The 113,255-nt window shown below is 39.8% G+C and overlaps 2 protein-coding genes across 3 annotated transcripts; one reads left to right on the forward strand and one right to left on the reverse strand.

Annotated features, from left to right (window-relative positions):
* Positions 1–11,960: 11,960 nt before the first annotated feature.
* On the forward strand, positions 11,961–53,919 carry LOC127554859 (hepatocyte cell adhesion molecule). Of its 2 annotated transcripts, XM_051986770.1 has the most exons (20): positions 11,973–12,476; positions 28,422–28,763; positions 29,153–29,434; positions 29,983–30,082; positions 30,390–30,463; positions 30,888–30,958; positions 44,706–44,849; positions 45,022–45,265; positions 45,594–45,706; positions 46,446–46,614; positions 46,801–46,986; positions 47,183–47,225; positions 49,112–49,248; positions 49,379–49,642; positions 50,284–50,394; positions 51,454–51,595; positions 51,770–52,003; positions 52,158–52,510; positions 53,028–53,240; positions 53,396–53,919. In XM_051986770.1, the coding sequence occupies exons 1-20, from the start codon at positions 12,392–12,394 to the stop codon at positions 53,401–53,403; spliced, it is 3,315 nt and encodes a 1,104-aa protein (XP_051842730.1). In that variant the 5' UTR covers positions 11,973–12,391; the 3' UTR covers positions 53,404–53,919. The 2 variants fall into 2 exon arrangements, with proteins under 2 accessions (XP_051842729.1, XP_051842730.1); XM_051986769.1 differs by lacking the exons at positions 44,706–44,849; positions 45,022–45,265; positions 45,594–45,706; ... (9 more) ...; positions 53,028–53,240; positions 53,396–53,919 and adding an exon at positions 31,141–40,486 and having other exon boundaries at positions 11,961–12,476.
* A 288-nt stretch (positions 53,920–54,207) lies between these two features.
* ROBO3 (roundabout guidance receptor 3) lies at positions 54,208–71,444 on the reverse strand. Its single transcript, XM_051986771.1, is given in 28 exon segments — positions 54,208–55,405; positions 55,727–55,917; positions 56,140–56,250; positions 56,385–56,533; positions 56,909–56,963; positions 56,966–57,120; positions 57,573–57,711; positions 57,935–58,132; positions 58,416–58,555; positions 58,827–58,869; positions 58,952–58,975; positions 59,267–59,458; positions 59,614–59,785; positions 60,818–60,939; positions 61,203–61,422; positions 61,641–61,762; positions 62,124–62,290; positions 62,501–62,657; positions 63,023–63,104; positions 63,310–63,515; positions 63,803–63,974; positions 65,559–65,683; positions 66,070–66,197; positions 66,522–66,660; positions 66,750–66,870; positions 67,771–67,928; positions 68,263–68,589; positions 71,285–71,444. Coding segments are annotated over 28 exon segments (4,251 nt in total). The 3' UTR covers positions 54,208–55,129.
* Positions 71,445–113,255: the final 41,811 nt, after the last annotated feature.

Consider the following 113,255-nt stretch of genomic DNA (forward strand, 5'->3'; position numbering starts at 1 on the left):
CTCTTTTTTTCTCTCCTGAGAGGAGGACCACCCAGTCTTTCATTTGAGAGCTGTCTGCCTATTAGGGGAGAAAGTACACAGACGTTTTAAAGTTTAACCTGTATGTTTAACATTTTCTCCTTCACTTTCTTACGTCCAGACGATGAACAGAACAATAAATCCAGCAAGGATTTGTAGTTTTGGATTTAGAAGGAGTTATTATTCTCTTGAAAATTTAACAACTGATCCTGCAAAAAGGGTTTGAGCTGACCCCAGCACAGTCCTGCTTGTAAATGGAAACTAGCAAGTAACAAGATAAATACAAAAGAATGGTTCTGTAAGAATAATGGCAAAAGTTCAACTCTAAAGCTCGGAAGGAACTAAAGTGGGCTATGAACAGTAGGGAAATAATAGTTTTTTTTTTTTTTTTTTTTAAACCAGTCAACGGAAGGAGGTGGAGCCAATAAGTAATTGGAGTATTTGGTGTAGGGGTTTATAAGCAACAGAAAAAAGTCAGAACAACTCAATGGTTATTTTATTTATATTCTCTTGGCCAAAGATAGCAATATTTGGACTGGAAGGAAGAGAATGAAAATAGTTAATGCAACTGATTAATTCCTGAACCCAGTGAGTTCAGGCCACTCATACTGCAGGTATACAACTTAGTATGCTGAAAAGAAAACGCAAAATCCTGCCAATATTTAAAACATCAGAGAGGGAGGTGGGGAAGGAGGAACAGGAAGGGTATTGTAAGACTAAAAAATTTATACACGTATTCCTAATTTTCAAAAGGGAAGAGGATAGTATGTAAAATTTGTCAGTGAGCTTATCTCTGGCGAAATTCTAGAATACCACTATTAACATTTGTGAGCAGTTAGAAAAAGAAGCAGAGCTTCATCAAGAACAGGTCATACAATGGTGTATGAATGTTATGGAATATTATTTTTCTATAGGAAAAAATCAGCAAGATGATTTCAGAAAGGCCTGGAGAAACTTACATAAACTGATGCTGAGTGAAGTGATTTAGAACCAAGAGAACCGTTGTACGGGGCAACAGCATGATTATGTCCTGATTAATACTGATGGTCATGGTTCTTTTCAAAAATATGGTGATTCAGGCCAGTTCCAATAAATGTGATGAAGAGAGCCATCTCTAGAGAGAGGGTTGTGGGGACTGAATGTAGATCACAACATAGTATTTTCACCTTTTTTTGTTGTTGGTTGGTTGTTTTGTTTTTTTTTTTCCTCATTTTTTTCCCTTTTTGATCTGATTTTTCTTGTGCAGCATGATAATTGTGGAAATATGTATAGAAGAATTGCACATGTTTAACATTGGATTATTTGCTGTCTAAGGGAAGGAATGAGGGAAGGGAGGGAGAAAAAAAACTTGGAATACAAGGTTTTGCAAGGATGAATGCTGAAAACTATCTTTGCACATATTTTGAAAATAAAACATTAAAAAAATTTTTTTTAAGAACATGTCATACAAAACTAGATTACTCTCTTTCTCTTTTTGTCATGCCACTGCATGCATACCCTTTCCCCAAACAATATTATTCTAAGAAAACAATTTCCTAACTTCCTAGATCCCAAACTCTATTCCTGGCTACTAAGACCTTATATATATTGTCTTCCCCTAAGCTCCTTGAGGAAAAGGGCTACCTTGTTTTTTGGAATTTATATCTCCACTACTTAGCACAGTAACCAGCTTAGAGCAAATGCTAAGGACTTTTAAAATTCATTTTAAGAAACTAAGTGGATTAATGTAGATAGTATTTTTGGATTTTAGCACAGCATTTGACAAATTCTCTGATGTTATGCTGGTTGATGAAGGAATTTGGGCTAAAGTAGAGGTAGGAAGATTCAAAACTAACTTAATAATTAGACCATTAACATCAACTTTTTACAATCATTTCTAGTGGAGTGCCTTAGCACTAGGTTGCTATTCTGTATTTTTATTAGTAACTAGTAAAATCACAGAAGACAAGTTAATAATTGGATTTATAATTGTTTCCAAGTTTTTCATTGTTTATATATGCTCTCAATTACACTAAATTCTTTGAGGATAAACATTTAATTTTATTACTTTTGTAGTATCTTACCATCATACCCAGGTTCTTGGGGATTCATCATATATTCATCTCTGTTCATTATCCCCCAATTTTTTCTCTGAGCTCTACTCTTAACAGAATTGATGAAGTGATCACTTGATACAGTAGCAATGCAAAAGGACATTTAGAATACAGATAGAATAAAATACAGATTCCTAAAGTATGGAGCCTTTTCATTTCTGCACCCAAGTCAACTACCAGCCCAACACTATAAACTGAGAGAATGAGAAAACTAGGACATTAAGGGTCCATTCTCTCAGAACTCCTTAAGATTCTATATAAATATCCCATCACACTCTAGGAGAGGCTGAAGTACCATGGATTCAAGCTGTAAGAGAATTATAAATGGTAGAATTAGAATTTGAACTTGGGAGTTAGCAACTTGTACAGCATTTAAATTTAAAAGTTCAGGATCTGAACATGTCCTTGAAACACCAGATCTCCAAGCCATTTAAGTCTTGCAGCAATGGTTTTTCAGAATAGGAATCACAGCTGGGCGGACTTGTGCAGATGCTGTTATGATTCCTCTTTTTATACTGTCTTTTCCAGTTAGAATGTAAGCTCCTTAAGGGCAAGGTCATTTTGTTTTCAGTTGTGTTTTTATCCTTAATGCTTGACACATAGTAAGTACTTACTAAATATTTTTCATTCATTTAATTCCAACAAAGAAGAGAGAATGTCTTTTTTTTTTTTTTTTTTTTTTTTTTTAGTGACAACACTACTTAGACATGCTTGTGGGGGAATTTCCTACCTTTGCATCCATTTTCTTCTTCCCTCTCTATTAGTTGCCTACTATATTCTTTTATCCCGTCTTTTTCACAAGAGGTTGTCCTCAGTCTCTTACAATGTCATTACCTGCCGATGCTTCCCTTCACCTAGAACCTACAATGAGGTAGTGTCAGGACCAGAAGTGTTCTACACAGACTTATAACAAGAAATAATTCCCAGCAAATCTATATCTTATATCTCCCTCCAATTCCATATTGATTCCATATTGAGTTCTCCATAGGCTTGGAAGGAATTTAGTTTCTAGGGAGAATGTGTCTCTTCCTGAATGTGTCTCTTCCTGTATGTATATCCTCCCCACCTTTTCCACGCAGAACCTAGTACATAAAGTGCTTTGCAACTTTACTTCTATTTCCTGTACCACAGTACTTAGAAGGAAGGCCAATGTGATGGGTTGAGGGTCTGTCCTTCCACATAGCATGTATAATGGTACAAGATATATATTCTTTTGTATATGTGCTGCCGAAGCAAGCACGATATATATTCTTTTGGAGTCTAGAAGAAAAAATAATTAGGCAAAGATTGGAGTAATTTAGTAATTTTACTCATGATTTTTCAACTTATTTGTCTTTGGGCACTAAAGCTTTATAAGAACTCTAAAGATACTTTTCAGAATGTCCTCTCTGCATCTTAAATAGGTCAGTTCTGCCATTGCAATGCTTAAAAGGCAATTAATTTCCCTCTTTTTTTGTTCCTCTGAAGAGTTGCTGAATAGGGCACTTTTAGCAACCATGGACACAAGCTGGAGTCACACTTAGCATCTGAACAGGAAGTAGCTCTTTTTAGAAATCAAATATTTACTTTCAGTTTTTTTCTGCTGAAGTAAATGTTATCTATCTCTTCCTTGCATTTAACAAGACACCACAACTGCCCTTATATCACTAAAATTCATACCTTCTCTGAGATACCCATTCTTCTCCTGTGACCCCTCTCCTTTTAGGGAATCCACACTCTCCCCCTTTCAATCTCACTTATCCCAGTCCCCTTCACATCCTCAGGATCCCATACCTCTAAGAAATGTGATTCTCAAAGAGAAGAGACAAAATGAAGAGGCTTTTTGAGCTTAGTTTTAGTTTTTATTTCATTTGATATTTTTTTGGAAGAATGACAGAGATAGTGGGATGACCCTATGGTAACCTGAAGTTTAAAAAACTCTTTGAAGGGAGTCATTCTTCCCTATCCATTCTTACTGAAAAACATGCAAACAAAAAATATCCATTCTTGTTTTGTTTCAAAAAGGAGCCAGCTAATCTGTCTGTTGTTTGGTGGTTGCTGGAGCAGCATAACCCTGCCCACTCTCTGTGCAAAGCTGCACACAAATTCCTTGTTTCCTAGGCAGGGCTCTGTAGTTCTGCAAAAGCTCTGGTATTTGCCTCACAATTTATTGCTCTCTGTTCTGGTAAATCAAACCCACAGTAAGGCTCTATTACTACCAGTTCACTAGAGCAATGGTTTATGAGACTGGGTGAAGAGAAAATGCCCGGAGGTACCTTTGTGGGAGGTTGGGGAACTGGGAGAGTAAAAGCGGTAATCCTTGGAGTCAGAAAATGGTTAGGTGCACCATGTGCTCATAGATCTCTGAAAGGATGCTGGGGGTGGGATGATAAAGGCAGTACTTAGACCTCTAAGTCAGGAGTAAGAGTCTCCATTTAAGCAACAAGAATTACAAGGCTGAAGACTATAAGAGAGATTAATTGGTAGGGTTTTTTCTCTGATTCTCAATTGACCTTGCTCTAAATGCTACTGACTTCTTCATGTCACCTGATGTCCTCAACATCACCTTCCACTTATATTCAGTACTTCTCCTTCCCACAGGTCAGCTGGACTTTAATATGTCTAATGCCCAAGCATTAGTTACTTCTTTCCTATGGATCTGAGTTAGGAGTTCACAGTGCTGGCATCCACCATCTTTTCATGATTTCTGTTAGTGTGGAGTTTTGGGAAGCACATAAAACTAATTTCTAACAACATTCTCTCTTTTTTCTGTAAAACTTCCTCTTTCAACCAATTAGTAAACATTTAAGTGCCTGCTATGTGTCAAGCATTGTGATAAGTGCTGGAGATACAAGAGGAGGGAAATTTAGTCCCTATCCTCAAGGAGCTTATAAGCTTTCAAACTAGACAACATGCAAACATATATACAAAGCAAGCTATGTTAGGTAAAAAGGAAATAATTTAAAGAGGGAAAGCATTGGAATTAACTAGGGAAGACTTCCTATAGAAGGTGGGGTTTTAGGTGGAACTTAAAGGAAGCCAACAATATCTATCAGAATCCCTATTGAAAAAAATCTTGGCAAAGAAAGAGCACTGGAGAAGAATCTTGTAAAGTAAAATGCAATGAAAATAAATATAGTATTATACTTGGTTTAAAAAATCAACTTCTCTGGTACATGTTGGGAGAGACCTGATTAGATGACAAATTGAAAAAAATTTAGTGTCTTTAGTACTTATAGAAGAATCAGCAGAAGCCAATAAAATCTTGGGCTACATTATGACAGTCATAGCATATGACAGGGACATGATAGTCCCTCCATTTTCTGCTCTGTTCAGACTACCTTTTGGGAGTATTATGTACAGTTCTAGGAACCAAAGTTTAAGAAAGATTGATAAATTGGAGATTGTCCAGAGTAGGTAAATTAGGATGGTGAAGAGCCTCGAGTCCATATCATATGAGAATTAGTTGAAGGAATTGAACATGTTTAATGTGAAAGAAAGAAGATTGAGAGGATCACTCTTTTAAAGTAGTTAAAAAACTATTATGTGAAAGAGAGGTTTTGTTCTTCTTAGCTCCCAAAGGTGAAACCATGGTGAGCAAAGAAAAGTAGTTATAAAGAATCCAATTTAAGCTTGCTATCAGGAAAAACTTCCTAATAGCTGTCCAGAGATGAAATGGATTTCCTTTGGAGATGATGGGTTTCTACTCATTGAAGTATTTCAAGCAGGACCTGAATGACTGTTTGAATATATTATAATGAAGATTCTTGGGGGGGGGTGTTAATGGATTAGATGAGTTCTATTATCTGAACTTTTATTGAACAAAATCACCAGCTAATATGTTAATATATTTATGGTAAAATTGATTACTGATGTTATATCATGGTGAAAATCACTGAAAGATCAAAAAAGATCTCCTGAATCATTAAAGAAATATTAAAGTATATTTAATACTATTTATCATAGTTATTTTATTATATTCTACTTGATCATCTGTCATGATATGCCTCTATCAATAAAAATTTTTGATTAATCAAGATATTCCATGCCCCAACCTAGAAGAATATTTTCCGTATTAATTTATATTTGTTTACATAGATTTCTTTTTTGGAAATTTTTTGGAGATTTTCTTAATGTGGTATGTGCTGACTAGCTTGTGATTTTCAACAAATTATAACCTTCCTGAATTCCAATATCTTCATCTAAAAAAGAGAGATTAGACTGGTTAATTTCTAAGAACTTTTATAGCTCTCAAATTTTATGATTCAGTTATCCCATTATTGTCCTGATTTTCTTATATATTGTTAGATTCTTGAATACAAGGATCATACATTTTCCTTTTTTGGTTTTCTATAGAGACCTGTAAATGAACACTCAGATAATACTATTGAATTCCTGATTTGTTTATTGAGAGTGAGAACTGAAGCCCTGAAACTTATGTATCAAGTTTCTCCATTGCTACAGCCTAGAGTTTCCTTAAACAGAGTTCAAAAGGCTTAAAAGGATGCTAGATACCTAGGCATATGATGCATGTAGTTTAGAAGAGCAATCACTTCTAATGCCTTATTATTTCTCTAGGCTCATAACATCCCCAGATTCCTTGTGTTCAGAAAATGGACAATCCCAGATTACCAAAGCAATTACCAAATGACAATACCCTGTTAATACAAAGAAGGCAACAGAAGTGCAGGAGAATAGATTTTCTTAGAATCTGAGTGTTTCAGAAGCCATCTAATTTAAGCCATATCAGAAAAAGAATCCTTTCTACAATATACCCCACAAGAAGTCATCTGATCTTTGCTAATCTGCCAACATTTCCCATACTCAAAAACAAAAATGGATCATTGATCTATTTATTTCTATCTTAGCTCCAATTATGCAGATGAGAAATTATTTCTGACTGTCCATCTTGATTAATTATTGTTCATGTCCTCCCAAAAATTTACCACAAGGGTGCACTCAATGAGGTGTATATATATTGATGTGGGGAAGTACTTTTTTTTTTCTTGATATAGCAAGGATTCGAATGGAGCATATATTATCCAGCTTTCAACCTAATACCAATTTCCAATATCACTCTCTTTTTTATGATTATATACTTCTTTGGTGATCTCCTCTACTCCAATTTTTTTTGCAATTTCTCATTTATTTTGTATTATAAACTTATTTTATCTATCATATACCTCTCCATTGCCCTTTCTTCAACAACTGTAGCATTCTATGACTTGAAGCTGTTCACACTAGTAGAATTTTGTTATTAATCACAAGTGAATGTTATAAAATTTCAAGAACAAGAATGACCCCAAAGAAAAGATTTTAGAAAATGCCCTCATCCAATTCCTTTATAGAAGTGAGAGGTTCATAGGTGTAATACGTTGCATATATTTTCTACTTTTTTCATTATACTGACCAATTTTACCGATTTTTTTCTCTTCCTTTTTTTTTTTCTTTAAAAATGTTTTAGGTTATTTGGGATGGGGAGAGGAGAGCGAGAGGAAAAGTAGAAAAAATTCCAGAGATATGAAAAGCAGAAATTTGCCTTTTCTCTCTTTCACCTCTTCTCCAAAAGAAAAAACAAAAACCCATTATAAAGATGCAAAATAAATTTCCCCATTGACCATGTCTCAAATATATGTATGTATATGTGTGCACATATATACCTATAATATACAAATATACACATATGTACTTACATATACATATATGTGTCTCTCATGCTGGATTCTGATTCCTTCACTTCTGTAATAGAATTTAATTAGCTGGATACAGCTAGGTGGTGCAGTAGATAGAGCACGAGCTCTGAAGTTAAGAGGACCTGAGATCAAATCTGATTTCAGACACTTAACACTTCCTAGTTGTGTGATTCTGGGCAAGTCACTTAACCCCAATTGCCTCAGCAAAAAAAAAAAAAAATTAGTCTGATTCATTATTCGTCCTCTGGAATTACTTTGATCAGAATTCCTAATTCTTTCAAAGTAGTTTGCCTTTACCATAATGTTGACTTTATATAAATTGTTCTCCTGACAAATGAGGTACACATCAATTAACAAATGGCTGAACAAGTTATATAATTGTTTTGAAATACTGTTGTGCTGTGAGAAATGATTAAGGAGATAGTTTTAGACAAATCTGGGAAAATTTATATTCATTGATGTAGAATGAGATGAACAGAATCAGGAGAACAATTTATGTAAAGTCAACATTATGATAAAGACAAACAATTTTGAAAGAATTTTGTAGGCTCTCCTTTGGCTTGATTTTTGCTCTGGTTATTCTTCAGTCTATAGACTGGACTAGAAGAAGCTAGATCTGAGAACCTGCTTTGCTCCTTGCATGTGAGACACACTACTGCTATTACTGAACCTACTGTTCTCTCTAAATATCATCTAAGGTTTGCTTAAGAATAGAATACTTCCTTGGATGCAAGGATATTGCCTTGGATCTGTGACCTGGAGCTGAGTGGTGAATGACAAAACTTCTAATTGGTACCTGCTTCTGTCCAATGTTCGTTCTGTTTATTGCTATGAAACCTCCTTTTGCTCTAGTATATAGTCATTTCTTTGTGTTAGAGTGCTTAACTGACAAAATATTCCTAGCCAGACTCCATCCATTCCAGAGTGCTTTGTCTGTATCCTTCTGTTGACCTGGGCTGGAAAAATGACTCACTGAAACTTAAAAAAAAATTCCCCATCAGGATTCAATCTTGTACATTTTGTAAATCTGTTTGGAGGAATTGTTGAGGATGGGGGGAGAATTGAGAGAGATTAGAAAGAGATGGTATTGCTTCCCACTATTCCACCATTTTGGCTCTGCCCTGTTTATAATTTATTATTTAGAAAAATTTGGTATTAAAAATATGTATCTTATTTTAGGTACAAGTCTTGGACCATTAAAGGAGCTCTGGAACTTACTACAGGCAATTTAGCCCGCTCATCTTGTTTGATTTTGATCTCAATTCACTGTCTATTAGTTGATTTTGCCAAAGGTATCTATCTGTTTATTTATAAAGTTGTTCATATAACTATGTATTACAGTCTGGACAATAACATTCTTTTTCCACTTGACTTCCTAAGTCCTTTTGAGTAATTATGGACCTCAGCTAGGAGACTCTATAGTATTCTGGGTTTATAATCAACCAGCACTAAAAGTAGCATAAATGAGCATTTGGAGGACCTCACTATCTATGTTCTTGAACTTGCATCCTGTGCTGGATATTCTCTGTACCATTATAAACCTTTAACAAACACAAATACTTTTGTTTCTTGCCTTGCTTGATATTAATGATACAAAGGACACAGGGATATTTCTGTTATATTTTTCATGGAATCTTGAATAATTTTAATGTATGCCCTGGAGGGATTGTTGAAAAAGAGCCTTTAAGGCAGAACTTTACAATATGTATATTTAAATAAACAAACAAACAAAAATCACTGGTACAGACCTTTAGAGTCTGAGATATTTTCTAACCCTTTGCTATATACCCTCCTTCAGATACCTTGTGAATTAATCCCTTAATCCCTCAATGCCCTTACAATTGTGTCCATCTCCAGCATAGATATTTATGCACATTTGGTCTAATTCAGTGGTTTTCCTCATTTTAAAAAAATCTCTTTAATGTCATTCCTACCTCCTCTCTAAATCTGGGACTGTGATGTTATAATTCAAGTGCACTAGCACTACTAAAATGGCGAAAGGAATTTGTTATTTTTAAAGTCTTTAAAGATCTTTATCATTTTTCTTCTGTTTTTTGTTCTTTTATTTTCATCTTTAAATGTCCTTGGGACTTTGTTTGCTTAATTGAGTCTATAAATCTTTCTTTGTATTAGATTTATCCTCCACAATTTTGCCTTATTTTATGAAGTGATACTGCCTGCAATCCTTCCATGATCTTTCCACGATCCATAAAATTTTACAAATGATTGTTACATTATAACTGATTAGTTCCCATATATTGCATATGACAAGTAAAATAAAGATTTGTTGTTAAATGTGCTTTAAGGTTCTTTTGGTTGCCTTATTATGGTAATTTCTTTACATTTGTAAATTCAGTATGAAATTATTGCATTTGTATATATGTCTTTCCTTTTTGCATATTCTATTTTTCATATCCTATTTTTCATCACTCATTTAAATGGGTTAAGATAAAATTTTAACTGCATACCATATCTTTCATTTTCATTTTTTTATTTCTCTACTAATTTTGATATTTACTCTTAACAGGTCAGTGGACTAATTATGCATAGGCAGTTTGCACAAATCTGAGGGTCCTTTTGTTATTTTTATTCGTTTCATGGGTTGCTATAGCCCAAGAATTAATCACCAAGACTAGCCTACTTGTGTTGAACTTCTGTGTACTTAGCAGGGCTGGAATTCAAAAAGTCTGCTGTCAGTACTATACTCAATCCAGCATAACAGAAACTGCTACAACTTCAATCCCATGCTTCATTCACAGAGCTCTTTTGAGAATCCAGGGCCACCTCCACATCAAAATAGGCATTAGGATAGAATTTAATGGAGAATTAATCTATGCTAGAGGAGTTTTAGCACAGATGCAAAACTCCTGAAAACCAACTCATGCTTCAAATGTTCAAAAGGAATGAAAATTAATTATATGGTTCAAAATAAATCCCTTTGGATAGTATTAACAAAACTAAGTCTAAAAACTCCAAGCCACAAATTTGAGGCAGCCGCATTGAATCCAGCATTCTCTTAATTGCAAAACACAGTAAATCTTTCCTACAATAAAAAGGGAGAGGAAGAAAGAGAAGATATATCTGTTTTTATATTCTCTGTATGGCAAAGATCATATTTTTTCTTCAAATATTAGGTTCTAAATCAGAGATCACAAGACTTCCCTTACTTGTGACCATTTGTACTATCCAGATGCTCTGGAATCTGCAAGGTAAGATTGTAACCCCCAACATGTCTATCAGTGTACTTAATCCTTTCCTGCCTGCAAGATAGCAGGGACTAAAGACATCCTGCCTCTTGGTTTACAGAAAATTATCTCTCTAATACAATTACAATTCAAAAAACACTTTCTTGCAACCTCTAATTTGTTTAGGGTATTATTTAGGGTGAATGTAACAAGTTATCAATTAGGTGTTCAGGTTATCTAATAGGCATATTGCCATTATTTTTAAAAAATGCAATTTAAATAGTGTGTAACTCCCTCAATCTGTAGCTATCTTGATTTGCAAGGGTTTAGGAGAAGGGAGCAAAAGAGGAATTGGTCACAATAATGATGTGATGCCCTATGGCAGAAGGGTATGGAACACAGTATTGGAAACAGATGCCAATTTCTCCTTGCTGAGGCTAATTGTTGGGTCTACCATCCTGATTCACCAGCTAGCTTTAGCTAGAGGAAGCTGAGTTCTCCACATACGACAATATAGTCATAAGCTAGAAAAGCTATTTTCTCTTGAAGGCATTCAGATTATTGAGTCTTTTCCCAATCCCGTGAATTATAGTAATTGTTTTAATCTACAACTTCTGGCACTACTACCAGGACACTATCCCTATTCTTGGTGGGACTTAATTTTTAAAACAACATAAAGATATTTTGTCTGAAGATAAGAGGATATACAAAATAACTTTTGACTGGATGTCCCCAGTAGCCCTGTGATTCTATAATAGTAGAGGTAATCAAATAGGAGAGGAAGCAGAAAGATGTAAGAATAAAAGAACTGAACTTTTTTTAACTCCCTCCCTTTGGAGCCGAAGAAGAGATTTCATTTCTTCAGTAGTTCCTTGCTTTCTCAGATTCAGGCTACCCAGGAACTCCACCCCTTTCCCCCTTCAGAGCTCATTGGAGGCCCTCTCCTGGCACGGTCAGCCCCCACCTCCTTAAAAACAAGGAGAAAGGAGTGGTGACTGTCTAAGACTGGGACACAGAGTCCAGTTTCTTTGTATCCTCCTACCCAGGTCCCTGCATTAGTCTCAGCTGCAAATCCCCACCTGGAACATTAGTCTGGGAACACCGCCTTCCTATTCAGCACAGGTGAGTCTGGAGTCACCTAGCATTTGTGCTTTGCATTCAGCTTGGACCTACCAAGGGGCTTTTCAACAGCTCCTAATTTCACCTTTTGGAAACTGAGGATGTAGGGCTCAGGAAACCAGAAAATGTTAGGTCCGAGGGAAAGAAAAGAGCAAGCTGAGCAACACACAGAGCTCTGTGTATTCAGAGGCAAGTTGGCAGGGTTGTGCTGGAACAGAGAAACTCCAAGTGGTACAAAGAGACGTGCCCAGAGTGGAGAAATCATGCTAATTGTCTGCACCAGAGCCCAAGAACTCGACCCAAAATGAAGAGAGAAAGGGGAGCCCTGGTCAGAGGCTCCAGCGCCCCACGCCTCACTCCTTTGGTCTGCCTCCTCCTGATCCAGACAGGTAGGAGATGGGGGTGGGGAGCACAGGGGTGTGGAGAAAGAGCCAAGGGGCTTCTTTGGGGGAAATCAAAAAGGGAGGGTCTAAATGTCTTTGTAGTGGGAGGAGGGAAGAAAGCTCAGCTGCTGTGTCTCTGGGGGAAGTGTTGTGAATTCAGGCTTTTAGCCTTGAATACATTTCTTCTTCCCCCTTACTCCCTCTGGTCCTACCCCCACCAAAAAACAAAGGCTGCATGGCCTGGAGCTCCCACAACATTCAGTACATAAAGATGAGCTACATGGAGCAGTTTCTTATAGCTTGGCTTCTTGGCTTGGGTCCTTTTGGCATCCTTTTAGATAATGACATGCTGGTAGGGGATTAAGGAACAGTCTGGGGAGTGGGATGCTTTGCTTTATACTCCTGTAGGGTTAAAAAGGCAATGAGGAAAAGAAGCTTTGAAGAAATAGCATCTTGTGTCCCCTTTACTCCCTGTTGCTCATCAACATTGACAAGGTTTCAGACCATCACAATCATCAGTTAAAATGCTTTAAAAAAAAGTCAGACCAAACGTTTATTATGATCCAGGCATTATGGTAAGCCACAGCAGACCTTTGTGCCAGGGAGACCTACATCCTGTACTGCTCCTGTCCATTTCTTAGAGAATTAGAACTTTTTGGGTTGCCTCATTAATAATAGGCATGTAGGCCATTGTGAGCCTCTTAGCCCTCCATATCTATGGCAATATTAGCTGCTCTTGCTCGGATAAGTTTCAGTATATGTGACTTTCTCCTCATAGCTCCTTTGCAAAGATGAAATATTGTTGGAGGTGGGGAATAGGGCCATTCAGCTTTCTTCTTTGAGTTAAGATTGGTGAGGTCTGCCGCATTTTTCCCTTCCCATCTCCATTTCCTGCCTCTAAAAGAGGAGTCTTTATTTGTTTTTTTGTTTTGTTTTATCACAAATCCCTTTAACAATCTAATGAAACCAATGGAACTTCTCAAAGTGTTTAAAACACATAACAATAAATTGAATTACAAAGAAAACCAAATATATTGAAATAGTTATTTCTCTATTAAAAAAAATAAACACCATGTTCATGGAACCTATTAGAGGCATGGCAATTAGGTAATTCTGGGTATCTTGGGATCCTGCCTTCTCGTAAAAAGGCTCCGGATTCACCAGGGGTCTTCCCTTTGACATGAACATATGAGACTCTGGGAAATGTCATCTTCCACAAAAAATGAATGATAACTATTGAGATTAAAAAGCCAATTCTGGATTTCCAACCTTGTCTTTTCATATTTTGGAGTTAGGGTGCCCTCATTTGTAGAGGTAGCCTATGGACTGCCTAAGTAACTTGCAAACTCAGAAAGGATAGAAGGAAAGGGAATGAGAATTTGTTAAATATCTACTTCATACTAGACAGTGCTAAGCACTTCATAAATATTATCTGAGGCAGCATGACTTTTTACAACTTGGGAATAAAAAGGCCTAGATTGTGTGACACTTGGTCAATGACAACTTACTGTTGCTATTGATATGATTGATTGGGGTTCATCCTAAGCATCCCAGTTCCCACTTCTGACTAAAGATGAGGTTTTTTATCGCCTGATAATAATTACTATGGAGCAAGAGATTTCAAGCATCCAGTTGCCATCTGGAATCATATCAGCCTTCTAGAGTCTGGCATCTGAAGTAGAATTTGAAGGATGTCTTTTCTCCTGAAATTTCTCTCTCATAGGTAACCAATAACTTTCTTCTTGAAAAAGTTCAAGGGATTATTTTCTATTATTTATTTTCCTTAAATTTTTGGTGACATTTGACACTACTGATCACTACCTTTCTCTTAAAACTTTCTTTTTTTTGAATTTCTGTAATATAGAAATTCTCTAGTCTTCTCCTACCTCTCTACTTATTCTTTTTTTTAATCCTTTGATGGTTATTCAGCCTTCTTTACTTGATACCTTTAGGCATTCCCTAAATGCTTAGTTGTAAACATTTTGCCTTCTATCTAAAAGAGCTTACCGAATGTCACATTTTTAACTTTCTCTATACTAATGACTTAAAAATGTCTTTAATGCTTTTTTGCTTTTACATCACATTTGCTTCTGAATAATTCCCACCCCCATCATACCCTTTTTTTATAACAGAAAATAAAGTTATAAACAAAACCATGTGGTACATTGTCTGGGACTGACCGAGTATGTAATATTCCTCATCAGTAATCCACCACTTCTTTACTAAAAAAGAGATAATGTATTCTAGCATCACTCATCTGGAACCAATATTGGTCACTGCTTTCAATCTGTGTTCTGTGGGGTCCTTATTTATATTCTTAAGTCGTCTTGTATACTGACTATTCTGTTAGTTATTTATTCTGTTCTCTCATAAAACTTTCCCACTTTTCTCTGAATGCCTTAAATATATTGAACTTTGGTGCAAAATAACAATCCATATTTCTATACCACAACTTGTTCAACCATTTCTAAATTTATGGGCATCCACTTTGTTTTTGCCACTACAAAAAGTGCTATAATGAATATTTGGTATATTGCTAGTAACTTTAAAATTTATTGCTAAACTTGACTTATCTAACATACTGTTCTATATTTCAAATTGCCTTCTGAATATGTGACAATTGGAAAAAGCTAAATTTTTGTATAATATAAGGAAAAGCTTGAGAATTCAAAATGGGGGAAAATGCCTTATAAGATGAGTTTTCTTTCACTATGTGCTTGATAACCTGCTGTCAATAGGGTTATGAAAAGGGTTGAACAAGGTGATCCCTAAGAGCTTTTACAACTAGATTCTGTGATTCACCCCAAACTCACAATATCCAAAATCAAATTTATCATCTTCTCTTCATCTTGCTCTGACAACTATACTGTTACCTAGATAGCTACACTAGTAAGCTTGGCATGTTCTTTCAGTTCATCCTTTTCCTCACCCATTTATACCTTATCTGTTTCTAAATTCTACCAATTCTTCCTTTAAACATTTCTTTGCCCTTTTTTCTTCATTCCCAATGCCACCACTTTATTCTCATGTATGAAGTACCACAGAATATCAAAACTAGTCTTATTCTTCTGCCATCCTTCATGAAAAATTTCCCCAAACTTAAGGAGCATTTATGTTTAATTTTGACTCATTGTCGCTTAGGCCTAGTTTGGAGTAAATATGACTGCAATATCTGAGTAAGCCACCAGGTGGTAATCTTCAGTTGTCTTTACCTGAATAACATGCAGGATTGCCAATCTTTTGGTGAGTTAGGAAATTCCCCCCAGCCCATTATTACAAAGTGCTCAAAACCAATCAATCACCCAAGACTGTACTCCCCTCTTAATTTAGGCAATTGTTTCCTACTTTTTTGGCAAAAAGACATCAACCCTTTATGGAAATTACTGTGCTCCAAATCTAGGAAATGAAATGTTAATATTTAAAGTAGCGATTATAACATTATAGATAATTATATTATTCTGACTTGTCTCCACTTTTTGAGAGTTCATTCTTTCAGTTTCTCTTCCTTCAGTGTCACTGATTTAGATGTACAACCTGTAATCTCTGTAGTTTTTAAATACAGAAATAAAAGTAGATAAGTTCTCTTAGATATATGGGGACAAGGAAAGTTACCTATATCTTTCTGCTGTATAGAAAGGGAGAGCCCAAGGATCATCAAAAATGGAGAAAGAATAGAGAGTTCTGTGCCAACCTTTGTATATAAAGGAATATGATGAGAACAAAGAAATTCTGGTTTACCAGTGTAATTGCTCAGCAAATTTCATAGAACTCATGGTTCTTAGCAAATTCTAGGTGGCAAACCACTGGGGTCTGGTATCTTCTTCCATTGTGATTTAAATCACTCTCTCAGTTGTGTTATTTCCACTTCAGTTTTTTTTTTAAGTACTTTTTTTTTTTCCCCAATTAACAAACATTTATTCCCCAAACCCACACCCCCTCCCTCCTTGGCCCTTACTGCATTGGAAAATTTTTAAAAAGGCAAGAAAACAAATCACTTCTGTTTGTTCATGCTATGTCCCCCTGCCTGGAAGCAGCATGGAAATATCTCCTCTTCCCACTCTTCTCCAGCTACCCAAAACATACCATCTCAGGAGACTCATCCTGAGCTCCACTACTTCCATAAAGCTCCTACTACTTTAATTAATCCTAATTTCTCCCAGTCTCGATTTCCCATAGTACTTACTCTTTATATCATATATATTATCACTAAATTATATTCTGCCCAATATTGTTTTGGATTGTTTCATATACAGAAATTCTGTATTTGTATTTGTATTGTAAACTGTATATTCTGAGGAGAGAGAATAAATTTCTGAATCTTCTCTTCCTCTCCTCTCCCAGTAATAATGAGCATTTCAGCAATTCAATTCAACAAATACTTATCAATACCTATTTTATGGAGAACTGCTAAATTTGTACTAGAACTTCAAGGGTTTAGATGATAGGATGAGAAATGTGAACTTGTAAAGAATAGTAGCTAGTAAAGTGCCTGGTAAGATCTGAAAAGAGAAGTCATTTTCAGTAAGACAAGAAAGGCTTCCCAAACTATTTGTCTTTTGAATTAGATTTTAAAGAATTGTTAGGAATTCAGTAAGAGAAGGAAAAAAGGAGACCAAGGAAGGATGTTAGAGGTATTGGGAACAGTGCAAGCAAAGGCAGAGAAATGAGAAGATATGGGACAGCTAAGAACTAGTACAGATTGACTATAAAATAGAATTTGTAGAAAGAGAATAGAATAGATAGGGCTAGAATGGAAAGGTAAAGGTAGATTTTGGAAGGCTTTGAATTCTAGTCAAAAGAATTTCAATATCATAGGCAAGGTTGAACCAGTGAGGAATTATGAGAAAAAAAGTGACATGGCCACACCTATTCATAAGAAACAAATGCCTTGCATCAATAAGAAAGATAGTTTGGAGTGAGGGAGATTGTAGAAATAGGAAGATGTGTAAGACAGCAATGCAATGAATAATGAGAGAACATGGTTACATGTATAATTATTAATTTTTGTTTAGTTTGAGGCTTTTCTCAACTTTTACTTAGTGTCATATTTGATTGCTCATTTTTATTGATGAAAGTTAAAAAATTTTTTTCTTAAGATTATTGCAATATCAGGTTATGACAGTAATAACAGACACAAAGAAACAAATAAAGTAGGTATTATGGAAGGAAAAATAAACAGGATTTAGGAACTAATTGGATATGGAAGGTCAAGTGGAAAGTCAAATGTAACATTAGGATTTCAAATATGGAAGCCAGTGTGAATGTGATGCCATTGACTGAAATAGTGAAGTCAGGAGAATCAATAAATTTGATAGAAAGGCTTCTGATCACAACTGTGAAAAGTTGTGGGTTTAGAAGACTGATGATGATAGAAGACATATTTCCAGCTTCTTATCAGATAAGTGATAGACTATAGTTGTAGAAGGAATATCTTCATATCCTCAGTGGTTAGCATATTGCCTGACACATAACATATACTTAAAAATTCTTCTTGAATTAAATTGAATTCTGTTGGAAGTGGGATGAGAAGAAATCATTAAGAAGTGAGAGAAGGTATGTCTGAGGAGTGTCAGAGATGGAAGCTAGACTACAAGGGACTGAAGAAAGAATGAATAATAAATTGTGGAATCACTAAATACCTACTTCAAGAAGTTTAGACATGAAGAAGAAGAGAAAAAATGGCAACAGGATAGAATAGAGCAGGGCTTCTTAAATTTTTTCTACTTGAGACCCTTTTTTGCCCAAGAATTTTTTACATGACCCTAGTTATATAGGCATATAAAAATCAAACATTTACTGATAATAAATCATAATTTCATGACCCTCACATTTATTTACAAGATCCTATATAGGAACATGACTCGTAATTTAAGAAGCTGGAGTATAGAAGGATTAACATATTTTATTTTTTTTACATTTAGAGAGACATGAGCATTAGGAAGCAGAGGAAGAGATTAAAGATGCATAAAAGAGAGGGGATTATTGTTAGAATAAGGTCATAGAGGAGAGCATAGTCTAGTCCAACCTCATTTTCTAACTGAAAAAACTGTAGTCCAGAAAAGATAATATAGGCAATAGATGGAGTTTGACTGCAGAGCTTCTGACTCTGTATCTCTTATTCTTTTCACCATGCTGCATCAAAGTGGAAGGGATGGGGGACTAACTTTAGCATATAAAGGTATTGGCTTAAGCAAAGACTAGAGATACTGTTCCTTCTAAAATAAAAGGAAAGGAAAAGAGAGCAGGGGAAATGCAACAGGGGAATGGAGAGTTGCATACAGAATGGCCTTAGAAAACTAAGTATTTGCTGCAGGGGAAGCTTTTGGAAGCTTCAGAAGAAAGAAAAAGTTTGAAAATCATCTTTTCTTTTGAAAATTTTCTTGTAGAGAATGAAAACTATGACTAATTATAGTGTCTTGTTCATCCCATTGCCCCAACTGGCAGTTTCATTAGTGTAGGAAAAACCTGGTATGGAAGTTTCCTCTATCAGATACACTTAGTGAATTTATAATCTTAAGAGAGCTATTTGGGTACATTAAGAGGTAACATGTATTAAAGGCAGGATGTGATTAAAGTGTTGTCTATAGATAGTCAAGGTTTGACAGAAGTAACAAATATAGAGAAAGAGGAGATCTAAGAGTTGAAAAAACTGAGGAGTTGTATACTTAAGATTATTACATTCATTATTATGACTGTTGAAGGTAGAGTGGTAGAAAGAGATGAATAGAAAACAAAACAGGTGCTAAAGTCATTGAGAAAGTTACAAGAGTGTTTTGGTGGATAAAGGAAAAATAGCATGGGTTGTAATGAATAAAGGTTAGTTGTTTTTAAAGATTGCCAGGAGAGAAGATTCCACAGCATCTTTAATCATTTCATTCACTGTCAAAAAAAACTCTGCCTTATATGAAAATGCCCCAGAGGAAAAGTACTCTATCATGTCTCAGACCTAAGTTGACTTCTAAGAGGAGCACTATATAGATGAATTAAATCATGAAATTGAAGAGATATTTTGTCATGTCATGAAGAGATATAACATGCCATGTTATAGGATCTAGGAAATAAAGTCCAGAGATAGAAAGTCATTTCTCTGGATGGAATAGATATTAGCAGCAACACTATTCATTCCCCCACAATGGCATAGTGGAGAGATCTTTGAATTTGGAGTCACAGGATCTGATTCAAATCTCAGCTTGGGACTCTTTGGGCCTCTGTTTCTTCATCTGGAGAATGAGGATATTTAACTATATAGTCTTGGAGGTCCCTTCTCACTCTAGATCAGTGTCCCTATGAAGTTTCCCAAGGATATAATCTTATCAAGAATTCTTATACATTACCTGAAAGAGGGAGAGTACAAAATGAAATTTTAGCTTTCAGAAAATCCCAAACTCTGGGGACAAACTGCTAGAAAAATCTTATGAGGCTTTGTGAGTGAGCAGAAAAGGAACAGGTGAGTCAAAGTAGACAAGGGTAGAAGAGTGAATTAGGAAAAAATAATCAAAACTTTATTCATAGAATGGTGGGCTTTGATCTATTAATTATAATATAGGATACAGGAGTTACTGTGAATTGTTCCCTAAAGACATTTGTAATGTGTGCCTCGGTACTGCAAGGGCCCCAAATATGTGGCCATTCTGAGGCAGTCAATTAGAAACAAAACAAAAAAGATCAATTAAAGTGTATTGTGGTTATTGTTCTTACTACTACTACCACCACCACCTCAGCTATGTCCTTCTCTAACGCCATATCTGGTCTTTGAGATTACTTTGGTCCTAAATTAGAAAGACTTCAAGTACCGACTTAATAATGGAGTTGCTTGTTTGTGTTTTGGGAACATAGCCTTGCAATTAAATTCAGTGACTGCAGCAGCTCATTATGGCCATCTACTGATATAGTCAGGGGTTGCAACTGCCGTGGTTGGAGGGATTATCCATAGTAACTCAACTTCATGAAGTAATGAATTATAGTTACTAACTATATTTTATATTTTAATATAAAAATTATTCTACCTACATGCAAAGGAACTTTATATGCTCCCTGAATTTCTGACTTTATACTCCAAGGAAAATATAGTAGAACAAGAAAAGTTTAAGAGAAGGGAAATTAAAATAATTAAACAGATAAAAAGCCTCCTTTAAGAAGACAGATGAAAAAAATTAGGACTTACATCTCAGAAAAATGAAGACTGAAAAAAAAAGATATTTAGAAACTTCAAAGTAGATGAATAGAGTGACAATCAACTAAATCCCCAAATACTAGAATCAGAAGTTATCACTGAAAGCTTTAAAGACATACTTTTGGGACAAGTGAAAATAAATTGTGATTATATAATCCAAAGTATACTTTAGCCCAAGAGGTGATAGAGACTAAAATATAAACATGTTCCAAAAATGTGTAGAAGGAAAGAAACATTTATTTACTAAGCACTTACTATGAACCAGGCATTTTTCAAATATTATCTAATTTGATTCTCACAATAACCCTGGGAGTAATATGCTATTATTTTCATCTTATAGTAAAGGAAGTTGAGGCAGACAAACATTAAGTGATTTTCCCAGAGTCACTCAGCTAATAAGTATATGAAGCTTTATTTAAACTCAGATCTCCCTGATTCGGAGCCTAGTACTGTAGCCACTACTTAACTGCCTATGATAGAATCCCCAGTAATTGGATTTGTTTTTGTTTTTTTATCTATCCTTAATTTTTTTTCAGATTAATAATTATCCAGTCCAATGGTTCTTTATCTTTTTTATGTCAAGAGAATCCCTCTGGCAGTTTGGTAAAACCTATGAAAGTCTTCTCATAATAATGATCTTAAACACATAAAATAAATAGGATATCAAAGAAAGCCAATTATATTGAAATAGTTATATGAACATAAGTTCTAGTAATTACTAGCTATGCAGCCAAGGACAAATAATTTACCTCCTTTACTGATAGGACTTCAACTTCTTTCTCTATAGAATTAAATATTGAATTAGAGAGCATTTATAAGATCTTTTCTAGCTCTATTTTCTTTGATACTCTGCTTTTTAGAGATATCTCATTTTATACAACCTGCTTAGGGAAGTAGGAGGGCTGATTTTACCAAATGAGAGAAGAAGCAGTTGAAAGAGATTTAGATTTGAGAAACAAAACAAAAGAAAAGAAAGCAAACTGTGTTTGGCAAATGATATGGCAGTGTATATAAAGCACTGGATTTCAAAACAGGAAGACCTGAAGTAGACTCCTGCCTCAGATGGTTTTGAGTTATGTGACCCTTGGTAAATAATGTATCTCTTCGTCTCCAATTTTCTCATCTGTAAAATGAGGATAATAATATCACCTACATAATAGGGTTTTTGTGAAGATTGAACCAAATAATGTGTGCAAAGCACTTTGTAAACTTTAAAGCTCAACATAAACATTTTGTTAATTATTATTACTAAATGACTGAACAAATTGTAAAATGTTATCATAAGGAAATATTAAAGTGCCAAAAGGAATAAGAGATACTAAAAATTCAAAGAAATATGTATGTGTATGAAATGACTCAGTTAACAAAGCAGAAACATGAATAACATACGAGTATGATAATCATGAAAATGAAGACAATTTTAAGGGCAAAACTCATAAAAAACATTGAACAAAATCATTGCTAACATAAAGCATTCTGTCAATTATTTAAGCATTTATTAAATTCACACTACAGGTGTCTCCAAGAAGCTACAGCACGTGCAAGTACCATACCCCATTAAAACCATCTTATCAACTAAGCTATGTTGAGAGTAATCACAGTTCTCAAACTCCCCAGTTAGTTGGGAGTATGTCTATCCCAAGCATGTGAACACTTCTCCAGGCAGAATGGGTGGATGAGAGCAAATTTTTCCACGAAGGCACCTAAAGTAGGTATGGTGAAGATGCCAAGGTCATGAACTGCCTTCCATTGTCATTCATCTTGACTTGTATCTTGCTACTGAATTTCAGTGACACTGGAGTGAACTAAACAAGAGTAAAGCTGATGACTTTTCACAACTGTCTCACTTAAATCTGATTCACACCTTAAGTCTAGACATTACCCATTACATCATGATTGTCATTGGCCCTCTTTGAAAATGAAGGACAACTAAATACCTACTATGTTCTAGGCACTGTTATAAAAAGGCTGCCGAAACAAAAATGAAACATGTGTCTTCAAGGAACTCATAGACACCCATCCTTCATTTTACTGAAACAATAACTACTGACTTTGTAAAAGTTTGTATATAAGGGAACAAAAAAAGGAGGAAAGGAAGGAAGAAGGCATATTGGATTTTAAGTAAGGAAAGAGCTGAATATGAACTCAATTACAACTTCTCTCTGAAGGCAGCAAAGTGGTACAGTGGATAGAGAGCTGGGCCTGGAGTCAAGAAAATCTGAGTTCAATTCCAGCCTGAAACACTTATTAGTTGTGGGATCCTGGGCAAGGCATATCACCTCTATTTATCTGTTTTCTCTTCTGTAGAATGAACATAATAATAGCATATATCTCCCAGAGCTATTATGAGGATCAAATGAGATAATTATTGTAAAGCACTTAGTATAATACCTGACATATAATAAACATTATACAAATGTTAGCTTTTTTTTTCTCTCGTTTTATTATAGCTTTTTTTTTTTTACAAGATATATGCATGGGTAATTTTTCAGCATTGACAATTGCCAAACCTTTTGTTCCAATTTTTCCCCTCCTTCCCACATCCCTTCCCCCAGATGGCAGGTTGACCAATACATGTTAAATATTAAAATATAAATTAAATACAACATAAGTATACATGTCCAAACAGTTATTTTGCTGTATAAAAAGAATCACACTTTGAAATAGTGTACTATTAGCCTGTGAAGGAAATCAAAAATGCAGGTGGACAAAAATATAGGGATTGGGAATTCTATGTAATGGTTCATAGTCATCTCCCAGAGTTCTTTTGCTGGGTATAGCTAGTTCATAACTGAAATGTTAGCTATTGTTAGTGTGACTTTGGTTAAATCACTTAAACTTTCTGAGCATCAGTCTCTTCATTTATAGGATAATATTTTGACTATTTATCTTACAGGGTTATTGTGAAGAAAGTGTTTTATAAACTCTAAAAGGCTATTTAATGTTGTTATGCAGTGTAGTTTTTTTTAATTTTATAATAACTTTTTATTGACAGAACCCATGCCAGGGTAATTTTTTTACAACATTATCCCTTGCACTCGCTTCTGTTCCGATTTTTCCCCTCCCTCCCTCTACCCCCTGGATGGCAAGCAGTCCTATATATGTTAAATATGTTGCAGTATATCCTAGATACAATATATGTTTGCAGAACCAAACAGTTCTCTTGTTGCACAGGAAGAATTGGATTCAGAAGGTATAAATAACCCGGGAAGAAAAACAAAGATGCAAATAGTTTACATTCATTTCCCAGTGTTCTTTCTTTGAGTGTAGCTGCTTCTATCCATCCTTGATCAATTGAAACTGAGTTAGGTCTCTTTGTCAAAGAAATCCACTTCCATCAGAATACATCCTCATACAGTATCGTTGTTGAAGTGTATAATGATCTCCTGATTCTGCTCATTTCACTTAGCATCAGTTCATATAAGTCTCTCCAAGCCTCTCCAAGCCTGCTGGTCATTTCTTACAGAACAATAATATTTCATAACATTCATATACCACAATTTACCCAGCCATTCTCCAATTGATGGGCATCCATTCAATTTCCAGCTTCTAGCCACTACAAACAAGGCTGCCACAAACATTTTGGCACATACAGGTCCCTTTCCCTTCTGTAGTATTTCTTTGGGATATAAGCCCAGAAGTAACACTGTTATGCAGTATAGTTAAATCAATCTAGGCCTACTGCATAACTACTACTAAGCAAGGAGTACTATAGATATGTTAACATTTGAAAGGACTTTAAGAGATGTTTAGTTCATTCTCCCACTCAATGTAGGAATTGTACCTCCAATGTAACCTAACAGGTGATCATCCCTCTCACCCAGTAGCCTATTGCATTTATGGACAACTCATTTAATCTCTACTTGAATCAGTGAATTAACTGATTTCTCCTACCCTTAAGTTTTCAGTTCAATTCCAGGGAGGTCATAACTTAAGAAAGGAAATAGAAAGATATATCGTAGTCCAGTCCCCAGCCTTCATATGTGGTAGCCACTATTGTGGAATGAAGAGGAAGGGAAATGGCGAAGAGGGAAGGAAGAAAGTAGAATAGAGCTTCTGAGCCAAGATTCTAGAAGGGAAGGGGGATCAGGATCAGTGTAGCTGTGCCTTTCCCTTTGTTCACTGTCCCTTTAGTCTGACAGCTTGGGTCTTTGACTATCTTTCTCTGATTCTTTAGGTTTAGAGAACTGCAAGGATAGGAGGAGTTGGCTGGTTGGGCCCTTATGTACTATTTGAAAGGGGTGATTAAAAAGAACCTCCATTATTTCATCAAGAATTGGTCATCCCAGACTAATCTCGGTTTTTTGGATAGGATTAATAAACTAGTAGATGAAGGGAATTCTGTAGATAGTGTTTATCTAGATTTTAGGAAAATGTTTTTAATATAGTATCTCATATTATTCCTGTGGAGAAGATGAAGAGATGTGTACTAGATTACAGTACAATTAGATGAGATTAGAAAAGGTGGAAGAGCCTAACTCAGGAATACTGTTTATGATTGCTTCCATTTAGACACTGCAGGAGCTCTTCAGTGGAGTATCCCCCAGAGATCTATGCTGGGCCCTATGCTGTTTAAAATTTTTATCAGTGACTTGAGTAAAATAATAGATGATATGCTCATCTTATTTGCAGATGACACAAAAACTGGGAGTGAGAATTAACAACTAGAAAATTAAGTAAAGATTCAAAAGATAAGGGTAGGGATTGGCAAACTACAGCCTGTAGGCCTAATACAGCCAGCCAATTAAGTTTTTTTTTTACATTTTTAAAGCACAACCAAACAATTTTAAAAGGTAAAAAACATTCTTGGCTCTCAGGCTATAAACAACTACATTTGCCTGTAGGTTATAGTTTACTGATCCCTTGGCCTAAAGTATTGAACCAAATCTGAGATGACATTTAAGAGGAATAAATATAAATATTTTTGTTTAGAAAATTAATTCAGGAGTACATGGAGGAGATATGGTTGTATAGTAATTGTTCTGAAAAAAAATTTGTGGATTGTAAGATCAATGTAATTTAACAGTATGATGTGACAGCCAAAAAACTTAAATTTATCTTGGGCTACATTAAGAGACATAGCTTCCAGGAATGGGAAACTGATAATATCATTGTATTCTACCCTCATCAGACATTTTCTAGAGTTTTGAGTTCAATTATAAGCATTACTATTTAAGAAGGATATTAATATTGTCCAGAGGACAAGCAGGATGGTGAAGGGGCTTGAATCCATGTCAAATGAAGATCAGTTTAAAGAACTAGACATGATTAGCCTCTAAAAGAAAAGACTTTGAGGGAAATGTGATAGCTCTCTGCAAATGTTTGAAGAGATAACATGTGAAAGAAAGGGTAGATCTGTTCTGTTTGGCAGCAGAGAGCAAGGCCACAAGCAATAGTAAGAAGTTGTAAAGGCAAATTTAGCTTGCTGTCACAACCATCATCCCCCTCCAAAAAAAAATTCCTAACAATTAATATTGTTCAAAAGTAGATAGAATTATACTGAGAGATGGTGGGATCTTCCTGGTCTTTAGAGGTCTTCAAGAAGAGATTGGATAAGCATCAAAGCTGTTATATGGATAGATTAGATGAGGTGGCTGCTGAAGTCACTTTCTACTTTCAAGTTCTGTGATTTTGTGATTCATGTCAGTTCCTTCAGGAAGCATTTCCTGATCTCTGACTTCCCCCCATCCTTGCCTGTAGTCAATAATGATTTTTCCATCTTCCAAGCACTTTGTTTTCACCTTTCTAATGTACTTATCATATGTGATTTTGTACTATAATAGTTATTTGCATTTGTATCACATTCCCCAACTTGACAGTAAGCTGTATGAAAATAGGACTATCTGTCTTCTCTCTACTTACAATAGATATTTTATACATATTTATTGAAATTTTTATCTGTATCTCTCATTGAATAGATGAGTAAGCTGAAGTCTCGAACAATTAAGTGACTAAATTAGGTGACAAAGCTATGTATAGATTGCAGTTCATTGTTTTGTTTGTTTTTCCCTATTGCAATGCAGCTTCCCATTTGGATTGTGTAGAATTCATTCCTTATATCAGATTCACTTTCTTTTTTGAAAATGGTATTTTATTTTTTCATTACATGTAAATATAGTTTTTAACATCTTTATAAGATTTTTGAGGTCTCGATTTTCTCCCTTTCCCTTCTCATTCCCCATTATTTTCCTCCTTCCTAAGACAGTAAGCAATTTGATATAGATTAGATATGTGCAATCATATTAAACATTTCCGTATTACAGACCCTTATTTTGCATTATTGTTCTTCTACTTGGATGCTACAATAATGAGTTAGGTGGGTGGCAGGGCAAACTCAGGCATAATGATGAAGTTTGACTTCAAGCTCTGGGGCTATCTTTTTTGCCTTTTCTATCTAATACATCTCTTGCTTTCAGATACCCTATGCCTATATGTTTTTTCTACCTTCTATCTCTTACAAACTCCCAAAGTAAAAACTTTACTCAGGAAAGAATATGATAAACTTATTAACAATGAAGTGAATACCCTCTTTTCCAATGGTATTTGCATTTTAATGGAAAACACAGTTCTTTTGGCTTAAATTTAAGGAATGAAGTACAAATTGTGATGTTTCAGATACCAAATGGATATATTTAAGGGGTAAATTTAAGAGGTAAAAAGATGCTTTCCTTTGAAATCAGTTAGCCTACTTGTAACAACAGTCCTTCCTAGAAGAGGGTTTTTATCAGGAATGGGTAAGAAATTCCACTGGGAGTTTCCTACATGAATGGGAAAGGTGGTATCTGTGTCTGAAGCTGGTATTTAATAATGCAGGAGGCAGCCAATCTATGCTGTCCTTTGTCTTCAATGTGCCACCTTTGGAGAGAGAGCCAGGTAGCCATAACTCAATGACATCACCACCTTCCATTGGCTGTAGGGTCATCTGAGATTACTGGATAATAAGTTCCATAAAGAGGAAAGAACCCCTGCTTTCTTGGAATAAGGGATTCCTAAATGACCTCCTTTTTTTCTCTTGGGAGCCAATGGAACAGTGGTGAAGACAGAAATTTCACATTATGCCTATAGAGAACCTGAGGTCTGATTTGGCTAGAATTTGACCAAGTAGATGGAGCTGAGAGAGGCAAAAGGTCAAAAGGCCAGAAGAATAGATATATGTGATATAAAGAGAAAGAAGGAAAATTAAAGCTAGATTAAAGGCAGTGGGACAAAGAAGAAAAAGGAAGAAAACAATGTGGTTTAAGGGTAGGGAAAACAGTATCAAAAAACAACATTTATCCTGGAAATGGGAATAGCAAAGATAAGAATGAATGAATGAAAAGAACATTTAATAATAAATAATAAAAACATAATACAGTGTTATACAGTGCTAAGCACTGTATTAGAATTAGGGATACATATGCAGAAATTAAAACAATTCTTGCCCTCAGTTTACATTCTTTAGTGGTGGCTGAAAAAGAGTATCTTGGTTTGGAAAGTTCCAGGAATGTTGAGTAGAACTATAGGTAAATATATTTACATATCTCCTCTAGTAACAATGGCAGTACTGATTTTCTTATGGTTCCAGAACTTGAAAACAAGAGAGTTGGAGGATGGAGTAAGAGGTCAGCAAGACAGAAAGGTAGCTATCATAATGTCCAGACCAAAAAGAAGGGAGTGGAGGGCCAAGAATTACTAAGAAGAAATCAGTGATGGGTAATAGGAATGGGGCAAGAACAAATCTTTTCCTTCCTGAGGATGAGCTGACATTGTCCCCTTTCTCTCTGGATGCCTCTTCCTAGGCTCGCTGGAAGGAGTGAACATCACAAGCCCAGTGCGTCTGATCCATGGCACTGTAGGGAAGTCGGCTCTGTTCTCTGTGCAGTACAGTAGCACCAGCAGTGACAAACCAGTAGTTAAGTGGCAGCTGAAGAGGGACAAGCCAGTGACAGTGGTACAATCCATTGGCATTGAGGTTATTGGCACTCTGAGGCCTGACTACCGTGACCGAATCAGGCTTTTTGAGAATGGCTCCCTTCTCCTCAGTGATCTTCAGACATCTGATGAGGGCACCTATGAGGTAGAGATTTCTATTACTGATGATACTTTCACTGGAGAAAAGACCATCAACCTCACTGTGGATGGTAAGACTCTGAAGCTAGCTGCCTTGAGAATAGGGACTGGGTTAAGACTGAGGACCAGGTATTGATACTGAGTCTGACTAGGTACTAGAATAGAATGAGTAGAACAATTCAAAAAATTTTCCAGGGAGGGTCAATTCAGTGTACATAAGCCACCCATGTGAAGGGATGGGGTGTTTTTTTAAAATTGGGTTATTTTTTAAAGCTTTTTCTAAGCCTTCCAAAAGGGTAAGGGCTCTGGAGCTTCAGTCAGGGAGAGAGAAGGAAGATATTGGACTATATAAGCTCATAGATTCAGTAATAGGAAGAATTCTGAGAATCAGAAGTACAGAGTGGGACTTGTGAGACTCCAGGTCACTAACCCCCAATCTTCTTATTCTTACTCTACCCAGTTCCCATCTCAAAACCACAGGTAGTTGTGGCTTCATCCACTGTACTGGAGCTCAGTGAGTCCTTCACACTGAACTGTTCCCATGAAAATGGTACCAAAGCCAACTATACTTGGCTGAAGGATGGCAAACCACTCAGCAATGACTCAAGGATGCTCCTATCCCCCGACCAAAAGGTGCTCACCATTACACGAGTGCTTATGGCCGATGATGACATCTATAGCTGCTTGGTGGAGAACCCCATTAGCCAAGGCCGAAGTGTCCCCATCAAGCTTACTGTGTATCGTGAGTATCCTTTCTTGGAAGAGCTCAGAGCTCAGCAGGGTAGGTATCCCACAGCAAGAGGCAAGGATCATCCCAACCTGAGTGACCAGATTTATATTACACCAAATTTGTATATGTAAAGGCCAAGAGCAAATTCTACTCATTAAATACTTGATGATTATGATAATAAACAGAAAGAGTAAGGAATGGGTACCTTATAAGAATTAATTAGCCAGTTGTGCTCTCTAGTATTCCCTACTCCCATCATCCCTACATGGAATTTCTTTTTGAAAAAAATTTAATTTTTAACTAATAGAAATTTATTTTTCTCTCCCCTCTTTCCACTGGGGGAAAAAAAAAACAACAACCACCCAAGTCTATTGTGACAAATAGGCATAGTTAAGAAAAACAAACCAAATTGGCCTTGTCCAAAAAGGCCACCAAAAGAGATAGCCTTGTCCACCTCTGGAATAATTGTCCTACAGAGAAACTCTTTCCACTACTCTTTCCCTACTTCCTTATTATTTCAATCTATAACAGTTCTCACCTCCCTACCTGTCTTTCTGCAGGGAGAAGCTCCCTCTACATTATCCTGACCACAGGAGGCATATTTCTCCTTGTGACTTTGGTGACAGTCTGTGCATGTTGGAAACCCTCTAAAAAGTCTGGGTAACTACTGAATTTTATATCCTGGGCAGAGATTACACCTTTACATTCCCTTATAGTCTTCCAGCTCCAAGGACTCTAAACCCATCCAATGCCTGTAATGTAGCATTTTTTGTTAATAAATAACACTGCTGAATTTGAAGTATCTTCCTGCTCTCATAACTCACTCTTCTTTCTTCACTAACTAATGAATAAAAAACATCCTTCCTGTCTTAAGACCTCCCCTAAGCCCACCAGGTCCTTATGTCTTCCAGCCCTTCTCCTACCCATCCTATGGCTCTACTCAAGGGATTCCTGGGCTATTTTGCAGAAAGAAGCGGAAGCTGGAAAAGCAGGGCTCTTTAGAGTACGAAGATCAAAATGATGACCACCTGAAACCTGAAGGTGAGAGGAAGAAGCTGGACCCTCTCTTCCCCATCCCATCCAGCTCAGGTGAACAATAGAGCAGCAGTGTAAACAGTTGGATTTTTACTTTTTTGTCTTCCTGGATCTTCCAAGGGCCAGAATGATTCTAAGGTAGGAGAGCAAGAGTCCAGACAATTCAAGATTGGTCTAAAACAAGAAGAGAAGCTTTCTCCTGACTTCATAGCAGGGTCTGCTTTGGAAAGAATTGGAAATCATTTGAGTCACATACTTCTGGAATATCAGAGACAGGATTACTTATTTTTTAATAAAAAGAAGCTTGGATTCAGGAGTATAGTTTAAGAACCCCAGCCCTAGAGTGAATGTCAACTGTGAAGAGCAATAGGATGCTGGAAATAGGATCTCTCCTACTCTAGGTGACTTCTTCAATCTCTTCTTTGTGCAGTAGAGACCCTCCCTCGAAGTGGAGAGCACGAGCGGAAGAATCCAGTGGCCCTCTACATCTTGAAGGACAAGGTGGGGAAACTCTGCCAGGGTGTCCCAGGGAGCGGGGCCTGCTGGGAGACCGGAAAGGCCGCACGTGGGATTTGAATTTGGCGGGGTCCTGTGCATCATTGGGAATTGGATTGGGTGGTAGGGGTGAAGCTTCCAAGCACTTGGGTATGTTTGTCTCGCTGACTATTGTTATCCGATTGCAGGATCCACCAGAAGGGGAGGAGAGCGCTGCCCCCGAACCTCGGAGCACCACTGAGCCGGGCCTGCCGGGTTATGCAATCTCTTCCACTGCCCCAGGCCGCTCCCCCGGATTGCCAATCCGTTCGGCCCGCCGCTATCCCCGCTCTCCCGCCCGTTCTCCAGCCACCAGCCGAACGCACACCTCCCCCAGCCGGTCCCCGAGCTCTCCAGGTCGCTCCCGCAGCTCCACACGCACCCTCCGGACTGCGGGCGTGCACATGATCCGGGAGCAAGAGGAGGCTGGCACGGTGGAGATCAGCGCCTGAGCCCTCCCAGGGCCCTGCCTCCACCTGATGGGACTTTAGTCTCCCGCTTGGGGGCGAGGCCAGGCTAGCCTGGCAGAGGGCAGAGAGTGTCCAAGGGAAAGTCACTTGTGTTTGTGAGCCCGAGCGTGTGCGAGGTGTGAGGGAATGTGAATGACCGAGAGCCTGTGCGAACGTGTGGCTGCGTGTGTTGGTGCTCCCCGCGTAACGGCTGGTTCCCGGTTGGCTGCAGCAGGTGGGTGTGGATTGTGTCCTCTTAGGACCCGCCTATAGATTATTAAATTCGAGGCCTACCCCTACAGGAACCTTATGAAAACTAACAATAGTAATCCTAACAGTCTGGACCGGTCTGTGCCCCTCCTGGAGGACTCCCAGGTTTTACCCCTTACCTCTTCTTTCATATTCCGCGCTTGCCCACCTCCGGGATCTGCTGCTTCACTTTTTGTTTTGTTTTGTTTTGTTTTTAACTAAGTAGGACATTGAAACACAAGACAGATTGAGTTACCCAACATCACAAAAGGATTTAGGAACAGAGAAAATGACAAGAGCTTTGGTCAAGACAAGAACTATGTGTCCAGCCCATGAGGAGCTGCTCACATCATGGCAGAAATCAAGAGACTTTTATATCAACTCATACCACTTATATCAGCCCATCCCCTTCCCCAGAAAAATGGGTATCATATGGATGTTTCCCTTCTGGGATGTTGTAGTGCAAGCTGCTGGTTCTGCATAGGGGAAGACATGTCCCTGAAGAGAAACTAGAACTGCAGGTTCTGCTTTAGGGTGGAGAGAATTACTTTTCCAAGTGCCTCATAATGGGGGACCTTGGGCCAGCTTCATCCATTTAAGCAGGGGTTTCCTCATTTGCATGTAAACCTGTTCTCAAGTTTGAATTAGATTATCTCTAAGACCTCTAAATTCTGACAACCTATCAGACTGAATCTATGGTAGGTGAACAGGGGAAGCCAATTAGCACTTGTTTGACTCCTATTCACCAAGTATGCAGCCTTCTTGGAAACTACAACTTTCTGACCTAAGTCCTGCAAAGTTCAAAGGGCTCAAATCCTTGGTGTCCGAGAAAGGTGTGTCTTATTATCAGTCCTCTCCCAATAGGCCCTTTCTTTACTTCCTTAGCCTAACACACAGGGCAGTCCTTTCTGTGTCCTTGTTGAAGAAGACACCATGCCTGAGAAGAAAGGATCAGGACTTTTATTTTTGGGAAGCAAAGATCCTCTGCCACTCCCTAAGAAATTTCCATTCCTCTTCCCACTCTAACTTCCATATATTCCCTCCCTCAAACAAAACTTGCAAACACAATCAGAATCCCTGGGAAAGAAACTGGAGGCCCCTATTGGACAGATCTTGCTAATGCTTTTTCTCATATTTGAGTAGGAGGAAATAAAGGTTCCAATCTTTGGAGTGGATTCCCAATGACTAAAACTCCTAGAGGTTGGGCAGATCATGTTCTGACTCTCGGCCCCCTGCCTCTCAATCTCCTTCTCTCAGACACTTAGGTCCTTGGGAAGTAGGACATGGGTATCTTTCCTAATTGAACTAACAATTCGATAGTGAGGGACTAGCCTAGTCCCTCATGTAGTCTTCCTTGTTTTTCTGCCACCTACTGTCCATAGAGAGGCAATAATCTACTTTATGTGGAGAGAATGCAATTAAAAAGCTGAAAGTGAGGGAGGCCCCCTCAAGGGAGCCAGGCTCTGTGCACTCTGTCCTCCCCTATGCTTCTAGGGTTTGGAACACTCCCCTTGTGTCTTACCTGTGGTGGTCAACTGTGGAGAATGCAACCTTGCTAATAGGCAAACTACCTCCCAGATCACTGGCTTCTTCTCCAGGGACTGAATCAAACAACTTAAGCCCTTTGGCCCTAGACAAATTGTTTTTGTTTTTTGTTTTTACTGCTTTTAAAACTGATCCTAACCCCAGTTTTAGGTACCAAGATTCATAGATCTTGGCTTCTTGGATTCAGAAATCCCCTTTACCCCAAACGTTATAATCCTGAGATGTTCTGGGTATAGACCAAAGCATTCCCATCATGTAAAAAAAAAAAAAATCAGTGTAATTACACCAGACACGGGTTATACCTGAAATTCTAATAATGATTTTTGTCTTGATAGCCCCTAAGTTCAGTCACATACTTTGGAGCTGGAGACCTATCATAGTCTGCTATAGCCCTTGCCCCTCCTTTTCTATCACTAACCTAAGCAACTTCCTCAAGTTTGTTGCTTCTCAAGTCCTGCTTAAAACCCTGTGCCATGCTCACTACTGAGCTAGTCCAGAGGGTATTTGTGCCAAAGTCTTTGGACAGTAATAGCAGTAGAATCTTGTCCTATACTTGTCTTAAATGTCACTTTCACAGACTTATTCCTCTCTCTTCTGATTCCTTGCTCCTCATAACACATTTAAAGAGGGTTAACCCTTGATGTGGCTTCTAAGAACTTATTCAACTGTCCACTCATTCCAGCAAACTATACTTTCTCCTCCCACTCTTCCCACTTCTGCTAACCCTAACCTAATTATGCTTCAGGCAGGTAGTAGTATAGGCTAGGGGAAAGAGATCAAGAAGGTTTTTGACAATTTTAATTCCACTCACCTACTTTTGGAGGCAGGAGGGAAGTAAACTTAAAAATCCCTATCCTACCATCCTCTAAGTTTCCCCTTTTCTTTTCTTTCCTTTTCCCTTAGGCAGTTGTGATATAATGGAAAGAAACTGCATTTGAAATGCCCCTAGCGTTGCCACATACCATCTATGTGACCTTGAGCAAGTAATTCAACTTTTTTTTGAGCCTTAATTTCCTCATATGCTTTTAAAAAATGAGAATGACAATACTTGTGTAGTGCAAGTATAACACTTCTCTCTCAGAGTGAGCTCAGTCACTCAATCTGAATTCATAAAGAAGGTTGGAGGGTTCAGAGATAGGATGGCCACTGTTTTAACCTTAGGTGGAAGTCTATTACCTCTTAATTAGAAATATTTATTAAGCAGAAAGGTAAAAAAAAGAATAACTTACCATTCTATTCCTCAGTCAGTGACAGATTTTCCCACTATGCAAAATATCCATGAGAATAGAATGGGCACAAAATTACAGAACTGTAGCAGGTAAATATATAGAAAACATATGATGGGGCAGCTGACAAGTTTATACTGTGGACTCATTGTCCTTTGTTTTCCTCAGGAACAGTCTATACAATTCATTGCCCAGTAGGGCTGCTTCTTTGCTAGCTGCTCTACTTGAGCAGCTCCTCTTTCTGAGCTACCAAGATAATATTATATAATTTCAGCAAAAGCAGAAACCCTAAGCTTGGGATCTGCATAGTTTTTCCAATCCTGCTTCCTTATCTGGGCTCTGAGAGATTTCTATCTTTTAGGCAGTAGGTGGCAAATCAGGGAACCATAAAAGCCTTTTCCATTCTCGAGCTGATTTTACCAAGCACCAGGTATCAGTACAAACTCTGGGGTCTCTTCTTAGACTTGACCAGAGGTCTTTCCTGAGCTCTGACTTTCATGAAGGCTCAACTCAAGTGATCTGAAACAAGGTCTCTTCAATGAGGCGACTCACCTTTAATTCATGGGAGTAAATGAGAGTTTATATTTCTACCATCTCTATAACTAAGCAATATATATTTGTCCCATAGTCACCAAGCAGTTCTAGGAATCAGAGTTTTCTAATAAGTTCCAAATCCTCACATCTGTCATATATAAATTAAATGCTAAGAAACAAGGCACTTTGGCCATATTTAACATAAAAAATTGTCTTTTCCAAGTGCAAGATACCTTTTTTTTCCACTTTCTTTCACAACTATCCTTGTCTATATCATTTGTTCACATCTGAAAGGGATACTCCTTTCCATTTTCATTACCTACCTCACAGGGATATTGTAAAGATCAAATGATAACAAATGAGATAACATGTACAGAGTTTTATAACTGTAGAGTGTATATGGGTATATGCTATTATTCTCTTTTCATTTCCTGCCCTCTCTTTTGCCCTTTCCTCCAAACCCATAATTATTGCCATGCATGGTCTGGATTGGGAGAATTCAGGGGCACTGAGGGAGCTGAGAAGAAAATCATTGCTATTTTCCTTTATGTCCCTTCATCCTCTCCCCGCCAACTTTGGCCCTTACTTCAAGTTGTGCCCCACCTATCAGAAAAGTCTAGTCTTCAGAAACATCATCCTTAGAAACCCTGTCCAATGATCTGGTATCTTGGAAATTTGCTTAGCCCTTTGAGCAAAAGCCATCTCTCTCTTTTTCATTGATAACCCAGTCTTTTGCTGTTGTTGGCTGACACTCAGAAGATTGACAAACATGAAAAGAAGAAATTGAGTTGGAAGGCCCTCCAGTCAAGGAAGGAAGATCTGGTGACAACTATTTGTTCCTACCAGAGTGAAATTCTTATGTTGTTTGTGAGATGGAGTGTGAGGGACAGATATCTGGTAACTTCAATGAATCTCTCTTCCTGCTTAGCTCTCAGAATGACCTAAGTCTTCTATCCTTTACTTGCTTACACTGATCAAAAAGATACCTTCAAATGTACCTAGTTAAGGTGATCATTCCTCAAGAAGACAAGATGATTTAGGGAAAAGTGTTAAATTTTGGGGGAAAGAAGTCCTGTATTCAAATTCTAGTACTGCTATTTAGCAGTTTTAGCAAGTGATCTTTAGTAAGTTAATTAACTTTTCTATAATTTTTTCTTTCTCTTCAAAATAAAGGCAAAGGGGAGAAAATAAGCACTTATTAAATGCCTCTTGTGTGTCTGGCACCATGCTAAGCACTTTAAAAATATTATCTTATTTGAGCAACTATCCTTTAAGTTAGATGGCTGTTATCATTTTCACTTTACAATTAAGGAAACTGAGGTAGACAGAAGGAAGTTACTTGCAAAGAGGCACATAACTAATATCTGAGGCTAGATTTGAATTCAAGTCTTCCCAGCTCTAAGCCTAATACTGCTGATAGATAATTTCTAGCTATAAATATGCAAATCCTATAGAAACAACATCTGGTGAATTTTCAGTTAAAGATTCTGGTCTCAGCCTTATCTTCCATAGTGCAAATGATTAAAAAGGAGCACAGGAAAATCAATCTGCAGCAGTGGGAATTGGGATAGAACCTACATACTGGGTCAAATTTTTGATCATTGCACATCCTTGATATTCTGTAATTCAGGACAAATCTTTATCTCTAGTTAGGTAATATAAGTCCAAAGCTAAATAGTTCCTCAAGTAATACCATCACCATGAGTCATACAGTTGGTCCTTCCTCCATTTGTGCAAAATGAGGCCCTAGGGGTTGCTGGAAGTGAACACAACTGTGCCTGGGATTTAGCCAGATGAATATCACTGTTGTAAATCAACCTTCCTGACACAAGTTCCAACCATTTTGCCAGACCTGAAATGGTTAGAGTAGGGGATCCTGGAGCAGGTGTCCTAATATCCAAAGGAGAAGAAATTTGATAGATGTCCTATACTCTGACTTAATGCGAAAGACAGGTCAATCCTGTGACCTTGGATTCCCCAAACCTAGGAAGGGGAACAAGCTATGCTGAGGAAATTTCTTTAAAGATAATGTCTTTTTTAGAGGATGGAATCCTTTCTTAAAGCTGAAATTACCTTTTAGATCTCTACTATTCTCCCATCCTGCCCAACTTAGGAAAAAGTTGATCTGAGATCTGAAACCCCAGAATACTTGCCCTTATCTCATCTTCACTGAGGTGTCTGCTTCCCAGAATATAAAGGATATTAGGACAGGTTTCTAAATGCCTGAATATCATCAAATCAATAATAAGTGAGACTCACTATGTAACAAAGGGCAAATTTCTCAATGTCCAAGACAGCTCTTTAAGACCTTTAGTTGAAAAGCAGATGTTGATCTGCTTTGGTATTTGGAGTTCTTCACTGAGACTTTCCATTACCAATGCTATCACCGGTCTGTTTAAAAAAAAATAATTAAAGAAATAAAGTGAAACTTATATGAACTCTTCTCCTAAGCCCCTCCTTACTTTATAATGTGATAGCAAAATAGATTAGTTCAGGAGGTGGCAGCAACAAAATTGACAGGGGATGGGCAATGGAGTATTCAGCAAAATTAGCAAAATATTTGAAAGATTCCAAAACACTTTGGAACATCTATGTATCTCTTTTAGTGACAATGCAACCAATTCAGCTATCTTTATGTATTTCTCATTTTTTCTCTACCTTCTTTTTCTCGGTCTCAGTTTATAAAAGAGAAAGGTATGCCTTGTCTGTGGTTGGGTAAAGAAGAATGCTAGCCAGGTGTAGAGACCCCATTGAAGAGGGATCAGAGAATAATAGGTAATATTATTAGAAGATTCTCCACTTAGACCCCAGAACTTAGCTTTGGCCTTCCCTCAACCAACTTCAGGAAATGGCTGAGATTCCAGATCTGGGAGGAAAGGAGTCATAAACAATTTTGCCTGCCTCTGAGAGGAAAAAATAGATGTTTTGAAGGATAGAAGAGAGGGAGGGTATAAAGACTTTAGGAATTATTTCAATTTCATGCTGAGAAGACATGACTGCAAACTCTAACTGTACTAAATATAGACGATATTGTATATAGACATATATAAATATATATTTTATAGGTAACCCTCCCAAGTCAATGAATCTCCCCACTCCATCATACTACGTATTCTTGGTCTTTCCCTGGAAGCTTGGGGTCTGGGAGTCACACACAAAAAAAAAAATCATCACCTTTCCCTTTTTCACTAAAACTTCCATCTAGCTCCACCAAACTCATCATATTTTGTCACCAATCTCCATGTTATGGTACCATGGGGCTATGTTACTGCTTCTCCTCCCTCTTCGTCTCCCCCCCCCCCCACTTCCTTCTGCTTCTGAAAGAGATGACCTCAGGATTAATGGGTTTATGGTTCAAGCACTTCAAGAAGAATATTTAGAAAACTAAAGTTAAAAGATTAATGGTCACAGAAATACAAAATTTTGAGGTGGAAAGGAACATTGGTAACAAAAAAAACCATTCTTAGAAGGGTTCCCATTACAAAATCAAGTGTCATCCAGCCTCTCTTTAAGATCTTCATTGAAGATCTTCAGTGATCTTACCTCCCAAAGCAGCCCATTTCACTTTTGCATAATTCGAATCAGTTTTTTTTCCCCTTAACATTAAACCTACTTACCTTTTCCCCAACTTCCACCCACTACTCTTAATTCTGCTCTCTTGGATGTTAGGGTTAGCATCAGAGTTAGTGGATGGGGATGGGGAGTGAAGGAGGGCAGGTCAAGGCAAAGATTAGAGTATAAGGGCAAGCCTAAAAGATCAAGGTTAGAGAATTTGACTCCTCCTGTCCCTTTCCTTAGTACTCCCAAGGAGGTTAGTCCCTGTAACTGGGCCAGGCAGGAAGTAACAATTTCCTCCATGCTGCTTCCCTCTTTGGGCAGGATTCATGGTTACAAACAACCGGTGCCCCGCCCAGCCATCCTCCTCCCTTTCCTCTTTCCCCCTCCCTCAATGAGCTCAGACCAGCTGGACCGACTGGAAAGAACAGAAGGGTCTAGTAGAACCAGGGGTCCCTTGGGTCCTGGGTGGAGAAATGAGACCAGGAATGAACACACAAGGAACGAGAGTCCCAGGGGCTGCCTTGGCCATGTTTTTCCTGCTCCTATTTATTACAGGTGAGTCTGGACTGATGGATAGAGCCCCCTCCTCCTTTTTTCCTTTTTTTTTCTCTAGTCTCTCATATATTTGTCTTTTGACCAAACCCTGCTAAAGAAGAGAGGTGAAGGATTCTATTGTCCAGAGGTAGCTCTGCTTGGGAAGTTGAAGAAGAATATATGGCCTACTAAGTTCCAGACAACAATGAGGGGGGGTGGGATGGATAGTTTTATAACCCAAGGATTTGTTATATACTGATAGTAAATGCACATATATGAAGATTACATACAAATGAGAAATATGGTAACATCTTAGCAGAGAACTCATTTGAGTTCTACTGCAGCCTTCTTTACCTAGATACTACGGTCAAGGTCTCCCCACCCCAAATCCTTCTTTATCCTGAGGACCTGTCCATCAGATGGTTAAAACTTAAATAGCTAAACTGTCAAGCTTTAGACCAGCCCCCTTCTACCTAAATAGGAAGCTACTTAGCATTCCACTCCCCTTCCCATTTTCCCTCTGGTTTACACTACCTTCCCTCCTCTTACATCCCATAGTCAGAAGCCAGAACTGCTTTGACCAAGCCCTTCAATCAAACCTAACTTAACAACTTAGAGCTATCAGCAAGTATTCTTTTCTATTTGTGGTTTATGAGAGCCAAGGCAAGAAAGACACATGGGGAGCAGAGGATCTTGAGGTAGAAGGGAGCATGGAAACCAAAAGAATGCAAAAGGTGGAGCAGGAAGGCCTGTTTGATGAGAACCCTAGATCAAGAAAGCAGAAGATGGGTGTCTGAATGGAAAGGGTAAATGAAGAATAGGAAAATTTTCAAAATTTCAAATTTACAGGTACATTTGGTAGTAATAATAGCTGATATAGAACCTTGTGGAGGTGTAAATGATTCCAGATTATGGAGAAAACTTTTCCATAGTCCTTCATATGGATTTCTACATGACCAGGATGTTGCAGCAGTGTTAGGAGAGTGAGTTGGGAATTTGGATCACTGAGCCCAAGGTCTCCTAGAAAAACAATAGGCAGGCTTTGATTCTAGAGTTATGATATCATTGGTAATTTTAAGCCACAACTGTAAAGGATTTATGGAGATCTACAGCAATGAAAGGATTCTGCCCTGAATCCTTTTGTTTTTACCATTTTAACCAATTTAGGTATTTAACACCCCATTATACCCTCATCATTTACATATCTCTGGATTTTTGCTTCTACTCTAAGTATCTATATTGTCACACATCTGCCCTATTGACAAGGAAAGGGTAAAGTTTACAATGTGCTTAGCAGAGTTTGAGAATTATCAGATTGTTAAAAAAAAAAAAAATCAACTGACTGGTAGAATTTCCTAACCCTAAGTTTCCTAATAAAATCTAGTCTCTTGGTCATTTTACTCAGATCTTTGTCCTACTATACTATACTATACTATACTCATTGGAATTAAAAGCCTTTATCCTTTGAGACAGAGTGTAACATAATGAAAAGCATACTGGCTTTGGAGTCAAGGAACTCAAATCTTGCCATTGTGTCTAGGAAAATCACTTAATCCCTCTGGGACTCAGTTTTTTCACTTATACAATGAAAGGGTTTGACTATATTATCTCCATTATCTCTTTTCATTTTAAATCTATGAACCTCGGGAATATAGAGCAGGGAAATATTCTCCCATTCTCAAATCTAAAAAGACTTGCCATAAAACTCTGATCAATCCTTTAGCCCCTCCCCCCCTTGCCATTTGACCTGTCTCATCTAACAAGGTTAGGCTATATTAAGCTGTATGCTCCCAACAAGTGGGTATGGTACATTGGTATATAGTTCAGTTCCAGGAGCCCACCCATGCTCACACCTCTCCTTCAAATGTAAATGATATCACAATTAAGAACTCTAACATTATTCCTCTTCCCCACCAGGAAGTATCAGAAAGGTTTACAAAGCCTATAACTTATATGTTATTTTTGTTATGCTTAAAATTATCATTTTTCTCTAAAATTTATAACAAAGTAAAGCTTACTTGCTCTCTGCCTCTCTGTCTCTCTCCATATATATATGTTCACACACATGTATATATATATATGTATATACACACACACACATACACACACACACACACACACACACACACACACACATATATATAATCCATTATTTTATCTTTATTAACATCTTGCACTTAATAGCCTTCATTTTGGAAACTTTAGAGCTTAGGTCATTAGTAGGCAAAGATGGAAAACTAAACACGTTACATGTTAGATGTAACTTCCATTGATTCACATACAAATGTATATGGTATTCCCTTCGGGATACCATATCTCCTCTACTTATACTCACACTTTGGGTTTGGATCTCTAGGGAGATGACTATATCTGTGGGTTCTCGTTGTTAAAATTGTAACTCATGACTCCTCTCTGGGCTGTCCCTTCTCTTGCCAACTCACACTTGAACTGAAGGATTGAGTCCCTAGAGGAGCAATTCTCTTAAATCTAATATTCTTAAAATAATAGTCTCTGAACCTCCCAATGGTAATATCTTTTTTGCCAATTATTTTTAATAGTTAGATACTAGACATAATTAGCTCAAAGATGTTTATTAGATAAAACAGTAAGAATAGTAGCCATAACACAATTTCTTCTTATACCTAGGTGCACTTTCCCACAAATATACAATGTCAATGTGAAAAGTGAGCACAAGGAGAATAGTAATAAGGCACATGTGTAGGAAACATATATTTGCCAAGGCAAATCTTCTGGACTAAAGGTCTGGTGTCCTTTCTCTTACTATGGAGTCCTTTCACTGGACTCTCTACTGGACATGCTGCTTGAGTAGGATCTCTTTACTGCTCCACTCCAGTTTGACTTTCCTTTGCCAGGACTAGTTCTCTCCATTCTCTGCTACCAGTCCCATGCTCCTTGAAGCTACTTTCTGCTTGAAATGCTACTTCATTCTGTGTCTCAATAGAGATGGTGTTTCTGTTCTTGCTGGATTAGTTGTAACTATGTCCATAATGCTCTCCAATTGGTGAGTGCTAGATGTGATATCTTATCAACTGGGGTGAGCAGCTCACAAGTTGCTATGGCTATGAAGGTGGGGATGGAGAGTGGAGAAGAGAAAATTGCTTTTCCATTCTTTTACTTTCTGGTAGAAGTACATAGATAATTTTTGTAAGCTGAATTTTTAAAAAGATTCCAGGGGTATAAACAACTTATATAGCCAATGGCCAATGCCCTTCAAATTGGGTTAGAAAACTTCATTTTATCATTTTATTTATTTATTTTTGGCTGAGGCAATCGGGGTTAAGTGACTTGCCCAGGGCCACACAGCTAGGCAGTATTAAGTGTCTGAGACCAGATAGGCTGGTGCGCCACCTAGCTGCCCGCATTTCATCATTTAAAGTGCATCAGATTTCACTCTGGAGATGGATAGCATTTTTCATCATAAATCACTCAGAATTGTTTTGGACCACCGTATTCATCAGAGTAGCTAAATTTTTCATAGCTGATCATCTTCTGAGGTCTCAAGGGCTCATGTTCCTCTGACCTGGAAGTGAGACCAGGCTCCTACTCTCTTGTAATCAAGCACAAGCACCCCTCTCCACCCTGAAACTGTGACCCAGAACTGTGTATGGATTAGGTAATAGAGTTGCCAAACAGAACAAAGTCTGCACTCAGTACCAGCAAAGGGTCCCCTCTAATTTCTTTCTGACCAGTTGCCTAATCTCTTTACCACCTCTGCTCTGAGAGCTCCCAAACTGTTGCTGTCATAGCCACCTCTAAGGCCTATGGACTCCAGGTCAGCTTTCCCCCGACACTGATGTCATCAATTTCTCCTGCTGATATCTTAAGTTATCTTAGGTTGGAAAAAGTATCTTACCTGATGTTTTCTTGGCTCTGCTGCTCCAGAATTTCATTTGAGTATTATTTTAAATATTTTCCTCCAGACCTGGAGAATATTGGGAGAGTTTGGTTGGTTCCTGCCTCTAATCTCCACTCTTGAATCTCCAACTGTCTATTGAATATCTAGAAGTATATGTCTCACAGACATCTTTAAAAAATCAGTCTGTTAAAAATTGAACTCATTATCTACTCCTCCCCTCTTCCTAATTTTCCTAATACTATCAAAGATACCTACATCCTTCCCGTCACCCAGACTCAAATCCTAGTTGTCTTTATCATCTCATTCTGTCTCATTTTTCCTCTTCCACCAATCCATTCCATCTTCCTAACATCTCTCCTATATGATTACTTCTTTGATTTTGCCTCTCTCTAAGACAGGCTCTCTTCCCCTTGCCCTGGATTATTGCAACAATTTTCCTCTGGTATCTCTGCCTCAAGCCTTTATCCATTCTAAAATGTCCTCCACTTACCTGTTATAAATCTTCCTAAAGTGAAGATCAAACTATGTCTTCTCCCTTTTCAATACATTCCAGTGACTCCCTAGTACATCCGGGATCAAATAGAATATTTTCTGTTGTTCAAGGCCCTTCATAATCTGGCCGCTCTGTGTATTAGTTCCATTTTTCATATGCTTTTCTCCTTTCTCCCACAGGTAATCTACAACCTAGCGACTTTGAGTTCTTTGGTGTTCCTCACTCAAGCACTTTATCTTCAGACTAGACATTTTCATTGTCTGTCCCCTATGTTTGGAATTCTATTCCTCCTGATCTTCATCTCCTGCTTTTCCTGTAGACTGTGAACTTCTTGAGAATAGAGATTAGTTTTTATTATTGTCTTGCCTTTATTTGTATCCTTAGTGTGTAGCATAGTACTTGATACATAGTAGATAATTATTAAGTGCTTGGTGAGTAACTGACTTCTTAGCCCTTCCTAGATCATAGAACTTGCTACAGTGTTGCTGGTGATGATTCAAGCAAAGAAGAGTAAGGAAAGGATGCTTATGGAAGGATGTGTAAAGAAGTTGGTCCAGTAGCCCAGAGGGAGAGCTGGGCTGCCTGGGTGGTTATTTGAAGTGAAGGGATTGGGTAAGAGGGTTTATGTAGAAAAAGAATCTGAGATAAGAATTGTATAAAGTCAGAGAATAAGATTAAATTGCATATACTCTGATATTAAATATATTGGATCACTTGCCGATGAGGGGAGGGAATTGGGAAAGGGAAAGAAAAAATTAGAACACGGGATTTTGTAGGGGTAAATATTGAAAATTATTCATGCATATATTTTGAAAATAAAAAGCTTTAATTAAAAAAAAGATCAGAGTTTATGGGGAAAGGGGGTAAGGATTAAGTCGAATGGAGTGAGAAGCTGAAGTCAAAGGTTTGTGGGTGAGGAGATGGATTCTCAGTATATGAGGATTCAGGACATGAGTGTGAGACAAAGGGCTAAGATAAGGATGCATGTGAATTGAAGGACTGGGATTAGTATTTGTGTGAGGGAGCATTTGGAATCAGTGAATCTGTGGGGAATAAATTTCTAGGATCTCAGTGTATATGAAGTTAATCTCTTGAGTCCCAGTATGCAGAGAGAATGAAGGGCTGATGTTTGAAGGAAAGGCTTTCTGGAGAGTTATGGCTTCCAGACCTCAGGAGAAATAAAAGGACTAGGAGAGAGGCTAAGAAGTTGAATATTAATCTCTCTGCTTCCCCTCCTCCTCTATTTGAGCTCCATTTCAGTTCTTCTCCCCCTATAGAGTCTCTGGTCCTGGCTGAGACCCTGGAGCTGTTGGCTATGCGTGTCCAACTGGAAAATGTGACTCTTCTCACCACTGACCCAACACCTAGCCCCGCTGTGTGGCTGAGCTGGAAAGTAAGGAGGGTGGTGAAACTTGAGAAGGGTTGGGGAAGAAATAAAGAGAAGCAGAGTTGTGAGTTCCTGAGCCTGGGAGGTGGAACAGCGGGAGGTTAAGATCTGGAATATGGGGCTTGCCTATGGCACCCTGTGTTTTTTTTTTTTTTTAATTCCTTACCTCCCTCTACAGGTGAGTGGCCCTGCTGCTCCTGCACAGGTCTATAAAGCCCTATTCCGAGCCTGGCCACCTGCAGCAAGGGAAATAGCAGGGCAGCCAGATGGCCCGTGGAGAGAATCTTTGCTGAGGGGTAGTCAGAATGCAGAACTTCGAGGCCTTAGCTGGGGCTATAATTATGAGTTTAAAGTGAGGCCATCCTCTGGTTCAGCCCAAGGCCCTGACAGCAACATTCTCATTCTGAGGTTGCCAGAACAAGGTTAGTACCACAACCCTTAAAAATGAAACACTTGTGAAAAATTTTCTAGGGCCTCTCTAGCCCTTGCCTGGGAATCAGCCCTGTCCTATTCCCTATATCCCAATCCCTTCAGGTGGTTAGAATATTGACTTCTACTTTTGAAATGGCTTCTTCCCAGGACAAAGTAGCTTTGGAAGAAATCTCTGCTTCTGTTGAAATGGTCCCTGAGCCTCGTGCCAGCTCCTTTTGAATTCTCTTCCCTTGGACCCTTTTGGTTCTGTCCCATTCATTCTCTACAATCCCAGCACCTCTTCCAATATCCCTTATTGCCTCACTACTTTTCCCTCAGTGCCCAGTGCCCCACCACAGGCTGTTACCTTGAACCCCGGAAATGGCAGTGTCCTGGTGAGCTGGGATCCACCTCCACCTGAGACGCACAATGGCATCATCCGTGGCTACCAGGTATATATTTTCCAGATCCCCATTGCCCACACCCCCATGCTCTTTGTCATGCATTGCCCCAGCAAATCAGGATAAATCCTCATATCCAGAGTCCTCCAAACCTATGACTTGGCAGATAGAGAAGGAAGAAGGACTATCAGAGATGGCACCTAGAAAAAGATCGGGATCCATGATTTCACAGATGTCAGCATTTCTTTACTAGTAAAGACTGAACCTTATTCACTTTAGCTCTTAAAGGGACTTTTGAGATCATTTGTTCTAGTCCCCTCATTATTCAAATAAGGAAATTGAAGTCCAGAGACCATTGAGAAACATTCTCAGAATCATATCACTAGCTAGAGGCAGGGCCAAAACTTGAACTCATATCTGCTGATTCCAAAGATGGAGTGCTTTTCACCCCCAGAGGGAACCTCAGTGTTGAACAGAAGGCTGGGAATATTGATTTCCAGGTTCTAAGTATTCCCAAACACTAGAGACCTTAAGGAGAGACCCTGCTCATCTTCCACATTCCCCATCCTGTGCTTTCTGAAGTTATTGTAGGAAAGTCTTTTTTGGCAGGAGATTCCCAGGTTGGTATCAGAGGAGAAGTTGAAAAGAATTCCTCAGGATAGTTAACAGAGCCCAGCTGATCCCAAATATGTAGTCTGAATCTGAAGTGTAGACTCTATCTCCCATTCTGACTCTAGACCCCTGAAGATTTGAGAAGGAGATTCTGCTTACCTTGTCACTCTTTCTTCAGGTCTGGAGCTTGGGCAATACCTCACTGCCCCATGCCAACTGGAGCGTGGTTGGAGGTCACACTCAGCTGGAGATTGTAACTGGAATGCATGGCTCCTATTGCATTCAGGTGGCAGCTGTTACTGGAGCTGGTACTGGGGAACCCAGTAGTCCTGTCTGCCTCTTCCTAGGTCAGAGCAGCATCCATCTTCCTGATCCATATTCCTCCAACTCCTTGCCCCTACTTCTTTTCTTCCCTGCTCCCACCTTCCATTCTCTGTGTCCCAGTTTCCACATTCTCCAGATCCTTTCCTTACCATGTAACATTCCCCTTCCTCATCACAAATCCTATTCCAACAAGCCCCTATATTTTCTAGAAAAGGCCCTGGAACGAGCTGCACCAGATTCTGTGGGTCTGGGTCCTCAAACCCTGGAGCAGCTTCAAGCTGCACTGCGTCGGCCAGAAGTGATCGCTAGTGGCGGGGCTGTGCTCTGGTTGCTGCTGCTGGGGGCTGCAGTTTGTGTTCACCGCCGACGCAAGGCCAGAGCCCACCTGGGTATGGGTGAGTGGAAACTTAGGACTTGTATAGCACAGTGGAATATAGAGAGTGGACTAAAGAGGGATGGGTAGGTTGGGCTATGAGGAGTCAATAGGAAGGGGATATGGGCTAGACAGCTGGACCCTGGAATATGGGATGAAGCCCTAAGTTATGGCATGGAGAGCTGCTAGAACTCAGTTTCTATTCTCTCCTTCTCTAGGTCTTTACAGATACACCAGTGAGGATGCCATCCTCAAACACAGGTAAGAGAAGGGACCTGTGCAGAGCTGATAGGTCAAAGAGTATGTGACAGAGAAATAGAGGGATGTAACCCTTCTTCCCCTGAACCCAATCTGTCCAACCCAGATCCAGAGGATGGAATATCAATAAAACTACTTTTATTGTCCAGAATGAAAGCAAGGGAAACTGTCACCCATTTCTATCCTCTGTTGCTTCCAGAAACAAAAACGTCTACGTGCACAAATAGACAGCATTTTGGGTTCAGTGTCTGGGATTTGTAATGGAAATTATATTACAAAGTATCACTTTCTCTCGATGCTTTAAATCAAGTAAATTTTTTTTTTACCATATGTTCTATATATTCTAAATATCTGCCTGAGCACTTCAGCTCCTTGGAGCTCTGTCTCCTGTACTTGAAAGTGGTTCAGAGTAAAGGCCTATCCTTGCCCATGATTCATGGAATGAACCCCACAGGTCCCAGGATGGAAGATCAGGAACGCTTCCCTAATTTCTCCTAGTACACAACTTTATCCCAACCTAATTATGTTTTGCCTATCCAGCCCTTGGTTAACTTGGTTAAAAGGCAACTAAGAGCACTGAACATAGAGTCAAGAAGACCTGAGTCAAAATCCAGCTTCAGACATATAATAGTTGTGTGACTATGGATAAGTCACTTATCCTATATCTCATTTTTTCTCATCTGTAGCAAATATCTCCCAAGTTTGTGAGGATCAAATGAGATACTAGTAAAATGCTTAAAACCCCACTATAAAATACTTTACAAAGCATCTTAAAATATTACAATTATGACTATTGTTATCTCATATTCTAACACTTTTATGTCTTCATCCTCATTCTGTTTGTAATGTTTTCAATTGTGTGTAAAATGTGTTCATCTAGACTTATTTTTGTCATTCTTGTCTTTCTGTGTGGATAATAGGATTTTCCCCTTTGTTTTTTGTTTTTTCTTTTTTTCTTTTTGCTGAGGCTTTTGGGGTCAAGTGACTTGCCCAGGGTCACACAACTAGGAAGTGTAAAGTGTTAAGTGTCTGAGACCAGATTTGAACTTGGTTCCTCCTGACTTCAGGGCTGGTGCTCTATCACTATGCCACTTCATTGCCTCTTCCCCTTTGTTCTTAAGGGATCTTTTTAATGCCTCCTTCTGGTCTTTGATGTTTATCCTTTGTTCCTGAAGAAGACCATGACTTCAGGGAGATAATGCCATGACAATACAAGTGCATTGATTTAAGTGAGGGAGAGCTGTGCAAGGTCACCTGCCTCACTTTCCCCTCCAGTCATCTGTTTTCAGTGGGCAGATAGAGACCAGGATGACTATAGTTGGCCTTGGATGAAATGGGAGACCTTGGTCTTTTTAAGCTAAGGGCTTCATCAGGACTCAGTTGGACTGAGCTGCACCCATCCAGTGATTAAGGCTAAGTAGCAATTGAGTTAAAAAATCTCCTCTTTCACCTAGTCAAAAAAAAATCTAAATAAAGAAATAAATAAATGAATGAATCTGGGAGGGAAAGACCTGCATGATTTCTAGCCAAAGCAAAGACTACAGAATAAGGTAATAGGATTCAGAGCTAGAGGGTATATTTAGAGATAATCTGGTTATGAGACCACAGGCTCATGGATCTAGACTGAAAGGGACTTCAGAGGCCTTTTAGACTAACAAATTATTGTATAGATGAGGAAAATAAGGTCCAGAGAGGTAAATGACTTCTCTAACATCTCCGAGGTAGCAGAGATGATTCTCTGTTTCAAGGATAGTGAGGGGCAATGGAGAAAGAGCTGAAAGTTAGTAAGAACAGTTGACAGCAGTATTTTATAAATATGTCCAGCAACTCTTAGAATTGTAGCCTGCCTTAATTGAGCCTCATCCCATTCTCTGTTCTGATTTCTCTAGGCTGGACAGAAGCGACTCTCCCTGGTTAGCAACTACGTGGAGATCTACCTCTGGCTCTCGAGACCTCAGCAGCAGCAGCAGTCTTAGCAGCCACCTGGGAGGAGACACTAGGGATACGTTAGACTGCAGACGGTCCTGTAAGCCTGCCCTGTCATGATAGATAAGGACCATCCATCACCAAAGCAAGAAATTGGTGATGGAATGAAAACTTGTAGAACTGAAATGGAGGAGCTAAATCTAATTCTTCCCTATTTCTTCTCATTGCAGTGATTCCCTGGGAAGCCCGAAGCCCTGGTGTCCCACTCCTCCCAGATACCAGTACCTTTTATGGTTCTCTTATGACTGAGATGTCCTCAGGCCCTCTTCTCCCCCCAGGCCCCAGTGCCCCAACTATCAGACGGCTTCCACCTCAGCTGGCCAGGCTTTCCAATCCCTGGCCTAGTTTGGATAGTCTCTGTGGTGCTCCAAGAATCCCTTCTTCCCACCAATCTCTGACTCCTACAGAAGCCTGGAAAGTAGCCAAAAAGCAAGGTAAATTGTGTCTGAAACAGGTCTAAAGTAAAGAAAGAGGGAGGAAGGGGAAAGGGACAACAATTTTCACCATCTCTCTAACTTCTTCAAAAACAAAAGGGGAAGGAACTGGAGTAGTTCTAATTATTACTTTCTAACTAAAGGAGAAGAGTCGTAAGGGAAAAGTTTCCATTATAGTCTCTAGTGCAAAGAAAGAGGCTTACACTGATACTAAATGAGGTCCCATACTTCGATCAAGCCACCCTCGCCTTGGCTTTTATTGTTTAAAGGGATCAAACAACTATCTAGTTCTAAAGATTAGTTATAATAGAAGACTCTCCTTACAGGCCTTACTGGATCCTTACAGTCAATATTCTGAGTGACTCTCCCCTACTCCTAAACTCCCCTTAGACCTATCAAACACACTGGGTCATTAGAAATTGGACTAAGATGGGGGGTTTGGAGAGGACAAAGAATCAGGTAGGAAGGAGGTATCTATAGAGGATTAAAGACTTCCCAGGTTGGGAATGGGGACAATCCCTCTTTCTTTTTCTCTGATCCCTGGCCCTTTAGACTAGTTTACAGAGAAAATGGAGATGGGATGAGTCCCAAGCTCTCCACATTCCCCTACCTATTTCTCTGATCATGCTTTCTTTTTGTAGAGTTGCATCAGGCCAATAGTTCTCCTTTGCTCCGTACCAGTCACCCTGTGGGGCTCTGGGCCTGGGAGCTGGGTGGTGGAAAGGACTTCAGGAACCTTTCCCAAGGCCCAGGTGAGACCCCTGGATGTGCAGTGAGAGAAGACAAGAGATTGTGGTTTTGTGGGGTCCTCTGTCCTATATAGCCTTTGCTTCTCAGTTTATGATCCTTCCCCTTGAGCTTTAGCTCCCTGGTTCCTAAGTATGATAGACTATTTGGTGGATCCTTACCCAAATCTATGGATGGTATGTGTGTGTCTGTCTGACACACAGACAGACAGACACACACACACACACACACACACACACAGATTGAGATCAGGTTTAAAAATGTACCATAGGGTGAAACTGGGTGGAGTTGCTCCCTCTCTGGCTTAAGGCCCTTTCCACTGTTAAGTTTGATACCTGTAATACTCGGTCTAATCATGTGACTGGTACCAAGAAAGACCCTACTCTAGCATTATAGTCTCTTGTCCTCTAAACTCTTAATAACATGTGGGTGCTGCTGACTACATATCACTATTTTCTTTTCTCCTTTTTGAATTTTTAAAATAAAGACATTTATTTTCAAGGAAAAGAGTAAAAAACAAAAATCACACATAGGCATGAGAATCAGAACTGCCAAAAATATCTGTGCAGTACTGAGCTGTACTTTTTTCAAATCTTATAAATGTGCCTCAGTTAATTGCTCAGGTCCTCCCCTACTGCCCAAAATGGGGCATTATTTAGCCAGGACCAGAGGCCTACCTTCTATCTGTCTTACTCTTTCAGAATCTCCCCTATTCCCAATGACTGTTATCCCATCCAGAATACTGAGTGTGAACAAGTGGCTCAGGTCGGCTTCTTCATGCTGAGTTTGGCCTAGAGATTTGTTTAAAAAACCCTAGCCAGAGTTACAGTCTATACAGAAGTCATCCTGATACTAGAGCTCCTCTGACATATACTAGGTAATCTCAGCAACTATACCATCACTCTCCCTCTTGTTATAGAATAGGAGCACATCAAACTGATAAGAAATATTCCATCACCAAAAACATCTCCAAAGTTCATGAGGACACATTGTTTCTTCACAGGCTAGGGCCAGGGGCTTCTGGGGGCTCCAGTGTCCCTCATACCCTGGCTTCTGCTCTCCAGGAGCTGTACCCCGGACTCTGGCTGCCTGGCGTGCCATTGGACCCCCGCTCCTCACCCCCAGGAATGAGTTGGCTTCAAGGCCCCTCCCCCCAGCACCCCCTTCTCCTGTCCGAGGGGCTCTCAAAAAGGGCCAACAGAATCAGTAAGAGGGAATGGGGGGAAAGTATCAGGAATTTTGGCTCCTTGGGAAGTCAGACTTGGGCAAGTAAGATGGAATTAAATGCCAGAGATCTTTGGGCTAGATGGGTATAAGGCCATTGAGGGCAGAGAACTAAAAAGGGGCCATATGATGAATATATCTACTTTCACTGACTAGATCAAGTAAGAACTCCGTGGAGTCTCAGATTTCATCCTCCCTGACCCTCGTGTCAGCCATCTCTTCCAAACTCCCCAGCCCCTCGGCCTCCTCCCTTTCTGGCCTCAGCCCAGCCTCCAGTCACCTGTCTAGTTCTTCATTGTCCTCCCTGGGAGATGAAAGGGATAATGTGCTGACCCCTGAAGATGTGGCTCTGTGCTTGGAGCTTAGTGAGGATGATGATGAGACCCCCAGGTGAGAATTATGGGAAGGTAGGTTGGGGGAAGTAAAACATTAACAAAACTGGAGAAACTTTCTGAAACTCAACTCCTTACCATTGTCTGAATGAAAACTTTTGATCCCATGCACAGAGATCTTTTTTTGTCCCCATACCTCTTTGTCCCTCCAGGAACAGTGGCACTCCAGTCAGAAGGGCACCATCTCCCCCCACCAGCTATGGCTATATCAGCATCCTATCCACCTCCGGACTAGGGGAGGTGGAGGGTACTGCAGGTGGGGCCGGGTCAGAGGGTCTGCTATGTCCACCCCGTCCCTGCCACACCCCTACACCCAGTGAAGGCTCTCTGGCCAATGGATGGGGTTCAGCCTCAGAGGACAATGCCTTCAGTGCCAGGGCCAGCCTTGTCAGCTCCTCCGATGGTTCTTTCCTTGCTGATGCCAGCTTTGCCCATGCCCTGGCTGTGGCTGTGGACAGCTTTGGCTTTGGATTGGAGTCCAAGGAGCAGGACTGTGTCTTCAATGGTATGTCCCTCTACCCCTCAAACATCTTCAAAGTGACATACCTTCTATCCTTTTTCTGCGCAGTCTGGGAGAGTAACAAGTCAAAGGATTCCAAGCCCTTAAACCTACCACTTGTTCTGGCCATTCCCCTATGGCTTCTCTTTTAACTCAGTGTTTTCTCAAAGATCTGAAAGAAAACTGTCCTAAAGTCGTCCTTTCCTTAGTTAGTTTCTTTTCACATTTCATCCTTTTCACTTTCAGGAAGTTCTGTTTTCTTTCTAACTTTAATTTCTCCAACTGACATTTCCAACATTTCTTCTTGCTCTGGACTCACTGAAAATGGGGAACAGGTGGGATCTACTGATTAAATACCAAACTAAATGTAGACAGTTCTTCCCATGACATATGGGAACTCATAATTCTTTCTGTCCAGCCATCCAATGTGCCTTATTCCATCCCTTCTGACATGGAGCCCTTCCACAGGGTTCCAAGTAGTAATTGATAGACTCCTTTCTAACATCTTGTTCATCCCCACCAGACTTCTCTTCACCTCCTTCCCCTCAAGATGACCCTGCTCTCACTTCTACCCTGACTCTACCAGTGTGGGAGTGGAGTTCAAACTGGATTGAAGAAATGGAGAATAAATATAGTCATCGACTACCTCGGGGGATACCTCCTTCCCCCCCTGAGATGGAGAAAGGTCCATCCCAAGGGAGACAAAAGGCTGGCCATTCTGTGCTTAAAGCCCATAGTGAGTATCTTTGAGGCATAAGAGCAAAGGGAAAGAGAGTGGTGGAGGCATCTGGGAAGGGAAAAGGAATACTCTTTAAAGATTTGAGTGGTACTCCAGGGGTATGAAAAAACAGCAGTGCCAGCCTCATTTTAATTCATCTTCTTCATTTCTAGACTCTTGATTGGTAAACTGAAAGTACCTGGAGATGGAATGGAAGCTGTTGCCTATCTGCCTTTAAATTTGGAGACATGGATTCTTGGGTTCTAGTCAGTGTCCCTTCACTTTCTGTGACCCAAGACCCATCCCCTTTCAGGAGTTCAACAGAGTTTCTCCTTTCCTCGGACTCTGAAGAAATAAAAACCCAAAACTGGAACCCTTCAGGGGCTAGGGAGGAACACTGTATTCCTAGTCATGCTTTCCTTGGTCCAGCCTTCTCTGGTGGAGGAGTAGATCCTTCCCATATGTACCATTGATATCAAAGTGGTAGGTAACATGGGTTTTTGTGTATGTGTGGAACACAATGAAGGGCTGTTGGGAAAGAGGGAAGAATGGATCACCTTAGACCTTCACCTCATTCCCATAGATCTTCACTACCCCATTTCAGGGCCCAGGGCTATTTCCCTAGGCCAAACCATCTTCTCTCTCCCTTCCCTTCCAAATCCACCCCCAGTGTAAATAAAGAGAAATTGTTGTCCGAGCCATTGAAATCCTATGCTAGTGATAAGGCCAAGAGTTTGGGGACTGGGATCAAGAGAATGTGCAATGAAAAGGTTAAGAGCAAAATACTAAGAGAGATAAAGAAAGGTTTGAGTTGGTCCCTAGAAAATGAGGTAAATTTCCATTAGTCAGTGTTATCCAAGTCTGGGTTGGAGAGGTGATGACATTTTTTGACATTCTGGTAAAAGATGATTCTCAGTGTCTAGAAGAAGCAGCACCCTCATCCTTGTCATTAGAAGTCCAATAGGAACCAGAGCTAGATACATAATACAGGGATCAAGTACTTTTATTAGCTTATTTACAAAAAAAATCTCAGCTAGAAAGTGGGAGAAGAAGTATAGGGGAAAAGAGTTGGAGGCAAGGAAGCACAATTAACCTCTTTGGCCTCTAATCAACCACTCGGCTCATGTTCAGAGCTCTATTCCCTGGATGGGTACGGGGATAGAGGCAAAAATCCATCTTTAGCCCCTACTATCAGAATAAGGGTCTTTCCCACTTTAGCTAGCATCATAGAATCGTAGAATTGTTTGGTCAGCTAGTCCAACCCCTACCTAAAGCATGAATTCTTTTTACACATCCCTTTTTTGGGATTCCATGATGTCTTTTCTTTTAGTCCAAAACCATCCTTCCCACCCCTCTAGAGAAGATTCTGATGTTCTTGTTATCATGAATAAGAGTTATCTCAGTTCCTGGAGATATTTAGACACAAAGATATAAGGAGGTTTGGAGGTGAGGCATAGAATGTATGGGAGAAAAAGACTGGGAGGGTGAGCCTCCTATCTTAGATTATCTGTTCCCCTTTGCACATTTGCTTTTCTCAGAGCTGTCTACCTAACTGGGAACATGGGCTCCTTTATTCTGCTTCATCCATTTAGGAGATCCCCACTTCTCTTTTCTGGGATTCTTTTTTCCATCTTAACCCTTTCAGTCAAGTTATTAGAGTGCCAGGAAGAAATGGGGAATTAGGCATTTACAGTTATGGACAAATCCATGAGTCTCAGGGTGTGTGGGTCTGTGTGTGTGTGTGTGCTGTGAAAGGGAGGATGATGACCAAAAAACTCTCTAAGGCTATAGACCCTTTGACAGCTCATTTCTTCTTCCTCAAAACTATTCTTTGTCACATTTTATTATTTACTTTCTTTCTTCCCTATCCTCCTTCCTAACTTGCTGTTTGTTCTCCATCACTTCTATCACCTCTTGGTATTTACCTCCCCTTTACCTTTTCCTCCTCTTTCTGCCCCCACCTTCATTTCTCGATGTTCCCCCCCTGGACGACGGTTCTGACCAGAGCCTCTGGAGCCCCGAGAACTGCTAGGGCCTCTGGAGCCCCGGGAACTGCTAGAGCCTCTGGAGGAGTTGCTGCCAGCGGTGGAGCAGGCACCAGCCCCCTGGCCCCGGGGCAAAAAGCTGGGCCTGCTATATGGGAGCCAGGTTTCCTCTGTAGGGGAAAGAGAAAGATCCAGGTACTAGAAAAAGGACCAACAATCGTTGCCACTCTCCTCACTGAACTTATGATCATATTCTAATGAGAGAAAACTGAGCAGGAAAGGAGGACAGAAAATGAAGGATGAAGGTAGAGTACCTAACAGAGTGCTTATACATTACAGGAACTATGTATGTGAAAGATGGAGGATGGTAGGAGATTTGAAAGTAATCAAATTCATGAGTTCCACTGGGGATTAATTGGGAATTTAAAATCCAACATCTATTAAAAAAGAGTTGAAAAATTGTTCCTGGTAAACAATTTCTACATTATAACTCCCACACTAATCCTTTCATTGCCCCACATTTGGCCCCTTCAATCTACCCTGTACCTACTTACCATCAGGGGGATGGTGAGTCCCTGGGGGTATAGCTCGAATCATTCTTTTCTCCCCTCTCCTCTCTCGTTCCAGAGAGGAGACATTTCCTATTGCTCGAAGCCCTACAGCCCAACCAGCCTCCTCTTCCGGTGGAGGGAGGGGTGGGGGGGGCAAATCTGGGAAGGAAGAGCTTTGATATCAGAAAAACTCTTTCACCTTGTCTGCTTCATCAGCATATGTAAACAATCTTTCTGGCATAATGAGACCAGAAATAAACAATTCTGGAATGCTCTTCTCCAAATCTGGGGTCTTTTTTTCCCCCTCCATCTAGCCGTCAGTATAATTTCCTGATTATCTCATATAAGACCACCATTCCCAACCACTGTAATACTACTCACCTCCTGGACTTCGGTCCTTTCTATAAGGAACAGCTTTAGATTTCTTCCGGATTCGTGCTCGGGATCCTGGGGATGAGGAAGTCATTTCTCTAGGTGTCAGTCTGGCTCTAACTATATGGTTGCGAGAGAAAGGAGTTGAGGTTAAGGACTAGCCTCTGGGAAGGAGCTTGAAGCTAGAACTTTAGGTCAGAGGATGTCATACAGCTGAAGATGAGAGAAGAATGTTCGATTAGGAACAGCCTCACCTGGGGTGCTGGTAGTACAAGGGACAGGGCTCAGGCTGAGGTGTCCAGGGGGCATTGGGCTGGCACTCAGGCTTGCAGGACCGCCTTCAAGGCCACTCAAACTGGAGTGGGATAGGCTGAGAGGAGGACTTGCTCCAGCGGGCACCCGCCTGCAAAGACATAGATCTGTTAGGATGTGGGAAAACATCACCCTACAGACAACAGTCATTAAAGACTCAGTCCACAGTAGGTCAACCCTTCCTAATTTATACTCTTTCTCTTCCATAAAGAGAACGTATAAACCCTTCATGACAACTATAAACTCCAGTTTCTTCAAGACTCCTAGGCTTGGGACAGCTAGGTGGTGCAGTGGATAGATCATTGATTCTGGAGTCAGGAGGACCTGAGTTTAAGTCTGGCTTCAGACAGTTGCCACTTACCAGTTGTGTGACCCGAGGCAATTTACTTAACCCAGATTGCCTCATCCTGCTTCCCCTCCTCTTCCCCCCCCCCCCTCAAAAAAACAAGTCTTCTAGAATTCCTACCTGGGTGTATGGTGGATACAGACAGTTTCAGCAGAAGGCTGTGGTGGCTCAGGGGTGAGGGGGTAAGAGTTGCTGTGGATTGATCTCCATAAGAAGGAGTGGGAGAGGGAATGTTTCCATGGGAGGGGGAAGCCCTGCAGCTTTCAGCTGGGTTGGACTCTTCTAGGAGGCTTCTTTCAGGCAATGGTGGGCACCACTCATCAGGTTCTGAACTGGAGACAAGGAGAACAGGAGAAGAGGAGGAAGAATAAAGTTGTTCATCTTCCCTGCAGCTCTTCTACTACCAGTTCTCTTGCACTCTCATTCACTAGGCATCATTGATTGATAACCTAGAAGAGATGGAAGGGAACTCAAGTCATCTAATCCACCCCACATCTGACTCCACAATATCCTTATTAGGTGGTCATCTGACATCCTTTTGAAGATTTCCAGTGATGTATTTATTCCTACCAAAAGAACTTATTCCAATGTTTGGGACAATTCTAACAGGTTCTCTAGGGTCTTTTCACGCTGTAAATCACTGAAGAACATAAGTACAATTCTTATAAAATCTGCTCTCCTGAATCTTCCACACAATCTCTCTAGTTCTCTCTTTTGGACAGACTTTAAAACAAGTGGATTCCTTGTCCATATGGCTTGGTACCAAGTCAGGAGGCCATCTTACCTGTCCTCTAGCTCTTCCTCAGCTCCCTCCATGCAGTTTAACTCACAGGAAGGAGGTGGTGGAGGCAGTGGGTCAGGCCAGCTCAGAGAGGGGGTCTGTACAGGCTTTCCCAGGATCTTTAATTTCCCCCCCCTGGGGCCTGAGAAGAGGAAGGATAAGGGGCACACAGAGGTCTTGTTCAAAGGAAAAGGTATGAGTGGAGGCAGGAAAAGGTGGTGGGAAGGTGTTAAAAGGAGGAAGAAAATATTCAATTGAAGAATAGGGGCTAGGACAGGTTTAGGATATGAAGTATGAAGGAAAGAAATTATAGGTAATCTCTGGGTTTGGGAAGATTAGAATATGAGGATATATAGAAGGCATACCACTATCATCCTGGCTCCATTCTGGTGGAGCATATTGGGTGGTCCAGGCCCCAGGTTCCTCAGGGGATTGAGGGGGGAAGCCCCCATGGAAGGTTTGAAGCTCCTCACCAGCTGGGTCAATGGTGCTATAGATGGGTCCCTCCCCTGGGGCTGAGGCCCCCCGAGCTGTCTGAGCCAGGTATAAAGAGATCCCTGCCTCTGGGAAAACAAAGGAAAACCCAGGGAGAGAGGCAGGGAGACAAAAGAAAGACCAGAAAAAAAGGACCCCAGGGAGAATGAGGAAGGGGAGGGGAGGTGCTATATTCCTTCCTTTTCTTCCCTGTCTAGGACCTAAACTAAACTAAAATCTAAGTTTCTTCTCCTTCATATCCCCCACCCAAGCAAGGAATGCACAGGTTCTGGGATTCGGTTCCGGATTCTTTCTAATATCTAACTGATTGGTGAAAGAGAGGTGAATTGGGATGATAGTACTATGCCTTACCATTGTAGTATCTGTCATCTGAGTCAGGATTGCTAGGGCAACAGCTTCCCCTGGGCTCCTGAGCTGTAGGACTTCGTGGTGGATGAGGCCAGGAGTCTGCTAGCCAAGGGTAGGGGGCTGGGCTAAGGCCCATGGGAGGCCTAAGAGACAGATTACTGGAACTGTGGGGGTTGGGGGGCAACCAGAATTGGGAGGACAGCTTGATGGGAGATTTTGGGGAGTGATCATCTTAGAAGGGTGGAACTAGGAAGAAGGAGGTCAGGACTAAGGTAGATGCAGTTTGAAGCACGATTCCCAGTCCTTGTGGTGGGAATGTGAGGGCAGAGTTAAGGGGGAAAGGTGAAGGGAATTATGAAGAGGAGATAAAGGGAGAAATGAAAGTTCCATCGGAGTTATAGATGTGGGGATTACCTGGAGCTGGCTCTGGAAAGGCCTTCATTGTGGGGGAAGGAGACTGGGAAGATAGATTGGGTAATTGAGTGAGATACCAACTTTGACCTCTGGCCTGAACCCCATCCTAGGTAGAGCTATCTTACCTGCTGGCGTGTAGGCAAAGGAGGCTTCCAAAAGACACAAGTGGAAGAAGAGTAGGAAGAGGACAGGATACAGGTGAAAAGGGGGTGACAGGTCAGGAAAACAAATCCCCCCCCCATCCCTTAGCATCTTACTTTCACTTATTAGAAACCCTAAATCTTTTAGCTTTGGGTGAGTTTTAAGCTTTTCCTCCGCCTTGCAGACCTACTGTCTCAGCCTGGGAGGGACAGACCTCCAGGTCTCATCCCTTCCTTGCAGACCTCTTTTCTTCCTTTCGCTCCCAGCTGTCCCCGCCCGGCTGACCGAGCTTTGCTCACCATTGTAATGGCTGAGCTCCTTGCGCTGCCTCCGGCGCCGATACAGGGCGGCGCTGAGTCCCAGGAGAAGTGCTCCACAGGCTGCTCCGCCGCCAGCGATAAAGGCTGGCTCCCGCAGCACTTTTGCCAGGCGCTCTGCAAGCCCGGGACCCACCTCCGGGCCGGGCCCTGGCTCTGGTTCCCTCGGGAGTGCTGTGCAGAACAGGGAGGTGTACACGCATGAAAAGGCAAGTGAAATCCTGGGACTCGGGAGAGGCTTCTCCTGATGCCAGAGGAACCACTCCCCTAGGTATCCCATCTTCCAGTTTAGTATCCCAGTCCACGTCCCCGCTTTCTCCGGCACTTACGCAGATGGAACAGCACCGCGGGGCTGGCTACGCCCACGCCAGCGCTGGTGGCCGCAGCCACTTGGGTTCGGTAAAGGAGACCTGGGAGAAGTCCCCGAAGCACTGCGGACCGTGCCCAGCCTGCAGCAGATTGGTTCAGGTGGAAGCGGCTCTCATTCCCCAGGCACCAAATCTAGAAAGATCGTAAGCAGTGGGGTAGGGGACGCCAGCAGTGGGATAGGGGACGCGAACACTGTTCTTGGATCTGGGGCACTGCCCTCCTTAGAAACTGAGACACGACACAGCAGAAGGGATCGGCTTGTTGGCTAAAGTCTGAAGCTCTTACTACCTCCCACCTCTCCCACTTTCAAGATTGTAGAAGTATAACGTTCTGAGCAAAGGCAGCACTTTGACCAAATGTATTTTTCCTGTTCAGAGAGCAGGTTCTATTCCATTCTAATAATTCTATTTTAGAAAGAACACTGTCAGACTGGAGCATAAGCAGAAGTAGGTACCCAACCTGTGGAAGAGACTTGAAACCCATGGCATATGAAATTTCTTAGAAGGAACTGGGTATATTTAGCCTGCAGAAGACATGGGGTTGAGAGGGGGAGGGGCATCATTTCTGACTTCAAGGATTTCAAAGGCAGTCATGTGGAAGAGGCATGGATTAGAATTGTTTTGCTTGGCTTCAGAGATTAGAACTAGAAACAATGAGTGGAAATTACAGAGAAGCAGATTTCAGCTCCATAAAAGGAAAACTTCCTAACAATAGAGATGTCCAAAAATGGAATAGATTCCCTTGGGATGCAGGAGAATGCCCCATCACTGGAAGTGCTTAGAGACTGGATGATTACTTTTTGAGGATGTTGCTCACAGAATTCACAATTGGGATATGAATTAGACAAGATAACCTCTCTGAGTTCCACCCTAAATCTTCCCAGGCCAAGACCTCCAAATATACTCTCCTTCTTAAGCTCATTATTCTTCCATATCAATCTATCTTTCAGTCCTCCTTTTCTTTCTTCCCTCTAAACCCATAGCCTTACATCTAGGCCCTTCCAAAGGTCCCAAATCCTACCACTCAGTTCTATTTGGCCCATTTCCATTCTCATTCTCTCTTCTTCCTTCCTCTCTCCCCCCCACTCCTGTCTCTCTTTGTCTCTCTTTCTGTCTGTCACACACACACACACACACACACACACACACACACACAAGTGTTTACCTGGTAATGTTGAATGATTCCATTTTGCTGAGTGGGTAGGGGAGGCTCCCAGGAAACAGTGATGCTGCTGTTGCCATCACCCCCCAGGGTCACTGTCACTGCCTGGGGGGGCCCAGTAGGGGCTGAACCAGGGTGGGGGCATGGGTAAGAAGGACATAGATAATCACTGAATGCTCTCAATTCCTTGATCTCCAAACATCTTTTCCCCAATATCATCATATAAACAAGATTGGTTGCTAAGGGACCCAGCTACACATCCCCATTTGGCTATCAGTGGGTATCCCCTTTAGTCTTCAGTCTCAACTCTTCCCCTCCCTTCTACTCTGAATCCCTCTTGCCTATCCCTCCTTGGTTCCCCCACCACCACCTCCATGTCCTTTCTCACCCTCCTCAGGGGTGCTCCTGGTTAGAACAGTGCTCTCAGGCCCTGGTCCCTCCCTGCCGTAGGGCTGCACCTTGATTTGGATCTGTGCACCTGCTGGAAGCTCTCTCAGCACAGCACTTCGCTGGCCTGAGGATCCTATGTCCAGAACTGTCCAGCCACTTGAGTCTACTGCCCTCCACAACACCCGGAAGCCCCACACCAACTGAGAATGGCCATCCACCTGAAGAAAGAGGCATGCTAGAGTAGATAAGGACTACTGGGAAGAGGAAGAAGCAGCCCTAGCAGCTTCTAAGACCTCAACTCCTCATGGGTCAGACCAGCCTCCACCACCCAATGGACTTCACTTTCCCAATCCCAGTCCTTTGAGCTTTGCCTCCTGGTGTTAGATCCCCATTGCTGCTTATGTTACCCTCCCCTGTCCTCTTTCCCCTTACTCACAGTCCAGGACACCTGCAAGGATGTGGGACTCAGGAATAGGGGCTCCTGCAGTTGAACAACCACATCAGCCAGATCTCGCTGCCCTTGCCATGGATCCTCAATTGGCCTGGAGGGGCCAATGTCTGCTAATCAGAGAGCCCCCTCAGCCGGGGTCACAGAAAAAAAAAGAGGAGACTGGCTATAATTCTTGCTTCTCCTCTGACCCTTCCCCAAGCTAGTTCTCCAGGTCATAGCCTAGGGGCTCAGTGGGACTAGGACAGCAGAGTAGTTTTGGGGGATGGGTACTGATATCTTCCACCTAACACCACAGGGTAGGTGGTATAGGCATGGAAGGGTTTTGAGGTTTGAGATTTCTCCTAGAAAAGATGTTCCCTTTTACTTAGATCCCTCCAGGAATGTATGCGGCAGTGGGCTGAAAATGGGGGCTGGATAGTCAAATCTCCTATTCATTTCCCCATATCATGAGACATGATCTTCACTCACCCTGGGTCTGAACAGGCTTGGAGACAGGACTGGGTTCACTGAGACCCCATGCTCCTGCTGCTCGAACTAGGAATAGGTAGATGGTGTTGGGCTGCAAACCAGTAATGGTATGTGTCTCTAGCTGTATGCCATCTGCTACTGTCCTCCAAGTGTTACCAGATGCCTGGCTGCAATGGAGAAGTATGACTAAGGGAAGATTGATCCAGCTTGAGGAGGCTTTTGTGATTTCATTCTGCTCCAAAACTTTTCTGCCCTTTTTCCATCCCCAGTCAGGGAGGGACCTGGAGAGCCCTTGTCCATAATAACAAAGATCTCAGAAGCAAAGAACGGAAGACCCAGAACCCAATGCCAATTCCTTCACCTCCTTGAACTCTTACCTGAAGGCTTCTATCACATAAGAAGTAACTGGTGATCCTCCAGCCTGTGGGCTGGGCTTCCAGGTTAGAGTAATGCTGTTCTTGGTGACTTCAATAATGGCTGGTTGAGAGGGAGACCCAGGGGGACCACTGGACTCAGTAGGGGGTTCTATATCATCTACAGGAAAGAATTAATTAATGAAAAAGCATTTGTTAACATTAGGGATATTATGGAAAATAAAAGTCTGTTATGGCATACACTTCTCAGAGATAGAGTAATATGGATGATAAGGAAGAAGAAAGCATAAAGATTCCCCACTCACATAAATTCCAAGCTTGAATTCTTCAATTTAATTCAATAAACATTTTAAAGCACCTACTATGTGCCAGGCACTGTGCTGTTTTCTGCTTGCCTTCTTAAAAGCAATAAATTGAATGTATGGAAGGTAGAATCTGTCCTGGGATATTGAGAGGAAGTTACTACTATGATGGTTAGATAAAGACAAATAGAAAAAATGGATTGGGGAAAAGGGGATATCTCACCTTGGACCCTTAGCCAGCCGTTCCATATGGCCTGCCCTTTGGAACTCTTGGCCACACAGCTGTAGAGCCCCAAATCACCCTCCTGAAAAAAGATAGTTTACTGACAACTGAATTAAATGGGAATTAGATGGGCAAAGAATACAGAGGGATGGGTGAAGTACTATGCAAGTTTCAAGGGAAATCTGAGATCAGTTGAGGATTGTACTCTGAAGTTAAGAGACTAACACATGACTATTGCTTTGAAAATATTAGGAGGAGGAGCTCTGAGGTGTCTTGATTTGACTCACCTGCAAATTAGTGATATGCAAGGTGCCATTAGCCAACAGAGTAAGTCTCAGGTCTCCACTGTCTATCCCCTGCCCATCCTTCAACCACTGAACATTGGGCTGGGGGTTTCCAGTCACTTTGCATGGCAACCACACAGAGGATCCAGATGCCATAGTCTGATTCAATGGTCCATGAAGAATTATGGGAGGAAAGTCATTCAGGGTAACTAGGGAGAAAATGATGAACCAATTCAGAAGAAAGTCTCTGAATCCAATTTACAGCCTTCTTACCTTTACTTCTCTAAGTCATTTGAAACTTAGGAAGGTTGCCTCAATTTGGTACTATTAGCTTGGTTCCACAAATTTATCTCATTAAGTTATTTTCTTGTTTCCCAAGCTCTGAGGATCTTCCCTAGAAACCACCCACACTTCAATCACTTTGTATAGATTGCAAAAAAGTTACTCTTTTTAAAACTATTTCCTCTCTCCAGTTGCATGTACCCCAGATGCTTACCATCCTTAACTTCCAAGGATGCCCTGGCCAGAATGCTACCAGCAACACTAACTGCCTGGCACACGTAGTAACCAGCATCCCCATTTTGCACTTCGGTTATGTTGAGTTGGCCACTTGGGGAAACAGTGAAACGCCCTGTGGACTGGGAGGGTTGACTAGGGAAGAGCAGAATCTGGAGACAGATAGAACCAGGAATCTTAGGAAACACTAGTGATGTGCAGGAAAGAAGGCATTAAGAGATATTGCAAAGAGCACAGGACTATAGTCAGGAGATCTCAAATACCCCTAGGCCACTTTGTTTAGATCTCCCTTTTGTGCCCCTCTTCACCCATCCTCCCATTTGTCCCCATCATATGTCGTATTTATTTGGGTACACCATCTTACCAGTTTGAATATAAATTCCTTTTGTAAGGAGTGTTTTATCTTTGTGTTTGAATTCTGAGTTTCTTATTTGAATAACCATTGCACATAGTTGGCACTTTAAAATGTATGATTAACTGGTTTCTAGGATTGACTCTGCTACTCTCTGTATACACTCCCCCCCCCAAAAAAAATTTTTTTTTCTTTTTTGTAAAATCAAGAAATTGAACTAGATAATCTCTAAAGTCTCTTTCAGTGCTAACATTTAATTATTTTAGGAGATTTGGGATCTAGAAATGGGAGAGGGGGAAGTTGCAGCCTGGTCACTAGTGGAAAGAAGGGTTTATAGTCTATATTGCTGTGTTCTATTGTACTGATGAACACTACTTCTATTAACTCTGCATACTTCCCTTGATAGTAGTTCTTTGTATTTCAGTTTCAATGTATATTTAGACATGTTATACTCAATATGTTAATTTCTCTGAGCTTATGAGGCCAGTTACCACCTAGGGAAATTGGAGCTGTTAATCTGAGCTAAATGAGAGCACAGAAACAAACTTCCCTTTGTAAATGTTTGGGGAACCACTGGCAGCATCCAAATGTGGCAAAGAAACAGTCTCGTAGAATCATAGATTCTGATAGATTTAGAATGGAAGGGAGCTTAAGGGCCAACCAATATAACTCCTACATTTTACAGATGAAGTCCAGACAAATTAAATGACTTGAGCAAGATAGTAAGTTGCAGAATCAGAATTAAAACCCTAAAGCTAAAACCAGGAATAAAACCACATTTCATGTTGTTTCTCTTACATCACATCTACTTTTCTGTTCAACTCAAAAAATACCTATAACAGGAAAAAGAAAATAATCACAGTGATCTATATAGAAAAGAGAATCTAGAAGATAGTCCAAGGGATGTTGTCCTATTTTAGAAAAGGAAGAAGAGTCATTCTCCCTGTTAAAGACCAAATGGTAGGAAAAGGACACCAAAATGAGGGTCATATCTTTGCTAACTTAGGTTAATAAGAATGACTGAGTTGTCTAATATGTGGAACCAGGTATAAAAACTGGCTACCCAAGAGAGAGGTAGAATGCTCTAGGGAGAAGACTTATGAGCATATATAAGGTGAAAGCTTGAGGGAACACTGTAACATATGGACTAAGATTTGGAAAAACATTTGTGGAAAAGGAAAATGAAAATTCTAGGGATGACATAAGAGTATTGTCAAGAGTACTAGTTGTTAAATTTTCAGTGGGAGCACTTACACTTCATAAATCAGGAAGCACTATAAATTAGGGCTTGAATTAATAAAATGATAAGATTAAATTTAAAAGTGTCTCATGTAGAGAGCTAGTTTTTTTTAATTTACCAGCATGCCACTGAATAGAAACCTACCTGACTACCTTCCTTCTGCCAGAAGATAGCTGGTGGAGGATTCCCTTTGGTCTCACACTGGAAAGTCACAGTGTCTCCTGGAGCTGCTATCTGGTCCTGTGGCTGTGTCACTAGCTGGGGTGGGACTGAAAAAAGGGAAAGAAAGGAGAGTGGGAGTAAGGAGATAGGTCCAGCCCCAAGAAGAGATGCTAAGTCAATAAGCAAACTGAGTGGTGGGGGGAAGGCCAATTTTGATGAGTAAGTAGCCTATCCTTTTCTTCTCTCTCACTTTTATTCAATTTTTATACTTTCCCTCCCTCTAAAATTCACTGACTTTGGCCAATGCCTCCTCCCATTTCATGAACTAAGTCCCCAGTCCTCCAACCAAATTTCTCTTAGTTTTATACTCCCCCTCCTCACTTCTCTATTAGCTTCTTCACTGGCTTCATTTTGCTACCTCCTATCCTTGCTCCAATGATTCCACATTCCATTCCTTCCTGTCCCTCCCTCCACCCTCAAGCAAGGTTCTTACCATGGACACTGAGAGAGCCAGAAGCTTCAGCTCTGCCCACACTGTTCTCAGCCACACAGGTATAAGTTCCTTCATCTTCTGCACTCACTCTCCCAATCCGAAGACTGTAGTCACTTCTGATCTCATACCTGTTTCACTCCCCACCCACCCACCCACCAGGGATGGGTTGGTAACAGCTATGTCCCCTTTCCCTCCCAACCCTGAAACTGTTCTGAGGAAACTGTGACCTTCCCAGAACAGTCACCAGGGTCAGGTACACAGACAAGTCATGGACAGATTGGGGATTATGGACACCACAGATGGGGTGAATAGGAAAATGGACATGGGTTTCAGAAGTCCAGATACTGAAGCCACGGGGGTGAGTGTGGCTGCATCCCAGTTCTCTGGAGGAGAGGTAAGAGAAGCTCTCTTGATGATTGGGGGTCCTGTTGAGTAAGAAGGGGGCTTCTCACCTGCCAGTGGGCAACTCCCCCTCCTCCTTTCGCCAACGCAGATGTGGTGGAGGATCCCCCTGCACCTCACATGGGAAATCAGCAGGGGCATCAGCCAGGACCACCTGGTTCACAGGTCTGCGTAGGAAGGAGGGGCGCTCTGCCACAGAGGAATGGGCATAAAGTTACAGGGATGTTTAGATGGCCCCTCAGTCCCCCTTCCCCAGCCTTAGGAACTCCTATACTTACCAAAAACCACAAGTTCAGCTGCCCCACTGTCACGTTCTCCTGCCACATTGGAAGCCACACATACGTACATCCCAGCATCGCTCTTGAGTGTGTGTGACATCATCAGTTTCCCACCCCGAATCTGTGCAATGTGGGGACAGCTCAATTCCTTTGTACTTAACTGGTTCCTATTTTGTCACAATCCTCTTCTTTCCAATTATATCTTTTGTCCATGTTTTACCCTAAAACCACCTGTTGGCTCACAGGACAACTAGAATCCACTTTATCTCCCCAACTTCTTACCTGATTTTCTTTCTTTCTTTCTTTCTTTGCTGAGGCAATTGGGGTTAAGTGACTTGCCCAGGATCACACAGCTAGGAAGGGTTAAATGTCTGAGATTTGAACTCAGGTCCTCCTGACTTCAGGGCCAGTGCTTTATCCACTGTACCATCTAGCTGCTTTTCTTTCTCTTTCTTTGTTATATTCTTCTCTCCCTCTCTCTCTATCTTCATTCTGTCTTTCCTTCCTTCTCTTCCTTATCCTCTTGTTCTGCTTTTTACAGTGAATATCTAACTACTTAATCCTATTCATTAGTGAATTATGGATAGAGTTTTTGATATGCTTTGCATATCATAGCAAACCATATCAAATTGCTTTACAATTTGTTTCTCTTAAATTCAAGATACCATTTTAAATTAAATGCTCAATCCTTTAACTCAGAATAGATGATTATTAAAACAATGCATCCTAATTTTGACATGACTAATTTCCACTAACTAAAAGGTATTACAGTATGAGTCAGGAGACCTGTGGTCTAATTTTTTCTTTGTCATCAACTACCTTCATAATTTGGAATAAGTCACTTCCTTTCAAAGGGCTTCAGTTTCCTCCTCTGTAAACATGTGTAGGGCTGGATTAGTTGATCTCTAAGATGCCTCTGGCATTAAAATTCTATGATTTTAATACCCTTATACTGAGGCCGGATCAGTTGAACATAGATGCTCCCCTCATCCTAGTGGCCCCTCCCTTTCCAGTTCCTCACAGTGATTCGTCCTTCCTGCTCCTTGAGGCGAAGATTGTCCTTCTTCCAGGACACTGAGGGTTCTGGGTGGCCCCTGGGAGGCACACACTCCAGAACTGCGGGTTCCCCCACAGCTACCACCACATCCACTGGGGACTGCCGGAAGTCATCTCTAAGGACTGAAGAGAGGCGGGAGAAATGACAGGAATAAAGTAGGCTCCAGGAAATGAGCAAGCGTGGTTGCAATTTACCTCTCTGAAAGTACAGAGGTTAGATGCTAATATGATTGCAGAGGGGGCGAATTCTGCCACTTTATGGAAAAGAACTAACTTTGTGGTGCATTATAATATTAACTCTGGAGAGATGGGGAGCCGACCTAGGAAGGGTCTGCAGAGTTCCAGGGCCACACCAAGTAAGCAGTTAGGAATGCTGGGATTGTGGAAGCAACTGTGGCATGAGTTAGATTAGATATTTGCCCTGAAGCCTCCGGACCAGTTGAAACCCGATACTCACCCGCCACCTCCAGTGAAGCATTGCGACTGGCCGCTACCCCTAGGTAGTTGCGAGCCACGCAAGTGTAGACGCCCTCGTCTGGACGGGCTCGGCGTCCATGCACGATTCGAGGGAAGAAGAGCGCACCGCTGGGTAACAGCAGGCGGTGAGCCCGCGGATCCTCGCGGGCCGTGGCCACGCGTGCGCCGTCCTTGTACCATTCAATGTCCGGACGGGGTCTGCCCTCGGCGCGGCACGGCAGCGTGGCGGGCTCCCCCCTGGAGACCAACAAATCTGGCGGCTGTTCCACTATGCGCGGCACTGCGTCCTCCGGACCGGCTCGCGACCCTGAAAAGCGCAAGAGATGGTAGGACCGACCAAGCCGGGGGTAAACTGAGGCATGAGATCCAGAAGCGGAGAGTTAGTCTTTCCGCACCCCTTCCCACAGCGCAGATTTCTTACTGGTCGCCTGACCTTCCACTTGCAAAATCACTCCCCCCCTAACCGAGATGCTGGGATACCCGGGGCTCCCCTTAGTTCTAAAAAGGAGACATCCCGAGGAACGCCTAAGGCATGGAGCTGAGAAAGGCCCAGTTTGGGAGTCACAAACAGGTGAAGAACTGGAACATGGTTGCACATTGGCCTTGTCCCTTCCTGACCTCCGGACAGCCCCAAGACTTTCCAGTTTCCTGGCTATCATTGTGTAAGAGAAAGGTAAACGGAGTGTTCGGGGCTTACCTGGGTAAGGGCAAAGGAATAGAATGACTTTTCGGAAAAGTATGGTGGTGGGAGAGGATGGGAGGAAGGGGGAAGAGATCGTGGCTCTCATTTACGAGGAATTGTAACCAGTTTAGGCCACTAGATGTCGCTACTGCCACACGTAAGAATATCGTAGGCCCTCCAGGTTGGGGCAAGGGAAGGTGCCAAGCATATCCTTTGAGTGAGTAACCTGGAACTCTTCTTAAGTGCCCTTCGGCTCCGGGCTTTGGTTTGAAATTCACTTTTATTTTCCTCTGCCTTAGAAATTTCGAAAGGCGATAGCTCCTTTATTCCCTTCCCAGATCCCTTGGATGAGAAGCAGTGGCAGGGAGGGGGAGAAGGAAGATTTGTACTAAATTACTCCTTTAATTTAAATAAGTGCTATGGATAAAACCTATGATTTTTTTTAGGCATTGATATATCTTGGATGGATATTTCCCCTTACCTAGGCAGGCTGACAACCCTGCGAGATAACTTATAGGCTTGGGGAATTGTTACAATACCTAAAAGATTCAATAAATTGCCCTGGGTATAGTATCGGAGGAGAGATTCGAAATCTGGTCCTTTCTTCCAGGCCGGCTCTCTATCCCCTATGCCATGCTGCGAAATCTCCTTTTTCTATTTCTGCCTCCACTTGCCAGTCTCTTCCCCGTCCCACTTTTCCTTCTAAATCATGATCAAGTATCAGATAATCCAATAAGCCTCGTTGAAGAAGTAGGGAGAGAGAGAACTGAGATTTGCAGTCGTTTAGAGCTATGGAGAGAGGAATTTGTCACTGATGGGGCTTCAAGGTTTATGTTCTCTGAGAAACGATGCCCGGAACTTGGAAAGAGAACGGCTCTCAAACCACCTGGATTCCCTCCCCTCCAGTCTACTCCCCCCCCCCACCCCCCGTCCATCCTATGGACTTGTTCCTTTCCCCCTAATTCCTTCGGTCAACAGCTGCGGGATACTGGTCCCCAGAATTCCTTTCCTTGTCATTTCTAGTCCCAAGAGAAGCTTCTACACACCAGACTAATGAATAGCTTATGGGTATGTTAATGGAGCCTGGGGGCTCTTTGCCTAGTAATCAGTGTACGATGATACTTCTTTTCTTTCCTCGCCTTTTCAATTTAAGACCCTATTTTTTAGATCTGAAAAGGACCATAGAAGAAATCTTTGTTCCTCTTTAATCACTCCGTTGACTGATGACGAAGCTGTCACCTAGGGAAGTTGAAATACCTTATCCAAGCTTACACAAATAACAGGTTGCAGAGCAGAGATTCCAACCCTGATTTCCTGATCCCAAATGCAGCACCGTAACCCGAAAGTACATTTTCAATCGTTCTCTCTGCTTCTACCCAGCCCCATAAGCTAATGCCAGCATCAGTATCTTCCGATTCGATAGTGACCAGAAAGGTCACTGGAACCTTTCTGAAAACAGACTCTTAATGAGCAATCATTCTGAGGTAGGACGAGATGGAAGAGTGGGAAAAGGAGCATAAAGAAGATACCCAGAAAAATGACAGAGTTGAAGTACGGGACTTGGTCGATAGGAGGCAGATTTTGGTCATACATATCCCTAGGTACGTAATGAACAGCTTCCGCGCGCTTCCAGCTGCGCTCTGGGGGCTTCGGGTTGTCGCAGTCATTTATTAATCACTGTAATTAGCAGTAATGACTCCAACTCCCGCAAGCTTCAGCTCTACTGGAGCCCGAGGCTGTGTTACCCGACCGTGGAGAGAATAGGGTTCGGAGTTCGCCTAAAATGCTCGGCTAAACGCTTCCTGCGGCTCATCCCCATCCAGCTCCGTGCGCCTAGAAACTCCGAGACCAGATTATCCTCTCTATCTGGGCCTCAGGATTATTTGCGTTATTTGGCCCGGACTGGCCTTTGTATACCTCTGGGGTCTAGGGCAGATCCCTGTCGCACCCCTTAGCTTCCAACCTACATAGTTCATTAGCATTAGCCCCTTCTTACTTTGGATTCCACTACGATGGTTATCTCTGTGCACCGGAACCTCACTTCTCTCCCAGAGATGCTTTAAAAGCCCCACACCCTTAATTTCATTCCCAAAAATTCCAGAAGAACCCATCTAATCCCTGTCCCGATAATGATTCTTTCACTGCCATCAGCGACCCAAAACTTTTTTCTGCTTAATATGACTAGGGAGGGAAAAGGGAATGAGAAATTCTTAGCCCCGGACCTCCCAAACAGAAACTCCTATCCCCAGAGCAGTTTGCCTTTCCTTCTAACAGCGCGCACTCCCGCAGAAGTGGAATCCCCAAGACAGGGCGGTCTCACCGTTGAAAAGGGGATCCCCGGGGGGAAGGAGGCTGTGGTTGAGAGCGACCAGAGAGGAGTTGAAACCGAAGAGCAGATCGCTTGAATTGGAGATATCCCCAGCCAGGGAATCCGCGAACAGGTTCATCTGCAGTAGCGTCTTTAGCAGGTAACGTAGCATGGCGGGGACTGGGACGAGATTGGGGGCTCGGGTCCCAGCCCCTTGGTCCGAGCCCCTCGATTCGAGAGTTGTACTCCCCTCCACAGCCTCTGTGAGTTGCCACAACCACTCTATTGCTTTCTTTCCCGCGCGTCCTCTCAGTCCGGTCCCCTCCTCTTCCCCCCTCCCCACTCCTCCTCCCCAGTTCAGGCAAGTCCCCTGGGGACTGGGCGGGCTGAAAGCAGGTGCCAGGGCCGACCACCGCGTAATTAAGGGATTAATCCGCCTACCGCCGGCCTTTACCCCTCCCCTTCATACAACTGCCTCTCTAGTTGGGAGAGGGCTGCTTTAGTTTAGGCCCAGGCTTGAACCCCAACCCGTCACTGGAGAACCTCTTCCCTTCAAATCCCAATGCAGAGAGAACTAATTCCCACCTTTACCCGGACTCCTCTACCTCTCCAAAGGTCAGGCTACAGATATGGAATCTCACTCTGGCTTCCTAGAACTCTACTCCTCATTTTAGAACGTCTGCCCATTTTCCTGCTCTGTGAACTAGTACATTAATCTCCTCTTTCCCAATCTTTTGCACCTCTCCCTGTGGAAAACTGGGGCAAGGAGTGCCTTCCTCAGATTCACCGGGAAGGATTCACTTTTCATGTGCCTGCAACCAAAGGCTTGATCTTGTTTTGGAGAATGGAAGTGAGTGTTCTATATTCGTGCCCTCCCTCTTGTCATAGAGGCTTTCCCTACCCTATCGGAAGCTATCTCTTAGTCAAATAATGTTTGTTGTAACTAAGGAAAGAGAGGCACAGCTGGCCACTAAGGGTTCTTGACTGCTCTGGAGTTCAGATAGATGAGCTCAGTCCAGGAGTGAAAATGAAAAGAGTAGGCAGTAAAATGAAGATCATTTGCATATTTTGTGCATCAATCTGTACTTAGATATCTCATTAAATTGCTTTTATACCTTTAAAGAGAAAGGGAATGGACCAGAGGGAAATGAACCACAATCAGAGAACAGAGAGAGGAAATCTCTTTGTATCTTTAAAAAAGCATTAATGTTTCAAAATATCCAATTGCAGAGGCATTTTAAGTATTGGGGCCTTGCAACTTGGTATTGGAGCCAAGGAAGACTTGGGATCAAGTTTTGCCCCTGACATATATTTGCTCTGTGGCCATAGGCAAGTCTCTTAACTTCTCAATCACTATGACTACAAATTTCAGATAAGTTTCTTTCTATGAAAGGCTTTCCCAAACCCTTGTGAAGATCAATTGCAAACAGGAGAACTGTTCGGTTCTGCAAATATGTATTATATCTAAGATATACTGCAACATACTTAACATATATAGGACTGCTTGCCATCTTGGGGGGGGTGGAGGGAGGGAGGGGAAAAAAACAAAACATAAGCGAGTGCAAGGGATAATGTTGTAAAAAATTACCCTGGCATGGATTCTGTCAATACAAAGTTATTATTAAATAAAATAAAATAATTTAAAAAAAAAGAAGATCAATTGCAAGAGAAGAATTGGGATTGATGCAGAGTACATACAAATCTGTTTATGTACTATTGAGGTCATACTCCAGTGAAGAAATCTCATAAACATGCCTATTAGAAATGGACAGAATATGAGGACAAATCCATCTACTATTTTTCTAGGATTCTTTCACCATATGAACTTCCAATGTCTCTTTAATCCCACTTGTATCCACAACCCTTATTTCTATTCCCTGGGAGAAAAAATAGGGAAAGAACTGAATGAATTCCCAGAAGTCTAGTTCCATCCTACAAAACAGAAAAGAATAGTCAAGAAGAGTTCCTACATTCAGCAAATTCAATTATTATCCTTAAACCAAAATATCTTTAGTTTTAGACCAAAAACTCTGGATATTTCCATGAATTTTAAAATTATAGCAGCCCAATTAACTGTTCCTTTTTGGGGAGATAAGAATCCCCTCTGAAAGGGCCTACAAAGCATCTGGAACAACAGATCTCAGACCAAGCTAGTTCTCAGAATAATTCAGGCAAAATGAATTTGAATAAATCCAAAATATTTTTAAAAGGGCTTGTGTAGTGGGGTCTCAAGACCCTTTCCATTCTATAACAGACTTTAGGACTAGGGCATACTGAAGAGACAATCTCCTCATCTTAGCCCTTCAACTCTTAGTACCCTTCTATCTCTCCATGCATCATGAAATGCAAAGAAAGAAGCTGATTGGCTTTGTGAAGGGGGAAAAAACTGGATCTTGGGGTGGAGAAAAGGTTCTCCCAGGAGCTGTCCATTCAGCACCATAAATTCCTCTAAAGCCTGTCTACAGTGACCTTCCTTCCAAGTTCCAAGTCCTCAGTAGAATCACAACTTGAGTTTGAGGTAGCAGTCGGGCATATGCTATTTGAATCAAGAGAAGTCTCACAGGAGATCTGAATTTGAAGTATGTCCCTTGCTTAACTGGAGATGAAACTAGAAACAAAACTTATCTTTTAATAGAACAATTTATTTCAATAGAGATAGCAGTAGCAGCACAACAGCATCATAATTATTTACATACACTTACAGTTGCAACAAAGTATGATTCAAAGAAGAATTTGTATTAGTTCAATTGTATTGGAATATCAGTGAAATTAGTATTGGAATAGACAAACTTTTAAATATTTTAGCTTTACTGCCCAGTGATCTCAAAGATGAGTTATAATTGCTCTCCCCTATTCATTACATTCCTTATTTTGCACATTTTCTAGTTTACAAACACTAAATAAACTTTCTTCCTTGTACATCCCATGAATGCTATGCTTTAGAAGTTGCCTCTTTTGTATATTCTCTAACCTTGGCTCTGCAAAGAGGTAAGACTAAAGAAACTGAGATGGAATTATCACATCTGAATCTTTATTGTCAAAGACATGCTGCATCCTGAATTGCTTTATTAAAGATAAAAGCCTTGTTCTCACCCCAAACTGGCTGAGGGCACAAGACAGTCCTCAAATCAATAAGTGAGCCAGAACTAGAATGAAGGAGTTTTGAGTCTCAGCCCAGCTCTTTAACCAAGTAGGCTTATCCCCAAGGCCAAGTATCCACTGCTTTCAAGATGTGGATTGGGAAGGGGGATTGGACAAAAAGGTTTAGAGCAGAGGGAACTGTGAGTAACACCGTGTGGATCTTGCAGGGTTTTAATCCCCTGATTTGTTCCCTTTCAGCCGCTCTGCAAACATGGAGCCCTCAGGCGTCTAGGGGCTTGTTGCCCTGTTAGCAGATTTGTTCCCTGAGATGGCGCAGCTAATTGTCCCTTTATTTGGGGATCAGGTCGTATTTGCTCAGGCTTCGCAGAGCGGGAGATACTGCCTCAGCTTAGATGGCTGGCACCAACTGGGCAAAGCTAGCCTTCTAATCCTTATCATTCCCCAGGGTTGGAAGTCGGATAAACAGTGAGGGCTTTCTTCCCCTTTTTGGGGTCCTCCCTTTCCCTGTTTCCCATGTCTCTTCTATTTTTATTTTTGGCTCTCTCTCCTATCTCCACATCTCCTCCTAAATTCCCTTTCTTGTTCTCCTTGTTTCTCTCCCCTCTCCCAATTTGCTTTCCTTTAGTCTTTTATTCCAGACTTTTTTCCAGGACAGGCTCCTATCTTTCTTACCCACCATTGGACAGGAGAGGGTTACCAAGAATCATGAATGAACCTATAATATCTTCTAACCATGGAATACTAATTGCATCCCACTTCATTTGCAGCCCCCAAAACACCAGGAGAAAAAATTCTGAAAAGAGATCACAGCAGATTAGAAATGGAGTTCTTATGTTTATTCACCCTACTTTTTATGCAGCACTCAAGTAGATCTGATTGTTCCTTCCAGCACAAGGCAAGATAAGTGGCTTGAAATCCAGATACTCCTTTGCTAGAAGATCAACTCCCAGGTTTTCATAGCCTATTCTGTGAGTGGTGTTGTGACTCTCCATCCTCTGTGATGCTCAAAAACTTGGGACATTTCAATTCAATTTAACATAAGTTTATCACACATCTACAATATGCACATGCAGTATCAATTCTGTAAGAGCACAAACCTCCCTTTTAAAAAATGTATATTCTCAGCATCTGAAACAGTGCCTTGCATATAGCAAATGAAGTAAATGCTATTGGATTGCATATGAGTTGGTAGGGATACAAAGATTCAAATCATTAAGCATTTAAAAAAAAATTTACCTTGAGTTGTTCTACTCATTGAGGATACAAAAAAAAATTAGTCCCTGCATACCTTACATTCTTCATGTGTGCATGTACACAGATAGGTTAGAGACAGGATTTTTAACCTCTGATTTTTCTTTTTTAATATAGGGAATTCCCAGATTAGGAAATTACCTCTACCAATGCATATCAAAATCTCCTCTGCAATTTAGAGTGTGAAAAAGTTGATTAGAGCACTGAAAAGTTAAATACTTTATTATATAGTCAGTTTATGTCACAGGAGTGGTTTAAACTCACGTCTTCTTGTCCACAACAAATAAATGCAAAATTATACACAAAATAAAGACAAAGAAATGATAGAGGGGAGGGCACTAAAAAGTGGGGTGAGATGAGGTAGATTTGGAGAACCTGTTTATGAGTGATGACATTTGAGCTGAAATTTTAAGGATTTCAAGGTGGGGAGAGGAGGAGGGAGAAAGAGAGAGCGAGAGAGAGAGACTGAGATTTTAGAAATGCTAGGGGAAGGTAGGAAAATCACAGAGATAGGAGATAAAGGTCTTAGTCATGTACAGTGACAGCAAATAGGCCAATTTGAATGAAAATTAGAATTTGTGAAAATGTGTAATGTCAATCAATCTAGAAAAATTGTTTGAAGCCAGGTTGTGAGGAGTTCTAAATCCCAGATAAAAGAATTTATATTTTATTCAAAAGATGATATGGGACCACTAAAATTTTTTGAGCAAGTGAACTTGTACTTTAGGAATAGCAACTGGGCAGGTATGTGGAGAATAGATAGATTCTCCAGGCACAGACTGAAATGTCAAAAAGACTATTTGGAGGACTATTGCAATAATCTGGGCAAGAGGTAAGGAAGACTTGTATTAGGGTAGTAACTGTGAATAGATAGAAGGGGACAAATGTGAAAAATATTGCAGTGGTAGAACTGACAAGATTTGGCAACTGGTATAGGGGATAAGGAAGAATGAAAAGTCAAGGATTATTTTAAGGTTTTAAACTTGTATTAATAAGTGGATTATGCTTTAGTCAGAAAGAGAAGTTTGGATGGGAAGATAAAAAGTTCTGTTTTGGACATGATGAGTTTGATGTGCCTAAGGGACATGCAGATATATATATGGCAGTTAGTGTTGGAGATTCAGAGCTCAAATGAAGATGTGAGCTAGATATTGAGATTTGTGAGATGGTAAAGATGTTAAGTGAGTTCATGCAAAAACATAAAAAACCCCACATTCTTACAGTCTAATACTGAACACATCATATATATATATATATATATACATATATATATATGTAAATCAAAGAATGTGATAAATACATATTTGAAATCAAACAGAAAAAGATGAGAGATTTAGGTGACAAGATTTATTTTTAACTGGATAAATCAGAAAAGTCTTCACTAAGTAAGTGCCACCTGAGCTGTTACTTAGAATAAGAAGATGTCAATAACTGGGGAAATAGAGAGAATGTATTCCAAATGGAGTATAATCTGTACAAATACATGAAATTAGGAAAGTGTAGGATGAGAATAAGAATAGTCAGTGACATTTATATAGTATCTTAATGTTAGTGAATTGCTTTATATACCTATTTTGCTTGATCTTTACAACTGTATGAGATAGGAGCCATTTTCTTCATTTTGTAGATGAGGAAATTAAGGTACAAGTCTCACAACTAATAAATGTCTGAAGCAGGATACCAAACTAACTTTTCTTTAATCCAAATTCAACATTATATAAGAGAATAACTTGGGTCTAATTTGAGTGAAGAGTGAAGTGGTGAGTAGTGCAAAATAAGACTGAAAAGTAGGTTTAATCCAGAGGCTTTGAATGCCATGGAAAGGTCTTTGAAGCAGAAGGGTCACATGATCAGATCTGTGCCTTAGTAAAATGCCTTTGATAGTAGAGGGATTAAAGAGGGGAAGAGACATAATTAGACCTTAAACACATTTGTTTAGTTTTCTTCTCAGATTTTACATTCTTAAATCTTATATTTCTTCTCTGTTTTTTTTTTTTATGGGCACTATAAAGTTTCTTTGTAATATTACATTAAAAGGTATCCAGGAATTTGTCAGAACATAGTACCTCTGAACTCCTTTACTATCTAATTAGGTAATCCTGGGAAAGTAATTCACTTCATTTCTTCATCTGAAAATAAGAGTAATGGGTAATGTAGGGAGGTACTTCCTGCCTACAATTGCAAATACTTCCAAGGAATAACAGTTTCTTTTGACCTCTTCTCTGACCCTGGAATTTACGACATTAAAGTTTGAGGACAGATTCACTCCTCTGGAGACCATGTGTCATCTTTACTATACTTTTATTAATATAGTAGTATTAGTCATGACAGAAGAGCAGAGACAATGAAAAAGCGAGAAAAAGGAGAAAGAAGGATGAGGAGAGAAAATAGAATTTTATAGTGCAAACAGAAAAGAAAAAGAAGGTAAGATAGTTGGAAGAGAAGACCATTGGATGACAGCCAACGAATGACATTGGGAAGTGTGCTTGTTTTGATTAGGTGATGTATTATGTAGTAGAACGGACAAGAAAAAAATGTTTCTCAGAACTATGTTGGGGCAACTGGATGGGGATATTTGAGAAAGGAATGTTGGAGCAGTTTAGAGCTTGCCTTTTAGGACAAAAAGAAATAATCTGGAGTCTCTGAGGTAAGGAGGTTTAGTGAAAGATTGTATTTCTTTGTTGGGAGAATTATCACTATATGTAGTAGGAAGATAATTAAAGTGGAAATAGAGAGGTTCTGGTCTTATCTCTTTGGCAAGATTGTTAGTGCCAATAAATTGGAGTAAAAGTGGAATGTCTTTGCCAAGGATGAGCAGGCTGAGGAGAATTTTTTCATTCCGTAAAAATCCCCCTAATGTACTCCATTTACCACCACTCACAGGCATGTATATCCAACATGTCAATATCATTCCTGAGGACTATAGCCTCCAAGAAAATCTCTCTTTAGGTTCCTTCACAGAGCACATGATATATATATATATATATATGTGTGTGTGTGTGTGTGTGTGGTAATAGAAAGAGTAGATAGAAAAGAATAAGAGAGCTAAGTCCTTTCATTTGTCTACCTTCTCCCCCATCACTGCAGGCTTCAGGTTTTCCAGGTCCGTGACTTTGGACAAGTCATATTCTCTTTTCAGAGAATTTCCTTATTTGGGAACAAGGGAAATTAATAAGATCCCTCTAAAGTTCTATGAGTTTCTGCTAATTTCTCAGAGTTGAGCCATCCTGAATGAATGGGAAATAAGAAACTGTTTTCCAAAGTAGCCCATAACTGAGAAAAGGTACTATGATCAGAGTGGGGAGCCTGAAAGTTTCAGGACTGGGTCACCTTGTTGCTGTCTGATGAGGGATATATACCTCTGAGGAAAACAGACCCAACCACCTTTGTTCTAATTTGAAGGAGGGGTGGTGGTAGTCATGCGTAGTTTTTTGTGCCCTTCTTCCCCGTGAATACTTTATGGGCTGAGTTTCATCTAACTGTAATTTCCAGCCCAATGTGACAGCATCTTGGTCCAATGCCAGCACTCTCCTCCTTTTGACCAGGGAATGTGGTTGGGAAAATGGTAGAACTTGAGTTCTGGTGGTGGGAGGGGGGAGGTGTTGACAGAAGTGTCAGCACCAGCTGGTTAGAGTGAGGGCTGGAATGTCACTGCCAAGAAAGAGCAGTCTGAAGAGAATCCCTTATCCCACACTGATTACCCTGCAGTGCTCTTTACCACTGTTCCCCCCAATAAACACATACACAGGCACACGCCCAACCCATTAACGTCCCTCCTGAGGGCTACAACCTCCAATCATAACCTCTGTCTGGACCCCTTCATTGAGCACAAATATGCATTGACTGTGTATAAGGGAGGGAGTGTATGAAAGGGAGGAATAGGTCTTTTGCTGGGAACAAACATCTGCCTCCCATGAGGTAATGTCTATGAATGGACCAGCAGGATTTCTGGAGGTTCAGAATCAGGATGCCAGGGGGCAATGACCCAGCCTGCAGGGGCTGGAGGACCAAATAAGGGCAAGGAGAATCAGAGAGTAAAAAAGCAAGTATCGGCTGGAAAGCAAGCGGCAGAAGCCAGCCCCCAGCAGGAGCCAGGGTTTGTTGGCTTGGCCCCTGTTGTTGCTGGGATAATAAGCCAGACACCCCTATGGGGTGTCAGTGGAAGAGTCAGTAGGAAACTATTCTTGCCAGTCTCAAAGTTAAAAAAAAAACTGGGCATCAGAAAGGCTATTAGGCTGAGTTGTCCATAACCCAGCAGAAATTCAAGGAAGGATTGTAAGCCCAAGTAGTATATTGATAATTTCTTCCTTGTATGGAATGATTGTTGATTACTTTTTCACTTCTTACCAGTTTTCTCTTCTTTATACCAACTTTCATTTTCTTAAGGTTTCAAATTTCATTTTTTTTTTTTTGGTGCCTTCTCATTTTGGGTGCTCATCTTTGCCTCCTAATTTCTCCATATCACTCTCAAAATGTGAGGCTTCAAATTGAAAAGCAACTCTAAAGGTGTCACTAGTCAGTGATATACAAGCATTTCTAAGCACTTACTATGTGCCAAGCATTGTATTCATGCTGGGGATACAAAGAAAGCTGCAGTTTCCAGAAGGGAGAAGTCTTTTGCACATCAGTCTTTCTGACTTCAGGTCACTTGTTCACTTTGACAACTGGCTTCCCAAGAGGTAGGAGGATTTAAGTTCAAAATTGGATTCAACTTACTATCTGTGTTACCATTAGCAATTCACTTAACCCTGTCTCAATTTCCTCATTTGTAAAATGAGCTAGAGAAAGAAATTGCAAATCACAGCAGTATTTTTTTCAAGAAAACCCCCAAATGACTTAGGAATAGTTGGACTGGACTGGAAAACAACTGAACAATAACATGCTCATTCCTTGGCCGGCACTCTATCCACTCTTGTCACCTAGCTGCCAAGGATAGTGAGTTCTATATTAGCCCCAGCAAGTATGTTCTATATTTTCTGAATTTGCTATAGAATGCATCTTCTTGGGGTCAGAGAGGATGTTGTCACCAAGATTCCAGTTTCTCTCTTCTAAACTCAAATTGAAACACTGCATCTCTAGAATGTTTGTTATTCTTCTTGTTTGATTTTTCACAATCGCAGAAGGAAAATAAAAACATCAGTGCTGTAGCTTTTTGGGCCGGAATGAGGCAGTCAAGAATCATTGATCAAAAAAATGAAAGTTCCCCTTTCTGATCTTTTCTTCATTCAATTCCCTTCTACACTTATTTTCTCTTTCTTTTCCCCTCCATCCTTTGAATATTCACCCTTTTTTAAACAATACCTATGCATGCTCATTCAAAGGATATCTCCTCATCCATTTGGGAAATAGGGTATAGGGGAGAGAATAGTTTCTCTTTTAACCAACCTTGCACAGAAAAGTCACCAGTTGGTGAGGGACTGAGTATTAATTCTCTCAGATTTTGTTCACGATGAGAACTTCCTCACAATTGCTCTGAAAACAGATGCTATCTAGGTCTGCCAGTTCCTAGTCTCTCTAGAATTAGAGGCTTCAATCTCTAAATGTAGATGTTTCTAAATCTTCCATCCAAAAGTATACACTACTTCTCTTAGGCCTCTTGTTAGCATCCCTAATATGAGAATTTGAGACAGTAATACTAGGAAAACTAGAATGAACTCAGGGTAAAGAACGAGGAGGCAAATAGGTCCAGGATTCTGTAATTCCCTTCAAGGTAAAGAATTCCCATGTTGGTAAACCTAAAGAGTTCCCATATCGGGAACCCATATGGGGAATTGCCAAGATGACCCGAGGCCAAAGTTGTTGCATATCTCCCCCTCTTCTCTTTTGTTTTCATTAAGACCACTGCTAAATTTTATAAGGATAGAGGAGCAGGGAAAAAGGAGCAGGAAGTAAGAGAATATAATATTTTGGCTGTTATAGTTGTAAAGGATCTTAGAGGTCCTCTCAGTACAGGATTTCTTTTTTAGATTATTTCTGAAATGGTCATTCTGATACTTTGTGAGACTGTGAACTTTGATGAGACAATCCATTCTATTTTCAAATAATTGAGTATGAGAAAATCTTTCATTATGCCTTACTGACATTTGCCTATATGGTAGTTTCCCTTATGGGTCACAGTTCTGTACTTTATCAGAAAAATGAAAGGTAAGAGATCAAGGTTACAAGGTGAGAAACCTACTTGGGTTCCAAGTCCTAAGGGAGAGAAATATTTCAGTGGGGCCCAAAGCAGCTAGCATCGTTGAAATTTTACATCCTCCATCACTTTACTCTCAATAAGTTAGACTGGGGGTTGAGTGGAAGGATTTTGTCCAGAGCAGCAATTTCTTACTTTTCTTCCCCCTCTCCCTGCTCCATTCCATTCTGCTCCATTTTACCATTGCTTAGGTTTGGACATGGTTTTTTCCAGAGAGTTGTTTCTAGGGGATGCTGCTGTCATGTAAACTGGGAGGGAGATGTGGGGACAGGGCCCATGTGTTTTGGACTCTATTAACTAACTCCCCCGCCCCAATCCATCACATTCTCCCCCCGGGCCGCCGCAGCCCCAGCAGCTGGGTAACCCCGGGGAGGCTGAGTTGAGGGTCCCCGAAGGGAGCCAAGCTTCAGGCAGAGAAGCAGAGACACATGTGTGCTGGGGCAGGTTGGGGCTGGCTTCTCATTGGGAAGGGGGCTCTCCAAGCTGGGCTTCATTAGGGCCATGGCACTAATAGGGGAGGGGGTGTGGGGGTTGGGCTGACAGCCAATTACTTGCTCGTCTGCATTATGGATTAACCCATCTGGGGCTGGGAGATTGGCTCTGAAAGGGGCACAAAGGGGGGAGGCGTGACCACAATCACACACTGAATTATCTTGTCTGAGCATCATTGTCCAACAAGCAGGGCTTCTGGATGGATGACCCTTCCCTGGGATCTCTATCTTCTTCATTTTCCCTGCCTCCCCCCAAAGGGTCAAAGGTAATCCTCTACCTGGTTAAAGGGCAGAGGCTTTGGGTACACTCCAAATGAACTCCTTCTGGAGAGGTAGGGAGATTGTGGGGACTTGGGGCTTGGGGTCATGTTAGCAGATTTGGGAGCCAAGTGATACACTCACATCCTTCCTCATCATAAAGAGGCATATAGGGGCAATCGTCCTGTCCCCTTAGACAGACACATAAGACATACTTATTTCCTATTGACTCTGTGGCCTAAGTCTGCAGGCTAGGGATGTGAGAGTAGGGCAGGGATTGAGGATGAGTGATCTAGGGTGTATAGGATGAAAGAAACAGAAGCTTTGGAGAGAATCTGGGGAAAGTGATCAGAGCTAGGGGAAGAAAAGCAGGGAGACAGGCTGAGAGAAGAGCAAGAAGAAAGGGAGGGGTCAGGAAGGAGAACCTCTATAGTCTCAGGTTGCTATTAGCCACAATCTATTTACAGGCTATGTCATTCGGGTCTGAAAAAAAAGGTTTTGAGAAGGGTACTTGGAGCACCCCATGCCCTCCTCTGGCATCTCTAATGCTATCCCCTAGGGAACCCAAACTCCCTCCCCCACAATCTCCCTTTCTAGGAAAAAGCCTATAGTGCAGGTTAGTAGAGGAGAGAATGGAAAAGGGGGGGGGTGGAATGAGAGTAGGGGTGCTTTCCTTAGGATAATCCTCTCATTACCATCTCATAATCAGAATCACGCTTTCAATGTAAATGGGGATGTTAAATATTAGTTTCTCCAGACACAGGCTCCTCTGGAGTAAATCATCAATGTTCCCCATAATCCCCTCACCCCTTCACTCCTCTAACAGAGATTCACTCCAAGCCTGGAAAGCTCAACATGGAAGGGTGCCAGTGTGGAGAGGAGCTTAGGGGTCAGGTTAACCTTAACGTACAAATAATGATAGTTGCCAGTTATATACTGCTTCAAGATTTGTAATATGTCTTTGATATGTTATTCTATTTGACCTTTACAAAAACCCTATAAGGTACTGTGGGATGTTAGTGCCCTCATGTCACAGAAGGAGAAACTGAGTCACACAAATATGTGATTTGTCCATACTCACAGGAATAAATGTCAGAAGCTGGGTTTGGATGCAAATCAAGTCCCCACTTCATTTACTACATAAAGATGTCTCTTTTTTCTTTAAATTAAATTAAATATATTTTTTCAAATGAAGATTTACCTTCTCTCACTCCCACATCATCCTCTGTCATTGATTGAGAAAACAAAACAAAACAAAACAAAAAAAAACAAAACCCCTGTTATATAAACACATATAGCTACATAAAATAACTTCCTGAATACTTCAGGATGTCTTAAGAATACTGGAGATATTTGAAAAAAAGGAATGAGTTTTGTTTTTATTGGGTCTCAGCAACATTTTCCTGATTCTGAAGGGCAAGATCATCTAAAGGAAATTGACCCACTCCAAACCCATCAAAAACTATCTTACTGATTGGCTCCTGGTCCCAAAACATTCATAGCCCACTGGAGATCAATAAATACAGTATTATAAATTGAAGTGCCAGATTGGGGGAAGGGGGAGAGATGTTGTTATTGGGGAACCCAGGCTCTTTGCCCAGTCTACCATACTTCAGACATCAGTGATATTTTCTGGAGATGTGGTTAATATTTCTCTTTTAGTAGCATGCAAAATCAGTTTTATTCTAGTTAGCACAGTAGATAGGATTTTGGAGGGAAAATATGAGTTGATCTAATTTATTCTAACCTCCCTACCAAATAAGGAGATTGTTATGACCTTTTCTTACTTTAACTGTGTGGAAACAAAGAGTGGTTGCTGGTAAATCCTTTGATGTGTCTGGACATACAAAGTATCCCAAAAGTCTTAGTGATTAAAACAAAACTTTTGAAACCCTTTATAAAAAGGGTTCTTGGGGAGGAAGGAGGGCCATCAGATGCTTTGCTCACTCTCCAGACCTTCTACTACTAAATAGCTCATTTTCTTACCTCTCCATTTGGTTTATATGTTCTTTCCCTCATCATCTGGCCTCTGCACCGGATACATTATTGGTTTCCTGCTTGGTACCCAAGAGAAAGAGTTTAACTAGAGTTGGCAAATCTGTTTAATGTTGAGGCTGGGATAGGGATAGGAGAGGTATGGCACAGGGTGGCTTTCTTTTTACAATTAGATATGTAAGTTTAGGTAACCTTTATGGTGTGAAAAAGTTTGTTCTGCTCTTCAGTTCAGTTCAGTTCTGATGGATGGAAAAGTATGACCCTGGGCAAGTCACTTAACTCAGTTTGCCTCAGTTTCTTCCCTGTAAAATGAACTGGAAAAGGAAATGGCAAACCACTGCAGACTTTTTGCTAAGAAAACCCCAAATTGGATCGTGAAAAATTGGACATGAGTGAAAAAAATGACAGTACAACAACACTTATATGTAAGCTAATATGTTTCCTGCTGGGAATGCAAATATAAAAACAGCATATCCAATGATAATGAGGAAGCTTAAAGTTTTATTTCAAAGTAGGGTTTGGCTACAAATGTGATGGTGGGGAGAGTAGATTCAGCTTTCCTTTGGGACTAGGGTGACAGGGCAAAGTAACCCTCCTCTGCCTCTGCCCTTGGATTTGGAACACTTGGGGCCGGGTAAAGAAGGGACCGCATGTGACATGAACTGACCTGAACAGGAGAAGGAAAGAGATGCCTTTGGAGAGTCCCTTCCCCCAGGACAGGGACTGTTTCCGTTGCTCTGCTCCCTCGATCCCTCCGTTTAGCTTTCTCCTCATTAACTCTCTGGCCTCATTAATCAGCCCAGATGAAACGCGCCCCAGGGAATGCAGACCGCCCCCTCTGCAGCTTGGTGCTTTAATTACCCTCCCGGCAGGGGAGCTGGCCGCACGGGTGAACTCTCATCCTCTTCCTACCCAGTACTCTTCCCTGCCTTCGCACCCCCACCCCCACCCCAAGACATACAGGCGCACACAGCGCACAAGGCTAGCTGGAGATGACTAGAAAGATTGTGGCCCTGCTGCTAAAGGAGCTGACACAACAGACTGAGTTCAGTGGTTATATGACTAGTCAGGGACAGCTTTATCTATTCCAGATGCCTGGTGGGTCTAGAGATGGGAATGGTGCTGTTGAGGGACATGGAACTGTCAGTCCACCTACTTCCATCATCTCTCTTCCCCGCCCCCCCCCATACAGCCTTTGAGGAAGTATTCTATCTGATGGTCACACTTATATACATACTTCCTAAACTTAGCTATGCAAAATAAGAATCCAAGTAGGGTACAAGCTATTAGGAAACTCAAATAGATATTTGAAATAAATGGAAAAAAAAGAAATAATTTAAAAATTATTTCTTTTTTTTCCATTTATTTTGTTTTATTGTCATTGTTGTTCCCTTTTTTATTATAGCTTTTCATTTACAAGATATATGCATGGATAATTTTTCAGCACTGACCCTTGCAAAACCTTCTGTTCTAACTTTTCCCCTCCTTCCCCCCACTCCCTCCCCCAGATGGCAGGTAGACCAATATATGTTAAATATGTTAAAATATATGTATACATATCCATACAGTTATTTTTCTGCACAAGAAAAATTGGACTTAGAAATAAGGTAAAAATAACCTGAGAAGGAAATCAAAAATGCAAGCGGACAAAAACAGAGGAAGTAGAAATGCTATGTTGTAGTTCACAATCATTTCCCCTAGTTCTTTCCCTGGGTGTAGCTGGTTCTCTTCATTATTGAACAAATGGAACTGATTTGATTCATCTCATTGTTGAAGAGAACTGCGTCCTTTGACAATTTTTAAAATATTACATTTTTTTGTGCCTAGATTATGGCATGAAAGCTATGACAGTCAATAATTAATCTCACATAGATAGATACTTGTTTATGTGCACATATATAGACATTTTGAACAGTCAATTCAGATGGACAATGAATTGGGTCTAATTAAATGTGAGGAGACAAGCAGGCTTTGGGAAATTAGGCAGAATTTTGAATGACTCCAAAAGTACTAGTTGCCACAAAGTCCAATCTCTTTGTGATCAGTATTCCAGTAATGCTTCATAGTTTCCAATGATGGAACACCTTAACTTTGGAGGAAGCAGAATTATAATAAGAATACTGACAACTAAAATAACAGCGTTTATATGACACTGTGTACTGTGTCTAGTGCTTTACAATTATTATATTATTTTATTTGCAGGTGGATGGTATTATACTCATTTTACAGTTAAGGAAATTTAAATTGAGTTGGGTAAAGTGACTTGCCCAGGATCACACAGCTAGTGAGTGTCTGAGCCTGGATTAGAACTAAGGTGTTCTTGACTCTACATTCTGTGGGTTACCAGCCTGTCAATTAAAAGAAATAGAATAAATAGCAGATACTTCATGGTGTCAGTTAGCTTTAGCAGATTACTAACAGAAGTGAGACAGAACAAAACAAACTCAAACCATCTTTGAGAACATGTATGGCTGCAAAAAGAGGTGGTTGAACTATACGTTCAGAATGGGAGATGATAGACAAGCAAGAGAGAAGGCCTCTACTGTGTTGGGGTATCTTCTGTTGGTTGATTTTAGAAAGATATGGATAAGAGGGTCTTAAGAAAGTAAAATCTGCATGGAAAGAAGTACTCTATTAAATTATGAAACTATAAAAATATTTGTATAAATACACATTGTTAGTGACAGAAAGGCCTGCTTTCAAGTACCTATTTTGTGACATCAAGATTAATGTGAAGGCTCAGAGCCTTTGTTGAACAAAGGGTACATTTACCAAAATTTGCTCAGAAAGTTTAAGAGTGACTCACAGCTCCTTGTCCTGCCCCTGAAGATTAGTGGAGATATCTTGCATACTAAACTTGATTATGGGGCCACTCCAAAGGCCTCTGGTGAGGTTATGGTGAGGTTGGAGGTACCTGCCTCTCCTATGATGCTTTCCTTCCTCCTAGGGCTAAGATAACTAGAATTTTATAGATTCAGTGTTTTGGAAGCAATCTAGTTCAACTTTGAACTCCATGCAAACCCAATCCAATGGTGAATTCCCAACCTTTGCCACTTAATTTTAAAATGTCATGGTCTCTGTCTGCTGGCCAGCACTAGACTTCCTAGAAAGTTGATGTGTTTCCAACTCTAAATTAATCATTTATTTGAAAAGTCAATCTAGAGTTTACTGATTTATTAGTCAAACTGGAGTTCATAGTAGAAGTATTGAAGAGCCACAGCTAGGAGCCAGAGAACTATTCCTTCAGCCAGGGGCTAAGTATGACTGAACTCTGATTTGTCCAACCACATCGAAGCTCTTTTTGAGCTTCACAAATCTATACTTAGTATTTTTATGGTATTATGATTATATTTGGTAATAAGAATCCTTTTAGTTCTATTGGGAAGAATTTAAAATCGAATTCCCAGGAACGACTGAAGATCTATTCACACCAGGGATAGAAGCCAGTGATACTACAGATTAGGAAGGCAGATAAAATGAAAAAGGAGAAGAAAGATAGATTTTCCTTAAATCCAAATGTGTATGAAATGGTAGATCCGTAAGTTACAGATGGAGGCATAAAGATGTTCTGTTTGGGGAAAATGTCTCTCTCACACTGCCTCTGTCTTTGTCTCTTTCTCTCTGCATCCACCCCCATACCATATACCGCATCTCCCTCCTCTGCTAAAATTGACCCTTCTCGAACGTGTCGGCAGCTCTGGCAGGTCATTTAGGAAAGAAATGTCCCAGTCTTGGGAAGGGGGAGGGATGGGGAAACAAGGGAAGAAAGGCGGGGAAGAGAAAGGAGGGGACGAGGAGTATATCGGAGGTCCCGGCCCAGACCGCTAGCCAGACGCCTCAGTGATTGCTGACTGAGGAAACTTACAATAGCGCAATCAGTTAGACAGAGTAAGTGGGCAGAGGGCACGGGCTGGAAACCCTAATCGGGTGGATGAATCTATTCATTTTCTCCTGACCTAAATCCTAATCTTCATATCCAACCCCGCCTCCAAATCGTCCTCATACTAGACTGTATGAGGTCTCATCTCTGAACTCTCCTATTCTGTTCTTCAGTAACCGAGAACTTGCTGGTTTGGCCTGGGTATTAGGGCAGCTGCCAAAGTTCTCCTTCAGCTTTTTTTCTTTACTGCATCTGTTATCCAGGTTTGAGGGAGTAAGCAAGCGGGGTAGAAACGTTCAGACTAGAGCAGTTACTACTAAGAGTACCTCCCCTTCTCCCACCCCCACCCCTAATAATACAGAATGTTTTTCTGTCCTCTGTTTCTAGGAAAGGAATACCCTTCCCCCCACTATTACTCGCTCCAACACACTCCTAGTTGGGTCAGGCTAATGAGTTTCTCTTCCACCCTCTCCCATTGTGTTTATGTTGGGGTGTTCTGGGGTCTCGGTGGTGCGATGGAGAGTGACCAGGCGGCTGCGACCCCCGCTTCACACCTGCTCCCCCCGCCCCCCCCCCCGGGGCTGGGCTCGGGGTATCCTCCCCCCTCCCACCCCGCGGGAGGGGTCTCAGCTGGGGCTGTACTTGGTAAAGAGGCCTTGGAGAGGCAGGCCACCGAGAAGGAGCTATAAATTTGGAGCAGATGCGGCCTGACAGTCACCCAGCCCGGGGAAATGGGGGAGGGCACATCCCCTAAACCCAGCCCCAATTCCTATTTCCTCAGCTGAGTTTCTGGCTGGGTCCAGGAATAGGTCACTGAGGGATACACATGGGGAGTAGTTTGGGGCTGAGGCTGTCTATGTGATGGAGATGGAAACTCTGAATCAGAAGCATAATGTGGGATACTTTTCAAAGCGGGGAGGAAGGTTAGCTAGACATGGGGAAGGCTAAGAGCAGAGATAGACTGGCAGTGAAAAGTTTAAGTCCCATCTCTGCTTCCCTGCTACTGAGCAAAAATAAAGATAAATAGATAGATAGATGATAGGTAGGTAGGTAGGTAGGTAGGTAGGTAGGTAGGTAGGTAGGTAGAGGAATGAAGATTATAAAGCTAGAGTTCAAAATGGGATTTGGGAAAGGGAGGGCTTCTGGGCCATTATCTAGAAACAATAATAAAAATAATCTATATTAATGGGAATTTAAGATTTTCAAAGCACTTTCTCTCAACAGCAATATGTTCTAGGTAGTATTATTATGCTCATCATCCTTGTGAGGAAACTGAAATACAGAAAGATGTAATAAATTATCCAAGATCATATGACTGGTAAGCAGCACGATCAGAAATGGAATTCCTGATTCAAAGTCCAAGGATGTTTCCAATTTGGGAATCCTCAATAGAGACAAATTCTTAATTTTCAATGAGACAAAGAAGGGACAAATGACTACACTTAAGCAAGGTGATGAAACATATTTGAGAAGACAAATTAAGATGTAACAGGAATTGAAATTGGATCTAAGGGAGGAACTGGAATATGGGTTAGGATAGTCATAATCTTAATTTTAAATAGCTCAAAAGTAAATAAATTTATTTTGCATTTGCTATGGAGCCATTCTGAGTTGAGTAGCTAATTCAGAGTCATTTAGTTTCAAGATCTTGATACTCTAGCCAGTTTGGTCTTACATAGGATGATTATTTTTTTGGTTCATGTCCAGTACACCAATGCCAGGTTGATGCTGGCAAATAATAATGACCTTTTTCACAGAACTAGCCTGGAAGCATCTGTTCTCTCTGCCCCTGCTCTTTCTGCTGTCGAGGCAAATATGGCCCAATGCTCTGAAACTAATAACACTGTAGCTTTCTTAGGGAAAAAAAAAGTTTAGAAGTTGGAGGAAGAACTAAGCCATTCACTACTGGAACAAGTTGCTGAAAGCAAAGGCTACTAAGGAATCAGGATTTCTTCAGTTTCTATTTGAGTGCACCAAACTCTGGCTCTCTAAGGAATACCAGTATTTTCCAGAAATTTAGCCTTTATGTAATTAAAAAGAATTGTGCTTAAACTGGAGATTTGGGGCACCCCCTAGAGGACAATGACAATTTTATTTTCTACTCAGCCAGAATAAAGCAAGTATAATCCCTAATTTTCCCTGATTCCATGCTCCATCAGTTGCTATGGACCCCCTAATTTTCCAGCCCTCCAGCTAATTGTTGAGATAATTAATTATGATTGATTGAGTCTTTTTGAAAGAGACCAAGATACTTATAAAGTGTATCCTATGTAGACAATCACAGTATGATGAAGCAGGAAGAGACCTTAGAACTCATCTAGTTCAATCTAACTCATTTACAGCAGATTAACTAAAGCCCTGAGAGATGAGGTAACAATCTCAGATTTACATGACTCATAAATGGAACCTGAACACAGATCCTCTGATTCCAAATCTAACAGACTTCCACTACATTTTCAAAACTAAGAATAATAGAGTTCTCATTTTGAAGCCAGAGAGACCTAAATTCAAATTTTGCCTCAGATATTTACTAGCCGCATAAGTTTGGGCAAGCCATTTAAGCTATGTCTTAGTTTCCTCATATGTAAAATAAGGTAATAATACCTACTTTACAGGATTCTTCAGTAAAACTCTTTGAAAATATTAAAACATTGTATAAATTCTAATTATTATTGTTATAGTTATAACAGAAATGCTAGCTATTATTATATTAAGGTAAACAGCCAATATTTTTTGAACATAGGAATGAATGAATGTCTGAACCCATGCTTATTTATTATTCATTATTTTATCGGTGATTACTAGAAAAAATGAAACTATAAGCTTCATCCACTAATGTCTGAGCCTCAGAACAATCTGAGTATTTGACTGCTTGTTTTAGAACACTTCCTACTCCTTAAATTTCTCCTATGCCTTTCAAAAAATTTGTAACATGTTTTGAACTGGCTGAGTTCAAGGTATGGTCTACAAGTGCTTATTCAAAAATTTATTTCCCACATTTTCATGTTTGTGAGCTAAGCAGTTTCCTTCTGTAGACACTGAAGAGAGAGAGGAATACAAAATGACATCATAAATTACAGGTCTGAGACAACGAGGTCCTAGATGGATGACATCTTATTTTCTACCACAAGGTGGCAATGCTCTCCAGATTAAAACCCCTCCCTCTTAACAGTCTATGTCCCTTAAATTTCCCTGTTCATTACCAGAATTAGGTATATCACTGCAAGATTGATTCTATGTCTTGCTGGATCTGTTATCTCATTACTCAAATATTCTTCACTCAGAGGCGTCCCACAATAGCTCAAAAAAATAACCCATCCAAACTTTCTTATCCGGTGCCATTTTTGTCTAGTTTGTTCCACTATTAAGCCACATGAAACCAGGAAATGGAAGTGTCTGAGTGTTGCTATTGCATCTCTGCAAAACATTATAAAGTTGCCTGGGATCAATGAAATAAGAGTAAACACAATCAACCAGACTTTTTTGTTACTGATTCTGGGAACTTCCAAGTGAATAAGAAATTAAATGTTGGAATGTATAGAATACATGGAGCACCTAAGCAAGAATTGTAGAGACTTTCCATTATATTTTCACTAACATCACTCCTTACCTTTAGTTCAATCTTTGACACCTTTGAATGCTGGAGATCAGGACAGATCTGATTTCTGAGTAAAAGGTAGGGGGATTATGGCCATTCCAAGTAGATATGTAATTACCTAAAATATTGTTCTTTTAGATTCTAAGAGAAGTTCATACTTTTCCTCATTCTCCTCATAGCTTTGGGTTGGCTGATCCCAGGCTTCAAGTTAGTTGGAGGTGAGAATGGGGAGGAGTAACTAGTTCTGTTTAGCTTAGCATGTCAGCTGATTTGGGAAGTTCTCATTCACTTTACTTATGCTTGTGTACTCTGGCATGTTTTTGATACGGAAATATGGATTCTGAGCAGAAATACAAGCATATAGGTACAAAAAGAAACTTACAGTCTCTAATATCTACTAAGACATGTCAGAGCATAGTCAGTCAAAAAGTATTTATTGGGTGCCCTAAGGGCATTCAATATAGCACAGTACTTCACCCTTCATTGAAAATCCATTAAAACAATTACCAGGTCATGCTTGGAAACTTTTCTCACTAAGGAATTTGCTCTAGTTGCAGGGTTAGCACGATCTGATTTGGAATTCAGTACCAATACTCCATTTAGATAGTAATTCCTCCATAACCTACTGTTCAGAGCCTCTGAACTATTAGAAGCTATATATGTATATTTGTACCTATGTACATATTCTAGTAAAGACCTTGTAGAGCTAATACCTATGGTAGAAGGGAATAATTAGAAAATTAATGAATTATTCTTTATTTGCACTTCAAACAAAGAGCTAATTGCTTGTTTATTTAACAGGTTGTGCCTGGATTATAGTGTATTAGTGACCATGAATAAATGAAACAGGTTTTGCATTCACAAATATGTTTGAATTTCATATTCCTGTATTTCATACCAAGGAGTCAAGCTTGACAAGCACTGTCTTTTCCAGACAGAAATCTAGTTTTAAGAAATCTTTCAGTTTTTAGAATTAATGTATAAAGAGAGGGAGAATTCATTTCTTCTGTTATTAACAAAAGACATATTTATGAGAAAACTGATTTCAAAAAAGCCTGGAAAGATTTCTATGAATTTATGTGAGTGAAGTGAGGAGAAACAGAAGAACATTGTACCCAATTACAGCAAGATTATATGATGATCAACTATGAGAGACTTAATTCTTCTCTGCAATACATTGATCCAAGACAGTTCCAAGAGACTTAGCATGGAAAATGCCACCTGGATCTAGAGAGAGAACAATGGAGATTGAATGTGGATTGAAACATATTATTTTTACCTTGTCTGCTTTTTCTTTCTTGTGGTTTTTTCTTTTTGTTCTGATTTTTCTTTACAACATGACTAATAAGGAAATATGTTTAAATTGATTGTATATGTATAACCTTAAAAAAAAAAGTCTTTATATACACAAAGACAGAGACATACAAGACACTAAAACTACCAACTAATACTAAAAGACACATTTGACTCTAAATGCATTTTTTCATATATACCTTAAAATTTTGGGTAGATAGGAATAATAGGGGAAAACAAAGAATTTCTCTTTCTAGCACCTTAAAAATATTTGGGGTAGTTTGCTCTTGATTGCTTCCTTTTGTGATTTTTATAATCCATGGTACTTTTCTCAGTCCTATATTGGATCTTTCCTATAGTTGTTAGTTAACAAACTTTCCTATTTTTCACAGAGATCTGGTTAAGAGGGGAGGGAGAAAGTATGGAACAAGGGAATTAAGATGAACTATTTTGAAGAAATCAGTTTTATTAGAAAGGTCTATTGGTCTCTTATCAGACTCATTTTCCAACTGTTGTGTGTAGGGAATTTTTGCATCATGGAAATTCTTATCACTGGGGAGGGACTTTATTGTGACTAGGAGCCAGGAACTTTAGAGAGGACATTCTTTCCCTTTCTTACAAATAGCTGAGTAATGTGACTCCCATGTCTTAGTTTTGTACCCCAAAATATTATCTGTAAATTATAATGCAGTATGGAATTCTCAGAGCAGGCCCAAGGCAAAATTGGGGATTAGGTTAAATTTGTCCCTAGTGACCAAGGAATCCAGAATCATAATTTTGTCAATGACTTCCCAGAGTTCTCATTTTGATGTCTCTTTCTCAGGCTTGTCTTCCCTAGGAAGAGGCCTATATTTCTAAATTCTCCATTCCTTTCCCTACCTTTCTAATGACTACTAAATAATATCCTAGGAGTAGAGCTGTGTAAATGTAAATTAGCTTATTTATGAAGAAAATGTTGACTGAGACTGACTTGGCCCCCTTCTCCTCTCCCAATCCACCCTTCACTGCTACAAGGTTTATTGTTGATGTGGTGGTGATAATGTATGGGGAGGAGGGATCAAGAGAAGGAAAAATCAAAAGAGAAAAGAAAAGGAAATCAAGAATTTTAAGACATGGGTATTCAAAGCCTTTGTTCAATTTAAACAACTATGTTTAAGTTACCTCTCATAAAACTGAGTAAAAACCCATAGAAATGGGAAAAGAAAAGGAAGAATACATTTAAATACTAGGCTTGCAGTCTGGAAACTTGGATTTTAATTTCAATTCTCATTATTACTAGCTTCCTGTTTCTAGTTCTGTAAAGTGAAGATAACTACTTCACAAGGTGACTATGAGGAAAGCACTAAAGTTCTTAAGATTCATCTATGAAGTAAGGCATTTTTTCTCCTGATAATAGAATTCCCTGGATCAAAAATCTTCAGTGGTTCTCTATTATCCCTAGAGTAAAACACAAAGTCCTCTGTCTGACCTATATAGCCTTCTACAATCATGCTTCAATTTATCTGTCCAGATTTTTCATAATTATGGTTCTCACTCATTCTATGTTCTAGAGAAAATAGCCTTCTTGCTGTCATTGAACTTATCTCCCTGCATTCCCACAGTCCATCTTGGAGGTACTTTCTTCTTACTTTTGTCTCTTATAATTTGTTGCTTCTATCAGGATTTAGCTTAGCTATCTTTTTCTGGAAGCCTTTCTTCTCTCCCTTTGCTATCCCCACTCTCTACCCTTCTTACAACATACTTATTGGTTGAGGTAAGGAAAAAGACCTGGAATTTAGGGGCTTAGAAGCTGTCAGCTAAGCTGTGTGCAATTAACATAAAAATATCAACTCTTTCCTGTATTCTCATATCCATTTTCTTTTTCTTCTTTTCAATTTCTCTTAACTTTTTGTTTATACTCCTTTTGAATTTTCCCCAAGTCTAATTTTTCTGAATTATGGAAAAAAAGATGTTTTCAGCTACTTAGACTAATCTAATAGGCTTAGCCATTGTGGCATGGTAATAATAATAATACTTATAGCTAACATTTATATAACATTTAAAGTTACAAAGTTATATATATATATATGTGTGTGTGTGTGTGTGTGTGTGTGTGTGTGTGTGTGTGTATCTATCTATATATCTTATTATACCAGTATATATATGTTTGTGGTATATATATGTAAAACGGAACCTATGTCCCAAGGTTGTTGTTAGTAGAATATAAAACTTATATCTTATATGATAGTTCCATTTTACAGATGAGAAAACTGAAGTTCAAGGAAATTATGTATCTTGAATAGGGTTACACAATTAATAAGTCCCTGAAAACAGATATAAACTAAGATTATCCTGCCTTCAAGGCCAGCCCCCTGGCTGCCTATTTGTAGGTACCATTCATTGAGTTCATCGGGCTACCTATCTGACTTTGGGTAGCATTGCCTATTCTCAGAAGTAGATAGTCTATTACAGAGGCAAAAACTCAGGACAATAGGGTAGGAGAGGATGACAGAGAACAAAAGCACTGTGATTATTGATCCTTTCCAATTATGGAATTATATTCACATATATGCCCACCCATACTCATGTACATATGTGCACACACAGTTCACACACAGTATTCAATGTCATCTCCTGTTACAGTCCAACCTTGGATACTTCCTAGCTGTGTGATCCTAGAAGTCACTTAACTTCTGTCTGACTGACTCAACATTTTCTTCTGTGAGTAACAGTAATACCTATCTCCTAAGATGATTGTGGAGATAAAATGAAATATTTGTAAAATATATTGCAATTTTAAAGTGCTATACAAATGTTGTTGACAATAACATCATCATCATCATCATCCTCCTCCTCATATGTCTGAAGAGCAGTTTCACTTATGCTTTTCAGTGCCACTATCTGAACTTTGAGCTCTGGTTTATCCTTGATGTCCTGAGGAATTTTTTCCCATCACCCATCCCTGCATTCAATCTCATAATTCCTTCCACCCTTTCATGCCAACTGACTCTCTTTGGGAGTCAAAAAGAAAAGGAAACTTATTTTTAAAGATGGTAATAAAGGAGAGAAACAAAATATCAATCAGATTTAACACTTTTTTCCTTCTTTCCTTTTTTTCTCATTCTGCCTTTCCTTTTACCATTCTCCCTCTTTTTTCTTATCCATAAATGAATATTTTTTATCCTCATTCTGTTCATTTTTTCCATCAATAAGTTGAAGACTGGTACTCATCAAATGTACAGATGACATGAAACTTGAGAGAGATAGCTAATACTCTAGACAATAGAATCAGGGAAATTGAAATGATAACTTTATGTAAAAGATAAAATTTAACAAGGATAAATATAAAGCCTTATAGTGGTTTCCAAAAATTCATTTGTGCAAGTACAAGGATTTTGCATTACATGGTTAGAAAGCATTTCATATGAAAAAGATCTAGGAGTCTTAGGTGAGTGAAAAATCACAAGTGAGTCAATAGTCTGATATAATGGCCAGAAAAGTGAATTCAGTTTTAAGCTATATTAATAGAAGCCAATAGTGCAGTGGAAAGAGTGCTGGCTGTCCCTTACTACATGTATATTTAAGCCTTCAGTTTCCTCATTTGTGAAATTTAAAGAGTTGAACAGGCTACAAAGGTACTTTCAACTCTAAATCTATAAACTTATGATTAAGATAGGGGTTTGGGAGAGGGCCAGATCCATGATTTCCTGACTAATATACATAGTATTCATAATGAAAGTTGCAATCCCATTGTACTCTGGATTGGTCACCCTTGGAATACTGTGACCCACAAATACTCTAAATACTGATTAGAGAAATACAAATGAAAACAATTCTAAGATACCACCTCATACCTGTCAGAATGGATAACATGAAAGAAAAGGAAAATTACAACTACTGGAAGAAAGGTGGAAAAAATGGGACACTAACACATTGTTGAGGGGAAGCTAGGTGTCACAATGGATAGAATATCTGGAGTCAGGAAGACTCATTTTCCTGAGTTCAAATCTGGACTCAGACATTTACTAACTATGTGGCTTTGGTAAAGTCACTTAATCCTATTTATTTTAGTTTTCTCATATATAAAATGAGCTGGAGAAGGAAACGGCAAATTCCAATATCTTTACTAAGAAAACTCCAAATGGTCACCACCACATATTCTTGGTGGAATTGTCAACAAGTCCAATTAGAAAAATTTAGGAACTACACCCAAAAAGCTATAAAACGATGCATACCTTTTGACTCAGCAATGCCATTAGTAGATCCATATCCCAAAGAGATCAAAGAAATGGAGAATAGACTCGTTTGTACAAAAATGTTATAGCAGCTCTTTTTGTGGTGGCCAAGAATTGGAAATTGAGGTGATGCTCATCAGTTAGGGAATGGATGAACAAGTTGTGGTATATATACCTAAAGAAATAATATTTTACTATAAGAAATGATAAATAGAATGCTTAAAAAACAACAACAACAAGAACAAACCTGGTAAGAGGAATATGAACTGCAAATGATGCAACTGAATATGATGCAAAGTGAAGTGAGCAGGACATTGTATACATAATACCAGCACTGTACCACGAAGAATTGTGAATGACACTGATTCTCAACACAATGATCCAAGACTATCTCAAAAAGATTTATGATGAAACATACGAGTCTTAATGCAGATCAAAATATAGTATTTTTCATTTTTTCTCCTTCCTTCCTTCTTTGCTTTTTTTCTTGAGTCTTTATAAAATGATTAATATGAAAACGCTTGATATGATTGTACATGTATAACCTATGTCAGATTGCTTATTGTCTCAAGGAGGAGGGGGGAGGAAGGGAGGAAGGAAACAAGGAAGAAAGGGAGAGAGGACAGAAAGAAAGAATGAAGGAAAGATAGAAGGAAAGAAGGAAGGAAGAAAGGAAAAGGAGGAAGGAAGGGAGGAAGAGGAAGGGAAAGAGGAAGGAAGGAAAGAAGGGAGAAAGAAAGCGAGTGAGGAAGGAAGGAAAGAAGAAAGGAAAGAAAGAAAGGAGAAAAGAAGGAAAGAAGGGAGAAAGGAAGGGAGGAAGAAAGGAAGGGAGAAGGAAAGGAGGAAAGAAGAATGTGAAAAATAATACACTTTGGTTTATATTCAGTTCTTTCAATAAGTTCTTTCTCTGGAGGTGGGTAGTATTTTTCATCATATGACTTTAGGTATTATCTTCAATCATTGAATAACTGAGAAAAGCTAAATCCTTGCAACTGATCATTATAGATGATTGCTCTTACTTTGTACACTATTCTCATTTTCTCACATATAGATTTTGCATCTATATATGTAAATCTTTCCAATCTTTCAGTCTATATAAATTTTTTCTGACACCATCCTGCTTATTATTTCTTATAGCATAACAATTATATTTCACAACTTGTTCAGCCAATTGGTAGGCATCCCCTTGATTTCCAATTCTTAACCACCACAAAAAGAGATGCTATAAATATTTTATACAAATAGGTTCTTTATCCCTTTTTAAAGAATCTCTTTGGGAAACAGATCTAGTAGTGGTATTGCTGAATCAAAAGATATACAAAGTTTTATAGCTCATTGGTCATAGTTTCAAATTGTTCTTCAGAATAGTTGGATGAATTCATAATCCACCAACAATGCATGAGTGTCCCAGTTTTCCTACATCCCCTTCAACACTTATAATTTATCTTTTTTTTTTTTTTTTTTGGTAATATTAGTCAATCTGACAAATGTGAAGTGAAACTTCAGAATCATTTTAATTTCTGACTGCAACACAACAAGACAACAGAATGTGAAGAGATCCAGGACCAAATGCCAGAGGGAGCCAAAGTGTCTTCTGATGTCACTACTTCTGATCGACTACACTGGTAATCAAAACATAGAAGAGTCTTATTTAATCTAAGATATATACACCTGCACTACTTTAATCTCTTAAGAACCCCTATGGAAATGCTATAAGCATTGGCTACTTCATTTAGAAACTTTTCCTGTAGGAATAGTGCCGACAAGTCAAATCAATAAGCATTTATTAATTTCCTGCTATGTACCATATAGTGTGCTAAGTGCTAGGAATACAAAGAAAGGTAAATGATTGTTTGTCTCCTGCTATCAAGGCGCTCATAGTATAATGGGAATGACAACATACAAACAACTAGCTACAAACTAAATGTATGCAAGATAAGTTGGAAATCATTCACAAAAGATAGTAGTATCATTAACAGGGTTTGGGAAGAGACTTCTTTTATTGATTGGAATTTTAGTTAGGACCTGAAGGAAGCCAGGAAAGCAAAAAGGTAGGATTCAGGAGACAAAGAATTCCAGGTCTAGGGAAGAACTATTGAAAATGTCTGGAGTATCTTTTGTGAGGAACAATGAGACCAATGTCACTGGAGTGATACTGTATATGGAGTATATGGAGATGAATAAGATTTAAGATAGCTATATATGTAGCAAGGTGTATATGTGTATGTGTGTGTGTGTGTGTGTGTGTGTGTGTGTGTGTGTAAAATCTGTTGAATGGGGGATATGACATGTTTAGACTTACACTTTAGGATAAGTAATTTAGTAGCTAAGTGGAGGATGGACTGGAATGGGGAGAGAGTTGTATCAGAAAAACCAAGCAGAAGACTATTGCTGTACTCAAGGTGTGAGATGAAGACCTTGGCCAAGGTGATGGCAGTGTCAGGGGAGAGAAAAGAGTATACACTGGAGCTATTATGAAAATAGATATAAGTCTTGACAACCAATTGGAAATGTAGGTTCAGACAGAGGAGTCAAGGAGGTTTTGAACCTGGGTAACTCCAAATAATATCAAAGTTAATTAGGAGGGAGGGCTTTGGGGGAAAAATAATGGATTCAGTTTTGGACAATATTGAGTTTAAGATGTCTATGGAATATTCAGTTTGAGATATCCAATAAATAGTTAAACATGTGAGTCAGGAAGTTAGGACTGGATAAGTATACATAAAAATCATTAGCATAGAAATGAACATTGAATCCTTAGGAACTAATGAGATCATCAAGTGAAATATCATAAAGAAAAAACAAGAGGGCCCAGGAACAGAGCTTTTGGGGGTTAGTAGGCCTCATTTAAATGAAGATTCAGCAAAGGAGACTGAAAAGGAATAGTCAGATAGGAGAAGAACCAACAGAGAATAGTGTCATGGAAACTAGAGGGAAGAGGGTATCAAAGAGAAGTGACTAACAGTATCAAAAACTGTAGAGAGGTGAGGAAAGGTGATGATTGGAAAAGGCTATTAGATTTGGCAATTAAGACATCATTGATAATTTTGGAGAGAGAATTTTCAGTAGAATAGTAAGGTCAAAAACCAAATTGTAAGAGGTTAAAAAGAGAATAAGAACAGCGAAAGTGGAGGCAAATATTATAAATGTCTTTTCAAGGAGTTTATTCACAGAAGGAAATAGAATAATGGGATGCTTGCTATTGGGGATGGACAGATAAAATGAGGGTTTTTTTGCGAATGGAGGACACATAGATATGTGTGTATGCAGTAGAGAAGGAGCCAGTAGACAGGAAAAGATTGAGGATAAGAGAGAGTTTGAGATAACATAGAGAATGTTCTGGAGAAGAGAGAATGGAATGGGATCACTTGTGTAATAGGATTTACTTTGGAAAGAAAAAGGGCTATTTTCATATGAGATAGTATTGAAGAGGAGATAGTATGCAAAGATAACTAGGTGATATGAGATAAAGAAGGGGAGTTATTCCCTCCTTCCAGTAAATGACCTCATTTTCCCCCCAGTAAAAATATGAGGTAAGATTCTCAGTTGAGAGGGTCGCAAGTAGGGAAAGCCATATGAGATTTGAGGAGAGCTAAAAGGGTTTGGAAAAGCTATTATGGTGAGTGGATTAGTGATTTTAAGAGACAGATGTAAAAATTTTGCCTTTACACAGTAAAGGTTCAGCTGAAAAATGTAACATAAATTTGTAGTGTACCCAATTAGCATGATTTCATGATTTTCTCTAAATTCATTCCACAGCATGTGAGTAGGAACAAAGGTAATGGATGTTGGGAATACTCCAAGAATGGAACTAGGCAAGGCAAAACTCAGTGAGAAGATGAAGGGTAAAGTACTCAAGGAAAGAAGAAAATGTAGAGTTGAACTGGTTAACAAAGAGGTCAAGATGGAGAATGGAATCACTCTAAGAGTGATAGCTTAGAACTTAGGAGTTAGAAGGGATCAGGGCATGGTGAAGAAAAACAGGGTTTGGGATTACAAGACAGAGGAAAGGTTGAATAACAGATTGTGATCAGATAAGGGAATTGTAGTGTTCATAAATATGAAAATGAAATATTTGTGAGTAATGGCAAGATCAAAGATATGATCATCTCTGTGTAAAACTGGGATAGAATATAGTAATAGATCATGGAAAAATTACTAAGTTAGTAACTGAGGTGTAGAGTGTTTGAAGGGATATCAATACATATATACTGAAGTCCCCTAGAAAGAATTGGGTAAAAATTGGGGAGGTGAGAAAGACTGTGAGTCAGCTACTGAACTCCTTGAGGAAAGGAAAGGAATATTCTGGAGGACAATAGATAATATCTACAGAATCTTATTTGGGTGGAGACTATGGATTGAGCGTACCTTAAGGGAGAGGAAGTTATTGAATGATAGTGGTAGAGGGAAAGCTTGGATGTGGTAATAAGGAGCAGGAAGTATTCCAATTCCCCCACCTCAACAGGATCGGGGAAAGTATGAGTGAAAATGTTGGGGGAAGAGAAAGTTGGTTTGAGGGGAATTAGAGTAATGTTTAGTAGGGGATAGAGGATGGATTTTGAGTGATGATGGCCAGAAATTTGGGATTACTGAGATGGGGAGAGTATGACTAAATGGGAAATTGTTAGTCATTGAGGAATTAATTCAGGTAGGTTATCAACATCCCTGTATTTAGTTTCCATGTGATATCCTCTCAATTGTTAGGCAATAGTATGAAACTGGAGATTGGAAGGAAGGTCAGTGCAGTGCAGAACTATCTTAAGGACATCTTTTTCAGGGCACTACCTTCCTTTTCTTTCTCTTCTCTCTACTAGGCTTTAATCTCTTTACTGACTATGCTGACAAATGCAGACAAATATGTTGACAAACATAGAGCAAACTGAGAGATGATGCAACCAAAAGAATCAGACTCCTGAAAGAATAAGCAAATATTAGCATTTTGTACTAGATTTGCTATTTATCATTCTTGTATTAAAAGTAATATAACTAGGATGTGGGTAGAGAAAGATCTCCCACTAATTTAAGGGAGGCCTCCTAGAAAAGATGGAAGGTAGAGATTTAGAACAAGGAAGAGAATGTGGGTATTCTAAGAGAAGAAATAGCAAAATTCAACTCAAGTGAATTTTAATAATAATTTGCTAAGCACCTAAGAGGTATCAAGTATAATAAAGCAAAAATGAAAATAGTCTGTGCCATAAAGTAACCCACATTTTACTAGAAGGAAATAACATATACATAGATAAGTAAATACAAAAGATATACAAAGTCAATATAGACTGTTGGATCATGTGACCACCAAGATGGTGGACCAGACATTTTTTCTGATGCCCACACCTCATAAATTTCTTCAAACCAGAATTTATTTACCAAAGATCAAGGAAGTTTAATCATCTCCATGGTCTATGACATTTCCACTGTAGCACTGTGTTTCTCTCATTGCTACTAGGCTCCAAAGCCTGAATCTTAGATCTCCTTAGCACCATAGAACAAGGTTAGTTGGGCGGTATTAAAGTCTGTACAGTAGTACAGCCTCATTACTGATAGCATGGTAGGTGTGGGAGACATGCTAGATTAGCTCAGGGTAGGTATGTATCAGTTAATAGGGTTTGTTTGTTTTTTTAAACTTTACTTCTCTGAAATGGCAGTAGTGAGCTACAGAACTGAGAAATAAAGAAAGAATCCAGCATCCATTTAAAGATCAGTTCTATCCCTTTCAAAGTAGAGGTCTAGGCTGGTAAGCTATAAATTGCCCAGTGGCAAGGGAAGACTAGGACAGTTTAGAGATTCATGCCTTCAAAGAAACCACCAGTAATGGAGAGAGTGATGTGTAAAAGTTCAAGAGGACATAGTTTCTGGATAATTAATCATTTTATTAATGATGTCAGCAAGTAATTAATAAGAGGGGTCAGGGGTATTTTCAAAAGTCAAAGACCTCTCATAGAACCTACCCAATGCTTATATGGAAGAGCAGGTGTTCTTGAGAGTGCCAATCAATTCTGATTGGTTAATAAATAATAAGAAGAATCAATATTACAATGAGAGATGGGTTTATTCTAATATGGGGCTGGAGGAATGTATCTCATCATTTTGTCTTAAAAAAGGAGATTTATCTCTTATCCAGAGTATTTCCCAAGGCAATTTAAACAAAGAAAGTCCACCTCTGCTCAGATCTACCTTAATAAAACACAATTTTCATTTCATTTTACATTTTCCAGATTTCATCTTACATTAAATTTTTTGTAAGATTTTCTAATTGGGTTAGGTCTTCTATCCAGGACTTCAAGACTTATACCTCAGGGATTTGGGCAATCTCGTCCATCAACAATGTCCTTCAGATGTTAATTTGGTCTCGTAGAGAATGAGAATCTAATAAGGGAAAAAACCTGGATCTTCCCAATAATTTGTTATTTAATAATCATTTTTCTCGGGAATCAGAAAGTATGCAATAGGAGAAAATCAGAAATTACTAAGGACTCAAGAAGAAGAAAATTCAAATATCTTGAACATAAGCAGATAAGTCATTCAGGAAAACAATAAGATTAGTAAGAAATATGCATTCCAGATTTAGTAAATGAGCTCAGGCATCTATGAATAATACAGCAAAACTAATGAAAAAGATCCAAGACCAAATAAAATCAAGGATCCTGTCAAATGTGAGAACATAGAACCATAACATATTGTTCTTTAGTAGTTTAAAAAAAGAAATGAAAATCACAAGAGCAGAATTTATGGCCTACACAGCAAAAATAATGGGCAGAATAGAAAAAAAAATTTGAATCTGCAATGGCAAGTTTCACAAAAGAAACAAAAGAGAGAACAATAGCTTAGGCATGCACATACAAAGAAGTGAAGGACAATATAAAAGAAGAGTGGCAAAAAATAATAATATTAAAAGAAAATATAATCTATTCAAGCAAAACATACTGATCTTGAAGTCAGGATGTATAGAGACTACCTAAGGATCATAAATCTTCCAGAAGACCATGATAAGACACAAAACTTTAACACCAGAATGCAAAAAATAATAGAAGAGAACTGACAGAACTTCTGAATACACATACACTAAGAATAACTGAAAGATTTCACAAATCACCTCAAAGGGGGAAACAAAGATGCAAACTCACATGACCATTTTATTTAGGTTCTATCGATCATATCAAATTCTAACAATCAAAAGAAACATCATAAAATACAAAGGTAAAGAAATTAGACAAGACTATTCTGCCCCAAGAAATGCAGTAAGACAAGGAATACTCTGTTACACTGAGCACTGGACCTGAGGATAAAGCCCAAGGGGATATACCCTATAGATCTGAACTTAACCATAAATGAAAATAGATGGACACAATAATTTAAAAGTTATTCAAAATCTTCTGAAAATGAAATAAGACTTGAAGAGATTATTTACTTTTTGACCACGCTGTGTGAGATAAGGTGCTAGATCCCCCTTACTCAAATTGATTACTCAGAGTCATCTTCAGATACAAACAGAAAGCATTTATTCAGTCTTTACAAGGAGAGCTCCAAGCACACCTACTGAGCAGCCCAGCATGGTGTGTGGGCCGGGCCAGAAACAGTGAATGGATTAAATAGCAAAAGACTTGGGTTCATTGGATGGACTGAAAAGGAAGTAATCATTGACCAATGGTCAGCAATGCTCTCTAGTTCCTCTGGGTCATATAACTTCCTGAAACTTAGGTCTAGGGTCTTATAGCCTCTGAGAAATATTCACTGGGTCCCATTCAATCCCTCTTCTTTATTTCATATGTATGAAAATTTCTCACACAATCCTGATACACTTCTTCCATTAGGACATACATGTTATCTAGGCCTTCAAGCTGGTCCCTCTCTTTAGTATCAACTGTAACCCATCTTCTGCTATTTAAAACCAACACCTGCACCTCAGTGAAAGCTTTCAGGAACTGTTTTAGCTAAGAAATCTAGAACTACTCTAATGATTAAGTGCATAAGCAAGTGGGTGATAGAACAATGCTGCTTAAAGCAATGAGCAAGAACCAGAAACCCCTGCTTCCACTACCTCCCACCATTTGTCTTGGAAACCCTGTCATAACAGACCAACAGATTGTCATCTGGCAGCCAGTGTTATCTGTAGAATTTCAACACTACCAAGGCCCAGAGGCCTCAGGGCTATTATTCCATCATTCCCATCTCAAGCAGTCCAGACACAGATTCATTTGGGACAAGGGGATGCAGGTCTCATCTTCTGGAGCTGCTTCAGGCTGATAAGGGGTGAAGAGTTGGACCTGCCTAGTGGGGTCTGGACTGAGGAGGGGAGACAAGTGACTTGTGGGTAGCATCAGCAGCATGGAAGAATGCTGAATTTCAGAATCAGATATCAGGTGATTTCAGATTGACCAAGTAGTTGGAATTTCATGGCTTAGAGTCTGGAAGAAACAATTCTCACAAGGATTAAAAATTCAAGGACCAAATATGAGCAAAAAACCTCCAAACAATAAACAAAAGTGGAGTTAGTATGGGGGTTACTAGGGAAAGTAATCAGGAACCCTACTCAAAGAAAGACTGGGGTGAGGAAGGAAATGCAATTATCATGAATGTCTCTCATCCAGACAGCTTTTCCTAGAAAAAATACCAAAATTTCCCAAAATCCTGCTTTTATTTCCTCAAAGGAATAGGGATAATGGGTGCAATAGTGTGGCCTTAAGTGAGTATGATTTCCTTTAGCAAAAATTCTAGAGTCTTTTCAGTTTTACAGGGAATGCTTTTACCCAACTAGTACAGATGTCAGCAAAAAACAAAAGCAGTTTGAAGCCCCTACTGGGCATAAAGGCAAAAGCCATCTGCCAAATCTCCCCGAAATATGTATCCCTTCTCCAGATAGACTTCAGGATGGGAGAATTTAACAGCCCTTTCAAAATTTATTTGTCTGGGAGCTATATGAGGGAGAATAGGAGTCAGGAGTTGGGTAATTAAAGGTACCATGGTCAGGGGCAAACAGGCAACAGCATGGGCAGTTGAATCTGTAAGTCTGTTTCCTTTGGTTTGAAGTGAATTCCTTTTCAGTTGCCCTTTACAAAACATAAGAGAAACCTCTCTAAGTCCAGGGACAGCTTGCAGTAATTGTTCTCCTGCATACTTAATGGGGGAATGTTTGGTTGTCAAAAAAATCCCCTTTCTTTCCATATAGCCCGCATAAGCATGCAAAACATGAAAAGTGTATCTGAAGGCAGTATAAATATTCACTCTCATTCCTTTTCCCAATTCTAAAGCTCTGGTATAGGTAAAAATGCTTTGAAAGTGGTGGGGGGCCAGAATATGATTGGCCCAGGATGAGCTTAGGGGCTTCCTCAGATAGAAGGGCTGTGGAAGTCGTAGCTCCAAAGTGGGAGGGTCATCTCAAAGACACCAAGTTTCTATGAGAAGTAAGCAAAGGAGTCTGGGATCAGGTCCCAGGGACTGAGTCAAGACCCATAGGACCTGGCCCGGCTTTTCATCAGTATACAGAGTAAAAGGCTTTAGGTAAGTCTAAGATGGGGGAGAGGTCAGTTTAGCTTTCAAGATCTTAAAAAGCCTTGGCCTGATGGGGAGTGATAACATTGTCTGCTTCCAGGGCAACATTGCTTTTGGATAGGGAAACAGGCAATTGGGTGGATAGATCAGGAAAGGGCTTCTATAGGAAGTGACACATGAACAGGAGAATAAGAAAAAGTTTTAAAAATGGATTTAAAAACATCTTATTATCTACTACCTTGCAGTATACTGATTTCCCTGTACTACTTACTTCAAGGGGTTCTTTGATCAAATAAGATAAGAGATGCAAATGCCTGGCAAACCTTAAAACTCCAAATCATTGAAATTATATCAAGAAGGTATCCTAAAGATCTAGGCTAGGAATACATTTTTTTAAAAAAATAATTATAACTTTTTATTGACAGAACCCATGCCTGAGAAATTTTTTACAACATTATCCCTTGCACTAGCTTCTGTTTCGATTTTTCCCCTCCCTTTTTCCCCACCTCCCCGGCGCCATGCCCCTCCCCCTCCAATGGCAAACAGTCCTATACATGTTAAATAGGTCACAGTATATAGGAATACAGTTTTAATGGTATGCATCATTTTATTAGTTTGATGAAGCCTAAGGACTGTTTCTCAAAATCTCATCCTTAAATGCATAAAATCAATTGGATAGCATTATAGAAGAAATTGCCCTGAAATACAAGTATAAATTTTTTTTTTTAAAAGAACTCCTGATCTAAATTTCCAGAAGAAACTGCAGCTCAGAGAAGTAGAATGACTTCTATAAGGTCACGTAGAATAATTAGCAAAAATACTAATTTTACATGAATTTATAATTTGTTCCTCTCTTCTACAATTAAATAATAAAGAGAATTATCATAAACACATATAATCCAGCAAAATAAATTCCAATATAGACAACGCACCACAGTAATACATCTGTTCTTCTAAATTCATTACCACTTTGGCAGTAGATTAGAGTCAGTCTATTTATACTTGTTTTCCCTAGATTTTATTTTATTTTTTTGAGTTCATGGCTTATTGTCATATCTTCATTGTATTCCCAACAGTACCTAGTATCTTGTGCTAAATACCATATAGCAGAAGTTCAGAAACTTCTTATATATTAAAGTATCTGCAGTGTGCTGGTATGCTAAAGCAGCATAGTAAGCATTCCACAGGCTGTCCATGTATCTCACATAACATAATAATAATTACCTCTTAAGGTTCATTTTTGTGTTTGAATTTTGCCTTATTTTTCTTTTCTATTTTTCTTATTTGGTAGATTCACTGTTGTGGAGGCGGTGTTGGAGATGAGGTAGAGGTAATGCTAGAAACAGAAATTTGTTGAAGGAGAGGATTTTCAACCAACCCACCTAATCTGGAACCACTTCCTGCATGAGTCAGGGTAGATTTGAAGAAGGTTTTGAATTAGGCAACAGAAATATGGAAGCTATTATTATTATTTCAGGCATATGGGGCAATGTAGAAAGGTGTTGAACAGTAATTTCCAAACTTCCTGGAGTCTCCCTACCCTTTTTAAAATTTTTGACACACCTCCCCCTTCTACACCCACTCAAAAGTGCTGAGTTGCACTTATTTTCGATATTATAATTGTGAATGAAAAGGAATTTTGCTATGAAAGTTGTTTTAGGATCTACAAAATTGTTGGAGATAGCTGGAGAATAAAATAGCCAAAAATCAGTGTTGGAAAACATTTGGAACAATCTGAAATTTGAGAAATAAAAAATTACTAAGGTCAAATCCAGTGACTATATTATAAGAGAAATACAAAAGAAAATTAATTCTGGAGGTTCTTTTTAGCTCTAGGTCTCCAGAATGGGGCTATTTTCCAATTAATTTATTGATAATTATTCTAGGATTCTAACATAAAATTATACATGTACAAAAATATATATATTGTAGTATGTCTGTGTATATACACAAATTCAAAACAAGTATTTCAAATCGATTGAATTCAGCAAGGATTTATTAAAAACCTAGTATGCAAAGCAAGACAAAAATGAAACAGTCCTTCCATTCAAGATCCATATATTCTACTTGGGGTAAGCAACATGGACACAAAAAATTAAAAACACACACACACAAATAAATATAACCATGATAGATAGATAGACAGACAGATGGATGAATAGACAGAGTGATTTACAAAAAAGAAAGCTATTAACTGGAAGAATTACTTAAAGTCTTTCTTATAGGAAGTAGTACTGAAGCTATCAGGCCTTGAAGAGAACTGGAGACTCTAAGAGACAGAAAATTCTACTCAGAGCAAGGAAAAGAGGCAGTAGATAGAATATTGGATCTTCAAAATAGGAAGTAGATCAGTTGGCAGAGTGATTAAATGAATGAGGTGGGGTAATGTGAAATTAGCCTAGTTTGGGGTTCATAATTTTTGTATGACCACCTTCCTTCGGCAGTCTGATCAAGCTTATGAACCCCTTCTCAGAATAATGCCTTTAAATACATAAAATACATAGGCTTGCAAAGAAGCCAAATATGTTAGCTACTATAAACTATATATGGCACTATATAGATATGCATATTGAATATATATGGCAATATATTTAAAAAAATTAAGTTCACAGACTTCAAAGTAAGAACCTTTGGTCTAGAAAAAATAGAGTCAGATTTTGAGGAGGATTTAAGTGATGTACAGAAGCAATAGGAAACTACCAAAGCTTCTTGATCAGGAAAATAATCAGGAAATATGGTAGTACCTTTGACAAAAATAGAAGTGGTATAGAAAGATAATGAGTTTTCTTTTGGATATATTGAGTCTGAGGTAACAATAGGATATCCTGTTGGAATCCTTACAAAGTGTTAAGTCATTAGACTTGATAGAGACAATAATTATCTAATTTAGCATGGTTCAGTATGATTGATCTGATCCTGTGGTGTTTTTCTTCTTTAAAATATAATGATTCTCTCTCGGATCAGGTTTCTTGGGGAGGTTTTTTGGAGGCAGCTTAGTTTCAATTAAAAGTAATAATCACTCCAAATACAGCCAGCTGAAAAAATTTCAAACGTTTATTTCTTATCTCTTTCCTTGGGCCAGGTTAGCTTAGAGGCCTATCTTTCTGCTTGGTTCCAAGAGCTCTTGCAGATTGTCCCTTGCTTTTGCCTCTGCTTTTTTCAGCCTCCAGCCAGCACCAAGGTGAAAATTGGAAATGAATCTATCTTGCCTCCAAGAAAGAGCTTCTGGCTCTCAATCTCCCAGAGTGCTCCTCTCTGACCCCTGGCAATGTTCTAAAGTAACTAACTAACCTGAAGCTAAAAGCCTCTTTATATATGATCTCCCAAAGGTTGATTCCTCCTCTGGAGGCAAGGATTAAGGGAGGTGTGAATTCGGATATCTCATACTAAACCCTGAAATCTCCCAAACGTGTGAACTCCAATGAGTACTTAAATACATTAGTGAGCTAGAAGATTTGCTAAGTACCATGCTAAATTAGCACTTTGTAAGGATTCCAACATGATCCTACAAGATGTTATGGGCCAGAACTTGAAACAAGGTACTAAGTGGAATTGATGGAAGCAATGCTTGTGTGCTTGGGTTTGCACCTTTAAAAGTTTATACATTAGAGCTCACACATTGGAGTTCACAAGTGCGGGAGATACACAAAGTTAACTTTGTAACTTTGTGAATTCACACCTCCCATAAACCTTTTACACTGAGCATAAGAAGAGCTTCAGTCAGTCAGGAGTCAGTTCAGAAGAAGCCATGAGTGGGAGTTGAGCTAGAGCCAGAAGTCACTTCGGAAGATTGACAGAGAGTTCAGTTCGGGAGATTGAAAAGCTAATCTGTAGTTAGGCAGAACCAAGATTCACAGAGAGGCTGAAGCTAGCAACAAGAGCTCTCGGAACCAAAGAAAGCTAACTGGGCTATTTTGGGAGAAACAATAAAGAACTACTTTAACACCTGGCTGCGTTTGAAGTGACTATTACTTTGAACCAAAACTAAGGCTGCCTCGAGAAACCTCCCCAAGAAACCTGCTCTCACAGAGAACCATCTTTTATTATACAAAAGAAGAGAACACCACATATCCAGGTGAAGATATCCAGTTGATAATGTGGGGTTAGAGCTCAGGACAGAGATGAAGGCTGAAAATGTGGATCTTCAAGTCATCTGTAGAGAGAGAGGTGATAACTTAATCCATTGATTGGATCCAGATCCTGGATACGGATCTAGATTAGATTCGTAAAACTAAAATGATTTTTAAAATACTGGAATGAGGGGCAGCTAAGTGGTGTAGTCTATATCATTCCAGTATTTTTTTCCCCCAAGATAATTGGGATTAAATGACTTGCCCAGGGTCACAGTGAGAGTGAAGTTCGTAAATCTTAAGTGTCAACCCTGGAGGTGTGCAATGCTTGTTTGGTTAAAGAAATATGTAATAGGGGAGAGATTAAAAAAACAAAAATAAATGAGAAAGAAAAAAAGGAAAAGTGGGAATAAGTGTCTAGTTAGAAGAGTGATAAATGTAGAAAGTATAATTTTTACCCCATATTGCCTCGAATACCACAGAGTGATTATTCCTAGATCCATTCATTTTTAATCAGTTAATTAAGCAGTGTAATAATTATATGAGTACCATCCAAAAAAGAAGTGGCCAAAGGAAATAGTGTTTTCTTATAAATTTTATCATTTTATCAGTAATAACTATTACACTGCTTAATATGTTTAAAAAAATGAATGGATCTAGGAATAGATAATCTGTGTATTCAAGGCAATAAAAATGATACTTTCTACATTTATCACTCTTCTAACTGGACTCTGATTTCCACTTTTTCTTTTCTTTCTCATTTATTTTTTGTCTTTTTAATCTCTCCCCTATTACATATTTCTTTAGCCAAACATTGCACACCTTCAGGGGTGACACTTAGGACTTAAGAACTTCTTCACTTTCACTTTTCCCCTTCATTTACCCAGTTGTCAAATTGGTGCCTGAAGGTGCTCCCCTGCCAACAACATCATTTGTAACTTTAAGACAGCCTTTTCTTTTAGCCTAACCTTAAAACAAAATTTTTATAAAGAATCAGGAATAATATATGAAAGTTCCAGACTTAGGCAAGAAAAACAGCTTAAAAAGTAAAGCTGTGACAGAGTGGCCACCTCGGAAGTAGTGGGGTTTCCCATTACTTTCCTTCTGGCAAAGAAAAGTGGATGATAATTTGTCACATATGTTGCCATTGCCTTTTATTCTCTGTCTTTTCAATAATAAGGAAAAGGCGATTTAGATAGTTGGTAGTGGTTAGTGATAAAAGTTTAGTAAATTTGTGACCCTGAGTAAAAAGTTACCTTAGTTGAGTTTCAGCTTCTTTTTTAATGAAGTTTGGACTTCTACTTAACAGAATTTTTGTGAGAAAAGCAAATGCACAAATCTAAATTAATAAGAATATTATTTAAAGTCAGAATTGTATTCGAGTCACTTCTCTCTTTGATTAGCTGTGAATTTAGGTAAGTCACTTCATTTCTTTGGGTCTATTTTCTTTGTAAAATGAAGTTGAACCAGATAATGGTCTCCAAGGACTCTTTCAGCAGTGTGCTTGTAGGTATTATTAAAAGTTCATAAAAATTCCAGCAAATTAATAAAAGTTCATAAAATTCCATCAAATTAATATATTCAGGGGGTGAGTCATATGCTAATTTATTAACAAAGGTCACAAACTGTCATAAAAGTGACATTCTTTCAATCATGTCATATAGGTATGAAAAAGCATAAATGTGATACAATTTCTTCCAAAATCAAGGATGATATATGCAAAGAATGACTGGGAAAGATTTGCCAGAAGTGAAGAACTGCTGGACTCCCAATTCACGCAGTTCCCCAAGGTCAATCAACTCATTAATCAATCAACAAGCATTTACTAAACTCCTGCTGGGTACTAGGCACTGTGCTAGGTGTTGAGAATGCTGCTTATTAAACTTTAGTTGAGGATCCACTGGACACAAACCAAACTCCGTTCTATTCTGACATCCCCAAATCTACTTTCTTCAGAGACACGCCATTCATTCATCGTCCTCCTCCTCTGCACGAGGGTCTCCTAGAGTCCCGGTATTGCTTTAGCCTTTGCAATCCTAGGGCCAGTATGGGGGAGGAGTTGAGATAGTGGAGATTTAAGACTCTGCGGAGGGGGGTGGGGATAGTCTGCAGAAATCCCTGACCCCCCTCTCCCTGCATCTCTATCCTT

The sequence above is a fragment of the Antechinus flavipes genome, chromosome 3 (assembly GCF_016432865.1).
Source record: "Antechinus flavipes isolate AdamAnt ecotype Samford, QLD, Australia chromosome 3, AdamAnt_v2, whole genome shotgun sequence".
NCBI lineage: Eukaryota > Metazoa > Chordata > Mammalia > Dasyuromorphia > Dasyuridae > Antechinus > Antechinus flavipes.

Coding starts and splice junctions, on each gene's coding strand:
- LOC127554859 (XM_051986770.1), top strand. CDS start 12,392: ATGAAGAGAGAAAGGGGAGCCCTGGTCAGAGGCTCCAGCGCCCCACGC. Junction 28,764..29,152: donor CATCAACCTCACTGTGGATG/GTAAGACTCTGA, acceptor TACTCTACCCAG/TTCCCATCTCAAAACCACAG. Junction 50,395..51,453: donor GAACCTTTCCCAAGGCCCAG/GTGAGACCCCTG, acceptor TCTGCTCTCCAG/GAGCTGTACCCCGGACTCTG.